This window comes from Bombina bombina, chromosome 2 (genome assembly GCF_027579735.1).
Source record: "Bombina bombina isolate aBomBom1 chromosome 2, aBomBom1.pri, whole genome shotgun sequence".
Classification (NCBI taxonomy): Eukaryota; Metazoa; Chordata; class Amphibia; order Anura; family Bombinatoridae; genus Bombina; species Bombina bombina.
In genome coordinates this window covers 837,610,692-837,754,870 of record NC_069500.1, presented here as the reverse complement: position 1 = coordinate 837,754,870, position 144,179 = coordinate 837,610,692, and the positions used below count along the sequence as shown (strand labels likewise).

At 39.8% G+C, this 144,179-nt stretch overlaps 1 protein-coding gene and 12 non-coding genes across 13 annotated transcripts in view; 5 read left to right on the top strand and 8 right to left on the bottom strand.

The window, feature by feature from the left end:
* TINCR (TINCR ubiquitin domain containing) overlaps positions 1–29,082 on the bottom strand; it is a 34,113-nt gene extending 5,031 nt beyond the window's left edge. Inside the window, exons 1-2 of the mRNA XM_053700737.1 lie at positions 28,706–29,082; positions 11,314–11,381 (exon numbers count right to left, since the gene is read on the bottom strand). Coding sequence (XP_053556712.1) covers positions 11,336–11,381; positions 28,706–28,974 — 315 coding nt within the window. The 5' untranslated portion in view covers positions 28,975–29,082 and the 3' untranslated portion in view covers positions 11,314–11,335. The remainder of the gene's footprint in view (positions 1–11,313; positions 11,382–28,705) is intronic.
* Positions 29,083–72,243: 43,161 nt separating this feature from the next.
* Positions 72,244–72,315, top strand: TRNAM-CAU (transfer RNA methionine (anticodon CAU)). Its single transcript has one exon. It is a non-coding gene; the product is annotated as a tRNA-Met (tRNA).
* Positions 72,316–72,705: 390 nt separating this feature from the next.
* On the bottom strand, positions 72,706–72,779 carry TRNAI-AAU (transfer RNA isoleucine (anticodon AAU)). Its single transcript has one exon. It is a non-coding gene; the product is annotated as a tRNA-Ile (tRNA).
* Positions 72,780–78,616: 5,837 nt separating this feature from the next.
* Positions 78,617–78,688, top strand: TRNAM-CAU (transfer RNA methionine (anticodon CAU)). Its single transcript has one exon. It is a non-coding gene; the product is annotated as a tRNA-Met (tRNA).
* Positions 78,689–79,079: 391 nt separating this feature from the next.
* On the bottom strand, positions 79,080–79,153 carry TRNAI-AAU (transfer RNA isoleucine (anticodon AAU)). The gene has a single exon. It is a non-coding gene; the product is annotated as a tRNA-Ile (tRNA).
* Positions 79,154–80,210: 1,057 nt separating this feature from the next.
* Positions 80,211–80,284, bottom strand: TRNAI-AAU (transfer RNA isoleucine (anticodon AAU)). Its single transcript has one exon. It is a non-coding gene; the product is annotated as a tRNA-Ile (tRNA).
* A 4,708-nt stretch (positions 80,285–84,992) lies between these two features.
* TRNAM-CAU (transfer RNA methionine (anticodon CAU)) lies at positions 84,993–85,064 on the top strand. Its single transcript has one exon. It is a non-coding gene; the product is annotated as a tRNA-Met (tRNA).
* A 390-nt stretch (positions 85,065–85,454) lies between these two features.
* On the bottom strand, positions 85,455–85,528 carry TRNAI-AAU (transfer RNA isoleucine (anticodon AAU)). Its single transcript has one exon. It is a non-coding gene; the product is annotated as a tRNA-Ile (tRNA).
* A 5,835-nt stretch (positions 85,529–91,363) lies between these two features.
* On the top strand, positions 91,364–91,435 carry TRNAM-CAU (transfer RNA methionine (anticodon CAU)). The gene has a single exon. It is a non-coding gene; the product is annotated as a tRNA-Met (tRNA).
* Positions 91,436–91,825: 390 nt separating this feature from the next.
* TRNAI-AAU (transfer RNA isoleucine (anticodon AAU)) lies at positions 91,826–91,899 on the bottom strand. The gene has a single exon. It is a non-coding gene; the product is annotated as a tRNA-Ile (tRNA).
* A 2,581-nt stretch (positions 91,900–94,480) lies between these two features.
* Positions 94,481–94,552, top strand: TRNAM-CAU (transfer RNA methionine (anticodon CAU)). The gene has a single exon. It is a non-coding gene; the product is annotated as a tRNA-Met (tRNA).
* Positions 94,553–94,934: 382 nt separating this feature from the next.
* Positions 94,935–95,008, bottom strand: TRNAI-AAU (transfer RNA isoleucine (anticodon AAU)). The gene has a single exon. It is a non-coding gene; the product is annotated as a tRNA-Ile (tRNA).
* Positions 95,009–108,317: 13,309 nt separating this feature from the next.
* Positions 108,318–108,391, bottom strand: TRNAI-AAU (transfer RNA isoleucine (anticodon AAU)). Its single transcript has one exon. It is a non-coding gene; the product is annotated as a tRNA-Ile (tRNA).
* Between the last annotated feature and the right edge of the window lie 35,788 nt (positions 108,392–144,179).

Sequence of the window (144,179 nt, the reverse complement as noted above, 5' to 3'; positions counted from 1 at the left end):
CAAAAGACCGGAGCTCTAGGACGAGGGGCTGCTGGAGCAACCTGAGGTAAAGAGGACTGGGAATCCGAGCTGCTGTGGCCGTCTGGCAGTTCCATGGGGCCTGCCAGCCGAAGCACGATCTGCTGAGTAGAGCTCGGAAAAACCTGGTTCCCTATGGAGCTCACCTCCGAAAATTGGCCCACATCTTACCCTTCCAACGGGGTGCCAGTCCCCAAAAGAGCGGAGCTCTGGGGCAGGGGGCCTCTGAAGCGGCCAGAGGTAAAGATCTCCAGAGGATCCTGGGTACCGTGGCCGGCCAGTAGATCCAGGGGCCCGTCCGGCTGGAGAAGGATAGGTCGGTCAGATGCCAGCTCTTTCAAGATCAGGTTCACACACAAATTTTCATAAAAGGAAAGGTCTGGGGGATCGTGGTTGCTCTGAGGAGCCCAAAACCGCCAAGAAACAAGAGGGGGATGAGGTAGTAGGGGGTAGGGGTTTAACCCTTGCAGCCCAGTATCCATGACAGGAGTACATTTTAAAGTTACTTAAAAATGCATGCTCTATTTCAACCATGAAAGATAAAGTTTGAGTTTCATGTCCCTTTAATAGAAATCATTGCAATATGGCTTATTCATCATGTTAAAATGATTTTACATTTTATTTAATTTTTTATTTTTAATTCATTTGTGCAGGGTCCATTACTTCCTTTCACAGCCTCAAATAGGTGGGCTGTGGTCTCTACAGGAAACCAATGACCCATTTATCTAAACTATGCAAAATGTCTGCTATAGGAAATAATGGAGCTCGCTGGAAAGGGAAACTTTGCTGGGTAGAGCATAGTTAGCAGTGAGCAGGGGCGCACTTTAAAAATTAAATCCTGCATAAAAAAAAAATCAAATTGCGTTGCGTTCTGCGCATAACATCTTACAATCGTCTCTATTTTTGTATGCATGTTTTTTTTCTATTAAATTATTTTGCGTATTTTGTCACAACCTCCTTTTAGTTTCAGAGAAACAACAAGTGAGATCTGTAGGGCAGAAATGTTTATATAATTACGCTGGGATTTGAGAGACAGTTTCATACTCGGCTATGGAATGTCCATGTTTAGTCCATTTTACGATAAAAAAGATATGCTTTGTATTTTGGCTATGCTTTTTTGCATATGTACTTAAATTATGATTTACACTGTGCATATATAATACTATTTATTCCTGTGCAATTTACAAACAAATTTACATTTTTGATAAAATACGAATTTTGGTGACCAAATTTGTTACAATTTTTATGCACCTTAACAATACAATTTTCCCTGCATATTTTTGAGTGAATGGTTCAATTATTAATTTTGTATGATTTTTAAAATTACAATTTTCATTGTGCACTTTTGTAATGCTTCTCCTTCGAATATGCAGTATACACTCTTTACTGAGACACCCTGTTTTCAGGGTAAAAAGTGGCTTTATAAAATTCCACCAGGGAAATAGAAGTACTGGCGAACATTCTTAAATAATCTCACCAGCCCAGAGACCTTTAAATAATTGGGCCTAAAATGAGCAGCTTTTCCTTTGAAGTGTTGCTAGGAGACACCTATACTAGCTCCAGTCAGTTTATTGCCCATGCTCAGTAGATGACTTTTGTTACAAAAATCTTGTGACAGTAAAACTTATGTTCTGTAATGCTAGCTCTATTAACTAGCTGCAGGCAGTGGCTACACTGAGAATTTATAAGTGTTAACTTAGCAAGAAAACAAGTACGTAAACACAATCTGATTCTTTTTATGCTTACTTTAAAAATATTTTTTTACTTAAGGAGCACTATATTATATATATATCTATATATCTATTGGGTACTTGTAAAGCGCAAACTACTCATCCTTGAGGGTCTCAAGACGCTGAGGGAAGGGGAATGGGGGGGAGGGGGGGATGTTCAGTCGAACAGCCAGGTTTTGAGGTCCTTTCTGAACTTGTGAGGGAGGTGGATTGTCTGAGGAACAGTGGGAGGGTGTTCCATGTTTTTGCTGCCATGTGGAAGAAGGATCTTCCGCCCGCTGTGGCTTTGCTGATGCGGGAGATGACTGCGAGAGCTTGGTCGGGCCAATCGACGTTGTCTTACAGGAGTGTAGAAATGTATGCGGTGGTTGATGTATTCGGGTCCGATGTTGTGTAGGGCCTTGAATGCATGGGTAAGGAGCTTTAAGGTGATTCTCTTGTTGACGGGGAGCCAGTGAAGGTTCCTTAGGTGTTCAGTGATGTGGCATTGGTGAGGGATGTCGAGGATGAGTCTGGCTGAGGCGTTCTGGATACGTTAGAGTCTCTTTTGGAGTTTGATGGTGGAGCCTGTGTAGAGTGCATTGCCATAGTCCAGTCGGCTGCTGATGAGGGAGTCGGTGACTGTCTTCTTGGTTTCGGTAGGGATCCACTTGAAATATTTTCGTAGCAGGTGGAGAATGTGGAAGCTTGTTGAGGTGACGGCATTGATTTGTCGGTCCATGGAGAGTGATGAGTCCAGGATGAAGCCTAGATTTTGTGCATGGTCGGTTGGGGTTGGAGGGTGACCGAGTGCTGTGGGCCACCAGGAGTCATCCCATGCGGATTTATTGGGTCCGAGGAGGAGGATTTCGGTTTTATCTGTTTGAGCCAGTTGTCATTCATCCAGGCAGCCAGTGTTAATTTTGACAGCACATTTCAATTTAGTCTTAGTTTTAGTCTTTTGACTAAAATGCCATTTTAGTTTTAGTCGTATTTTAGTCATCTGAATTGTTTTAGTTTTAGTCGTATTTTAGTCAACTAAATCTCCAGTAGATTTTAGTCGACTAAAATCTAACGGCTAGATTTAGAGTTGGGCGGTAGCCGTCAAAACCAGCGTTAGAGGCTCCTAACGCTGGTTTTGGGCTACCGCCGGTATTTAGAGTCAGTCATTAAAGGGTCTAACGCTCACTTTCCAGCCGCGACTTTTCCATAGCGCAGATCCCCTTACGTCAATTGCGTATCCTATCTTTTCAATGGGATCTTTCTAACGCCGGTATTTAGAGTCGTGGCTGAAGTGAGCGTTAGAAATCTAACGACAAAACTCCAGCCGCAGAAAAAAACAGTAGTTAAGAGCTTTCTGGGCTAACGCCGGTTTATAAAGCTCTTAACTACTGTGCTCTAAAGTACACTAACACCCATAAACTACCTATGTACCCCTAAACCGAGGTCCCCCCACATCGCCGCCACTCTATTAAAATTTTTTAACCCCTAATCTGCCGACCGCACACCGCTGCCACCTACATTATCCCTATGAACCCCTAATCTGATGCCCCTAACACCGCCGACCCCTATATTATATTTATTAACCCCTAATATGCCGCCCCCAACGTCGCCGCTACCTACCTACACTTATTAACCCCTAATCTGCCGACCGGACCGCGCCGCAATTGTAATAAAGTTATTAACCCCTAATCCGCCTCACTCCCGCCTCAATAACCCTATAATAAATAGTATTAACCCCTAATCTGCCCTCCCTAACATCGCCGACACCTAACTTCAAGTATTAACCCCTAATCTGCCGATCGGAGCTCACCGCTACTCTAATAAATTTTTTAACCCCTAAAGCTAAATCTAACCCTAACCCTAACACCCCCCTAAGTTAAATATAATTTTATTCTAACGAAATAAATTAACTCTTATTAAATAACTTATTCCTATTTAAAGCTAAATACTTACCTGTAAAATAAACCCTAATATAGCTACAATATAACAAATAATTATATTGTAGCTATTTTAGGATTAATATTTATTTTACAGGCAACTTTGTATTTATTTTAACCAGGTACAATAGCTATTAAATAGTTAATAACTATTTAATAGTTACCTAGTTAAAATAATTACAAAATTACCTGTAAAATAAATCCTAACCTAAGTTACAATTAAACCTAACACTACACTATCAATAAATTAATTAAATAAAATACCTACAATTATCTACAATTAAACCTAACACTACACTATCAATAAATTAATTAAATACAATACCTACAAATAAATACAATTAAATAAACTAACTAAAGTACAAAAAATAAAAAAGAACTAAGTTACAAAAAATAAAAAAATATTTTCAAACATTAGAAAAAGATTACAACAATTTTAAACTAATTACACCTACTCTAAGCCCCCTAATAAAATAACAAAGACCCCCAAAATAAAAAAATGCCCTACCCTATTCTAAATTACAAAAGTTCAAAGCTCTTTTACCTTACCAGCCCTTAAAAGGGCCCTTTGCGGGGCATGCCCCAAAGAATTCAGCTCTTTTGCCTGTAAAAAAAAAACATACAATACCCCCCCCACATTACAACCCACCACCCACATACCCCTAATCTAACCCAAACCCCCCTTAAATAAACCTAACACTAAGCCCCTGAAGATCTCCCTACCTTGTCTTCACCATGCCAGGTTCACCGATCGGTCCAGAAGAGGGTCCGAAGTCTTGATCCAAGCCCAAGCGGGGGGCTGAAGAGTGACGTCCATCCTCGGGCTGAAGTCTGGATCCAAGCGGCGGCTGATGAAATCCATCATCGGGCTGAAGTCTTGATCCAAGTGGGCGCTGAAGAAGTCCATCATCGGAACAGCCAATAGAATGCGAGCTCAATCTGATTGGCTGATCAGATCAGCCAATCGGATTGAACTTGAATCTGATTGGCTGATTCCATCAGCCAATCAGAATTTTCCTACCTTAATTCCGATTGGCTGAAAGAATCCTATCAGCCAATCGGAATTCGACGGACGCCATCTTGGATGACGTCATTTAAAGGAACCGTCATTCGGCGAGTAGGCGTCGGTAGAAGAGGATGTTCCGCGTCGGCTGGAAGATGATGGCTCCGGAAGAAAGAAGATTGAAGATGCTGCTTCATAGAAGACTTCATCCCGACGATGGACTTCTTCAGCGCCCGCTTGGATCAAGACTTCATCCCGATGATGGATTTCTTCAGCCGCCGCTTGGATCCAGACTTCAGCCCGAGGATGGACGTCACTCTTCAGCCCCCCGCTTGGGCTTGGATCAAGACTTCGGACCCTCTTCTGGACCGATCGGTGAACCTGGCATGGTGAAGACAAGGTAGGGAGATCTTCAGGGGCTTAGTGTTAGGTTTATTTAAGGGGGGTTTGGGTTAGATTAGGGGTATGTGGGTGGTGGGTTGTAATGTGGGGGGGGTATTGTATGTTTTTTTTTTACAGGCAAAAAAGCTGAATTCTTTGGGGCATGCCCCGCAAAGGGCCCTTTTAAGGGCTGGTAAGGTAAAAGAGCTTTGAACTTTTGTAATTTAGAATAGGGTAGGGCATTTTTTTATTGTGGGGGTCTTTGTTATTTTATTAGGGGGCTTAGAGTAGGTGTAATTAGTTTAAAATTGTTGTAATTTTTTCTAATGTTTGTAAATATTTTTTTATTTTTTGTAACTTAGTTCTTTTTTATTTTTTGTACTTTAGTTAGTTTATTTAATTGTATTTATTTGTAGGAATTGTATTTAATTTATTTATTGATAGTGTAGTGTTAGGTTTAATTGTAGATAATTGTAGGTATTTTATTTAATTAATTTATTGATAGTGTAGTGTTAGGTTTAATTGTAACTTAGGTTAGGATTTATTTTACAGGTCATTTTGTTATTATTTTAACTAGGTAACTATTGAATAGTTATTAACTGGTTAAAATAATTACAAAGTTGCCTGTAAAATAAATATTAATCCTAAAATAGCTACAATATAATTATAATTTATATTGTAGCTATATTAGGGTTTATTTTACAGGTAAGTATTTAGCTTTAAATAGGAATAAGTTATTTAATAAGAGTTAATTTATTTTGTTAGAATAAAATTATATTTAACTTAGGGGGGTGTTAGGGTTAGGGTTAGAATTAGCTTTAGGGGTTAATAAATTTATTAGAGTAGCGGTGAGCTCCTGTCGGCAGATTAGGGGTTAATACTTGAAGTTAGGTGTCGGCAATGTTAGGGAGGGCAGATTAGGGGTTAATACTATTTATTATAGGGTTATTGAGGCGGGAGTGAGGCGGATTAGGGGTTAATACATTTATTATAGTAGCGCTCAGGTCCGGTCGGCAGATTAGGGGTTAATAAGTGTAGTTAGGTGGAGGCGACGTTGGGGGCGGCAGATTAGGGGTTAATAAATATAATATAGGGGTCGGCGATGTTAGGGCAGCAGATTAGGGGTACATAGGGATAACGTAGGTGGCGGGGGTGTACGGAGCGGCAGATTAGGGGTTAAAAATAATATGCAGGGGTCAGCGATAGCGGAGGCGGCAGATTAGGGGTTAATAAGTGTAAGGTTAGGGGTGTTTAGACTCGGGGTACATGTTAGAGTGTTAGGTGCAGACATAGGAAGTGTTTCCCCATAGGAAACAATGGGGCTGCGTTAGGAGCTGAACGCGGCTTTTTTGCAGGTGTTAGGTTTTTTTTCAGCTCAAACAGCCCCATTTTTTTCTATGGGGGAATCGAGCACGAGCACGTTTTTGAAGCTGGCCGCGTCCGTAAGCACCGCTGGTATCGAGAGTTGCAGTGGCGTTAAATTATGCTCTACGCTCCCTTTTTGGAGCCTAACGCTCTGAAAACCCAGCCATTCTGTGAACTCTAAATACCAGCGGTATTTAAAAGGTGTGGGGGGAAAAAAGCACGCGTAGCTAACGCACCCCTTTGGCCGCAAAACTCTAAATCTAGGCGTTAGGCTTTTAGTTTAAGTGTAATGCATTATTTAAGCATTTCTCTATAATTTGCAAACTGATTATATACTCCAGGAGTAAACATAACACCTGTTAATATTTATGGTATTAAGGTTTAAACATGCAATACAGACACAGATTTAGCCGTTGTGATATGTAACATCTTTATTAAACTTAAAATTAAATAAAACCAAGTTTCATAAACAAACAGAAGTGCAACTTTAAAATATAAAAAACCAAAACTGTAAACTGTATTGGCTGTATTGAACATATTACCCAATATAAAAACTTTAACAGTTCTCTGTTAATAATTTAAACAAATATCAAGTAACTCAACACGACAATAAGTTTCTGCAGCTAGCACAGGCACAGCATAACTTAAAGGATTACTTTCTGTTATAATTTTTAAGCTAAACAACTAACATATTAAAGTTAATAAACATTAATTAAAACCTACTGACCTATATTTTCTCCAAAACGAAGTTTCATAACGTTCTAAAAGTTATATCTTTTATTCGCCGATGATGTCACATTATCCTGCCCACTATTTCAGCACTGCGTGTTCAAAATACTTAAACCAATAACTTTGTGTTTAAAGCGCCATTTTGAAACCTAGGTATTGTAAACGGATTGGTACAGAGCAAAGGATACCCACGGAGTGGGTTTGGAAAACAATTAAATTTACAGACAAGATTTCTGAAATACGGTAGCGATATGTTAATGAAATGCTATTGATAAAAAGTGTATTTGGGGTAGTTAATTAGTAACAGGCATAGAAAATATTTACTTACAGTGGCCCTTTAAACCCAGTGGAGGCTCCTCCATTTCAGCACACTCGCACGTGCCCCCCCCCCAGCAGCCCAGAAGGAAAAAAAAACAGAAAAAATATATAATTTTTCCAATAGCCCCCTATTGAAAAAAATATTTTTTTTTTGACCCCCAGAAAAAAATACAATCCAAACTTATTTTCTTTTTATTATTACATGTATTTATTTACATGTAGTAAGTTACAGTATAATATACAGAATACAGCCTGTAGCCTGGCCCCTGTACTAATTTACTAATCTATCTAACCCCTAACCGCACGTGCGATAGCTAAGCTATTGGCACTGTGCTATGCACATTCTAAATTTGCCTGCTGCGCAGCTCCCAGCCTCCCCATCCCCATAGTCTGCTGTTCGCACACTACAGCCTATGCGAGGGGTGGGAGGTGTTACGAGAGAGACAGGCAGCAGGTCAGCAGCAGCCAGTGACAGAGAAGAGCGTCATCACTCACAGTCACGTGATGACGCTTGACAAGATCCTCCCAGCTCAACGGCGTGAAATCTCATTGCGGAGATAGTCGTTGAGCTGAGAGGAGGTCTCTGGGCTGGAGCAGTGGAGTGGAGCCTCAAGCCTGTAAGCAAGCACCAGTTTTCATAAGAGCAGTCTAAGGAGGTAAGAGCAGGGGCGGAACTACCTGTGGTGCAGAAGTCGCTATGTGATGTCACCCAATAGTTCTGCAGTGTCTGCACATATTTGGCGGCAACCGGGCTCCTCACTTAGTAGTGGTGAAGTGTATGCGGTGAGCTGTAGAACTTTAACTGTCGTCTCTATTAGGTGGGTGCTAAAGACTGTTAGTCTTAGACAGTTCTCCAGTGTGGCTCACTCAGAGGTAAATTATGTTTAACCACCCCGGGTCCATCCACGGCTAATTATTTGCAGTGTCGGGGTAAATAATAAAAAACACACTGACTCAGCCAGCAGGTGTACCAAAGAGGGAACGTCTGTGGCCAGATTGAGTGCTGTCTAATTACTGGGAGTGCAGGCCGGGTCAGGCCGGGGACCCATATTCAGTGAAATGAACTAGCGGACAACCCTCGGTAAAGGCTTTACCCAAGATTGACCCTTGACTGCTAGTAGTAACGTTCATTTCACTGCATGTGGGTCCCCGCGCTCCCAGCAATTAGACAGCACTTAATCTGGCCACAGACGGTCCCTCTTCCCTTCGGTACAACTGCTGACTGAGTCAGTGTGCTTTTGATTATTTACCCCGACGCTGCAAGTAATTAGATAGTTAGCACAGGGACTTCCTTCCAAGTTGTGTGTATGTATAGTACAGGTTAAGGGATTGCTGCATGGTGGGAGCCGTTAGCGAGGCAATTGTATTTGAATTGTCACCTCGGCAAATAAATCTAAGCAGCCTGTTGATGAAAGTGTGCACAGAGATTGCTGCAGCGCTTCTCTAACAGAAATGTGCGTTTTATGGCTGTCTTGACCTGCCGGGTTATAAAGGTAAGGACCTTCCATGTGTTGAACTGAATCTCTGATTTATTGTTTGTATTGAGCTGACAGTCACCTCCGCAAATAAATCTGGCCAGCCTCTCTCTAAAAGTAAGCAGGGAACCACTTTTTCTAATTAACCCTTCTAGTTCCAGTAGGGACTGTTAAACCAGCAGCCGTCTTAAGTTACTGAGAAGAGTTTTAAGACCATTTTTAAAAAAAAACATTTCATTCTTACTTGCTGTCCTAAAGTTTATATCACACAGTCACACTGACATAAGCTGCAGTTACAGTGTGTGTATGTATATGTGTGTGTGAGTGTATATATAGATATATTTGTGTGTGTATGTATGTATATGTGTGTGTATGTATATGTGTGTGTGAGTGTGTATATATATATATATATATATTTGTGTGTGTGTGTGTATGTATATGTGTGTGTATGTATATGTGAGTGTGTGTGTGTGTGTGTATGTGTGTATATATATATATATATATATATATATATATTTGTGTGTGTATGTATGTATGTATGTATATGTGTATGTGAGTGTGTGTATATATATATATATTTGTGTGTGTGTGTATGTATGTATGTATATGTGTGTGTGAGTGTATATGTGTATATGTATATATATATATATATATATATATATATATATATATATATATATATATATATATTTGTGAGTGTGTGTGTATATATATATATATATATATTAATTTGTGTGTGTGTGTGTGTGTATGTATGTATACTATGAGTTAGGTCTGTCTACCTTTATTGGGGAAATGATGAACTTCTGAAAAGACTTAAAAAAGCTGAGCCCAGACTGCTCTCTCTTTTCTTTTTTCTTTTTGTAAGAACCACAAACAGAATTATTAGTGTTTAAAGGGGCAGCTCTCTACAACTGTCACATAACACAGTTTTGTGTAATGACTGATTAAAGCTACATTTATTCAGGCAAAATCTTTTAAATTATTGTGGCATAAAACAACTTTAGATTGTAATATAAAATATTTAACTGGACATGGAACCCAAATGTTTCCTTTCATGATTCAGATAGAACAATTTTAAACAACTTTCCAATTTACTTCTGTTATCTAATATGCTTTGTTCTCTTGATATCTGTTGTAAAAAAGGATACCTAGGTAGGCTCAAAAGCAGCAATGCACTACTGGGAATTAACTGATGTTTAGTGCCTGCACATATATGCCTCATGTCATTGGCTCACCCAATATGTTCAACTAGCTCTCAGTGGGATATTGATGCTCTTTCAATAAAGGATACAACGAGAATGAAGCAAATTTGATAATATAAGTTATATATAGATATATATATACATACACACACACATTAAAATGGGTGGAGCCATCTGAGGGGTGGGGCTAGTGCTCCCCTATCCTCAAAAGTCACCAGCCGCCACTGCTTAAACCCATATTCATGGGTTATGCTTATTTCTATAGGAAGAATCAATTGATTGTTCACAGATTCGAAAATTTTTCGGCAATGATATTAGCACTGCTCTAGAACTTCCAAACTCATTATATACTCCTGGATTAAAGGTTTATTAACCTGTTTTTATTTATGGTATTAAGGTTTGAACATTCAATACAGATTTAACAGATTTAACTGTTGTGGTATATAACATGTCTTTATCTTAAAATTTAATAAAATTAAGTTTCTTAATTTTTACAAAAGAGCAGTAATTGAATATGGATTGATTATAACACCTTGCATAAAATGTTTTTTGTCAGCAAATTTTGATTTAGTTTTAGTCATAGTCTTTTGACTAAAATGTAATTTTGATTTAGTTTTACTCATAGTCTTTTGACTAAAATGTCATTTTAGTTTTAGTCGTATTTTAGTCATCAGAATTTCTTTAGTTTTATAGTCATTTTAGTCTAGTTTTAGTCGACGAAATTAACACTGCAGGCAGCGACTGCTGTCAGGCCTTACTGGATGTTCCTTTTGGCGGTGGTGGGATCTCGGGTGAGTGAGATGATTAGCTGGGTGTCGTCGGCATAGGAGATGATGTTGAGGTTGTGGCTTTGGACGATAGCAGCGAGCGGGGCCATGTAGATGTTGAAGAGGGAAGAGCCTTGCTGTACCCCGCAGTTGACTGGTGTGGGTTTGGAGGAGAAAGGTGGGAGTCTGACTCTTTGGGTTCTGCCTGTGAGGAAGGATGTGATCCATTCCAGAGCACTGTTTAATATCCCTTTAATCTGCATCATAATCCATTTGTAGAGCCTAGTTACTTGACAAACTACATTCTAGCGTAAAAATAAAATGCTCTTGTTGTTAAAACATTTAAAAATTTTACATATTCATTAATTTTACTATCCCTTTTTAAACAAAGCACTTGCTTTACCTTTTTTCAAAAAATCGCTTTCTTATACAGGTGTACCTCGGAGATATTGCAGGTTCGGTTCCGGACCACTGCAATAAAGCAAATATAGAAATAAAGTGAGCCACACAAATGTTTTTGTTTCCCAGTGCATATAAAAGTTATATTTACACTATACAGTAGTCTATTAAGTGTGCAATAGCATTATGTCTAAAAAAACAATGTACATACCTTCATTAAAAAATACTTTATTGCTAAAAAATTCTATCCATCATCTGAGCCTTAATATGTAAAAAGAGCAATATCTGTGGAGCGTAATAAAGTTATGCGCAATAAAACGAGGTATGCCTGTACTATGTGTTTTAACCCAAAGGGGCCTATTAATGATTATGCGAGCGGACATGATGCGATATAGTGTATCATTTCCGCTGCACATCAATAAATGCCGGCAGCATACGCTCTCTGCATTTATCATTGCACCAGCAGTTCTTGTGAACTGCTGGTGCAATGCCGCCCCTGCAGATTTGCGGCCACTCGCTAGCAGGGGGGGGGGTTAATCAACCCAATCTTATTTGATCAGGTTGATTACTGCCCGCGGCCTCAGAGCAGGTGGACAGGTTATGGAGCAGTGGTCTTTAGACCGCTGCTTCATAACTTGGCTCGCCGGAAACACGGGGCATCAAGCTCCATACGGAGCTTGATAAATATGCCCCCAGATGTCCAGTATTACAATGGGCAGTCCAGTGTTTCAACTAACTTCCATTAAAATCTACAAATAAAAAAGACACTTAAATGGCTACATTTTTAAGACTGTTTGGTCCTCATTCCTTAATTAATAATCAACATGGCAGTAGAGAGGGCCATGGACCTGCTAGGGAGTTCAAAGAGGGCACATATGCCCTTCCCTCTCGAGTTTTGCTTTTTATATTTAATTATATATGCATGTCTATATTAGTATTATTATTGTATGGCATTTCTTTTAGCTCGTCCCCCCACCAAAAGAATTTCTGTGTATGGCCTTAGGTGTGGCACTACTCATGCACTGCATTATTGACACTTATGGCAGTTGTCATATTTGGAAAGGATAGAGGCTTCAGCAGTAAGTGTGCATTGTTGCCAACATTCCAAACAAAATTCCAGGGACACTTTGCAGCAAAGCAAGCAAGCAAGCAGGTTATCAGAGTATTGACGACCTATTGTTCAACGGCTCTGCCCACTCAGTTAAAAACACATTCATTTAATAATAGTAATAGTAGAATTTAGACTTATCCATAGCTTAGTATACAGATTACAGAACCAAGCTCTTACACCTACCCCATAATATTGACAATGCCAGTCTCTGGAACACATGCTGGGCATATGGTTATTGTTACAACACAGCTTCAAAATTAAGCAGACAAATAATATTTTAATAGTACACAAAATTATTTTTCAACTGCTCCATCCACTCAGTTCTGCAATCAAAACACACCCATTTGATAGTAAATATGAGGCCATATTATAACCCATTTAATAATAATAATAATAATAACAATATTCCTCTAGGGGTTAATTATATTTAAATAATACACTATGGGCTAGCTTACAAGTGGATTGGTATTTTGTGTTTTCGCAATTGCGAAAACTCCACTAGGGTTAAGCTTTCTGTGCTAGTCGGTTTGCGCTCGTATTACAAGTAAAAAAAATAAAAAAAATTTGCACAAGTGGTACCCAGACTAGAACAAAAATCTGAACATCAAATCTCGCTTGCGCTTTCACGTATTCCTCTCAACACCTGACTATCGCGCAAACACTATCGCCAAACCCAACATGAAAATATAATTATTTCATATTCCAATGTTCTTAACATAACAGAATATATTCTATTTATTCATAATTAAATATTACTACATATAGCTGTTGTTTTTTTTAAAACAAATGTATATTTATACCTATGTACAGTATATAGATGATTATATATAGGTATAGATACTGTACATATATATCAAGAAATGTCTATTTTAAAATACATAGAACATATTCTGCTATGTGCAGAACATTGGAATGTGAAACATTTACAGTAAATACACAGTTAAACATATAAATATACATACAAATACATCTTTAGCAATATATCTATGTATCTCTATGTTAAAGTCCTTTGGCAGCTTTTTTTTCTAACACCTGAGATCTCATATCTTTGAGCACTTTTTTTGTACAATATTTTTTTAACATAATTTTTATTAGATGGTGTTATTATGCGTGTTACTGTACTTTGTAATGTACTTTTAAAGTGTTTTGGGCAACTTGTTAATTTAGTAAAACAGTTAACCACAGCTCTGAGATCGCAGTAAGAATTGTAGCTTAATTTTTGCTCAACTTGTAATATAAGTGCAATTAAAACGGACAGCGAAAACATGATATCCGCTTGTAATCAAGCTATATATATATATATATATATATATATATATATATATATATATATATATATATATATATATATATATATATATATATAAATCTCCTGGGGGGACAATTTCCAGGGACAAAAAAATCCAGGGTTAAATTACTGATCATACTGGTGTAAAAAGCATAAATGACAGCTATATAAGTTTTTGAAAAGAGTGTTCTGTTATTGGGATGAAGAAAAATCACTATTTTGTGTGTCTTGCTGGTAGCCATGAATACAAACAAATCACAGCTTTTTTTGTTACTGTCAGCCATAGGGTAAACACATTACTTTATTTGTGTTACTGTCAGCCATAGGGTAAACACATTACTGTATTTGTGTTACTGTCAGCCATAGGCTTAAACTCATTACTTTATGTGTGTTACTGTCAGCCATAGGGTTAAACTCATTACTTTATGTGTGTTACTGTCAGCCATAGGGTTAAACTCATTACTTTATATGTGTTACTGTCAGCCATAGGGTTAAACACATTACTTTATGTGTGTTACTGTCAGCCATAGGGTTAAACTCATTACTTTATGTGTGTTACTGTCAGCCATAGGGTTAAACTCATTACTTTATATGTGTTACTGTCAGCCATAGGGTTAAACGCATTACTTTATGAAGAATATTGCTGCTCCTTCAATAAAGGATACCAAGAGAATGGAACAAAATTAATAATAGGAGTACATTTGAAAGTTGCTTAAAAATGCATGCTCCATTTCAACCATGAAAGATAAAGTTTGAGTTTTATGTCCCTTTAATAGAAATCATTGCAATATGGCTTATTCGTCACATTAAAATGATTTTACATTTTATTTCTTTTTTTATTTTGAATTCATTTGTGTAGGGTCCATTACTTCCTTTCACAGTCTTAAATACGTGGGCTGTGGTCGCTACAGGAAACCAAGGACCCATTTATCTAAACTTTGCAAAATGTCTGCTATAGGAAATAATAGAGCTCGCTGGAAAGGGAAACTTTCGGCTAGATTACGAGTTGTGTGTTAAGGTAAAAAAGCAGCGTTAACCGGTCCTACATTATATTTATTAACCCCTAATCTGCTGCCCCCAACATCGCCGCCACCTACCTACATTTATTGACCTCTAATCTGCCATCCCCAACGTCGCCGCCACTATTCTAAATTTATTAACCCCTAAACCTAAGTCTAACCCTAACCCTAACACCCCCTAACTTCAATATAATTTAAATAAATCTAAATACAAATTACTATCATTACCTAAATTATTCCTATTTAAAACTAAATACTTACCTATAAAATAAGCCCTAAGCTAGCTGCAATATAACTAATAGTTACATTGTATCTAGCTTAGGGTTTATTTTTATTTTACAGGCAAGTTTGTATTTATTTTAACTAGGTAGAATAGTTACTAAATAGTTATTAACTATTTAATAACTACCTAGCTAAAATAAATACAAATTGACATGTAAAATAAAACCTAATCTAAGTTACAATAACACCTAACACTACACTACAATTAAATAAATTCCCTACATTAAATACAATTAAATAAATTAAATACAATTAGCTAAATTACCAAAAAAAAAACCCCACTAAATTACAGAAAATAAAAAACAAATTACAAGATCTTTAAACTAATTACACCTAATCTAATAGCCCTATCAAAATAAAAAAAGCCCACCCAAAATAAAAAAAAAACCTAGCCTAAACTAAACTACCAATAGCCCTTAAAAGGGCCTTTTGCAGGGCATTGCCCCAAAGAAATCAGCTCTTTTACCTGTAAAAAAAATACACACATCCCCCCAACAGTAAAACTGTCAGGGTTTTTTCCCTGTTTTGTTTGCCATGTACTGCTGGCAGCCATTTTACTCACCTTTCTTGCTGACTCTGGTGCATACTGTGTGATGCTGCTCACTTCCTGCACTTCCTTTTATGGCCAGACTGGTGTACATCATCAGTGTGAGACAGGATGCAGTCTCAGAATTGTGATGTCATCACTTATTATTTAAAGGGCCTCTGTTCAGTATGCTTTGCCCTTGCGTTGTCTCAGACCTGTTTGTGAGAGCTCCTGTGTATTACCTGGCTGTCTGACATCCCTCCTGGTTCCTGATCCCTGGCTTGTTCCTGACTCTGCTGTTCTCCTTGTTCCTGATTCCAGCTCGTCTGACTACTCACTTTGGCTCCTGACTCGGCTCGTCTGACTCCAGCTCTGGTTTTGATTCCTGGCTTGTTATTTGACTTGTGGACTTTTTATTATTTTTTGCTATTAATAAAGGTGTGATTATTTTTGCCCTTCTCGTCTTAGTCTGATTCCTGGCACACTGACATTACGCAAGGGCCATGAATCCTGATGGTGCTAATAATCCACTTTTACCTGCCATAATTTCCAGGATGGATGAACAGGATCACCGCTTGGATCAATTTGCACTAGCCCTGCAAACCCTGCTGACTCACACTGCACATTTGGACCAAAGTGTCCCGCAAGTTATAGCTGCTCCTGTTTCCGCTGCTGCACCTAGTCCTAACAGGAGCATGTCCGGTTCTGCACCTCTACCTCAGTGTTATGGAGGCGATCCTAATCAGTGCAGAGGGTTTTTGAACCAGGTGGGCATTTACTTTGAGATGTTACCTCAGGCGTTTCCCTCTGACAGAGCTAAGGTGGGATTTCTCATCTCGTTACTCTCTGACACAGTTTTGTCTGGGCTAATCCCTTGTGGGAGACTAATAAACCTGTGATTTCAAATTAAATTGAATTTGTGGCCTCCTTTCGAAGGGTATTTGATGTTCCAGCTTGCTCGTCCTCTGCTGCTAAACGACTCATGTCCATTCAGCAAGGTACAAGATCTGTTGCTCAGTATGCCATTGAGTTCCATATGCTTGCCGCAGAGGTAGGTTGGAACAATGAAGCCCTTGTTGCCGCCTTCTTTCTCTGATGCGATTAAAGACGAAGTTGCTGCCAGAGATATACCAGAAGATCTCGAGGCATTGGTGTCTTTTTTGATCCTAATTGACATCAGACTAAGTGAGAGGCCCTCTTTCAAGGAGCGCTTGCAAAAGCCTCCTGTTCCGTTGTCTCCTATGTGTTTGTTCCCAACCATGCCTCCCACTCCTCCCAGGCTTCCTGGTCCCGAGTCACCAGGTACTGCTGAGCCGATACAATTGGGATTCACGCGTCTCTCCGTGGCGGAGAGGGCCTTTAGGAGGAGGGAGGGGCTCTGCCTCTATTGTGGGTTACAGGGCTACCTTTTGATGTCTTTTCCTACATGGTCGGGAAACGCTCACACCTAAGGTCCTGTCGGGGGCAGACCTTGGGTGGTTTATCCTTGTCCCCGGAACCGCTAAAGGAGAAACCTTTGGTCACGGTTGTGCTTTCCTGGGTGGATTCCTCCATAGTCACCCAGGCTTTTGTTGACTCCGGTGCTGCGGGCTATTTCATTGACAGTGCTTTTGTATCAAAGCACCCCATTCCTGTTTTGCCTCGGTCCGTTCCGCTTGCTATTGAGGCCATTGATGGCAGGCCCCTTCAGCCCGCACTCATTACTCATGAAACTGCTCCGTTATCCATGGCTGTTGGGGCTCTCCATTTTGAAACCCTCCGATTCCAGGTGATAAACTCTCTGCATTTTCTGGTTGTTCTGGGTTATCCCTGGCTCCAAAAGCACAATCCCAGTCTCGACTGGCGTGGTCTCCGCAATGTATTTTCACTTGTCTTCGGAAACCAGTTAAAATCTTAAAGTCAGTTAAAGTTAAAGTCTTCTGCACTTCTTCGGTATCTCAATTGCCAGAGGAGTACCAAGAGTTCCTAGATGTTTTTGAAGAGGTGCGTGCCGGTACGTTGCCTCCTCACCGGTCTTACGATTGTGCCATAGACCTGCAACCCGGAGCCATTCCTCCCTGGGGCCGGGTTTACCCTCTGTCTATTGCAGAGAATTGTGCTATGGAGGAGTACGTTGCCGATGCTCTGTTGCGGGGGATCATCTGCAAATCCTGCTCTCCTGCAGGGGCTGGCTCCTTCTTTGTGAAGAAAAAGGGTGGCGAGTTAAAACTATGCATCGATTATAGGGGTCTTAATCATCTTACCATTAAGAATGCTTACCCTATTCTGCTCATTACGGAACTCTTTGACCGCCTCAAGGGAGCTACGGTCTTTACTAAACTTGATTTGAGACGAGCGTACAATCTCGTTAGGATCAAGGAGGGCAACGAATGGAGCATTATGAGTATCTTGTAATGCCCTTTGTAATGCCCTTTGGCCTATTTAATGCTCCTGCTGTTTTCCAGGAACTTATTAATGATGTCTTACGAGATATGTTGCAACAGTGTGTTGTGGTGTACTTGGACGACATCCTTATACACTCACCCACACTTGAGGCTCATCGTTCTGATGTTACACGGGTTCTTCAGAGACTATGTGAGAACAGCCTGTTTTGTAAGCTCGAAAAATGTGAGTTCCATCAGACTCAAGTAACCTTCCTAGGTTATGTTATCTCCATTGCAGGGTTCTCCATGGATCCTGACAAGTTATCTGCAGTTCTGCAGTGGCCTCGCCCAATTGGTCTTCGGTCTATACAACGTTTTTTGGGGTTCGCCAATTACTATAGAAAGTTTATTAAAAACTTTTCTTCCTTGGTCAAACCTATCACAGACATGACTCATAAAGAGAATGATCCACTCCATTGGTCACCTACTGCCATTAAGGCCTTTGATAGTCTTAAGACTGCCTTTGCTGCCGCTCCAGTTCTGGCTCATCCTAACCCTGTCCTGCCTTTCGTTCTTGAGGTCGATGCGTCTGAGACTGGAGTAGGTGCCCTCTTGTCTCAACGTCCTACGTCTGACGGTTCCTTGAATCCGTGTGGTTTCTTCTCTAAGAAATTGTCTCCAGCAGAGTGCAATTATGAAATAGACGACAAGGAATTACTGGCCATATGTTGGCACTCAAGGAATGGAGGCATCTTCTCGAGGGTGCTAACTAGCGTGCCAGTGCTCATTCTTACTGACCACAAGAATTTAACTTATCTATCTGAAGCAAACTGTTTGTCGCCCCGACAGGCCAGATGGGCACTATTAGAATGCCAGCTCAATCAATAGAATGCCAGCTCAATTCTATTGGCTGATTGCATTAGCCAATAGAAATTTCTCTACCTTAATTCCGATTGGCTGATAGAATTCTATCAGTCAATCGGAATCTAAGGGACGCCATATAGGATGATGTCACTTAAAGAAACATTCATTACAAAGAAGTCATCGATTGAAGAGGATGCTCCGAGCCAGATGTCTTGAAGATGGAGCCGCTCCGCGTTGGAAGGATGAAGATAGAAGATGCTGTCTGGATGAAGACTTCTGCCCGTCTGGAGGACCACTTCTGCCCATCTGGAGGACCACTTCTGCTGGCTTCGTTGAGGACATCTTGCCGCTTGGATGAAGACTTCTCCCGGTAAGTGAATCTTCGGGGGTTAGTGTTAGGATTTTTTAAGGGTGTATTGGGTGGGTTTATTTTTTAGGTTAGGGCTTTGGGCAGCAAAAGAGATAAATGCCCTTTTAAGGGCAATGCCCATCCAAATGCCCTTTTCAGGGCAATGGGGAGCTTAGGTTTTTTTAGTTAGGCTTTTATTTGGGGGGTTGGTTGTGTGGGTGGTGGGTTTTACTGTTGGGGGGATGTTTGTATTTTTTTTACAGGTAAAAGAGCTGATTTCTTTGGGGCAATGCCCCGCAAAAGGCCCTTTTAAGGGCTATTGGTAGTTTAGTTTAGTTTAGGCTAGTGTTTTTTTTTATTTTGGGTGGGATTTTTTATTTTGATAGGGCTATTAGATTAGGTGTAATCAGTTTAAAGATCTTGTAATTTGTTTTTTATTTTCTGTAATTTAGTGTTTGTTTTGTTTGTAATTTAGCTAATTTTATTTAATGTATTTAATTGCATTTAATGTAGGGAATTTATTTAATTGTAGTGTAGTGTTAGGTGTTATTGTAACTTAGGTTAGGTTTTATTTTACAGGTAAATTTGTATTTATTTTAGCTAGGTAGTTATTAAATAGTTAATAACTATTTAGTAACTATTGTACCTAGTTAAAATAAATTTTAACTTGCCTGTAAAACAAAAATAAACCCTAAGCTAGCTACGATGTAAATATTAGTTATATTGTAGCTAGCTTAGGGTTTATTTTATAGGTAAGTATTTAGTTTTAAATAGGAATTATTTAGTTAATGATAGTAATATTTATTTAGATTTATTTAAATTATATTTAAGTTAGGGGGTGTTAGGGTTAGGGTTAGACTTAGGTTTAGGGGTTAATAAATTTAGAATTGTGGCGGCGACTTTGGGGATGGCAGATTAGGGGTTAATAAATGTATGTAGGTGGCGGCGATGTTGGGGGCAGCAGATTAGGGGTTCATAAGTATAATGTAGGTGGCGGCGATGTCCAGAGCGGCAGATCAGGGGTTAATAAATATAATGTAGGTGTCGGCGATGTCTGGGGCGGCAGATTAGGGGTTAATAAGTGTAAGATTAGGGGTGTTTAGACTCGGGTTCATGTTAGGGTGTTAGGTGTAAACATAAATTTAGTTTCCCCATAGGAATCAATGGGGCTGCGTTACTGAGCTTTAAGCTGCTTTTTTGCAGGTGTTAGGCTTTTTCTCAGCCGACTCTCCCCATTGATGTGTATGGGGAAATCGTGCACGAGCACGTACAACCAGCTCACCGCTGACTTAAGCAGCGATGGTATTGGAGTGCGATATGGAGCACAATTTTGCTCTACGCTCTTTTCTTGCCTGTTAACGCCGGGTTTGTAAAAACCTGTAATACCAGCGCTGCAGGTAAGTGAGCGGTGAGAATAAACTGCACGTTAGCACCACACCCCTCATAACGCAAGACTCGTAATCTGGCCGTTTGCTTGGTAGAGCATAGTTAGCAGTGAGCAGGGGCGCACTTTAAAAATTAAATCCAGCATTAAAATAAAATCAAATTGCGTTGCTTTCTGCGCATAACATCTTACAATCGTCTCTATTTTTGTATGCATGCTTTTTTTTTCTATTAGAGTATTAAGTATTTTGCGTATTTTGTCACAACCTCATTTTAGTTGGAGAGAAACAAGTGAGATCTGTAGGGCAGAAATGTTTATATAATTACGCTGGGATTTGAGAGACAATTTCATACTCGGCTATGGAATGTCCATGTTTAGTCCATTTTACGATAAAAAAAATATGCTTTGTATTTTGGCTATGCTTTTTTGCACATGTACTTAAATTACGATTTACACTGTGCATATATAATACTATTTATTCCTGTGCAATTTACAAACAAATTGCCCAGGATGAAGAATATTGCTTTAGAGTACCTTGCATAAAAGCACTATACAGTATATTTTAGCTGGTAATGCACAGGATGTATCTGCTTCCTATTTGCATCCTGTTATTGTGCTCTGCAAATTCTTACATAATAATTGTACTTATTGTCAATGCTGCAGAACATCTTAAGAGCTGATCATAATCTATTGTTTGATATGCATGTTAACCCCTTAAGGACTGGGCATTTCAGACTAAAACTTCCCAAAAAGACCAGAGCATTTTTGCCATCACTCCATTTAAACAGAAATAGAGCATTGTTATTTTTTTTATTTACCTATAAAAACTATATATATTTTTTTTCAGTAGACAACCCAAAGTATTGATCTAGGCCCATTTTGGTATATTTCATGCCACCATTTCACCACCAGATGCGATCAAATAAAAAAAATCATTAACTTTTTCACAAACTTTAGGTTTCTCACTGGAATTATTTACGAACAGCTTGTGCAATCATGGCACAAATGGTTGTAAAAGCTTCTCTGGGATCCCCGTTGTTCAGAAATAGAAGACATATATGGCTTTGTCATTGCTTTTTGGTAATTAGAAGGCCATTAATTGCAGCTGCGCACCACACTTTTATTATTCCCAGCAGTAAAAGGGTTAATTACGTAGCTTGTAAGGTTAATTTTAGATTTAGTGTAGAGATCAGCCTCCCACCTGACACTTTCCACCCCCTGATCCCTCTCAAACAGCTCTCTTCCCTCCCCCACCCCCCAATGGTCACCCCCCTCTTAAATACTGGCAGACAGTCTGCCAGTATGCAGTTTTACACATTTTTAAAAAACAAACTCCCTTATCCCTCCCAAAAAGCTTTCTAACCCTCCCCCCTTTAACTAATTACCACCATCTTAGATACTGGCAGTTGTCTACCAGCACCCAGTTTTTTCCAAAATGTGGCAATTTTATTTAGTGAAAAAAACAAAACATATTTTTTCTGTAGTGTAGCTGACCCCATCTCATTTACCCCCCTCCCTCTCCTAGATTGCTTTCCAACCCTGTAATTCCACCTCCACAGTATGGGGCATGCAGAAATAGCGCAATCTTGTTACTTTTAGCGAGATCGCAGCAGAGAGAGGCCCAGGACAGCAGCGTCGTACAGGGTATGACGCTGGTCATTAAAGTCTTAACGACCAGCTTCGTACAGGATACGTTACTGGTGGTTAAGGGGTTAAAGGGACAGTCTAGTCAAAATTTAAAAAAAGCAGTCTAGTGAGGGACGGACGGAGCTCCGGTTAGAAAAGGATATCTTTAGTATGGCAAATAAAATGTAAGAATTTACAAATGAACTATGCACTAAAATCTAACATTGTTTCTGATTAATACTTGTACATTGGCAACATTTACCATCACTTTGTTTGATCACTATCCAAATTCTTGTTACTTCATGACAACTTTGTGGGCCCATTTTTCATTTACGAAATTCCACAGCTAAAAGGAATGAAATAAACCCAGGCAGCACTTTTGAAACTATTAGCATGAACCCGAATGTTTTTTTCAAGTGGAACATTGGTTTTGCACAAAACACTGAAATTACCCCCTGTCATATCGGATGACATTAGGAAGCAATGTCACCAAACTTATACAAATGCTACAAGCTCAATCAATTAGAGTTAAAGGGACATGAAACCTCAGGTGTTTTATTTCATTATTCAGATAGAACATACAATTTCAAATAACTTCCCAATTTACTTCTATTATCAAATTTACTTCATTCTCTTAGCATATTTTGTTGAAGGAGCAGCAATGCACTACTGGGAGCTAGCTGATCACATCTTGTGGGTCAATGACAAGAGGCATATATGTGCAGCCACCAATCAGCAACTAGCTCCCAGAAGTGCATTGCTGCTCCTAAGCCTACATATGTATGCTTTTAAACAAAGAATATTAAGAGAACAAAGCAAATTAGATAATAAAAGTAAATTGGAAAGTTGTTTAAATGACTATTGTTATTGGCTCACCCAATGTATTCATCTAGCTTCTAGCAGTACATTGTTGCCTCTTCAACAAAGGATACCAAGAGAATTAAACAAATTTGATAATAGAAGTAAATTGGAAAGTTGTTTAAATTTGCATTTACTATCTGAATCATGAATGAAAAATGATGGGTTTCATGCCCTATTAAGTAATGTAAATTGTTTCCCCCTCCTCTAACTCTGCATTAACTTCTTTCTCACTCTTGCAGTCCTCACCTCCTATTTCTCAACCTCCTACCCTTCTAGATTGTAAGTTCCCACGGGAATAGGTCCCTCAATTCCTCCTGTATGTGTTTGTAAATTTTGTCCTGTCTCTTACAAGTTTTATATCACTGTTTTATTTAAATGAATTGTACCCATGGACAGCGCTGCGGAATATGGTGGCGCTTCATAAATAAAGTATAATAATAATAATAATTTTAGAACCTGCAACATTGAACACCGTGATTGTTTAGGTCAGAAAGCCTGTGTCTGACTAGTGTCACAATCATTCAAGATTTGTAAATGAAGAAGATTTTAGTGGTCTGTTCTTGAATTTGTGGCATTATATGATACTTAGCAATCATGCAAATGTAAATCTTCATCTTTGTTTAATAGTGATGAAACCTAATATGCTTTACTTTATCTATATTAGTGCTAAACAAACAATAGTATTCAATTATTTTAAAACATGGCTTTTCTATACAGATATTTTGTAATACAAAGCTTAAAGGGACATGAAATCAAAATGTTTTCTTTCATGATTCAGACAGCTCATACTATTTAAACAACTTTCCAATTATCTAATTTGTTTTGTTCTCTTTGTATAATTTTCTTCCTTTTAAAAAAAAAAAGTATACCTAGGTAATCTCAGAAGTTGCTGATTGGTGGCTGCATTTATATTCCTCTTGGCTTTCAGCTATCTCCCATAAGTGCATTACTTATCCTTCAACAAAGGATACTAAGAGAATGAAGCAAATTAGATAATAGAAGTAACTTGGAGCGTTATTTAAAATTGCATGCTCTATTTCAATCATGAAAGAAAAATATTGGGTTTTATATTCCTTTAATAACTGATATGTAATGCATACATAAAAAAAATAAAAAAAATAACCTAAAACATAACTACTGTCATGTTGGCAGTAGGGTTGCCACCTGTCCGGCACTGACCCAGACAGTCAGGGTTTCAAACTTTGTGTCAGGGTTTCCTGCTTACTCAGACCTGCAAATGTCACGAGGCGCATCCGGTGACCTCACTGACACACGGACCAATCAGATCATGCATTAAAGGGACAGTATACACTAATTTTTTCTTTGCATACATGTTATGTAGATGATCTATTTATATAGCTCATAAAGTTTTAAAAAAAAAATGTATAGTTTTGCTTATTTTTAAATAACATTGCTCTGATTTTCAGACTCCTAACCAAGCCCCAAAGTTTTACGAAAATACCATCAGCTACCTTCTCCAGCTTGCTCCTGTTTGTGTAAAGGGTCTTTTCATATGCAAAAGAAGGGGGAGGGGGGAGTGTCTTATTTCCCACTTGCAGTGGGCTTTCCAGCTACCTTTTCAACAGAGCTAAACTGAGAGCTTCTAAGTAAGTTTTTAAACAGTTTTATACTGGATTTTTAGATCAGTATCTGTGCATTTTGTTCTTTATAGTAGTGTCTATTACATGCAGTTTATATGAAAATGAGTATACTGTCCCTTTAACGGCCGAGGGCTGATACGCTCCAGAGATGTTCTGTTTTAATCAGAGCCCCAGGTGCCGCAACTGTCTTTGGAAACCTAACCATGGGTCCCACCCCCCAAAACGTGCTTTTAAAAGTTCTCGGACAGAATGCGTGTGAGACGAATAATAATCCGACAGATAATGTCCGTCGGATAACAGTCCGGCCTGTCTGAAAACCTTTAAAAGTATGTTGTGGGACCCATGGTTAGGTTCCCAGAGGCGGTTGTGGTGCCCGAGTCTCTTATTAGAACAGAACTCTCTGGAGCGTATCTGCCCTTGGCCATTAATGCATGATCTGATTGGTCCGTGTCTTTGTGAGGTCACCGGATGCACAACCAACGGATAATGGAAAGGGTTTGGCACTAGTGCCAAGTCAAATGTCTGGTTTTAGCTGGTGCCCACATTTCACTGCTGACTCCAATATGTAAAAATATCAGTTAGTTCCCAACCAGTGAAAAGACCCCCTGTTACAGGTAATGTATCTGGATGGGAACTAGCTTATGCTATGTACGCCATGCATTTGGCCCCTCCCACAGTGCAGGAAGCCTTGTAGAGTGGCAGAATGACCCACTGGTGTGATTACTCCTCTGCGGTGCAGGTCTGACTGACAGGACAACTTGTTGCAGGAAGGCTGTGAGCTTTCAGGAGACAGATATTTAATTTATTGGCAGTTTACTCTGCGCTGCTGAATATTATTAGAACAACATCATATAATTTATCTGGCTGCTGAAAATTAAACATCAACATTGGAACATGTTGTAGCTCAATAATTATTATTAAATTATTTCAGCCATATTAATGATATTAATATATTACCCAGGACATACTTGAAAATGAGAGAAATCTCAATGTATCCTTCCTGGTAAAATATTTTATAAATAAATAAATATGATATGCTAATAATGTTCAGTATATTTAGATACTATTGTTTGAACTTTTATTATTGAAATTTATTTATTAGGGTTTCTTTATCAAAAACTATTATTTGTGTATTATGAAATAGATATAGCTGCTGATATAAAATTTCAGCATTGGAATACCGCTGTAGATAAATACAGTCAGCCCTTCCCCCCTTATTTTTACTTTTCTACAACAATTTTCCTATTTTAACATTTATTCTCAAAAGGTACAGTATTTTTAATTGCTTTTGCTATAAAATAGCTCAAAATCTTGGAAATTGCCTAAGTTTTATGTATTCTACACAGTGGTTGCTTCGAGCCTACAAAGTATTATTTTATACTTAGCTAAAGAGACGTTAAAATGTTAATGACAAAATGTGCAAATGATGTTCAGTGTGATCACTGATTAGACACTTGTTTAACTTTTGATTTGGTTGCATGAGTGAAGCTTCTACTGAAATTATTTACTTTTCTTGACTGGAAAACATTATTTATACATTATGAAGTTAATAGGGCTTCTGAAATGAACATTTCAGTACTGGAATATCTCTGAAGATAAATGCAGTGAGTTTTTCCCTTTATCTTTACAGAAATGTTTTTGCTTGCTCCTACTGTAAAATATCTAAAAACAAATTGTCTGCATTTGCTGCATTCTACACAGTGCTTGTTTAGATCCTAACAACTCCTCTATTATCATCGTATCTAGTTTTCATGGATTGCAAATATTATCTTTGCAACTTTAAAGAGGTGAACACATGAGTACTGTATGACTGCAAATTTGAGTATTATTTGTGATGCCTTATAATATGTAAATATTTCTGCAAGTGATATTTTAAACTGGTGAATGTGATTACATAGAGGGGAGTAATTATATCACAACTGAGATTAAGTTCTTCTAGCAGATTTGTCTATCCAGCCTTACAGAATCTCTGTATCTTCCACACTTTACTGCAGTTTACATGTAACAAGAAATAAATGAAGATTGAACAAGATGTGATATATATAGATATATATGTTTATGCTTAAAGGGACACTGAACCCAATTTTTTTTTCTTTTATGATTCAGATAGAGGATTTTAAGCAACTTTCTAATTTACTCCTATTATCAATTTTTCTTTGTTCTCTTGCTATCTTTATTTGAAAAAGAAGGCATCTAATCGATTTGGTTCAGGACCCTGGAAAGCACTTGTTCATTGGTGGATTAATTTATCCACCAATTAGCAAGAACAACCCAGGTTGTTCACCAAAAATAGGCCGGCATCTAAACTTACATTCTTGCATTTCAAATAAAGATACCAAGAGAATGAAGAACATTTGATAATAGGAGTAAATTAGAAAGTTGCTTAAAATTGCATGCTCTATCTGAATCCCGAAAGAAACTATTTGGGTTCAGTGTCCCTTTAACTAAATGTGTCTCCTGTTTGCTGCGCTGTGTACGGCACAACAGTGTTTGGGTTTGCCCTGAAATAAAGGTGCCAACCCTAGTTGCCACCCAGCCTGTATTTTACTGACATTTGTAAGGCTCAACTCAGGTTAAACATGAAAATAAAGATTAAATATAGAAATAAAGGTGCCATCATGGTCAAACTTTTTCTAAGAGTATTAGAATCTAATTATAAACAAATGCTCATTTAAAATCAGTCCTAGCAGCTTTAGATACTGATTTATCTTGTATAATTAAGTATGCTAATTTATACTAATGTGCATGATCAGTATTATTTTCCAAGTAAATCCACAGACTCAGCAGCACTACCAAAGTAATTTGCACTTCACTTTATTAGCACCAGGAAGCAAAAAACATGACGTTTCGGGCTCAAATGCCCTTAATCATATGGTATGGTATGATTAAGGGCATTTGAGCCCGAAACGTCATGTTTTTTGCTTCCTGGTGCTAATAAAGTGAAGTGCATATTACTTTGGTAGTGCTGCTGCCGTCTGTGGATTTACTTATCGTTTGGAGTTTTAAGAAGGCTCCTTCAGCTTGCACACCGTTAGCCACAGGTGCTGGTGAATCTATTGCTTTGCAGTATTATTTTCCAGAGAAGGTGGCACTGGCAACACTAAAAGGTAGTTGCAGTGCACAGTATGTCACTCCAGAAGAAGTATTTTTGTAAATAGAAATATTGTATTTCAAATGTATCTATATATCTCTTTAAAGGAAACAAAGGTGATATTTGAAATGATCAACAGTGTATTCCATATAGAATTAGCATTTTGCAAAATACGTGTGTTTGTAAAGGTGACCCAGAGGCATTATTTTTTTCAAATGTGTAAAATATTGAGAAAATGATTCTACATGTAACTAAAATAAACGCCAATGCTTTCCGTATACTGTTTCATGTCACTTAAAACAAATATTACTGTGTTGTTCATTAAAAATGATTCCATTTAAAATAAAATATTTTTGCATTTGAAATAGTATTATTTCATTTAATAAAAGGACATTATAAACCACTAAAAATGCTTTGTCAAACATTCCCTAGAAAGGCCAAAAAAGCAAATTGTTTAGCCTGCAAATGCTGAAAACCAAATAACTGGTTTATGAAATTTGCAGCATTTTAAAGGAGCATGGAACCTAGCACAATTTTTACACAAAATCAAAATGTGTTCCTTTAAAGGGATATTAAACCCAAACATTTTCTTTTGTGATTCAGACAGAGCATGCTGTTTTAAAAAGTTCACAATTTACTTCTATTATGAAATGTGCTTCATTCCCGTGATATTCTATGTTGAAGAGATACCTAGGTAGGCATCTGGAGCACTATATAGCAGAAAGTCCAGTGCTCTTGCAAATGGTTAACATTCTTGCAAAACGGCTGCCATATAGTGCTCCCAAATGCTTTATAACAAAAGTTACCAAGAGAATAAAGAAAATCTGATAATATAAGTAAATTAGAAAGTTGTTTAAAATCACATGTTTTATCTGAATGATGAAATAAACATTTTGGGTTTCATATCGCTTTAATAATGGAACGCTCACTCTTCTCTAACAAATCCCAGGATCTTATTTTATTTTTAAACTATGAGCAGCTTTATTGTGTAATATACAGTACATTTCTAACATTTTGTTTCAGTAGCTTACCTTTGGCTTTGGTTGTTTTTACGCAGTAAAATGACAGATCCTTTTGTGATATTAACATCTTTAATAGCTTCATATTCTCCTAATTGTCTTTCATTGTAATAAAAATATTTCTTCCAGGAAGTTATACCTTGTTTAACTAGATAAACTCTCAGGTCTTTTATTGTATCTGTAGGCCTCACAGTAACAAACAAACTCTGGCACTCTTCTGGCAAGTGAATCTCAATCTCAAATCTTATCCAGCGGAAAGACAACCTTCTTAGTCTGTCCATAATAATGTGTCCTAAACACTGATGTATTTGAGATAAACATAGGAAGCAGATAGTCTTTTTTTTCTTACAGACGGTGAAACAATGTTCCAGAATTTCTTGATAAACTGGTACTAGTTACATTCTTTACACATGCGCGCTGAAGCATTAATGCATGCACATACATGTTTAACAAAACACACATATTAATCTACACATACAAATCATAGGAACTAACAGATATGTACAGTATGCAACTGGAAAATAGAATTATTCAGTGATTTCAGTATCACTCCATTTTCTAACACATTTAAAGGGATAAATAAAATACATGCCATTATGTGTATTAAAGGGAAAGTAATATCAAATTAAATTTTCATTACTGGGATAGAGCATGCAATTTTATACAACTTTCTAATTTACTTCTATTATCTAATTAGCTTCATTCTTTTGGCATCCTTTGTTGAAAAGTATACCTAGTTAGGCTAAGGAGCAGTGATACACTACTGGGAGCTCAATGCTGGTTGGAGGTGGCGCAATGCCTCTTGTCATTTGCTCACCAGATGTGTTCAGCTAGCTCCCAGTAATGCATTGCTGCTCCTTTAACAAAGGATACCAGCTAATATAATAGAAGTCAATTGGAAAGTTGTTTAAAATGATATGCTGAATTGTAAAAGAAAAAAAATAGGTTTCATGTTCCTTTAACCTCCTCACTGCTGTGCCATTTTACACCCCTGTGATGAAGCTTTTTTAGTCTTTGTTACTCATTACATTTTAACATCAAAATCTGTGAGGGGTTTAGGGTGTATGGAACTCAGAATGCAGGAACAGATACACAGACCAATGAAAGAATTTTGAAAGCTTTACTGATTGATAAGTAAACTGTGGTTCAGACTGAAGAACACAGAAACAGCAAGTTTGAACATAGGCCTTATGCAAATCACTAAAGTTTAGGATACTTTAAGTAGTTTGCAGTAACCAAGTCCAGCAGACTCTGGTGCTCAAATTGAACAGCAAATGGGCAAGGTTGTCACAGAACAAGGTGAGCATACTCAGGTACAAGGTAAGTATGCTTGGTCTCTGGAACAAGGTGAGCATACGCAGGTATCAAGTAAGTATGCTTGGTCTCTGGAGCAAGGTGAGCTTACACGGTAAGTATGCTTAGTCTCTGGAACAAGGTGAGCATACACAGATACAAGGTAAGTATGCTTGGCCTGTGGAATAAGGTGAGCATACACACGTATCAGGTAAGTATGCTTGGTCTCTGGAGCAAGGTGAGCTTACACAGATACAAGATAATTATGTTTGGTCTCTGGAACAAGGTGAGCATACGCAGGTACAAGGTAAGTATGCTTGGTCTCTGGAGCAAGGTGAGCACACACACACGTATCAGGTAAGTATGCTTGGTCTCTGGAACAAGGTGAGTATACGCAGGTACAAGGTAAGTATGCTTGGCCTGTGGAACAAGGTGAGCATACACACGTATCAGGTAAGTATGCTTGGTCTCTGGAGCAAGGTGAGCTTACGCAGATACAAGATAATTATGCTTGGTCTCTGGAACAAGGTGAGCATACGCAGGTACAAGGTAAGTATGCTTGGTCTCTGGAGCAAGGTGAGCATACACAGGTACAAGGTAAGTATGCTTGGTCTCTGGAGCAAGGTGAGCATACACAGATACAAGGTAATTATGCTTGGTCTCTGGAACAAGGTGAGCATACACAGGTACAAGGTAAGTATGCTTGGTCTCTGGCACAAGGTGAGCACACACACGTATCAGGTAAGTATGCTTAGTCTCTGGAACAAGGTGAACCTACTCAGGTACAAGGTAAGTATGCTTGGTCTCTGGAACAAGGTGAGCATACTCATGTATCAGGTAAGTATGCTTGGAATCTGGAAAAAGGTGAGCTTATGCAGATACAAAGTAAGTATGCCTGGTCTCTGGAACAAGGTGAGCATATGTAGGTACAAGGTAAGTATGCTTGGTCTCTCTTACAAGGTGAGCATACACACTTATCAGGTAAGTACTGTTTGGGACATATATATACTGTATATATATATATATATATATATATATATATATATCCGTGTGTCCTGTAAACCTGCACAAAAACAGCTCATCATCTCAGAGAGCCAGTGGTGGTTTGCTATGTATTATGCAATACACAAAATACTGACTCTCTGAACAGACGCTGACGGCAAAATAAATAATGAATTTGCATTGCAGTATTATTTAACTATGCCTAAACTTTTCATAGGAGGCTAACTTTCAAGGGTCATTATAGTGTTAAAATGACATACTATAATCTGTGCATGTCATTTTAACATGTGATGCTGTAATGCTATGTGTTTAACATGTTGTTTTTTTAACACTATAATGGTCCTACAAGATTAATGTTCCTTTATTTATATACAGATCTGCACTGAGTGCACATTTAATTTAAGCTGCCATACTGTCTGCTGCTATGCCTGTCATATATTTTACCCAGCCTTTAAGAATGACTCTGTTTTGAGGAAGGTTTCAGAATCTTTTAATAATTAAAATCTGTTTATCTACTCTTTATTCAAAACAAAAAAACAGGGAGATACCATAGCAACCAAAAATATATGTTACTAAAAGATGTATTTAAATAATTCCTGGGTTAAAGTGAACAGTTTTAAGAAATTCAGAAATAAAATTCTGTGTTTCAGATAGGGTTGCCACCCGCCCCGGTTTCACCGGGACAGTCCCGGTCTGGGGCTCTGTGTCCCGTGTCCCGGAACCAGGGCCGCCACTAGAAATTTTGGGGCCCCTGACTTAACCATTGATCAGGCCCCCCTCCTTTCACATGTGCAATTTTTGACCAAGTGACTAAAACGTATATACACTTTATTCTTAAAACACAAAAGAAGAGAGAGCGCAGCCACGACTCACGGTAAAAGTTTTAATAATTCCTCTTTGCGCATTCATACATATTGCACTTACAAACATTAAAATAAAAACAGGCGCCTCTTTATTCCCACTTTGTCCTGAGTTCTTGCTTTTGCAATAATAATATCCAGTTCTTCTCAGGCGTGTGAGTTCCGTTCTCAGACTTCACAAAGGTAGGCGTCTTACGAATCACTGTCTCCTTGTAGCGGTGCTTTTGGTGACTGTTCTCCTGTGCCGTCTACGCGTTTCATCCGTCTTATGCAGACTTTTTCAAGACTTCTAGGCAAGGTGTAATGTTTTCGCGGGGGTCCATGATTTAAAAGTAAGTTACTCCTCCCTTCTGGTCTGACGTAACCCAATTAGATCTCCGATATTCTCACGCCCACTTGCACAGTTCATCGGGCGATTAGGAGGGAGAAAAGCAACAAAGTTACTAACATCCTGTATTGATACATATGTGTATCTTGAACTGTTTAATCATACATTTACCTCACGCCTTTACAGCGCTACATATTACCTCTAATATAAATTAAAATAATCATACATAAGACACGAGATAATATTGTCTTTAAATAAATAAAATCCATTACCACATTTCATTTTATTTAGTCTTCATCACTTTGGCACTTAATCAAATTTAGCCCTATATAATGGACAAATACCTAATTCTTCTTATAAAAGAAATGCACTTAGGAATTTTAAAATCTATTTATGTTAAAAAACCATCTCTTTAGACTTATTTCCAACCTACTAAAATAAACAGTTTACCTATTTATTCTTATAACAAAGATGTACTTAATCAAATAAATATTTATGTTTATATCCACAGACCATTTTACTTGTTTCCCTCCCTTCCACATATATATATGTTTATCCTACCTATATTTCATCTTAATATTGTTTATCATATTTTATATATCAAATTAAAATAGAATCCTATAACATAAAAGCCTGGAGGTCCAGATCGATATTTAACCCTTTGGGAGACAGACTTTCTAATAGTTGAATCCATTTCGTTTCTTTCTTTCTTAAAATGATTCATCTTTGATGGGGATTTGAACCTAAGGGCACTACTTCTAAGATACCTATCCGTAGGCTGGCGGGATCTTGTTTATGATGGGATCTAAAGTGTTCTGACACGCTGTGGGTTTTTAACCCTATCTCAATGTTGCTAATGTGTTCATAACATCTTCTTTTGATTTTTCTTTTGGTTCTTCCCACATAAACCCTCCCACAATTGCATGTAAGACCATATACTACATATGTAGATTGACAAGTGCCTCTTGAGGTGATGGGTATTGTTCTAGTGTGGTTCCAGTTATCAATAGAATCTCTATTCCAAATGATGGGGCACATGCAACAATTTTTCCTACCACATCTAAATGTCCCCGGTTTTTGTGAGACCCATAGGTTTAGGGTTCCTGAATTTCTTATGACCCCCCCCCCCCCCTCAGGACCTCTTAGTTTTGAGGGTGCAAGAATGTTTTTCAAATTTCTATTCTTTTTGAAGACTACATTAGGTTTGTCATCTATTGCATCTTTTAAAAAAGGATCTGCCTTTAGTATTCCCCAATGTTTATGTAATGCCTTTCTAATAAATCCCGCCCCTTCATTATATGTTGTAATGAACCTGACTTTCTTATCTAATTCTTTTTGATTTTGTTGTTTATTAATTTTCGGGAGTAATAGTTCTTCCCTCGTACATTTCTCATTTTGCTCCCTAGCTGCCCTGATAATTTCCTTTCCATACTCTTTTTCAATAAATTTCTTTTCTAGAACATCTGCTTCGTGTTTATAATCCTCTAAGTCGGTACAGTTCCTGCGAATTCTGCGGAACTGTCCGTGTGGTATATTCTGCTTCCAGGTATTCATATGCTCACTATTCGCATTAAGGAAGCCATTACTATCCATTGGCTTCCTGTAATTCCTGACTTTCACTAATTTTGACACTTGATCAAAAAAAATTCCACGTCTAGGAACTCAATTTTTTCTCTAGACATTTTGCTGGTGAAAGCTAAAAACACAGAAATACACACCCACCCTCACAGAGGCATCCAGAGAAAATACACAAAGACAAACATACACACACCCTCAGGGAGACACCCATAGAAAAAGCTCAAAGACATATGCACACACCCTCACAGACATCCACAGAAAATGCACAAAGACATACACACCCACCCTCACAGAGAGACCCACAGAAAAAAAATACATACACACTCAGAGGGCCGCCACTAGAAATTTTGGGGCCCCTGACTTAACCATTGATCAGCCCCCCCCCCCCCCCCTCCTTTCACATGTGAAATTTTTGACCAAGTGACTAAAACGTATATGCACTTTATTCTTAAGTGTCTATTTAAACTTGAAAATGTTGTAAAGGTAGTAACATACAAACACACAGACACACTCATACACTGAAACACACACACACACTCACACATAAGGATTCACATAAAGACACTCTAGCACAGTGATTTTCAACCTTTTTTTTGCCGTGGCACACTTTTTTACATTAAAAAATCCTGCGGCACACCACCATCCCATATACATACATATACTGTATATATATACACATACATACATACATACACATACTGTACTGTGCTGTCATGCCATGCCTTCTACAAACTATACATGACATATTGACATTCATTCACAAACAATCATCATGATTGTTTGTGAATAAATGTCAATATGTCATGGTTGTAAATAATGCCTGATGAGCCTGTCACATACCTCCCAATATTTCAAAATTTGAAAGAGGGCCACCCCTGCACTGGGAAAATCCCCCCCCCCCTGTGCAGCAGGAAAAGTGTTATCTGTGGAGCACAAGATTATATGTGGAGCACCTCCCTCTTCCTCTCCAGTGAGTCTCCAGTCCTCCAGTCATGTTCCTTGTGCTGAAAAGGAACGTAAGTGATGTGACCTGGCTGGAACTGTTCTGGAGGAGGAGCAAAGCTGCGCCAGCATGCATGGGGGATTGAAATGTCGCATGGTGCTGAGTGTAGAGCCGGCACTAGGCACGTGTTGTGGTGGGTGGGGGGATCCTTCTAAGTGTGAACACGGGTCGGGGAGGCGAGATGTCGCTGCGCAGTTACCCTCAGTCATCATCTCACTCAAAATAAAAAAACGGCCCAGAATTAAAAAACAAGCAAAATATAAAAAATATGTCACACTGTTGTCAGTCTGCCGTGGCACACCTGAGGATCTCTCACGGCACACTAGTGTGCCACGGCACACTGGTTGAAAAACACTGCTCTAGCAGACACGCAAAGAAACACACTCAGAGACAGACACCCAAACAGACACTCAGCACTTGTTTACATTGACCTGACAAGTAATGAGGTAAACTACAGTTTTGTAAAAAAAAAAAGGAGATTTAGAAAACAAAATATGGAGTTCTGATGATCTTTTTGTAAAAGGAAGATGCCAACTAAATGGTGACAACAGCATGCAGTGGCTGAAAGGAAGGGCCCTGAACTGCCTAAACAATAATTTAAAGGTTAAATGGTAGATTGGTGACTTCCGGAAAGGTCTCATTAGTCTCAAAGTCTGTAGAAAGATGTGAATAATCAGTAGTAAGCTCAAAATGTCCTAAAAAGGAAAAGCCAATGGACACACACACACAAACTCAAACTTGCACAAACACCCAAGGAAACACTGATAGAGACAGCCTCAGAAAACACACAAAGACATACACACACACAGAGACACCCACAGGAAACACACAAAGACATACACACACAGACAACCACATAAAACACAGAAAGACATACATACACACACACACCCTCACTGAGACATCCACAGAAAACACACAAAGACATACACCCACCCACCCAGAGACATCCACAGAAAACACAGACATACATACACACACACACCCTCACAGAGACATCCACAGAAAACACAGAAATACACACCCACTCTTACAGAGGCATCCAGAGAAAATACACAAAGACAAACATACACACACCCTCAGGGAGACACCCATAGAAAAAGCTCAAAGACATATGCACACACCCTCACAGACATCCACAGAAAATGCACAAAGACATACACGCCCACCCTCACAGAGAGACCCACAGAAAAAAAATACATACACACTCACAGGGCTGCCACTAGAAATTTTGGGCCCCCTGACTTAACCATTGATCAGGCCCCCCACCCCTCCTTTCACATGTGAAATTTTTGACCAAGTGACTAAAACGTATATGCACTTTATTCTTAACTGTCTATTTAAACTTGAAAATGTTGTAAAGGTAGTAACATACAAACACACAGACACACTGAAACACACAAACACACTCACACATATAGACACTCTAGCAGACACGCAAAGAAACACACTCAGAGACAGACACCCAAACAGACACTCAGCACTTGTTTACATTGACCTGACAAGTAATGAGGTAAACTACAGTTTTGTAAAAAAAGGAGATTTAGAAAACAAAATATGGGGTTCTAATGATCTTTTTGTAAAGGAAGATGCCAACTAAATGATGACAACCGCATGCAGTGGCTGAAAGGAAGGGCCCTGAACTGCCTAAACAATAATTTAAAGGTTAAATGGTAGATTGGTGACTTCCGGAAAGGTCTCATTAGTCTCAAAGTCTGTAGAAAGATGTGAATAATCAGTAGTAAGCTCAAAATGTCCTAAAAAGGAAAAGACAATGGACACACACGCACAAACTCAAACTTGCACATGCACCCAAGGAAACACAGACAGAGACAGCCTCAGAAAACACACAAAGACATACACACACACAGAGACACCCACAGAAAACACACAAAGACATACACACACAGAGAGACAACCACATAAAACACAGAAAGACATACATACACACACCCTCACTGAGACATCCACAGAAAACACACAAAGACATACACACACCCACACAGATTCATCCACAACAAACACAGACATACATACACACACACCCTCACAGAGACATCCACAGAAAACACAAACATACACACACCCTCAGAGAGACACCCATAGAAAAAGCTCAAAGACATATGCACACGCTCACAGACATCCACAGAAAATGCACAAAGACATACACACCCACCCTCACAGAGAGACCCACAGAAAAAAAATACATACACACTCATAGAGACACAAACCAAAGCACAAAGACATAAACACAGACACCCACAGAAACACTAACAGGAGGAAACATTTATACACCTTGCATCGCCTAAATTAACAGTGTGTGACATGCATGATAAAAAAAATTGCAGAAATTAAGAGATCACTTTTTAAAGAATCATATTTGTAAATGTGCAAACAAAAATAATTCTGTGAATTCAAAAGTGTACATTAATGATCTGGGTAGATGGCTAGATGAAGAAAAGTACTTTTAAAAGGTTGACATATGTTTGTTTGATTTTTCCCCATTTTCCCCAACCAAGAGCACCACTTCAAATATAGTGTACAAATGTTCCCATCTGTCAGTTGTACTTATGGATTTTGAAAATGCTGTACTCTATATGGTCTTGGTGGAACCATAAGCTGTGGTACTCATACCATTAGATCTGGTTAAATGCAGGATTTAGGCTTGTTGGTATGTATTTCAAAATTAAGTCAGCTGTAGTGTAAACTGAACAGTTTTAAGTTAACCTGTCTAATTTCAAACACTGAGCAATCTTAGTCTGAGAGTATAACATTTTATGCAGATGTAAAAATCTTAGATAAAATGCCTTCTTGCATCTGGAAAGTCCTTGCATAAAGGGGCAGTAAACTGGAATGTATATATCTGCCAAAAGGGCACCTACCATTTGTGTATTGAGGAGGAAACATTTCTGCATGGTTTTAAATATAGAATTTCAACAGCATTGTCAAATAATCATAAATACACTGCTGCTAAAAAAATGTGTTTTTATGGACCCCTGGCCCCACCATACAACTACTACCACACTGAAGTTACAATCCGAAATTGCACAAAGAAATAAAAAAAATTTGCTAAGTAAGTCATACCTCCTCTGCAAATGAAAGTAATCTGCCGTCTGACTCAGGCACACATCGTACAAACAATGTGCCAAGTCTGTCTCACACAGTGCATAGTGGTTTAGTGCACACTCAGAAATCCTCTCAAATGCTAATACTTTACTCCTTGTAATAACATTTCCCATGCTCAATTAGCACTCTGCTGTAGTACCCACTGGTGGCTGACAAAAAAATGTCCTTGCCTCATGGGGCCCCCCTGGCCCATTGGGCCCCTGACAGGAGTCATCCCTGTCACCCCCTGATGGCGGCCCTGCCCAGAACTACCTTGAAATGCCCCGGGCTAAGCGCTCCCCTGGCGCAGCAGTGAGCAGTGCACAGACTTTTCAAAAAATTAGCTGGCCAGAGGAGCGCTTAGCCCGGGTAGGTGGAGTTTGGAGGATGGTGATGACAGTGGGAGGGGAGTCGTGACGTTGCATCCTGCTGAGAGGAAGTGAGCTGATGTAAGGATGAGGTGCATGTATGTATGTGAGGATAGGTACCTACAATGTTTGACAGGTTTCTTTAACATGATGGGTTTTGCTTGGTTCCGCTAGCATTTATATTTTCAGCACGTTAAACTAATTTCTTACTAAAGTGCTGATACATTAAGGAAAGGCCAAAACATGTTTGTTATTTTCTTTTCCATCTTTAGCGAGTTTATGATGTCACTCCTGACGTGAAGGTAAGATTAACGTTATCAGCCAGGAGTAAAGTGCTGCTTCCTGGTCATTTCTCTCTTTCTGGATGGCGCTGCGTTGGGAAGTTGTCTGCCAGTAATTTCATGATATCACTGCGGGTGACGGTTTTAGGATAGTCCTCTTGGTTATCTTATTTATGTATAGTAATAACAAGTATATTAACCCCATGTATCTGCTGTATCGTTATTATATATAAATACAGTGGAGTGGCTGTGCCGGTGAATGATACCGCTGCCTGCTGTATAACAATAATCACAGTGCCACTGCCAGAATCTGTGTTCAGATAACTATAACCTGTTTATTTTATTGTATTTATTTGTCTACAGATCTAACGCTTGCTCTCTAATTACCAGTTTGTTACCCAGCATGCTCGCTGGACTGCGCTCCTGAGACCCTTTTATATATATATATATATATATAATATATATAATATAATATATATATATAATATATATATAATATAATATATATATATATATATATCTACATAATATATATATATATATATATATTAATATATATATATATATATACATATATATACACATATATACACATATATATATATTATATCTATATATATATATATATTTTTTTTTTTTTATATATATATATTTTATATATATATATATATATATATTATATATATAAATTGATTTCATAATGAATTTGAGGCCGCGAGAAGCCACGCCCCAAGCCACGCCCCCATAGACACACCCTCTCCACGCCCACTTAAAAAGTGTCCAGGAATTTTCTGGGCAAAAGGTGGCAACCTTAGTTTCAGATGAACAGTAAACAGATATTGTATGCAAGGACAAGCTTTGTGTAAACAGTGGCGATTCTAAGTTCTATAAGCTTTACTGTAGCACTCCCATTGTGTAAGAAACATTGTGTTCCACTTGCTAAATAAACCTCCTGCTTGTACAAGAACACGTGGCTCAATGCCTCTATCCATACTTGAAACAGTGATGAATACCTGAGCCACAGTGCCTGTCTTCCCACAGTTCCCAGTCTGCAGGTAACATCATCCCACCCACATGCTTCACAATCAGAGCTATGCAGACAAAGCAGGAAGTGAAAACCTTTGCCCTCTGCTATCCTGTCTCCCTAGCGGTTACAGTGAGGAGGCATCAGATCAGTATGAATCAAGCACTAGTGAACAGGTTAGAGTTTGTGTATGGCTAAATGTTGTTTTTTATTCTAATTAAAAGTTAATTTCTCCCTGACTAGTAACAGTTCCAACACTGTAAAGTCTTCTATACTGGCAGTTATATTTGTAAATGCAGATTGACCACATGCTTCACTTATTTGGATAATATAAATGAGACTCTATAAACTACTAATAAGATCTTTTGCAAATACATACAAATTTAAAGGGACAGTCTAGTTAAAATGAAACTTTCATGATTCAGATAGGGCATGCAATTTTCCCATTTACTTTTATCAAATTAGCTTTGTTCTCTTGGTATTCTTTGTTGAAAGCTTAAGGCTCATATGCTAATTTCTAAGCCCTTGAAAGCCGCCTCTTATCTTTGTGCATTTTGACAGCTTTTTTTTTTACAGCTAGACAGTGCTAATTCATGTTTGCCAAATAAATAACATTGTGCTTACGCCTGTGGTGTTATTTTGGAGTCATAGCTGATTGGCTAAAATGCAAGTCTGTCAAAAGAACTGAAATAAGGGGGCAGTCTGCAGAAGCTTAGACACAATGTAATCACAGAGGTAAGAAGCATATTAATATAACCGTGTTGGTTATGCAAAACTGGGGAATGGGTAATAAAGAGCTTATCTATCTTTTTAAACAATAAAAATTCTGGAGTAGACTGTCCCTTTAAGTCTTAACTGAGGATCAAATAGATTTGGGGAAAAAAAAGAAAAAACAACAGAATTTATGCTTACCTGATAAATTTCTTTCTCTTGTGATGTATCGAGTCCACGGATTCATCCATACTTGTGGGATATTCTCCTTCCCTACAGGAAGTGGCAGAGAGAGCACCCACAGCAGAGCTGTCTATATAGCTCCTCCCTTAGCTCCACCCCCAAGTCATTCGACCGAAGGCTAGGAAGAAAAAGGAGAAACTATAGGGTGCAGTGGTGACTGACGTTTTGTAAATAAAAATATACTACCTGTCTTAAATAGAAAGGGCGGGCCGTGGACTCGATACATCACAAGAGAAAGAAATTTATCAGGTAAGCATAAATTCTGTTTTCTCTTGTAAGATGTATCGAGCCCACGGATTCATCCATACTTGTGGGATACCAATACCAAAGCTTTAGGACACGGATGAAGGGAGGGACAAGACAGGTGCCTTAAACGGAAGGCACCACTGCTTGTAGAACCTTTCTCCCAAAAATAGCCTCCGAAGAAGCAAAAGAATCAAATTTGTAAAATTTGGAAAAAGTATGAAGCGAAGACCAAGTCACCGCCTTACAAATCTGTTCAACAGAAGCCTCATTTTTAAAAGCCCATGTGGAAGCCACTGCTCTAGTAGAATGAGCAGTAATTCTTTCAGGAGGCTGCTGGCCAGCAGTCTCATAAGCCATACGGATGATGCTTTGCAGCCAAAAAGAAAGAGAGGTAGCCGTAGCCTTTTGACCTCTCCGCTTACCAGAATAGACAACAAACAATGAAGATGTTTGACAGAAATCTTTGGTTGCTTGTAAGTAGAACTTTAAAGCACGAACCACATCAAGATTGTGCAACAGACGTTCCTTCTTTGAAGAAGGATTAGGACACAGCGAAGGAACAACAATTTCCTGATTGATATTCCTATTAGAAACAACCTTAGGAAGGAATCCAGGTTTGGTACGTAAAACCACCTTATCTGCATGGAAAATAAGATAAGGTGAGTCACACTGTAAAGCAGATAACTCAGAAACTCTTCGAGCCGAAGAGATAGCTACTAAAAACAAAACTTTCCAAGATAGAAGCTTAATATCTATCGAATGCATAGGTTCAAACGGAACCCCTTGAAGAACTTTAAGAACCAAGTTTAGGCTCCATGGCGGAGCAACAGGTTTAAATACAGGCTTGATCCTGACCAAGGCCTGACTAAACGCTTGAACGTCTGGGACATCTGCCAGACGTTTGTGTAAAAGAATAGACAAAGCAGATATTTGTCCCTTTAAGGAACTAGCTGATAATCCCTTCTCCAATCCTTCTTGGAGAAAAGACAAAATTCTAGGAATCCTAATCTTACTCCATGAGTAACCCTTGGATTCACACCAACAAAGATATTTGCGCCAAATCTTATGATAGATTTTCCTGGTGACAGGCTTTCTAGCCTGAATCAGGGTATCAATGACCGACTCAGAGAAACCACGCTTTGATAGAATCAGGCGTTCAATCTCCAAGCAGTCAGACGCAGAGAAATTAGATTTGGATGCTTGAACGGACCTTGGATTAGAAGGTCCTGCCTCATTGGCAGAGTCTACGCTGGAACAGATGACATGTCCACCAGGTCTGCATACCAAGTCCTGCGTGGCCACGCAGGCGCTATCAGAATCACCGAAGCTCTCTCCTGCTTGAGTCTGGCAACCAGACGTGGGAGGAGAGGAAACGGTGGAAATACATAAGCTAGATTGAAGGACCAGGGCACTGCTAGAGCATCTATCAGTACCACCTGGGGATCCCGGGACCTGGACCCGTAACGCAGAAGTTTGGCGTTCTGTCGGGACTCCATCAGATCCAATTCTGGTGTGCCCCATAACTGAGTCAGCTGGGCAAATACCTCCGGATGGAGCTCCCATTCCCCCGGATGAAAAGTCTAACGACTTAGGAAATCAGCCTCCCAGTTCTCTACCCCTGGGATATGGATTCCTGAGAGATGGCAAGAGTGATCCTCCGCCCATCGGATAATTTTGGCTACCTCCATCATCGCTAGAGAACTCCGTGTTCCTCCTTGATGATTGATATAGGCTACAGTCGTGATGTTGTCCGACTGAAATCTGATGAATTTGGCCGCAGCTAGCTGAGGCCACGCCTGAAGCGCATTGAATATCGCTCTCAGTACTAGAATGTTTATCGGGAGGAGAGATTCCTCCCGAGACCATAAGCCCTGTGCTTTCAGAGATTTCCAGACTGCACCCCAGCCTAGCAGGCTGGCATCTGTCATTACTATGAGCCACTCTGGCCTGCGGAAACATATTCCCTGAGACAGGTGGTCCTGAGACAACCACCAGAGAAGAGAATCTCTGGTCTGTTGGTCCAGATGCAGTTGAGGAGATAAATCTGCATAATCCCCATTCCACTGTTTGAGCATGCATAGTTGCAGTGGTCTGAGGTATAGGCAGGCATAAGGAACTATGTCCATTGCCGCTACCATAAGTCCGATTACCTCCATACACTGAGCCACTGATGGCCGAGGAATGGAATGAAGAGCTCGGCAAGTGATTAAAAGTTTTGATTTTCTGACCTCCGTCAGAAATATTTTCATTTCTACCGAGTCTATTAGAGTCCCTAGGAAGGAAACTCTTGTGAGAGGGACGAGAGAACTCTTTTTTATGTTCTCCTTCCACCCGTGAGATCTCAGAAAAGCCAACACGATGTCCGTGTGAGACTTGGCTAGCTGGAAAGTCGACGCCTGAATTAAGATGTTGTTTAGATAAGGCGCCACTGCTATCCCCCGCGGTCTTAGAACCGCCAAAAGGGACCCTAGCACCTTTGTGAAAATTCTGGGAGCTGTGGCCAATCCGAAGGGAAGGGCCACAAACTGGTAATGCCTGTCCAGAAAGGCGAATCAGAGGAATTGATGATGATCTCTGTGAATAGGGATGTGTAGATACGCATCCTTTAAGTCCACGGTAGTCATATATTGACCCTCCTGGATCAGAGGAAGAATAGTCCGAATAGTCTCCATCTTGAAAGATGGTACTCTGAGGAATTTGTTTAGAATTTTGAGATCCAAGATTGGTCTGAAAGTTCCCTCTTTTTTGGGAACCACAAACAGGTTGGAGTAAAAACCTAGCCCTTGTTCCGCTCTTGGAACTGGGCGAATCACTCCCATGGTATGTAGGTCTTCTACACAGCATAAGAACGCCTCTCTCTTTGTCTGGTTTGCAGACAATTGAGAAATGTGAAATCTCTCCCTTGGGGGGGAGTCTTTGAAGTCCAGAAGATATCCTTGGGACACAATTTCTAAAGCCCAGGAATCGTGAACATCTCTTGCCCAAGCCTGAGCAAAGAGAGAGAGTCTGCCCCCTACTAGAGCCGGTCCCGGATCGGGGGCTACCCCTTCATGCTGTCTTAGAGGCAGCAGCAGGCTTCTTGGCCTGTTTACCTTTGTTCCAAGCCTGGTTAGGTCTCCAGACTGACTTGGATTGGACAGAATTCCCCTCCTGTGCTGCAGGGGAAGCTGAAGCGGGACCACCCTTGAAGTTCCGAAAGGAACGAAAATTATTTTTTTTATCCTGAGCGAGGGCATGGCCTTTCCCTCCAGTGATGTATTATGAATTTAGATTTTGATGACACATCAGCAGACCAGGACTTAAGCCATAACGCCCTGCGTGCTAAAATGGCAAAACATGAATTCTTTGCCGCTAATTTAGCCATTTGGAAAGTGGCATCTGTAATGAAAGAATTAGCCAACTTAAGGGCCTTAATTCTATCCATAATATCCTCTAATGGAGTCTCCACCTGGAGAGCCTCTTCTAGAGCCTCAAACCAGAAAGCAGCTGCAGTAGTTACAGGAACAATGCATGCAATAGGTTGGAGAAGAAAACCTTGATGAACAAACATTTTCTTTAGGAGACCCTCTAATATTTTAACAGTTAAGCAGGCAGAGAGAATGACTGGGGGGTGGAGCTAAGGGAGGAGCTATATAGACAGCTCTGCTGTGGATGCTCTCTCTGCCACTTCCTGGAGGAAGGAGAATATCCCACAAGTATGGATGAATCCGTGGACTCGATACATCCTACAAGAGAAATCTATTTTCCAGTGTTTATAACCATGATTTAACCTCTTCCCGACGTTAGGACATCCCATGCCGTCTTAACTGCGCTGGGCTTTAGCACTGTTAGGATGGCATGGAATGTCATATCTGTTTGGCTGTCCTGAAGCCAACTCTGCTTCCTGAATGGGATTATGGCCTTGAGGGCGTGCCTAGCATCACAGGGACTCCCCCCTAACCCAATCCCATCATTTAAATCTTGATTTCAATCATTATTATTATTATTGGTTATTTGTAGAAGTTTCAGTTTCTTAAATTAAAAAAAATTAAAAAATACATTTACTCATAATTTTGAATTATTAAACACCAGTTTGCTGAATAAAGCTGGAAAATACTGGGACTGCAGACCTTAGGCTGTGTAATAAAAACTGCTTGATAATTAGGGATGAATGGCAAATACATTTATTAACACCAGAGTCTTGGTGTTATCAAGAGGGATGTAAAACAGTTGTGTTTGATACCTGGCCTAGGTTATGTTTTATTGCTATTTTAGTGAATATGTTTGCCAATGCCCACTCTTGGTTCATTACACTGCTGGGAGTTTTCCCTGGCACACACGTGCTTGTGTGTGCCACATGTTGCACTGGGCCAAATAAATTGTACTATGTCCACATCTTAGAGTTCAACAGACAAATTATTAAAGGGACACTGAGCCCAATTTTTTTCTTTTGTGTTTTAGATAGAGCATGCAGTTTTAAGCAACTTTCTAATTGACTCCTATTATCAAATTGTCTTTATTCTCTTGGTATCTTTATTTGAAATGCAAGAATGTAAGTTTAGATGCCGGCCCATTTTTGGTGAACAAGCTGGGTTGTTCTTGCTGATTGGTGGATAAATTCACCCACCAATAAACAAGTGCTGTCCATGGTTCTCAACCAAAAAATTAGCTTAGATGCCTTCTTTTTCAAATAAACAAAGCAAGAGAACGAAGAAAATTGATAATAGGTGTAAATTAGAAAGTTGCTTAAAGTTGCATGCTCTATCTGAATCACGAAAGAAAAAAAATTGGGTTCAGTGTCCCTTTAAAGGGAACTATACTATAAAAAATGTACCCTTAATGTGTTCCAAATGACTTGTTATACATATTGCAGAGTATTAAATGTACAGTAAATTGTGCCTTCATGTTTATGTCTGAATTTGGAATAGCTGTTTTTTTTTTCTCATTAAAATCATCATCTAGGACATGCCCATAACAATGAGCTGAGTCTGCCAGTACAGCAGACTTTGCTAATGTTATTTTTGTTAGTTATTGAAATGCTAATTATGGCTGGGGGAGGGGGTTGAATAAACACAAGCAGCTATTTCACATACATAATATCTCTCTCCCTCACACACACACAGATTAATCAAAAACACTGTCTCCTATTTCCATAGCTTTTCTACAGAGAAAACATAATTTATGCTTACCTGATAAATTTATTTCTCTTGTGGTGTATCCAGTCCACGGATCATCCATTACTTGTGGGATATTCTCCTTCCCAACAGGAAGTTGCAAGAGGATCACCCACAGCAGATCTGCTATATAGCTCCTCCCCTAACTACCATATCCAGTCATTCGACCGAAAACAAGCAGAGAAAGGAGAAACCATAGGGTGCAGTGGTGACTGTAGTTTAAAATTTAAAAAATACCTGCCTTAAAATGACAGGGCGGGCCGTGGACTGGATACACCACAAGAGAAATAAATTTATCAGGTAAGCATAAATTATGTTTTCTCTTGTAAGGTGTATCCAGTCCACGGATCATCCATTACTTGTGGGATACCAATACCAAAGCTAAAGTACACGGATGAAGGGAGGGACAAGGCAGGTACTTAAACGGAAGGTACCACTGCCTGTAAAACCTTTCTCCCAAAAATAGCCTCCGAAGAAGCAAAAGTATCAAATTTGTAGAATTTTGAAAAAGTATGAAGCGAAGACCAAGTCGCGGCCTTGCAAATCTGTTCAACAGAAGCCTCATTTTTAAAGGCCCATGTGGAAGCCACAGCTCTAGTAGAATGAGCTGTAATCCTTTCTGGAGGCTGCTGGCCAGCAGTCTCATAGGCTAAGCGGATTATGCTTCTTAGCCAAAAAGAAAGAGAGGTTGCCGAAGCCTTTTGACCTCTCCTCTGTCCAGAGTAGACAACAAACAAAGCAGATGTTTGACGAAAATCTTTAGTAGCTTGTAAGTAAAGCTTTAAAGCACGAACCACGTCCAGATTGTGTAATAGACGTTCCTTCTTTGAAGAAGGATTAGGACACAAAGACGGAACAACAATCTCTTGATTGATATTCTTATTAGATACCACCTTAGGTAAAAACCCAGGTTTGGTACGCAGAACTACCTTATCTGCATGGAAGATCAGATAAGGAGAATCACATTGTAAGGCAGATAACTCGGAAACTCTACGAGCCGAGGAAATAGCTACCAAAAAAAGAACTTTCCAAGATAAAAGTTTGATATCTATGGAATGAAGAGGTTCAAACAGAACCCCCTGAAGAACTTTAAGAACCAAATTTAAGCTCCAAGGTGGAGCAACAGGTTTAAACACAGGCTTGATTCTAACTAAAGCCTGACAAAATGCCTGAACGTCTGGGACATCCGCCAGACGCTTGTGCAAAAGAATAGATAGTGCAGAAATCTGTCCCTTTAAGGAACTAGCTGACAATCCTTTCTCCAATCCTTCTTGGAGAAAAGATAATATCCTGGGAATCCTGACCTTACTCCATGAGTAGCCCTTGGATTCACACCAATAAAGATATTTACGCCATATCTTATGATAGATTTTCCTGGTGACAGGCTTTCGTGCCTGAATTAAGGTATCAATGACTGACTCGGAGAAACCACGCTTTGATAAAATCAAGCGTTCAATCTCCAGGCAGTCAGCCTCAGAGAAATTAGATTTGGATGGTTGAAAGGACATTGAAGTAGAAGGTCCTGTCTCAACGGCAGAGTCCATGGTGGAAAGGATGATATGTCCACCAGATCTGCATACCAAGTCCTGCGTGGCCACGCAGGCGCTATCAAGATCACCGATGCTCTTTCCTGCTTGATTTTGGCAATCAGACGAGGGAGCAGAGGAAACGGTGGAAACACATAAGCCAGGTTGAAGGACCAAGGCGCTGCTAGAGCATCTATCAGCGTTGCCTTGGGGTCCCTGGACCTGGATCCGTAACAAGGAAGCTTGGCGTTCTGGCGAGACGCCATGAGATCCAGTTCTGGTTTGCCCCAACGATGAACCAATTGTGCAAACACCTCCGGATGGAGTTCCCACTCCCCCGGATGAAAAGTCTGTCGACTTAGAAAATCCGCCTCCCAGTTCTCTACACCTGGGATATGGATAGCTGATAGGTGGCAAGAGTGAATCTCTGCCCAGCGAATAATCTTTGAGACTTCTAACATCGCTAGGGAAATCCTTGTTCCCCCTTGATGGTTGATGTAAGCCACAGTCGTGATGTTGTCCGACTGAAATCTGATGAACCTCATTGTCGCTAGCTGAGGCCAAGCCTGAAGAGCATTGAATATCGCTCTCAGTTCCAGAATGTTTATTGGAAGGAGTGACTCCTCCTGAGTCCACGATCCCTGAGCCTTCAGAGAGTTCCAGACTGCACCCCAACCTAGAAGGCTGGCATCTGTCGTTACAATTGTCCAATCTGGCCTGCGAAAGGTCATACCTTTGGACAGATGGACCCGAGATAGCCACCAGAGAAGAGAATCCCTGGTCTCTTGATCCAGATTTAGTAGAGGGGACAAATCTGTGTAATCCCCATTCCACTGACTGAGCATGCAGAGTTGCAGCGGTCTGAGATGTAGGCATGCAAACGGCACTATGTCCATTGCCGCTACCATTAAGCCGATTACTTCCATGCACTGAGCCACCGAAGGGCGAGGAATGGAATAAAGAACACGGCAGGAATTTAGAAGTTTTGATAACCTGGACTCCGTCAGGTAAATTTTCATTTCTACAGAATCTATCAGAGTCCCTAGGAAGGAAACTCTTGTGAGGGGGGATAGAGAACTCTTTTCCTCGTTCACCTTCCACCCATGCGACCTCAAAAATGCCAACACTATGTCCGTATGAGACTTGGCAACTTGGAAGTTTGACGCCTGAATCAGGATGTCGTCTAAATAATGGGCCACTGCTATGCCCCGCGGCCTTAGGACCGCCAGAAGCGACCCCAGAACCTTCGTAAAAATTCTTGGGGCTGTAGCTAACCCAAAGGGAAGAGCTACAAACTGGTAATGCCTGACTAGGAAGGCAAACCTGAGAAACCGATGATGATCTTTGTGTATCGGAATGTGAAGATAAGCATCCTTTAAATCCACTGTAGTCATGTATTGACCCTCCTGGATCATAGGTAGGATGGTACGAATAGTCTCCATCTTGAATGATGGAACTCTGAGGAATTTGTTTAAGATCTTTAGATCCAAAATTGGTCTGAAGGTTCCCTCTTTTTTGGGAACCACAAACAGATTTGAGTAAAATCCCTGTCTCTGTTCCTCCTTTGGAACTGGATGGATCACTCCCATAACTAGGAGGTCTTGTACACAGTGTAATAATGCCTCTCTCTTTATCTGGTTTGCAGATAATTGAGAAAGGTGAAATCTCCCTTTTGGGGGGGAAGCCTTGAAGTCCAGAAGATATCCCTGGGATATAATTTCCAACGCCCAGGGATCCTGGACATCTCTTGCCCACGCCTGGGCGAAGAGCGAAAGTCTGCCCCCTACTAGATCCGTCACCGGATAGGGGGCCGTTCCTTCATGCTGTCTTAGAGGCAGCAGCAGGCTTTTTGGCCTGCTTACCCTTGTTCCAGGTCTGGTTAGGTCTCCAGACCGTCTTGGACTGAGCAAAAGTTCCCTCTTGTTTTGTATTAGAGGAAGTTGATGCCGCACTTGCCTTGAAGTTTCGAAAGGCACGAAAATTAGACTGTTTGGCCCTTGATTTGGACCTATCCTGAGGAAGGGCATGACCTTTTCCTCCAGTGATATCAGCAATAATCTCCTTCAAACCAGGCCCGAATAGGGTCTGCCCCTTGAAGGGAATGTTAAGCAGCTTAGACTTTGAAGTAACGTCAGCTGACCATGATTTAAGCCATAGCGCTCTGCGCGCCTGGATAGCAAAACCAGAATTCTTAGCCGTTAGTTTAGTCAAATGAACAATGGCATCAGAAACAAAAGAATTGGCTAGCTTAAGTGCTCTAAGCTTGTCAAGTATGTCATCCAATGGAGTCGCTACCTGTAAAGCCTCTTCCAGAGACTCAAACCAGAACGCCGCAGCAGCAGTGACAGGAGCAATGTATGCAAGGGGCTGTAGGATAAAACCTTGTTGAATAAACATTTTCTTAAGGTAACCCTCTAACTTTTTATCCATTGGATCTAAGAAAGCACAACTGTCCTCGACAGGGATAGTAGTACGCTTTGCTAGAGTAGAAACTGCTCCCTCCACCTTAGGAACTGTCTGCCATAAGTCCCGTGTGGTGGCGTCTATTGGAAACATTTTTCTAAAAATAGGAGGGGGAGAGAACGGCACACCTGGTCTATCCCATTCCTTAGTAATAATTTCTGTAAACCTTTTAGGTATTGGAAAAACATCAGTGCACACCGGCACTGCATAGTATTTATCCAGTCTACACAATTTCTCTGGCACTGCAATTGTATCACAGTCATTCAGAGCCGCTAAAACCTCCCTGAGTAACACGCGGAGGTGTTCAAGCTTAAATTTAAATGTAGAGATATCAGAATCAGGTTGCATCATCTTCCCTGAGTCAGAAACATCACCCACAGAAAGAAGCTCTCCTTCTTCAGCTTCTGCATATTGTGAGGCAGTATCAGACATAGCTCTTAAAGCGTCAGTATGCTCTGTATTTCGTCTAACTCCAGAGCTATCTCGCTTTCCTCTAAATTCAGGTAGTCTGGCTAATACCGCTGACAGTGTATTATCCATGACTGCCGCCATGTCTTGTAAAGTAAACGCTATGGGCGCCCTAGATGTACTTGGCACCATTTAAGCGTGAGTCCCTTGAGCGGGAGTCAAAGGATCTGACACGTGGGGAGAGTTAGTCGGCATAACTTCCCCCTCGTCAGATTCCTCTGGTGATCAATTTTTTAAAGACAGAATATGATCTTTATTGCTTAAAGTGAAATCAGTACATTTGGTACACATTCTAAGAGGGGGTTCCACAATGGCTTTTAAACATAATGAACAAGGAGTTTCCTCTATGTCAGACATGTTTGTACAGACTAGCAATGAGACTAGCAAGCTTGGAAAACACTTTAAATCAAGTTAACAAGCAAATATAAGAAACGGTACTGTGCCTTTAAGAGAAACAAATTTTGTCAGAATTTGAAAAACAGTGAAAAAAGGCAGTAAATCAAACAACATTTTTACAGTGTGTATAATAAGTTAACAGAGCATTGCACCCACTTGCAAATGGATGATTAACCCCTTAGTTCAAAAAACGGATCAAAAAAACGATATAGACGTTTTTTAACAGTCACACCAAACTGCCACAGCCTTGCTGTGGGCCTACCTTCCCCAACGAACGATTTTGGAAAGCCTAAGAGCCCTTTAGAGATGTCCTATAGCATTCAGGGGACTCCTGGAGGAAGCTGGATGCCTCAGTCTGTAAAAGTTACTGCGCAAAAAAGCGCTAAATTAGGCCCCTCCCACTCATAGTAACACAGTGGAAAGCCTCAGGAAACTGTTTCTAGGCAAATTTAAGACAGCCATGTGGAAAAAACTAGGCCCCAATAAAGTTTTATCACCAAAGTATATATAAAAACGTTTAAACATGCCAGCAAACGTTTTATATTGTAAATATAAAAGAGTATTACCTCAGAAAGTAAGCATGATACCAGTCGCTATTAAATCCCTGTATTCAGGCTCACCTTACATAAATTTGGTATCAGCAGCATTTTCTAGCATTCACATCTTCTAGAAAAAATCTTAACTGCACATACCTCATAGCAGGATAACCTGCACGCCATTCCCCCGCTGAAGTTACCTCTCTCTTCAGTCATGTGTGAGAACAGCAATGGATCTTAGTTACAACCTGCTAAGATCATAGAAATCACAGGCAGATTCTTCTATTTTTCTGCCTGGGACAAAATAGTACAACTCCGGTACCATTTAAAAATAATAAACTTTTGATTGAAGAAAAATAACAGCTACATTTCACCACTTTCTCTCTTACTACCTCCATGCTTGTTGAGAGTTGCAAGAGAATGACTGGATATGGCAGTTAGGGGAGGAGCTATATAGCAGCTCTGCTGTGGGTGATCCTCTTGCAACTTCCTGTTGGGAAGGAGAATATCCCACAAGTAATGGATGATCCGTGGACTGGATACACCTTACAAGAGAAAACATTTGTTACTCATATTTTCAGTATGGGTGGGGAAACAACAGGCAGTAGCAGCTAATTCAAATAACAAATACAGGTAAAGTAGCTGTTTGTAAACAATTAAATATACTCCAACAAGTAAACGGGGCCATTGGAAACACACCAAAAGAGAGAAATGTCCCTTTAAAGGACTATTATATACAGTAGAGCTGCATAACCAGCATGTGCATAATAAAAAGACAATACAGTAGATCTTATTCTTACAAATTTAAAAACTTACTTCAATTTTCCTGTGCACCTGTATCATGTGACAGCCATCAGCCAATCTCAGATTCATATACGAATACATTGCGATCTCTTGCACATGTTCAGTAGTAGATGGTATCTTAAAAAGTGTTTATATAAAAAGACACAATTTAATAATGGAAGTAATTTGGAAGTAAAACTGCATGCGCTATCTCAATCATGAAAACTTCATTTTTACTCCTGTGTCTATTTGAAAAGCCATTTTTGTAAAAAAAAAAAAGGGCATGCTGTAATCTTTTAGAGCATTTAAATTTAAGACTATGAACCTAGTGTACTGTGTATTTAATCCTCGCAGAGCACTGCTGGTCCCAAGCAGAAAACAGCACTATTTCTTATGACTCAAATGTGTAACTAGCAATGCTGATTGCATCATCAGTATTTTCTGCTCTAAGAGTCCTGAACGGTATTTCCCCCTTTGAGGGGAAACACACTCTAGTCTAGGGTCTATAGCCTTAAAATTATATGCTATAACCAGTGTTCTCCCCCGGCCCTTTTTAATGGGTGCACTACCCAGCTGATTTTACTGACCACCCAGCTAAAACTTTAGCCAAAAATAAGCTAAAATTTGTTAATATTTACCATTTTCAATGTTTATTGCCCAAATTATCATTAAATTAATTTGTTAAATTATGCAATTAATTTGTGCGTTGGATAGCAGAACATGTTATAATATTACAAAGTATTAGACAAAGACTTTGTATGTAGTTACATGTAGAATGGTATGAAGCTGGTATACAATTACAGGAGCAGTGGAGCTTCCTGGTATGAAGCACCATATAACATCAGAATATTTACATTTTGAATTTAGGTGTACTTAGAAAAAGTGCTATAACTTAAAGGTAGAGTAAAGTTACTCCATGTGCTCATTATATATTCATAGACTTTTTTTTTTGTAAAGTAAGAAGTGCTTCTAAATATTTTTATTTTGTTATTTGTTCTGAAGTACTGTAATTCTGCTTCCTGCCACCCATCAATGTATCCTTTTTCTTCCCCCAGATGACATTTTTCACTGTCACCCAATCAGCATCTTTGCCGCACAGCTCGCTTTATCTTATGTGTGGGCTTGCCTGTCACATGCATGCGCTAGCAGCCAGGTACAATATGCCTCTTCTAAGAATGAAATGCCTTACTTGTACACAGGATCTGCCGGATGGGAGTCCCCATGACGTAATTGTAAACAGTGAATCGTAACTCGTGTTCCGATTCACTGTTTACTTGGATTACTGCCACCAATTTGCTTGTTTGTTAGGGGATAGATACACTCTCGCCACCTCCGACTGACTTCCAGCTCTCCTAGTAAAAAATGAATCTCATAAACCACTGTGTCCATTGAAGAGGCTGTGTAGACGATCTGCACATGTGCAAATCATCTTACTCTCCGGAGTGCGCATTACCAACTATGTATATAGAGTAGTCTAAGAGCTGGATATTAAACAAAACCCCTTTTTTATTTAATTATTTTAGTAGTAGTATCTTCAATAAGCTTTAGTGATTCTAAACAAGTCAAGTTATGCTGGAGATTGGGTTAAATTGGGAAAGGGGAATAGAGGCAGAGAAGAGACAATATTTGTTTTCTGGGGCTAAAAATAAAACAATTTCCTTTCCATTGGGACAGTTTAGAGAAGCTTGTAAGAAAAATGCATACTCTTGTGTTACCACCTTGCCAAATAATTCTAACAAATATATATTTAAAAAAAAAAAAAAAAGCATTTTATTATAGATATATTTCCTTCGAAATACAGGGAAAGTCCACAGCTGCATTCATTACTGAGGCAAAGACACCCCAGCCAAAGGCTTAAATACCTCCCCCACTTCCCTCATCCCCCAGTCATTCTTTGCCTTTAGTTACAGGAAGTTGGCAGAGAAGTGTCGGAAGATACAGAGTAGTTCCTTATGGAGGGTAGTACTCTTCAAGATGGGACTGGAGTTTTAAGTAGTCTTGTTTGCCTTTCAGTGAGTGTATTGATGAAAGTTAGAGTCCGGAGATGCAGGGAGAGCTCCATAAGTAATCACCGTTGACGAGTTTCGCTGCCTGCTTTTCTGCAGCGTTGCTATCATCTGTCAAACTTGAAGAACCGTGTTGCTGTTCCACTGCATGGATTCAGGTAAGATCATTTACATTTTTTACATGCTTGTAACGTAATGAGAAGACAGGGTCTCAGTGGGACTCCTTTATCTTTATGGAATCAAGGGTTAATATCTCCGGAGGGGGATTATTGAACAGTGGGGGATTTTAATCATGTTTGTTATGTGATTTTGACTGCTTATGTGTATGGTTGTTTGGGACTCATAGGCTTTTACGGAGCGTACAGGTTATTTCTAGCTGCGCAGTTTTTTGGACTGGCGCGCTTTTCTTAGTGGGAGTAAATCCTGCACGTTGCACCATGTGACCAGGTGCGGTCACGATTTTTGTTTCCCATTTCCGTATTCCTGACCGTGCGACTGCAGAGAGGATCAATTTTCTCTATCTGTCTGGGTCATAGGAGGTGGTGAGTGCCCCAGCCATTGGGGGTGTATGGTGCCAGTTGTTTTCTTTTATTGACCATAATCTGCTTAGTTGAGTTATGGAGGATGCTGATATGTTAGAGGGGGTTTCCTCTGATTCAGATTTTGGTACCTGTGTTTATTGTGAGCAGGCCCGGGTAACCCAGCACTCTCAATTATGTTCCGTATGCCGCAATAGAGTGTTCTCATCTTCCCATGTGGGAACGTTAGAAACCAATGAGCCATCGGCCTTTGAGGATTCGGCATCCCGTGAGGTGCGTTCCCTAACATCTTCTATTCTACACAGGCGGTTGCCCCACATACCATTACCCCTTCTCCTGAAGGAGATCTTTTTCCATCAGAGGTTACTGCACAGTTTCGCATGGCCATATCTCTGGCCTTAGCGTATTTCCATCTTCCTGCCACGTGCAAGCGAAGGCTTAATCTAGTTACTCCTGCCCAAGGTCTGGCATGCAAGAGGACTGTGTTATCCGATCAGTCTTCTGGGGAAGCGGTGTCCTCTAAGGCTTCAGAGGGGATACCTATAGGGTCGGAGACCCCGGATACTCCGACGGAGGTGAATTTTGCTTTTAGATTTAGAATGGCTCGCCTGCGTGTACGTCTGAAAGAAGTTCTAGCGACGCTGGAGTATCCTAGTTCTGATGTGTCAGCTGAATCTCAGTCTGCTGATTCAGATAGCGAGCCTGTTTAGACGACTGGAGGGATGGTGATCCTATTCCTTATCGTCTGTATATTGTTTTTCTTTGGTTTTATATCAGATTCTCAGATCGGAACTCTTGAGGAATTGTGTTGCATGACGGGCGGGACATGTCGGTTTCCCTTTCCCTTGGGCTATCTCTTGTGTGTGCGCTTGCCTGATTTCTTTTCTAATCCGGTTAGGATAAGTTTTTATTTTCCTTTATTTTTTGAGCATGAGATATGTTGACTCTCTTCTTAGGAAGACTTTTCGTTCTGGGATTCTGGTATTAACGATTTCATGTCGCGTTTAAAGGAATCTTCCGGTGGAAGTTCTATATATAAAATATATATATATGAATAACAAAAACAAGAAGGTTGTCTCTAGTCGGGGTGATGTTCCCTCAATATGTCCGAGACTATGTTTAAGCTTGGAGCATATATGTTTTGCTGTTTATTATTCTCAGTTTTCTGGCCCTGCTAGAAATTTTGAATTTCCTGTTTGACCCTTGAACAGATATGTCGTATCCTTTATATTGGGCTGTTCCTGGTTGGGTAGAGTTATCTCTGTTCTTTTGAGGTTTGTACAGATATGTTGTATCCTGACTAACAGGCTAGTCCTGTTTGGGTACTGGTTACCTCTCTTCTTTCTTCTTCTCAAGAGGTTGTTTTTCGGTCCAGAGGAAGCCCTTCTATCCTGGATGTCAGGCTGGTCCTGGTTAAATCGTCTTGGTTGGGCATCTGATATTGGATTGTATGCAGTCCAAGAGGCCTACGAGTTAATACCCTGTTTTGCAAAGCTATTGACTTGGCGTTTGAATTCTGCTGTGGCAGTTTTCTTTCGGAACTAAGTTTTGCCTCTCTTGATGAGGGGAGGACGGGTGACGTTTTTGGAGTCTTGTTCCCGGTTCCTTTTCACAGGGGTGTATTTCCCCCCTCTATTGGTGCTACATAGGGGTTCTCTCATTCTATTGGTTTTATGTGCTTTCTATGTAGAGTGTCATGGATACTGGGCTGCAGGGGCTGAACCCTTGCCCCCCCCCCCCCTATAGACTTCACCCCAGCTGTTTCTCAGTGGTTTTGGGCTCCTCAGAGCAACCACAATCTCTGGAAGCTTTTGTTTGGTGTATGACCAGGAAAACCCTCCTAGGCTGGCCGGGCTTCTGGAACTCCCGGTCGGCCGCCTCACAACGGACACCCACCTCACTCCTCTCAGGCTGGCCAGGCTCCTGGAACTCCCGGTCAGCCACAGGACACCCGCTAACTTTACCCCTGGTCACTCCTGCAGCCCTTTGCCCAGAGCTCCGCTCTTTTGGGGATTGGTAGCCCCTAGGGAGGACAAGAGCTGTGGCAATTATCAGAGGGGAGCTCCTTTGGGAACTGGGGGTTTTGGACACCCCTAACCCCATAACTTCAATGGACTGTAACTCCGGTCCCCAGTAACGAATCATGCTGATTTTTGGACCGTCCACCGGGATCATCCGAAACCGCCACCCCTAAGTATTGGGATTATGTGAGACTGTGGTTTCTATGGAGGTGCCGGGCTGTCTGGAGGGGCGGGAATGGCGGGAAAATTGTCAGATTGTCCTTTGTGTTATCAAGATGAGATGTGTGTATAAAAGGAGTGTGTGTTCTCAATATTATAAGTTCTTGTTCACCTGAAGGCTATTCTGTCTAGTTATTTGGGTGAGCTCCAGCTAAAATCACTTTCCTGGGCTACATAGAAATCACTTTCCTGGGCTACATAGCCACTTGTTCCAGGCAGAGGAAGGACCCGGTCGACGGCACTACCCAGTCGGGGTAGCGGGGAAGTCTGTCACATTGGTGGCAGCAGTGGGATGCTTCCGTCTACCTGGAACGTCCAAACCACCAACTGAAGATCTTGCCGGATGGAGCAGTACCAGGGGCTCCGGAAGGAAGAATTGAGAACGTTGCTACAGACTAGAGGGAAAGTCGCCGGCAACAAGACAAAGGCAGTGCTCGTAGCCGAACTGATGGAGGACGATCGGGCTAGCAAACAGGCTGGTGGGTCGGACAGCGACCAAAGCGGAGGACAGCCCAGTACAGCCTCCACTCCAGGGACTACAACATCTGACAAACAGCGGCAGGTACAGTGGCAACTGGATCTTTATGGACCTAACCCCCCGAGGAGATCATTACTCAGATAGTGACTGACGCCAACAAGATACACATGTTGGAGCTTCAGAAGTCTATAGGGGGGGTCATGCCGGATCCCCTGAACCCCCTTCCTGGCCCAAGAAACTACCTCACAGGGCTGTTCAAGACCCAGTGCCGGATGCATGGGGTCACTAATGCAGATAGGGTTACTATCTTAATTGGGAAACTATCCAGTAGGGCCTTGGAGGCTTTCCACACTGTCCCCTCCGAAGATCAAGGCAACTATGACCGGGTGAAGGAGCGCATCCTTGCTCGGTATGGACTTACCCCGGAGGCTCACCAGCTAAACTTCAGGGAACTACAAAGACAATAGGAGCAGCCGTATACCGAGTTTGCCCACCGCTTAGCTAGATCCTTGAACTCCTGGGTTACTGGGTGCCACATCACCACCCTAGATGAAGCTGTTCAACTCATCCTCCTGGAGCAGTTCTACAACCGCACCCCAGCAGAGATAAGGGACTGGGTAAAAGACAAGGGACCCAGAACAGCTGACCAAGCCGCCGCCCTGGCTGATCAGTATGTGGATGCCCGGCGCCAGGTGGCCACAGACCCCGGCCAGCAACCCGCTCCGCTCCAGCCCAGCTCAAAACCCCAACGTTCTTTCTGCAGCCACAGACCCGGCCACCCCGTTTACCCGGCCGGGAGCAGCCATCCCCGGGGGTGTTATGGGTGTGGACACCCTGGACATGTTATACGGGACTGCCCCGCCAGACAACGAAACCGCCCAGCCACCAAGGAACCCTGCTTCAACCTCGTGGGGGTCTCCTCAAGCCCGCACCTATCAGGCTGCTGCCAATTGTGCCCATACAGTGAGCTCCGACCCCTATGCTGAGTAGACAGGAGAAGAAGTGGGTGTCTTGCACCATGTCGGCTCAATGGACCAAGACAACTGACAACAACACCGGTAAGTTGTCTGGGTCAACGGGCAGGCGACTCAAGGAATAAGAGATACGGGGGCCACCGTTTCTTTGATCCAACCTCACCTCGTTCCCCCCTCTGGCTGCACTGGGCGCACCCTTGCTGTGGGGGTAGCCGGAGGTGAGGTCCTCAGGATTCCTACAGCCTGGGTCCATTTGAACTGGAAAACCGACTCCCGCAATGTAGAAGTGGGGGTTATGCACCACATCCCTGCCGAGGTCCTGTTGGGAAACGACCTCGGCCACCTTTTATCCGCCTATGTGGGGGATGCCTCTCTGGATACCTGCCCAGTGACTACCCACCAGCAGGCCAAATGCCCCGCCACCTCACCAACTCTGGGGAGCCAGGTAAGATCTACCACCCCGACACCTACCTTTCCCTGACTACCCGTCCCCACTAACCCTGAACTTACTGACACCCCCTTCTGGGCGACCCCCTCTGACTTTGCCAAAGAAACCTTGAGCGACCCGACCCTAGCCCCTTACCGAGACCGAGTAGGTGCTGACCCCCAGGGCCCCGGAGACGAACGATTCCAGTGGGAGGGAGAGCTCCTGTACCAGATCTCCAAGAGGAGAAAAGGACCGGTGCCCAAACGCCAGCTGGTTGTACCGAAGAAGTTTCGGTCCAACCTACTGAACATAGGGCATGACATCCACTTAGCCGGCCACTTAGGAAAGCAAAGGACCCACCACCGCTTGACTCAAACCTTCTTCTGGCCAGGCATTACAGCCGATATTAAGGAATACTGTAAATTCTGTGAGGTTTGCCAGAAGGTAGGAAAGACAGGTGATCATACGAAAGCCCCCCTCCATCCCCTGCCCATTATTGAGGAACCCTTTAGCCGAGTGGCAGTAGACATTGTGGGGCTATTAGCTCGGCCCAGCCCATCAGGGAAGAAATACATCCTTACAGTGGTGGACTATGCCCCCCGATACCCCGAGGCAATCCCCTTGGCCAATATCACGGCGGAGACCATAGCAGATGCGATGCTCCGGATATTCACCAGGGTAGGCTTCCCTCTGGAAGTGGTTTCCGATCAGGGAACACAGTTCACTGCGGAAATCACTCAACAACTCTGGGAGTTGTGCGGGATTAAACCCCTGCACAGCGCCCCTTACCATCCCCAGCTGAATGGGCTGTGTGAGAGGTTTAACGGGACCCTAAAGCAACTGCTTCGGATGTTCTCGGCCACTCACAAGGACTGGGAGAGATTCCTGCCGCACCTCCTCTTTGCATATCGAGAGGTGCCTCAGGAATCCACCGGTTTTTCCCCCTTTGAACTTCTATATGGTCGAAAGGTTAGGGGCCCACTAGATTTGGTACGAACCCACTGGGAGGGAGCCACCGGGGGGGAACAGCACTCTGTTGTGGAGTACGTACTCCAGCTCAGAGACCGGCTGAAGGACCTGGCTGCCCAGGTACGTGAGAACCTTCAAGCCACTCAGCACAGGCAGAAGCGATTGTACGATCGCAATGCCCGTACCCGAACCCTGATTGTGGGACAGAAGGTCCTCGCTCTGAAGCCTGTCAAAACCGACAAGCTACAGGCCTCTTGGCAAGGACCTTACCGGGTTGTGGAACAACTGAACAACACCACATACCTGGTAGCGAAGTGTTCACATGAAAGGATCCGTCGGACCTTTCATGTGAACATGTTAAAGGCATACATAGAGAGACCTAGAGATGTGGCCGCTATCTGTGTGCCGGCAGTGGAAAACGCTGAAAGTCTTCCAATGCCAGAGCTTCCCAGACCTACTGACACCCCCCAGGGGGTGGATGACATATCCCTAGACGATAGGTTAGAGCCCGGACAGAGAAGGCAGGTCCGGCGACTCTTGGAACAAAGAAGTGACATGTTCTCTACTGTCGACAGGCTGCCTACAGGGTCCCAGAGGCCGTCAGGGACAGTATGCACCTCGGTGTCATTGAACCGTCCAACAGTCCCTGGGCCTCCCCGGTAGTGTTAGTACCAAAGAAGGACGGAACTACCCATTTCTGCGTTGACTACCGTAGACTCAACGACAGAACCAGCACTGATGCCTATCCCATGTCCCGAGTAGATGACCTGTTAGATCTAATTGCCCAGGGCCACTTCCTGACTAGTGATGTCGCAAACCTAAAATTTTGCGTTCGCGAACGGCGGACGCGAACTTCCGCAACTGTTCGCGAATGGGCGAACTGGGCGAACCGCCATAGACTTCAGTAGGCAGGCGAATTTTAAAACCCACAGGGACTCTTTCTGGCCACAATAGTGATGGAAAAGTTGTTTCAAGGGTACTAACTCCTGGACTGTGGCATGCCGGAGGGGGATCCATGGCAAAACTCCCATGGAAAATTACATAGTTGATGCAGAGTCTGGTTTTAATCCATAAAGGGCATAAATCACCTAACATTCCTAAATTGTTTGGAATAACGTGCTTTAAAACATCAGGTATGTACACTACTGTTACACCAGATATGAGTTGCACTGGGGTGACACTGTGCCCTGGCAGGCAGGCACTGAAACGCACACGTGTGAAGGAAACTGACTGCTATTATTTAACACAGTCAAAAAAGTGTTGTTTTTTTTTAAAATCTACACTACTGTTACACAAGATATGAGTTGCACTGGGGTGACACTGTGCCCTGGCAGGCAGGCACTTAAACGCACACTTGTGAAGGAAACTCACTGCTATTATTTAACACAGTCAAAAAAGTGTTGTTTTTTTTAAATCTACACTACTGTTACACCAGATATGAGTTGCACTGGGGTGACACTGTGCCCTGGCAGGCAGGCACTTAAACGCACACGTGTGAAGGAAACTGACTGCTATTATTTAACACAGTCAAAAAAGTTTTTTTTTTTTTTTTAAATCTACACTACTATTACACCAGATATGAGTTGCACTGGGGTGATACTGTGCCCTGGTAGGCAGGCACTTAAACGCACACGTGTGAAAGAAACTGACTGCTATTATTTAACACAGTCAAAAAAGTGTTTGTTTTTTTTAAATCTACACTACTGTTACACCAGATATGAGTGGTGGCACTGGGCAAGTGGGCACAGTATACGCTGTGAGCCTGACACACGCTGGCAGGCAGGCAACTGCAATTAGATTACACAGGAAAAAAAAAAAGCAGCCCTAAAAAGGGCTTTTTGGGGTGCTGTCCTTACAGCAGAGATCAGATGAGTCCTTCAGGACTGTAGTGGACACTGAATACACTAGCCTAGCTATAGATTTCCCTACTAAATCAGCAGCAGCTACACTGTCCCTCCTTTCACTAACAATGCAGCTTCCGAATGAATCTAAAATGGATGCTGTCCAGGAGGTAGGAGGGTCTGGGAGGGAGGGTCTGCTGCTGATTGGCATGGAATGTGCCTGCTGACTGTGAGGTACAGGGTCAAAGTATTACTCAATGATGATGAATAGGGGGCGGATCGAACATCGCATATGTTCGTCCGCTGCGGCGAACGCGAGCATGCTATGTTCGCTGGGAACTATTCGCCGGCGAACAATTCGCAACATCACTATTCCTGACCACCCTCGACCTATGCAAGGGTTATTGGCAAATCCCCCTCGGCCCTGAGTCCGTCCCCAAGTCTGCCTTCATCACTCCCTTTGGCTTATACCAGTTTAAGGTCATGCCGTTTGGAATGAAGAACGCCCCAGCCACTTTCCAAAGAATGGTAGACCGCCTGTTGGATGGCCTCCAGGACTATGCCTGTGCAAACCTGGATGACATCGCCATCTATAGCGAGACCTGGGAGGACCATCTGGTCCACCTAGGCGTCGTCTTAGATCGTCTTCGAGCCGCCGGCCTAACCTTGAAGCCAGATAAGTGTACCATTGGGCACTCAGAAGTTCAGTACTTAGGCCACCGAGTCGGCTGCGGTAAGCAGTGACCCGAGCCGGCCAAAGTCGAGGCAGTGGCTAACTGGCCCACCCCCAGGACCAAAACCCAAGTCCTTGCCTTTCTGTGTACTGCAGGCTACTACCGGAGGTTCGTCCCTAATTACAGCACACTCGCCAAACCCCTGACTGACCTGACCCGTAAACGACATCCCCGACTGGTCCTGTGGTCCCCCAAGTGTGAAAAAGCCTTCCAGAGTCTTAAGTCTACCTTAATCTCTGCCCCAGTACTGGCCGTTCCTAACCCAGCCAAACGGTTTTCTGTCCACACAGATGCCTCCATGTTCGGTTGGGGGCCATACTAAGTCAGGCGGACAATAAAGGACAGGACAACCCCATTGCCTACATCAGTCGCAAACTGCTAACCCGAGAAGTAGGCTACGCGGCGGTTGAGAAGGAGTGTCTGGCGCTGGTATGGGCTTTGAAGAAGTTGCAGCCCTACATATATGGGAGACCCTTCACCGTCCTTACTGACCACAACCCCCTAGTATGGCTCAACCGTGTTTCGGGGGACAACGGGAGACTGTTGAGGTGGAGCCTAGCCCTGCAGCCATTTAACTTTGACATCCAGTACCGACCGGGAAAGAGCAATGGGAATGCTGACGGACTTTCCCGGCGGACTGAAGTGGCATAAACTCCTCGGACATCCCCAGGCCGACCTGTGTGTGGATCTAGCCGGGTCTGCCGAACTGGAGGGGGGGAGTTGTCACGGATACTGGGCTGCAGGGGCTGAACCCTTGCCCCCCCTATAGACTTCACCCCAGCTGTTTCTCAGTGGTTTTGGGCTCCTCAGAGCAACCACAATCTCTGGAAGCTTTTGTTTGGTGTATGACCAGGAAAACCCTCCTAGGCTGGCCGGGCTTCTGGAACTCCCGGTCGGCCGCCTCACAACAGACACCCGCCTCACTCCTCTCAGGCTGGCCGGGCTCCTGGAACTCCCGGTCGTCCACAGGACACCCGCGAACTTTACCCCTGGTCGCTCCAGCAGCCCTTTGCCCCAGAGCTCCGCTCTTTTGGGGATTGGTAGCCCCTAAGGAGGACAAGAGCTGTGGCAATTATCAGAGGGGAGCTCCTTTGGGAACTGGGGGTTTTGGACACCCCTAACCCCATAACTTCAACGGACTGTAACTCCGGTCCCCAGTAACGAATCATGCTGATTTTTGGACTGTGGCATCTGGGGACCGAGCGCTTTAAAATGACACCCAGGACACCTGCTAAATTTACCCCTGGTCGCTCCAGCAGCCCTTTGCCCCAGAGCTCCGCTCTTTTGGGGATTGGTAGCCCCTAAGGAGGACAAGAGCTGTGGCAATTATCAGAGGGGAGCTCCTTTGGGAACTGGGGGTTTTGGACACCCATAACCCCATAACTTCAACGGACTGTAACTCCGGTCCCCAGTAACGAATCATGCTGATTTTTGGACTGTGGCCACTCCACCGGGATCACCCGAAACCACCACCCCTAAGTATTGGGATTATGTGAGACTGTGGCTCCTATGGAGGTGCCGGGCTGTCTGGAGGGGCGGGAATGGCGGGAAAATTGTGGGATTGTCCTTTGTGTTATCAAGATGAGATGTGTGTATAAAAGGAGTGTGTGTTCTCAATAAAATCAGTTCTTGTTCACCTGAAGGCTAGTCTGTCTAGTTATTTGGGTGAGCTCCAGCTAAAATCACTTTCCTGGGCTACATAGAAATCACTTTCCTGGGCTACATAGCCACTTGTTCTAGGCAGAGGAAGGACCCGGTCGATGGCGCTACCCATTCGGGGTAGCGGGGAAGTCTGTCACATAGAGCATATTTCTTCTTCCTCTTGAGGGTTTATATACGGTTCTCTCTTCCCTTATCAGGGGGATGGATATTTTCCTATCATCATGTTGACGAAATCAGTTTTTTAGGGTATTGTTTACAGTAACCTCGTTCTGATTCTAGATTTTTGGGATCTAAGGGGTTTTCATACAGTATCCTGGTTTTCTGGGTTCTGGTTGTTCCTATATTTTGGCAGTTCTGGTTTCTCCAGAGCCTGCTAGGAGTTTTAATGAATCTCTTTTGTCCTTTCCATTTGGTTTTGAGATGGAGTTCCTGGAGTAGGCTCCAGGGTGGTTCTTGAATCTTTTTGAATTTCAGACAGGAAGTCTCCTAGGCCTTTTGAGTACCAATACTCTATAGGCTTGCCCTGTTTTACTTCAGTCCTTCGTTGGTACTGTGGGTGGGGATGTTTATCAGTCCGAATTTTGGCTTGGCATGTTGCTATCTATCTCCAGATTTCCATAGATTTCTGGTTAATCCGCTCCGGTTGCCAGTATGCGTTATATCTTTTCTTTTTATGGGAAACTTACCTTTGGTCTACTGGGGCAGTTTGTCTTATCACTTCCATGGAAGTGGGAGAGTGTCTTCTGAGATTCCTTCTGTTTTCTTAAGAGCTTAGGTCACTCTTTCTACTCTGAGGACCTGGTCTTCTGAGTTTTACCAGTTGGGTTCTTTCTGAAGTATCCTTTTTCTGACTCAGAGAGTTCACCAGGAGGTTGAGGGACTCTCCTTTGGTGTGTCCTTTTGACGGATCTGTACCTTTGGTAAAATCCGATCTAGGTTCTCTGGGTGTTCGTGCTTATGCTAGTCTTGCCCTTAGGGGATCGTGGTCAGGGATTCTTCAGTAGATCTCTGGATCTTTTCGGTGCTGAGGAGTTTATTCTTCCTTGTTCCCTTCAACTATGTCACCTCTTCGGATTTGACTCAGTCTGTCAGGGGCAGGCATTAGGGTACCTGATTGCTCCTTTTTTGTGCTGCAACTCATTTTTGTGGTTGGTCTCCATTATGGGCGCTCCTTATTATGGAGTTTGACAGGGTCTTCACCTTTAGTTCTTAGCCTGAGGGTTAGTCTGGCTGTCTAACAGACATGTGGTTACGGGTGGTCTCATCCGTCGCTTCTGCCCGGATATGTGAGCTCCTCAGCAGATCTAGATATCTGTTTCTGTTCTAGGGCCCATGACCCAGAGGTCGATGGATCGAAACCATCCTCTGCTATGTTTTGTTTTTTTGTGTGAAGTCATTGTTCTTTATTGAAAGTTACATTTTAAAATTCATTTTTAGTTTGGATCAAACAAAATGCTGGTTATTAAGAGCAAAAAAAAAAAATTAATTATAAAATAAAATATATTTCTCATTTTTTACGTTTTATTTTTTTGTAGGATGATAATATGATCCGTAAGCCTCATACTATGTTTTATAAATGTTCAGTTTAATGTGTTTTTTGGTCTAAGAGACAATATGTGTTTTCTGTAGCAAAAATACATTTTTTTCCCCCTGCTTTGTGGTAGGGGTCTGAAAAAGCATATATGGAAAGAGGACGCATTAGGTTGTCCCGTTGCAGTTGTATGCTTGAGAGAATCCTAACATTTAAAAGTATGGCCCGTATGGGGATCGAACCCGTGACCTTGGCGTTATTAACACCATGCTCTAACCAACCGACTCGACTGTACCTTTCATAAGGGGAAATGCAATGAATTATAAAATATAAAAATAACTAAATAAATAAATACATTTTTGTTTCATTTTCTAGAGCCTACATGGTAAATAGCAGTACAGATTTCTTTCATGTAATTAGCAAGAGTCCATGAGCTAGTGACGTATGGGATATACATTCCTACCAGGAGGGGCAAAGTTTCCCAAACCTTAAAATGCCTATAAATACACCCCTCACCACACCCACAATTCAGTTTTACAAACTTTGCCTCCTATGGAGGTGGTGAAGTAAGTTTGTGCTAGATTCTACGTTGATATGCGCTCCGCAGCAAGTTGGGGCCCGGTTTTCCTCTCAGCGTGCAGTGAATGTCAGAGGGATGTGAGGAGAGTATTGCCTATTTGAATTCAATGATCTCCTTCTACGGGGTCTATTTCATAGGTTCTCTGTTATCGGTCGTGGAGATTCATCTCTTACCTCCCTTTTCAGATCGACGATATACTCTTATATATATACCATTACCTCTGCTGATTTTCGTTTCAGTACTGGTTTGGCTTTCTACAAACATGTAGATGAGTGTCCTGGGGTAAGTAAGTCTTATTTTCTTTGACACTCTAAAGCTATGGTTGGGCACTTTTTTATAAAGTTCTAAATATATGTATTCAAACATTTATTTGCCTTGACTCAGGATGTTCAACATTCCTTTTTTTCAGACAGTCAGTTTCATATTTGGGATAATGCATTTGAATCAATCATTTTTTCTTACCTTAAAAAATTTGACTTTTTCCCTGTGGGCTGTTAGGCTCGCGGGGGCTGAAAATGCTTCATTTTATTGCGTCATTCTTGGCGCAGACTTTTTTGGCGCAAAAAATCTTTTCTGTTTCCGGCGTCATACGTGTCGCCGGAAGTTGCGTCATTTTTTTGACGTTCTTTTGCGCCAAAGATGTCGGCGTTCCGGATGTGGCGTCATTTTTGGCGCCAAAAGCATTTAGGCGCCAAATAATGTGGGCGTCTTATTTGGCGCTAAAAAAATATGGGCGTCGCTTTTGTCTCCACATTATTTAAGTCTCATTATTTATTGCTTCTGGTTGCTAGAAGCTTGTTCACTGGCATTTTTTTCCCATTCTTGAAACTGTCATTTAAGGAATTTGATCAATTTTGCTTTATATGTTGTTTTTTCTATTACATATTGCAAGATGTTCCACGTTGCAACTGAGTCAGAAGATACTTCAGGAAAATCACTGCCCAGTGCTGGAGCTACCAAGCTAAGTGTATCTGCTATAAATTTTTGGTATCTGTTTCTTCAGCTGTTGTTTGTATTGCATGTCATGACAAACTTATTAATGCAGATAAAATTTCCTTTAGTACTGTTACATTACCTGTTGCTGTTCCGTCAACATCTAATTTTCAGAGTGTTCCTGATAAACATAAGAGATTTTATTTTTTAAATCCATTAAGAAGGCTATGTCTGTTATTTCTCCTTCTAGTTTACATAAAAGTCTTTTAAAACTTCTCTTTTTTCAGATGAATTTTTAAATGAACATCATCATTCTGATACTGATAATGGTTCTTTATTTAAAGAAGTATTAATTGCATTAGAAATAGAGGATTCTGGTCCTCTTGATACTAAATCTAAACGTTTAAATAAGGTTTTTAAATCTCCTGTAGTTATTCCAGAAGTGTTTTCTCTCCCTGATGCTATTTCTGAAGTAATTTCCAGGGAATGGAATAATTTGGGTAATTCTTTTACTCCTTCTAAACGTTTAAGCAATTATATCCTGTGCCATCTGACAGATTAGAGTTTTTTTGGGACAAAATCCCTAAGGTTATGGGGCTGTCTCTACTCCTGCTAAATGTACTACTATTCCTACGGCAGATAGTACTTCATTTAAGGATCCTTTAGATAGGAAAATTGAATCTTTTCTAAGAAAAGCTTACTTATGTTCAGGTAATCTTCTTAGACCTGCTATTTTTTTAGCGGATGTTGCTGCAGCTTCAACTTTTTGGTTAGAAGCTTTAGCGCAACAAGTAACAGATCATAATTTTATAGCATTATTATTATTCTATAACATGCTAATAATTTTATTGGTGCCACCATCTTTTGATATCATTAGAGTTGATGTCAGGTATATGTCTCTAGCTATTTTAGCTAGAAAAGCTTTATGGATTAAACTTGGAATGCTGATATGTCTTCTAAGTCAACTTTGCTTTCCCTTTCTTTCCAGGGTAATAAATTATTATCTCAACTGTTTCTGGAAGGAAGGGAACTTTTTTACCAAAGGATAAAAAATCTAAGGTAAATTTAGGTCTAATAATCATTTTCGTTCCTTTCCTCACAAGAAGGAACAAAAGCCTGATCCTTCGTCCTCAGGAGCGGTATCAGTTTGGAAACTATTTCCAGTTTGGAATATATCCAAGCCTTATAGAAACCTATAGCCAGCTCCTAAGTACCCATGAAGGTGCGGCCCTTATTCCAGCTCAGCTGGTATGGGGCAGATTACGTTTTCTTCAAAGAAATTTGGATCAATTCCGTTCTCAATCTCTGGTTTCAGAACATTGTTTCAGAAAGGTACAGAATTGGCTTCAAGTTAAGGCCTCCTGCTAAGAGATTTTTTTCTTTCCCGTGTCCCAGTTAACACAGCAAAGGCTCAGCATTTCTGAAATGTGTTTCAGATCTAGAGTTGGCTGGAGTAATTATGCCAGTTCCAGTTCTGGAACAGGGGCTGGGGTTTTATTTTATCTCTTCATTGTACCAAAGAAGGTCAATTCCTTCAGACCAGTTCCGGATCTATCAATATTGAGATACCAACATTCAAGATGGTTACTGTAGGACTATCCTGCCTTTTGTTTAGCAAGGGCATTATATGTCTACAATAGATTTACAGGATGTGTATCATCCAGATCACTTTTAGTGTCTGAGATTCTCTTTTTAGACAAGCATTACCAGTTTTGTGGCTCTACCGTTTGGCCTAGCCTCAGTTCCAAAAAATTTTTTCAAAGGTTCTCGGTGCCCTTCTTTCTGTAATCAGAGAACAGGGTTTTGGTATTTCCTTATTTGGACGATATCTTGGTACTTGCTCAGTCTTCTCATTTTCGAAGAATCTCATACGAATCGACTTGTGTTGTTTCTTCAAGTTCATGGTTGGAGGATCAATTTACCAATCAGTTCATTGATTCCTCAGACAAGGGTAACCTTTTTAGGTTTCTAGATAGATTCAGTGTCTATGACTCTGTCCTTGTCAGACAAGAGAAGTTTAACATTGATATCAGCTTGTCAAAACCTTCAGTCACAATCATTCCCTTTGGTAGCCTTATGCATGGAAATTTTAGGTCTTAGGACTGCCGCATCAGATGCGATCTCCTTTGCTCGTTTTCACATGCGACCTCTTCAGCTCTGTATGCTGAACCAATGGTGCAGGGATTACTCAAAGATATCTCAATTAATATCTTTAAACCGATTATACGACACTCTCTGACATGGTGGACAGATCACCATCGTTTAGTTCAGGGGGCTTCTTTGTTCTTCCGACCTGGACTATAATCTCAACAGATGCAAGTCTTACAGGTTGGGGAGCTGTGTGGGGGTATCTGACGGCACAAGGGGTTTGGGAATCTCAGGAGGTGAGATTTCCGATCAATATTTTGGAACTCCGTGCAATTTTCAGAGCTCTTCAGTCTTGGCCTCTTCTGAAGAGAGAGTTGTTCATTTGTTTTCAGATAGACAATATCACAACTGTGGCATACATCAATCATCAAGGAGGGACTCACAGTCCTCTGGCTATGAAAGAAGTATCTCGAATTTTGGTTTGGGCGGAATCCAGCTTCTGTCTAATCTCTGCGGTTCATATCCCAGGTATGGACAATTGGAAAGCGGATTATCTCAGTCGCCAAACGTTGCACCTGGGCGAATGGTTTCTTCACCCAGAGGTATTTTCTCAGATTGTTCAAATGTGGGAACTCCCAGAAATAGATCTGATGGCTTCTCATCTAAACAAGAAACTTCCCTGGTATCTGTCCGGATCCCGGGATCCTCGGGCGGAGGCAGTGGATGCATTATCTCTTCCTTACAAGTGTCATCCTGCCTATATCTTTCCGCCTCTAGTTCTTCTTCCAAGGGTATTCTCCAATATTCTAAAGGAATGCTCGTTTGTCCTGCTGGTAGCTCCAGCATGGCCTCACAGGTTTTGGTATGCGGATCTTGTCCGGATGGCCTCTTGCCAGCTGTGGACTCTTCCGTTAAGACCAGACCTTCTGTCGCAAGGTCCTTTTTTCCATCAGGATCTGAAATCCTTAAATTTAAAGGTATGGAGATTGAACGCTTGATTCTTGGTCAAAGAGGTTTCTCTGACTCTGTGATTAATACTATGTTACAGGCGCGTAAATCTGTATCTAGAGAGATATATTATAGAGTCTGGAAGACTTATATTTCTTGGTGTCTTTCTCATCATTTTTCTTGGCATTCTTTTAGAATACCGAGAATTTTACAGTTTCTTCAGGATGGTTTAGATAAGGGTTTGTCCGCAAGTTCCTTGAAAGGTCAAATCTCTGCTCTTTCTGTTCTTTTTCACAGAAAGATTGCTATTCTTCCTGATATTCATTGTTTTGTACAAGCTTTGGTTCGTATAAAACCTGTCATTAAGTCAATTTCTCCTCCTTGGAGTTTGAATTTGGTTCTGGGGGCTCTTCAAGCTCCTCCGTTTGAACCTATGCATTCATTGGACATTAAATTACTTTCTTGGAAAGTTTTGTTCCTTTTGGCAATCTCTTCTGCCAGAAGAGTTTCTGAATTATCTGCTCTTTCTTGTGAGTCTCCTTTTCTGATTTTTCATCAGGATAAGGCGGTGTTGCGAACTTCTTTTGAATTTTTACCTAAAGTTGTGAATTCCAACAACATTAGTAGAGAAATTGTGGTTCCTTCATTATGTCCTAATCCTAAGAATTCTAAGGAGAAATCGTTGCATTCTTTGGATGTTGTTAGAGCTTTGAAATATTATGTTGAAGCTACTAAGTCTTTCCGAAAGACTTCTAGTTTATTTGTTATCTTTTCCGGTTCTAGAAAAGGCCAGAAAGCTTCTGCCATTTCTTTGGCATCTTGGTTGAAATCTTTAATTCATCTTGCCTATGTTGAGTCAGGTAAAACTCTGCCTCAGAGGATTACAGCTCATTCTACTAGGTCAGTTTCTACTTCCTGGGCGTTTAGGAATGAAGCTTCGATTGATCAGATTTGCAAAGCAGCAACTTGGTCCTCTTTGCATACTTTTACTAAATTCTACCATTTTGATGTATTTTCTTCTTCTGAAGCAGTTTTTTGGTAGAAAAGTACTTCAGGCAGCGGTTTCAGTTTGAATCTTCTGCTTATGTTTTTCATTAAACTTTATTTTGGGTGTGGATTATTTTCAGCAGGAATTGGCTGTCTTTATTTTATCCCTCCCTCTCTAGTGACTCTTGTGTGGAAAGATCCACATCTTGGGTAATCATTATCCCATACGTCACTAGCTCATGGACTCTTGCTAATTACATGAAAGAAAACATAATTTATGTAAGAACTTACCTGATAAATTCATTTCTTTCATATTAGCAAGAGTCCATGAGGCCCGCCCTTTTTTTGTGGTGGTTATGATTTTTGTATAAAGCACAATTATTCCAATTCCTTATTTTATATGCTTTCGCACTTTTTTATCACCCCACTTCTTGGCTATTCGTTAAACTGAATTGTGGGTGTGGTGAGGGGTGTATTTATAGGCATTTTAAGGTTTGGGAAACTTTGCCCCTCCTGGTAGGAATGTATATCCCATACGTCACTAGCTCATGGACTCTTGCTAATATGAAAGAAATGAATTTATCAGGTAAGTTCTTACATAAATTATGTTATTTCAATCACACTTTATATGGTCCCACATTTAATATCAGTTCCCCTTTCTAAATACCACAATTTAGGATTTTATACCTATATTGCTCAATAGAAATTAATATTAAAATATCAGAAGATAAATTGTATTATTTTTAACACCCTCTTGTAGTTTATACAGAAGTAAAATAAGTAGGTATAAAATATTGAAACATAAAAATATTAGATACATTTTAAAATTACACAAAATTCAGTGGGGAATTTATTCATGCAACTTCAAATTATGGAACTCATTGCCTAAGGAGGCGGTGAATGCCAACCTTAGATATATTTAAAGATTGTTTAAATACATTACTGTCTAGAAACAGAATTCAGGAATATGATTGCCTATGTTAAATGGCTCAATTGGAAATTTTATTGTAAATCATTTAGGATTTGTATAGGTTAAATTTGATGGACTTTTGTCTTCTTTCAACCTCATCTACCATGTTACTATGTTACATTTTATAGATATATGCGCTTTATTTATTTTTTCAGTAGATATATTTTGGCATTCTATTTGCGTTGATTACACTCCAAAACAAGCATTTTTATTAGTATTTTTTCTTTTCATATAATCCATGTTCACCAAAAGTATGAAGCAAAGTTGTATGCGAAAAGCAGAGTGGCGCAGCGGAAGCGTGCTGGGCCCATAACCCAGAGGTCGATGGATCGAAACCATCCTCTGCTATGTTTAGTTTTTTTGTGTGAAGTCATTGTTCTTTATTGAAAGTTACATTTTAAAATTCATTTTTAGTTTGGATCAAACAAAATGCTGGTTATTAAGAGCAAAAAAAAAAATAATAATTATAAAATAAAATATATTTCTCATTTTTTACGTTTTATTTTTTTTATTTTTTTGTAGGATGATAATATGCTCCGTAAGCCTCATACTATGTTTTATAAATGTTCAGTTTAATGTGTTTTTTGGTCTAAGAGACAATATGTGTTTTCTGTAGCAAAAATACATTTTTTCCCCCTGCTTTGTGGGAGGGGCCTGAAAAAGCATATATGGAAAGAGGACGCATTAGGTTGTCCCGTTGCAGTTGTATGCTTGAGAGAATCCTAACATTTAAAAAGATGGCCCGTACGGGGATCGAACCCGCGACCTTGGCGTTATTAGCACCACGCTCTAACCAACTGAGCTAACCGGCCCTTGTTTAATGGAAAAAAATATGCAGAAATCTATCGTGTGTACAAGTTTTCTTTCAAGCCACTCATGCTTTCAGAGCTTTTTTTTTTTTTTTTTACAAAGTCCATATATCAAAGTAACAAACAAGACATGTGCAAATCACCAGTGACGCAGTGGAAGCAAAAAAGGAGTAATGATAATACTTTATATAATGACACATTAGCCTTAACAAAACTAAGTACACAGCACTAATATAAAACACAACTGGCCTTGAATTTGAAAGATTTAACTCTGGAAACACACCTCCAGGCAGACATGATGATCCTACAGACATACCTATACCTGCCTTCTATTTGCATCAGCTAAAATAGACTGCGGCACTCTGATGCCCTGCTAGCTATAGATGAGAGGAGGATGATGACCACACAGTCCTTATAACTGCACTGATTCTGGCTTTATAAAGTGCCACTCACAATCTATAACTGTAACAGCCGGGCAGAAGGAGCAAACCAGGCAAGAGAAGAGAAAGTCACAAAACAAATACATGAAAGAAAGCTTATATCAGCCACAGAGAATAAAACAGACAAAGCACTTTTACAAGATAACTTTAGTTTGCAGAAATAGCTTAAAGGGACGGTAAAGTTAAAGTAATTGTATGGGATTTACCAGTGCTATAAATAAATGTGACTTCCTGTCATGAAGTATAAAAAATGCAGACAGAAAGCACCTTTATTTGACTGTGAGCTTCTGCCTAAACTGAGTGCATCTGGCCGCCCTCGGCAAGTCTTTTTTTTTTTTTATGAGGTACCGTTACCACCTTTTAGCCAACAGACAAATTCTAAGGTAGGCAAACAAGTGTGTGAAAAGTAAAAAACATCCATGGTATGTAGCATAAGCCAGTAGGCTCATCAAAATCATAGAGCCTATGCATTTCGTGACTCAGGGCACTTTCCAATTTACTTCTATTATACATTTTGGTTCATATTTTGTGCTATGGTTTGTTTTTTGTGAAGTCATTGTTCTTTATTGAAAGGTACATTTTACAATTCACTTTTAGTTTGGATCCTAACATTTAAAAGTATGGCCCATATGGGGATCGAACCCGCAACCTTGGCATTATTAGCACCACACTCTAACCAACTGAGCTAACCAGTCTTTGTTTGCTAGGAAGGAAGGAAGAAAGAAAGAAAAAATAAAAAGGTGCCGAAATGTTTTGTGTGTAAACAGAAATAGCTTAAAAATGCAGACAGAAAGCACCTTTATTTGGCCGCCCTCTGCAAAAGTCTTTTTTTTTTTTTTTTTTAATGAGGTACCGTTAACACGTATTAGCCAATAGACAAATTCTAAGGTAGGCAAACAGATGTGTTAAAATGTAGCTTTTAATAGTCAAAGTAAAAAAAACATCCATGGTATGTAGCATAATAAGCCAGTATATTTATCAAAATCCTAGAACCTACGCGTTTCGTGCCTCCGGTCATTTTTCAATCTACTTCTATTATCAATTTTGGTTTGTATTTTGTTCAAAGTAAGGTGATCTCATGAGCATACCACATCTCTTTAGCCATCTGCTATCATATACTGCTAAATGCAGATGCAAGCTCCTATCAGCCTAACTAGGTATTCTCTTCCGCAAAGGTAAATTTAGGTCTAATAATCATTTTCGTTCCTTTCCTCACAAGAAGGAACAAAAGCCTGATCCTTCGTCCTCAGGAGCGGTATCAGTTTGGAAACTATTTCCAGTTTGGAATATATCCAAGCCTTATAGAAACCTATAGCCAGCTCCTAAGTACCCATGAAGGTGCGGCCCTTATTCCAGCTCAGCTGGTATGGGGCAGATTACGTTTTCTTCAAAGAAATTTGGATCAATTCCGTTCTCAATCTCTGGTTTCAGAACATTGTTTCAGAAAGGTACAGAATTGGCTTCAAGTTAAGGCCTCCTGCTAAGAGATTTTTTTCTTTCCCGTGTCCCAGTTAACACAGCAAAGGCTCAGCATTTCTGAAATGTGTTTCAGATCTAGAGTTGGCTGGAGTAATTATGCCAGTTCCAGTTCTGGAACAGGGGCTGGGGTTTTATTTTATCTCTTCATTGTACCAAAGAAGGTCAAGTCCTTCAGACCAGTTCCGGATCTATCAATATTGAGATACCACCATTCAAGATGGTTACTGTAGGACTATCCTGCCTTTTGTTTAGCAAGGGCATTATATGTCTACAATAGATTTACAGGATGTGTATCTGCATATTCCGATTCATCCAGATCACTTTTAGTGTCTGAGATTCTCTTTTTAGACAAGCATTACCAGTTTTGTGGCTCTACCGTTTGGCCTAGCCTCAGTTCCAAAAAATTTTTTCAAAGGTTCTCGGTGCCCTTCTTTCTGTAATCAGAGAACAGGGTTTTGGTATTTCCTTATTTGGACGATATCTTGGTACTTGCTCAGTCTTCTCATTTTCGAAGAATCTCATACGAATCGACTTGTGTTGTTTCTTCAAGTTCATGGTTGGAGGATCAATTTACCAATCAGTTCATTGATTCCTCAGACAAGGGTAACCTTTTTAGGTTTCTAGATAGATTCAGTGTCTATGACTCTGTCCTTGTCAGACAAGAGAAGTTTAACATTGATATCAGCTTGTCAAAACCTTCAGTCACAATCATTCCCTTTGGTAGCCTTATGCATGGAAATTTTAGGTCTTAGGACTGCCGCATCAGATGCGATCTCCTTTGCTCGTTTTCACATGCGACCTCTTCAGCTCTGTATGCTGAACCAATGGTGCAGGGATTACTCAAAGATATCTCAATTAATATCTTTAAACCGATTATACGACACTCTCTGACATGGTGGACAGATCACCATCGTTTAGTTCAGGGGGCTTCTTTGTTCTTCCGACCTGGACTATAATCTCAACAGATGCAAGTCTTACAGGTTGGGGAGCTGTGTGGGGGTATCTGACGGCACAAGGGGTTTGGGAATCTCAGGAGGTGAGATTTCCGATCAATATTTTGGAACTCCGTGCAATTTTCAGAGCTCTTCAGTCTTGGCCTCTTCTGAAGAGAGAGTTGTTCATTTGTTTTCAGATAGACAATATCACAACTGTGGCATACATCAATCATCAAGGAGGGACTCACAGTCCTCTGGCTATGAAAGAAGTATCTCGAATTTTGGTTTGGGCGGAATCCAGCTTCTGTCTAATCTCTGCGGTTCATATCCCAGGTATGGACAATTGGAAAGCGGATTATCTCAGTCGCCAAACGTTGCACCTGGGCGAATGGTTTCTTCACCCAGAGGTATTTTCTCAGATTGTTCAAATGTGGGAACTCCCAGAAATAGATCTGATGGCTTCTCATCTAAACAAGAAACTTCCCTGGTATCTGTCCGGATCCCGGGATCCTCGGGCGGAGGCAGTGGATGCATTATCTCTTCCTTACAAGTGTCATCCTGCCTATATCTTTCCGCCTCTAGTTCTTCTTCCAAGGGTATTCTCCAATATTCTAAAGGAATGCTCGTTTGTCCTGCTGGTAGCTCCAGCATGGCCTCACAGGTTTTGGTATGCGGATCTTGTCCGGATGGCCTCTTGCCAGCTGTGGACTCTTCCGTTAAGACCAGACCTTCTGTCGCAAGGTCCTTTTTTCCATCAGGATCTGAAATCCTTAAATTTAAAGGTATGGAGATTGAACGCTTGATTCTTGGTCAAAGAGGTTTCTCTGACTCTGTGATTAATACTATGTTACAGGCGCGTAAATCTGTATCTAGAGAGATATATTATAGAGTCTGGAAGACTTATATTTCTTGGTGTCTTTCTCATCATTTTTCTTGGCATTCTTTTAGAATACCGAGAATTTTACAGTTTCTTCAGGATGGTTTAGATAAGGGTTTGTCCGCAAGTTCCTTGAAAGGTCAAATCTCTGCTCTTTCTGTTCTTTTTCACAGAAAGATTGCTATTCTTCCTGATATTCATTGTTTTGTACAAGCTTTGGTTCGTATAAAACCTGTCATTAAGTCAATTTCTCCTCCTTGGAGTTTGAATTTGGTTCTGGGGGCTCTTCAAGCTCCTCCGTTTGAACCTATGCATTCATTGGACATTAAATTACTTTCTTGGAAAGTTTTGTTCCTTTTGGCAATCTCTTCTGCCAGAAGAGTTTCTGAATTATCTGCTCTTTCTTGTGAGTCTCCTTTTCTGATTTTTCATCAGGATAAGGCGGTGTTGCGAACTTCTTTTGAATTTTTACCTAAAGTTGTGAATTCCAACAACATTAGTAGAGAAATTGTGGTTCCTTCATTATGTCCTAATCCTAAGAATTCTAAGGAGAAATCGTTGCATTCTTTGGATGTTGTTAGAGCTTTGAAATATTATGTTGAAGCTACTAAGTCTTTCCGAAAGACTTCTAGTTTATTTGTTATCTTTTCCGGTTCTAGAAAAGGCCAGAAAGCTTCTGCCATTTCTTTGGCATCTTGGTTGAAATCTTTAATTCATCTTGCCTATGTTGAGTCGGGTAAAACTCCGCCTCAGAGGATTACAGCTCATTCTACTAGGTCAGTTTCTACTTCCTGGGCGTTTAGGAATGAAGCTTCGATTGATCAGATTTGCAAAGCAGCAACTTGGTCCTCTTTGCATACTTTTACTAAATTCTACCATTTTGATGTATTTTCTTCTTCTGAAGCAGTTTTTTGGTAGAAAAGTACTTCAGGCAGCGGTTTCAGTTTGAATCTTCTGCTTATGTTTTTCATTAAACTTTATTTTGGGTGTGGATTATTTTCAGCAGGAATTGGCTGTCTTTATTTTATCCCTCCCTCTCTAGTGACTCTTGTGTGGAAAGATCCACATCTTGGGTAATCATTATCCCATACGTCACTAGCTCATGGACTCTTGCTAATTACATGAAAGAAAACATAATTTATGTAAGAACTTACCTGATAAATTAATTTCTTTCATATTAGCAAGAGTCCATGAGGCCCGCCCTTTTTTTGTGGTGGTTATGATTTTTGTATAAAGCACAATTATTCCAATTCCTTATTTTATATGCTTTCGCACTTTTTTATCACCCCACTTCTTGGCTATTCGTTAAACTGAATTGTGGGTGTGGTGAGGGGTGTATTTATAGGCATTTTAAGGTTTGGGAAACTTTGCCCCTCCTGGTAGGAATGTATATCCCATACGTCACTAGCTCATGGACTCTTGCTAATATGAAAGAAATGAATTTATCAGGTAAGTTCTTACATAAATTATGTTATTTCAATCACACTTTATATGGTCCCACATTTAATATCAGTTCCCCTTTCTAAATACCACAATTTAGGATTTTATACCTATATTGCTCAATAGAAATTAATATTAAAATATCAGAAGATAAATTGTATTATTTTTAACACCCTCTTGTAGTTTATACAGAAGTAAAATAAGTAGGTATAAAATATTGAAACATAAAAATATTAGATACATTTTAAAATTACACAAAATTCAGTGGGGAATTTATTCATGCAACTTCAAATTATGGAACTCATTGCCTAAGGAGGCGGTGAATGCCAACCTTAGATATATTTAAAGATTGTTTAAATACATTACTGTCTAGAAACAGAATTCAGGAATATGATTGCCTATGTTAAATGGCTCAATTGGAAATTTTATTGTAAATCATTTAGGATTTGTATAGGTTAAATTTGATGGACTTTTGTCTTCTTTCAACCTCATCTACCATGTTACTATGTTACATTTTATAGATATATGCGCTTTATTTATTTTTTCAGTAGATATATTTTGGCATTCTATTTGCGTTGATTACACTCCAAAACAAGCATTTTTATTAGTATTTTTTCTTTTCATATAATCCATGTTCACCAAAAGTATGAAGCAAAGTTGTATGCGAAAAGCAGAGTGGCGCAGCGGAAGCGTGCTGGGCCCATAACCCAGAGGTCGATGGATCGAAACCATCCTCTGCTATGTTTAGTTTTTTTGTGTGAAGTCATTGTTCTTTATTGAAAGTTACATTTTAAAATTCATTTTTAGTTTGGATCAAACAAAATGCTGGTTATTAAGAGCAAAAAAAAAAAATAATAATTATAAAATAAAATATATTTCTCATTTTTTACGTTTTATTTTTTTTATTTTTTTGTAGGATGATAATATGCTCCGTAAGCCTCATACTATGTTTTATAAATGTTCAGTTTAATGTGTTTTTTGGTCTAAGAGACAATATGTGTTTTCTGTAGCAAAAATACATTTTTTCCCCCTGCTTTGTGGGAGGGGCCTGAAAAAGCATATATGGAAAGAGGACGCATTAGGTTGTCCCGTTGCAGTTGTATGCTTGAGAGAATCCTAACATTTAAAAAGATGGCCCGTACGGGGATCGAACCCGCGACCTTGGCGTTATTAGCACCACGCTCTAACCAACTGAGCTAACCGGCCCTTGTTTAATGGAAAAAAATATGCAGAAATCTATCGTGTGTACAAGTTTTCTTTCAAGCCACTCATGCTTTCAGAGCTTTTTTTTTTTTTTTTTACAAAGTCCATATATCAAAGTAACAAACAAGACATGTGCAAATCACCAGTGACGCAGTGGAAGCAAAAAAGGAGTAATGATAATACTTTATATAATGACACATTAGCCTTAACAAAACTAAGTACACAGCACTAATATAAAACACAACTGGCCTTGAATTTGAAAGATTTAACTCTGGAAACACACCTCCAGGCAGACATGATGATCCTACAGACATACCTATACCTGCCTTCTATTTGCATCAGCTAAAATAGACTGCGGCACTCTGATGCCCTGCTAGCTATAGATGAGAGGAGGATGATGACCACACAGTCCTTATAACTGCACTGATTCTGGCTTTATAAAGTGCCACTCACAATCTATAACTGTAACAGCCGGGCAGAAGGAGCAAACCAGGCAAGAGAAGAGAAAGTCACAAAACAAATACATGAAAGAAAGCTTATATCAGCCACAGAGAATAAAACAGACAAAGCACTTTTACAAGATAACTTTAGTTTGCAGAAATAGCTTAAAGGGACGGTAAAGTTAAAGTAATTGTATGGGATTTACCAGTGCTATAAATAAATGTGACTTCCTGTCATGAAGTATAAAAAATGCAGACAGAAAGCACCTTTATTTGACTGTGAGCTTCTGCCTAAACTGAGTGCATCTGGCCGCCCTCGGCAAGTCTTTTTTTTTTTTATGAGGTACCGTTACCACCTTTTAGCCAACAGACAAATTCTAAGGTAGGCAAACAAGTGTGTGAAAAGTAAAAAACATCCATGGTATGTAGCATAAGCCAGTAGGCTCATCAAAATCATAGAGCCTATGCATTTCGTGACTCAGGGCACTTTCCAATTTACTTCTATTATACATTTTGGTTCATATTTTGTGCTATGGTTTGTTTTTTGTGAAGTCATTGTTCTTTATTGAAAGGTACATTTTACAATTCACTTTTAGTTTGGATCCTAACATTTAAAAGTATGGCCCATATGGGGATCGAACCCACAACCTTGGCATTATTAGCACCACACTCTAACCAACTGAGCTAACCAGTCTTTGTTTGCTAGGAAGGAAGGAAGAAAGAAAGAAAAAATAAAAAGGTGCCGAAATGTTTTGTGTGTAAACAGAAATAGCTTAAAAATGCAGACAGAAAGCACCTTTATTTGGCCGCCCTCTGCAAAAGTCTTTTTTTTTTTTTTTTTTTTTAATGAGGTACCGTTAACACGTATTAGCCAATAGACAAATTCTAAGGTAGGCAAACAGATGTGTTAAAATGTAGCTTTTAATAGTCAAAGTAAAAAAAACATCCATGGTATGTAGCATAATAAGCCAGTATATTTATCAAAATCCTAGAACCTACGCGTTTCGTGCCTCCGGTCATTTTTCAATCTACTTCTATTATCAATTTTGGTTTGTATTTTGTTCAAAGTAAGGTGATCTCATGAGCATACCACATCTCTTTAGCCATCTGCTATCATATACTGCTAAATGCAGATGCAAGCTCCTATCAGCCTAACTAGGTATTCTCTTCCGCAAAGGTAAATTTAGGTCTAATAATCATTTTCGTTCCTTTCCTCACAAGAAGGAACAAAAGCCTGATCCTTCGTCCTCAGGAGCGGTATCAGTTTGGAAACTATTTCCAGTTTGGAATATATCCAAGCCTTATAGAAACCTATAGCCAGCTCCTAAGTACCCATGAAGGTGCGGCCCTTATTCCAGCTCAGCTGGTATGGGGCAGATTACGTTTTCTTCAAAGAAATTTGGATCAATTCCGTTCTCAATCTCTGGTTTCAGAACATTGTTTCAGAAAGGTACAGAATTGGCTTCAAGTTAAGGCCTCCTGCTAAGAGATTTTTTTCTTTCCCGTGTCCCAGTTAACACAGCAAAGGCTCAGCATTTCTGAAATGTGTTTCAGATCTAGAGTTGGCTGGAGTAATTATGCCAGTTCCAGTTCTGGAACAGGGGCTGGGGTTTTATTTTATCTCTTCATTGTACCAAAGAAGGTCAATTCCTTCAGACCAGTTCCGGATCTATCAATATTGAGATACCAACATTCAAGATGGTTACTGTAGGACTATCCTGCCTTTTGTTTAGCAAGGGCATTATATGTCTACAATAGATTTACAGGATGTGTATCTGCATATTCCGATTCATCCAGATCACTTTTAGTGTCTGAGATTCTCTTTTTAGACAAGCATTACCAGTTTTGTGGCTCTACCGTTTGGCCTAGCCTCAGTTCCAAAAAATTTTTTCAAAGGTTCTCGGTGCCCTTCTTTCTGTAATCAGAGAACAGGGTTTTGGTATTTCCTTATTTGGACGATATCTTGGTACTTGCTCAGTCTTCTCATTTTCGAAGAATCTCATACGAATCGACTTGTGTTGTTTCTTCAAGTTCATGGTTGGAGGATCAATTTACCAATCAGTTCATTGATTCCTCAGACAAGGGTAACCTTTTTAGGTTTCTAGATAGATTCAGTGTCTATGACTCTGTCCTTGTCAGACAAGAGAAGTTTAACATTGATATCAGCTTGTCAAAACCTTCAGTCACAATCATTCCCTTTGGTAGCCTTATGCATGGAAATTTTAGGTCTTAGGACTGCCGCATCAGATGCGATCTCCTTTGCTCGTTTTCACATGCGACCTCTTCAGCTCTGTATGCTGAACCAATGGTGCAGGGATTACTCAAAGATATCTCAATTAATATCTTTAAACCGATTATACGACACTCTCTGACATGGTGGACAGATCACCATCGTTTAGTTCAGGGGGCTTCTTTGTTCTTCCGACCTGGACTATAATCTCAACAGATGCAAGTCTTACAGGTTGGGGAGCTGTGTGGGGGTATCTGACGGCACAAGGGGTTTGGGAATCTCAGGAGGTGAGATTTCCGATCAATATTTTGGAACTCCGTGCAATTTTCAGAGCTCTTCAGTCTTGGCCTCTTCTGAAGAGAGAGTTGTTCATTTGTTTTCAGATAGACAATATCACAACTGTGGCATACATCAATCATCAAGGAGGGACTCACAGTCCTCTGGCTATGAAAGAAGTATCTCGAATTTTGGTTTGGGCGGAATCCAGCTTCTGTCTAATCTCTGCGGTTCATATCCCAGGTATGGACAATTGGAAAGCGGATTATCTCAGTCGCCAAACGTTGCACCTGGGCGAATGGTTTCTTCACCCAGAGGTATTTTCTCAGATTGTTCAAATGTGGGAACTCCCAGAAATAGATCTGATGGCTTCTCATCTAAACAAGAAACTTCCCTGGTATCTGTCCGGATCCCGGGATCCTCGGGCGGAGGCAGTGGATGCATTATCTCTTCCTTACAAGTGTCATCCTGCCTATATCTTTCCGCCTCTAGTTCTTCTTCCAAGGGTATTCTCCAATATTCTAAAGGAATGCTCGTTTGTCCTGCTGGTAGCTCCAGCATGGCCTCACAGGTTTTGGTATGCGGATCTTGTCCGGATGGCCTCTTGCCAGCTGTGGACTCTTCCGTTAAGACCAGACCTTCTGTCGCAAGGTCCTTTTTTCCATCAGGATCTGAAATCCTTAAATTTAAAGGTATGGAGATTGAACGCTTGATTCTTGGTCAAAGAGGTTTCTCTGACTCTGTGATTAATACTATGTTACAGGCGCGTAAATCTGTATCTAGAGAGATATATTATAGAGTCTGGAAGACTTATATTTCTTGGTGTCTTTCTCATCATTTTTCTTGGCATTCTTTTAGAATACCGAGAATTTTACAGTTTCTTCAGGATGGTTTAGATAAGGGTTTGTCCGCAAGTTCCTTGAAAGGTCAAATCTCTGCTCTTTCTGTTCTTTTTCACAGAAAGATTGCTATTCTTCCTGATATTCATTGTTTTGTACAAGCTTTGGTTCGTATAAAACCTGTCATTAAGTCAATTTCTCCTCCTTGGAGTTTGAATTTGGTTCTGGGGGCTCTTCAAGCTCCTCCGTTTGAACCTATGCATTCATTGGACATTAAATTACTTTCTTGGAAAGTTTTGTTCCTTTTGGCAATCTCTTCTGCCAGAAGAGTTTCTGAATTATCTGCTCTTTCTTGTGAGTCTCCTTTTCTGATTTTTCATCAGGATAAGGCGGTGTTGCGAACTTCTTTTGAATTTTTACCTAAAGTTGTGAATTCCAACAACATTAGTAGAGAAATTGTGGTTCCTTCATTATGTCCTAATCCTAAGAATTCTAAGGAGAAATCGTTGCATTCTTTGGATGTTGTTAGAGCTTTGAAATATTATGTTGAAGCTACTAAGTCTTTCCGAAAGACTTCTAGTTTATTTGTTATCTTTTCCGGTTCTAGAAAAGGCCAGAAAGCTTCTGCCATTTCTTTGGCATCTTGGTTGAAATCTTTAATTCATCTTGCCTATGTTGAGTCGGGTAAAACTCCGCCTCAGAGGATTACAGCTCATTCTACTAGGTCAGTTTCTACTTCCTGGGCGTTTAAGAATGAAGCTTCGATTGATCAGATTTGCAAAGCAGCAACTTGGTCCTCTTTGCATACTTTTACTAAATTCTACCATTTTGATGTATTTTCTTCTTCTGAAGCAGTTTTTTGGTAGAAAAGTACTTCAGGCAGCGGTTTCAGTTTGAATCTTCTGCTTATGTTTTTCATTAAACTTTATTTTGGGTGTGGATTATTTTCAGCAGGAATTGGCTGTCTTTATTTTATCCCTCCCTCTCTAGTGACTCTTGTGTGGAAAGATCCACATCTTGGGTAATCATTATCCCATACGTCACTAGCTCATGGACTCTTGCTAATTACATGAAAGAAAACATAATTTATGTAAGAACTTACCTGATAAATTAATTTCTTTCATATTAGCAAGAGTCCATGAGGCCCGCCCTTTTTTTGTGGTGGTTATGATTTTTGTATAAAGCACAATTATTCCAATTCCTTATTTTATATGCTTTCGCACTTTTTTATCACCCCACTTCTTGGCTATTCGTTAAACTGAATTGTGGGTGTGGTGAGGGGTGTATTTATAGGCATTTTAAGGTTTGGGAAACTTTGCCCCTCCTGGTAGGAATGTATATCCCATACGTCACTAGCTCATGGACTCTTGCTAATATGAAAGAAATGAATTTATCAGGTAAGTTCTTACATAAATTATGTTATTTCAATCACACTTTATATGGTCCCACATTTAATATCAGTTCCCCTTTCTAAATACCACAATTTAGGATTTTATACCTATATTGCTCAATAGAAATTAATATTAAAATATCAGAAGATAAATTGTATTATTTTTAACACCCTCTTGTAGTTTATACAGAAGTAAAATAAGTAGGTATAAAATATTGAAACATAAAAATATTAGATACATTTTAAAATTACACAAAATTCAGTGGGGAATTTATTCATGCAACTTCAAATTATGGAACTCATTGCCTAAGGAGGCGGTGAATGCCAACCTTAGATATATTTAAAGATTGTTTAAATACATTACTGTCTAGAAACAGAATTCAGGAATATGATTGCCTATGTTAAATGGCTCAATTGGAAATTTTATTGTAAATCATTTAGGATTTGTATAGGTTAAATTTGATGGACTTTTGTCTTCTTTCAACCTCATCTACCATGTTACTATGTTACATTTTATAGATATATGCGCTTTATTTATTTTTTCAGTAGATATATTTTGGCATTCTATTTGCGTTGATTACACTCCAAAACAAGCATTTTTATTAGTATTTTTTCTTTTCATATAATCCATGTTCACCAAAAGTATGAAGCAAAGTTGTATGCGAAAAGCAGAGTGGCACAGCGGAAGCGTGCTGGGCCCATAACCCAGAGGTCGATGGATCGAAACCATCCTCTGCTATGTTTAGTTTTTTTGTGTGAAGTCATTGTTCTTTATTGAAAGTTACATTTTAAAATTCATTTTTAGTTTGGATCAAACAAAATGCTGGTTATTAAGAGCAAAAAAAAAAATAATAATTATAAAATAAAATATATTTCTCATTTTTTACGTTTTATTTTTTTTATTTTTTTGTAGGATGATAATATGCTCCGTAAGCCTCATACTATGTTTTATAAATGTTCAGTTTAATGTGTTTTTTGGTCTAAGAGACAATATGTGTTTTCTGTAGCAAAAATACATTTTTTCCCCCTGCTTTGTGGGAGGGGCCTGAAAAAGCATATATGGAAAGAGGACGCATTAGGTTGTCCCGTTGCAGTTGTATGCTTGAGAGAATCCTAACATTTAAAAATATGGCCCGTACGGGGATCGAACCCGCGACCTTGGCGTTATTAGCACCACGCTCTAACCAACTGAGCTAACCGGCCCTTGTTTAATGTAAAAAAATATGCAGAAATCTATCGTGTGTACAAGTTTTCTTTCAAGCCACTCATGCTTTCAGAGCTTTTTTTTTTTTTTTTTACAAAGTCCATATATCAAAGTAACAAACAAGACATGTGCAAATCACCAGTGACGCAGTGGAAGCAAAAAAGGAGTAATGATAATACTTTATATAATGACACATTAGCCTTAACAAAACTAAGTACACAGCACTAATATAAAACACAACTGGCCTTGAATTTGAAAGATTTAACTCTGGAAACACACCTCCAGGCAGACATGATGATCCTACAGACATACCTATACCTGCCTTCTATTTGCATCAGCTAAAATAGACTGCGGCACTCTGATGCCCTGCTAGCTATAGATGAGAGGAGGATGATGACCACACAGTCCTTATAACTGCACTGATTCTGGCTTTATAAAGTGCCACTCACAATCTATAACTGTAACAGCCGGGCAGAAGGAGCAAACCAGGCAAGAGAAGAGAAAGTCACAAAACAAATACATGAAAGAAAGCTTATATCAGCCACAGAGAATAAAACAGACAAAGCACTTTTACAAGATAACTTTAGTTTGCAGAAATAGCTTAAAGGGACGGTAAAGTTAAAGTAATTGTATGGGATTTACCAGTGCTATAAATAAATGTGACTTCCTGTCATGAAGTATAAAAAATGCAGACAGAAAGCACCTTTATTTGACTGTGAGCTTCTGCCTAAACTGAGTGCATCTGGCCGCCCTCGGCAAGTCTTTTTTTTTTTTATGAGGTACCGTTACCACCTTTTAGCCAACAGACAAATTCTAAGGTAGGCAAACAAGTGTGTGAAAAGTAAAAAACATCCATGGTATGTAGCATAAGCCAGTAGGCTCATCAAAATCATAGAGCCTATGCATTTCGTGACTCAGGGCACTTTCAAATTTACTTCTATTATACATTTTGGTTCATATTTTGTGCTATGGTTTGTTTTTTGTGAAGTCATTGTTCTTTATTGAAAGGTACATTTTACAATTCACTTTTAGTTTGGATCCTAACATTTAAAAGTATGGCCCATATGGGGATCGAACCCGCAACCTTGGCATTATTAGCACCACACTCTAACCAACTGAGCTAACCAGTCTTTGTTTGCTAGGAAGGAAGGAAGAAAGAAAGAAAAAATAAAAAGGTGCCGAAATGTTTTGTGTGTAAACAGAAATAGCTTAAAAATGCAGACAGAAAGCACCTTTATTTGGCCGCCCTCTGCAAAAGTCTTTTTTTTTTTTTTTTTAATGAGGTACCGTTAACACGTATTAGCCAATAGACAAATTCTAAGGTAGGCAAACAGATGTGTTAAAATGTAGCTTTTAATAGTCAAAGTAAAAAAAACATCCATGGTATGTAGCATAATAAGCCAGTATATTTATCAAAATCCTAGAACCTACGCGTTTCGTGCCTCCGGTCATTTTTCAATCTACTTCTATTATCAATTTTGGTTTGTATTTTGTTCAAAGTAAGGTGATCTCATGAGCATACCACATCTCTTTAGCCATCTGCTATCATATACTGCTAAATGCAGATGCAAGCTCCTATCAGCCTAACTAGGTATTCTCTTCCGCAAAGGTAAATTTAGGTCTAATAATCATTTTCGTTCCTTTCCTCACAAGAAGGAACAAAAGCCTGATCCTTCGTCCTCAGGAGCGGTATCAGTTTGGAAACTATTTCCAGTTTGGAATATATCCAAGCCTTATAGAAACCTATAGCCAGCTCCTAAGTACCCATGAAGGTGCGGCCCTTATTCCAGCTCAGCTGGTATGGGGCAGATTACGTTTTCTTCAAAGAAATTTGGATCAATTCCGTTCTCAATCTCTGGTTTCAGAACATTGTTTCAGAAAGGTACAGAATTGGCTTCAAGTTAAGGCCTCCTGCTAAGAGATTTTTTTCTTTCCCGTGTCCCAGTTAACACAGCAAAGGCTCAGCATTTCTGAAATGTGTTTCAGATCTAGAGTTGGCTGGAGTAATTATGCCAGTTCCAGTTCTGGAACAGGGGCTGGGGTTTTATTTTATCTCTTCATTGTACCAAAGAAGGTCAATTCCTTCAGACCAGTTCCGGATCTATCAATATTGAGATACCAACATTCAAGATGGTTACTGTAGGACTATCCTGCCTTTTGTTTAGCAAGGGCATTATATGTCTACAATAGATTTACAGGATGTGTATCTGCATATTCCGATTCATCCAGATCACTTTTAGTGTCTGAGATTCTCTTTTTAGACAAGCATTACCAGTTTTGTGGCTCTACCGTTTGGCCTAGCCTCAGTTCCAAAAAATTTTTTCAAAGGTTCTCGGTGCCCTTCTTTCTGTAATCAGAGAACAGGGTTTTGGTATTTCCTTATTTGGACGATATCTTGGTACTTGCTCAGTCTTCTCATTTTCGAAGAATCTCATACGAATCGACTTGTGTTGTTTCTTCAAGTTCATGGTTGGAGGATCAATTTACCAATCAGTTCATTGATTCCTCAGACAAGGGTAACCTTTTTAGGTTTCTAGATAGATTCAGTGTCTATGACTCTGTCCTTGTCAGACAAGAGAAGTTTAACATTGATATCAGCTTGTCAAAACCTTCGGTCACAATCATTCCCTTTGGTAGCCTTATGCATGGAAATTTTAGGTCTTAGGACTGCCGCATCAGATGCGATCTCCTTTGCTCGTTTTCACATGCGACCTCTTCAGCTCTGTATGCTGAACCAATGGTGCAGGGATTACTCAAAGATATCTCAATTAATATCTTTAAACCGATTATACGACACTCTCTGACATGGTGGACAGATCACCATCGTTTAGTTCAGGGGGCTTCTTTGTTCTTCCGACCTGGACTATAATCTCAACAGATGCAAGTCTTACAGGTTGGGGAGCTGTGTGGGGGTATCTGACGGCACAAGGGGTTTGGGAATCTCAGGAGGTGAGATTTCCGATCAATATTTTGGAACTCCGTGCAATTTTCAGAGCTCTTCAGTCTTGGCCTCTTCTGAAGAGAGAGTTGTTCATTTGTTTTCAGATAGACAATATCACAACTGTGGCATACATCAATCATCAAGGAGGGACTCACAGTCCTCTGGCTATGAAAGAAGTATCTCGAATTTTGGTTTGGGCGGAATCCAGCTTCTGTCTAATCTCTGCGGTTCATATCCCAGGTATGGACAATTGGAAAGCGGATTATCTCAGTCGCCAAACGTTGCACCTGGGCGAATGGTTTCTTCACCCAGAGGTATTTTCTCAGATTGTTCAAATGTGGGAACTCCCAGAAATAGATCTGATGGCTTCTCATCTAAACAAGAAACTTCCCTGGTATCTGTCCGGATCCCGGGATCCTCGGGCGGAGGCAGTGGATGCATTATCTCTTCCTTACAAGTGTCATCCTGCCTATATCTTTCCGCCTCTAGTTCTTCTTCCAAGGGTATTCTCCAATATTCTAAAGGAATGCTCGTTTGTCCTGCTGGTAGCTCCAGCATGGCCTCACAGGTTTTGGTATGCGGATCTTGTCCGGATGGCCTCTTGCCAGCTGTGGACTCTTCCGTTAAGACCAGACCTTCTGTCGCAAGGTCCTTTTTTCCATCAGGATCTGAAATCCTTAAATTTAAAGGTATGGAGATTGAACGCTTGATTCTTGGTCAAAGAGGTTTCTCTGACTCTGTGATTAATACTATGTTACAGGCGCGTAAATCTGTATCTAGAGAGATATATTATAGAGTCTGGAAGACTTATATTTCTTGGTGTCTTTCTCATCATTTTTCTTGGCATTCTTTTAGAATACCGAGAATTTTACAGTTTCTTCAGGATGGTTTAGATAAGGGTTTGTCCGCAAGTTCCTTGAAAGGTCAAATCTCTGCTCTTTCTGTTCTTTTTCACAGAAAGATTGCTATTCTTCCTGATATTCATTGTTTTGTACAAGCTTTGGTTCATATAAAACCTGTCATTAAGTCAATTTCTCCTCCTTGGAGTTTGAATTTGGTTCTGGGGGCTCTTCAAGCTCCTCCGTTTGAACCTATGCATTCATTGGACATTAAATTACTTTCTTGGAAAGTTTTGTTCCTTTTGGCAATCTCTTCTGCCAGAAGAGTTTCTGAATTATCTGCTCTTTCTTGTGAGTCTCCTTTTCTGATTTTTCATCAGGATAAGGCGGTGTTGTGAACTTCTTTTGAATTTTTACCTAAAGTTGTGAATTCCAACAACATTAGTAGAGAAATTGTGGTTCCTTCATTATGTCCTAATCCTAAGAATTCTAAGGAGAAATCGTTGCATTCTTTGGATGTTGTTAGAGCTTTGAAATATTATGTTGAAGCTACTAAGTCTTTCCGAAAGACTTCTAGTTTATTTGTTATCTTTTCCGGTTCTAGAAAAGGCCAGAAAGCTTCTGCCATTTCTTTGGCATCTTGGTTGAAATCTTTAATTCATCTTGCCTATGTTGAGTCGGGTAAAACTCCGCCTCAGAGGATTACAGCTCATTCTACTAGGTCAGTTTCTACTTCCTGGGCGTTTAGGAATGAAGCTTCGATTGATCAGATTTGCAAAGCAGCAACTTGGTCCTCTTTGCATACTTTTACTAAATTCTACCATTTTGATGTATTTTCTTCTTCTGAAGCAGTTTTTTGGTAGAAAAGTACTTCAGGCAGCGGTTTCAGTTTGAATCTTCTGCTTATGTTTTTCATTAAACTTTATTTTGGGTGTGGATTATTTTCAGCAGGAATTGGCTGTCTTTATTTTATCCCTCCCTCTCTAGTGACTCTTGTGTGGAAAGATCCACATCTTGGGTAATCATTATCCCATACGTCACTAGCTCATGGACTCTTGCTAATTACATGAAAGAAAACATAATTTATGTAAGAACTTACCTGATAAATTCATTTCTTTCATATTAGCAAGAGTCCATGAGGCCCGCCCTTTTTTTGTGGTGGTTATGATTTTTGTATAAAGCACAATTATTCCAATTCCTTATTTTATATGCTTTCGCACTTTTTTATCACCCCACTTCTTGGCTATTCGTTAAACTGAATTGTGGGTGTGGTGAGGGGTGTATTTATAGGCATTTTAAGGTTTGGGAAACTTTGCCCCTCCTGGTAGGAATGTATATCCCATACGTCACTAGCTCATGGACTCTTGCTAATATGAAAGAAATGAATTTATCAGGTAAGTTCTTACATAAATTATGTTATTTCAATCACACTTTATATGGTCCCACATTTAATATCAGTTCCCCTTTCTAAATACCACAATTTAGGATTTTATACCTATATTGCTCAATAGAAATTAATATTAAAATATCAGAAGATAAATTGTATTATTTTTAACACCCTCTTGTAGTTTATACAGAAGTAAAATAAGTAGGTATAAAATATTGAAACATAAAAATATTAGATACATTTTAAAATTACACAAAATTCAGTGGGGAATTTATTCATGCAACTTCAAATTATGGAACTCATTGCCTAAGGAGGCGGTGAATGCCAACCTTAGATATATTTAAAGATTGTTTAAATACATTACTGTCTAGAAACAGAATTCAGGAATATGATTGCCTATGTTAAATGGCTCAATTGGAAATTTTATTGTAAATCATTTAGGATTTGTATAGGTTAAATTTGATGGACTTTTGTCTTCTTTCAACCTCATCTACCATGTTACTATGTTACATTTTATAGATATATGCGCTTTATTTATTTTTTCAGTAGATATATTTTGGCATTCTATTTGCGTTGATTACACTCCAAAACAAGCATTTTTATTAGTATTTTTTCTTTTCATATAATCCATGTTCACCAAAAGTATGAAGCAAAGTTGTATGCGAAAAGCAGAGTGGCGCAGCGGAAGCGTGCTGGGCCCATAACCCAGAGGTCGATGGATCGAAACCATCCTCTGCTATGTTTAGTTTTTTTGTGTGAAGTCATTGTTCTTTATTGAAAGTTACATTTTAAAATTCATTTTTAGTTTGGATCAAACAAAATGCTGGTTATTAAGAGCAAAAAAAAAAATAATAATTATAAAATAAAATATATTTCTCATTTTTTACGTTTTATTTTTTTTATTTTTTTGTAGGATGATAATATGCTCCGTAAGCCTCATACTATGTTTTATAAATGTTCAGTTTAATGTGTTTTTTGGTCTAAGAGACAATATGTGTTTTCTGTAGCAAAAATACATTTTTTCCCCCTGCTTTGTGGGAGGGGCCTGAAAAAGCATATATGGAAAGAGGACGCATTAGGTTGTCCCGTTGCAGTTGTATGCTTGAGAGAATCCTAACATTTAAAAATATGGCCCGTACGGGGATCGAACCCACAACCTTGGCGTTATTAGCACCACGCTCTAACCAACTGAGCTAACCGGCCCTTGTTTAATGGAAAAAAATATGCAGAAATCTATCGTGTGTACAAGTTTTCTTTCAAGCCACTCATGCTTTCAGAGCTTTTTTTTTTTTTTTTTACAAAGTCCATATATCAAAGTAACAAACAAGACATGTGCAAATCACCAGTGACGCAGTGGAAGCAAAAAAGGAGTAATGATAATACTTTATATAATGACACATTAGCCTTAACAAAACTAAGTACACAGCACTAATATAAAACACAACTGGCCTTGAATTTGAAAGATTTAACTCTGGAAACACACCTCCAGGCAGACATGATGATCCTACAGACATACCTATACCTGCCTTCTATTTGCATCAGCTAAAATAGACTGCGGCACTCTGATGCCCTGCTAGCTATAGATGAGAGGAGGATGATGACCACACAGTCCTTATAACTGCACTGATTCTGGCTTTATAAAGTGCCACTCACAATCTATAACTGTAACAGCCGGGCAGAAGGAGCAAACCAGGCAAGAGAAGAGAAAGTCACAAAACAAATACATGAAAGAAAGCTTATATCAGCCACAGAGAATAAAACAGACAAAGCACTTTTACAAGATAACTTTAGTTTGCAGAAATAGCTTAAAGGGACGGTAAAGTTAAAGTAATTGTATGGGATTTACCAGTGCTATAAATAAATGTGACTTCCTGTCATGAAGTATAAAAAATGCAGACAGAAAGCACCTTTATTTGACTGTGAGCCTCTGCCTAAACTGAGTGCATCTGGCCGCCCTCGGCAAGTCTTTTTTTTTTTTATGAGGTACCGTTACCACCTTTTAGCCAACAGACAAATTCTAAGGTAGGCAAACAAGTGTGTGAAAAGTAAAAAACATCCATGGTATGTAGCATAAGCCAGTAGGCTCATCAAAATCATAGAGCCTATGCATTTCGTGACTCAGGGCACTTTCCAATTTACTTCTATTATACATTTTGGTTCATATTTTGTGCTATGGTTTGTTTTTTGTGAAGTCATTGTTCTTTATTGAAAGGTACATTTTACAATTCACTTTTAGTTTGGATCCTAACATTTAAAAGTATGGCCCATATGGGGATCGAACCCGCAACCTTGGCATTATTAGCACCACACTCTAACCAACTGAGCTAACCAGTCTTTGTTTGCTAGGAAGGAAGGAAGAAAGAAAGAAAAAATAAAAAGGTGCCGAAATGTTTTGTGTGTAAACAGAAATAGCTTAAAAATGCAGACAGAAAGCACCTTTATTTGGCCGCCCTCTGCAAAAGTCTTTTTTTTTTTTTTTAATGAGGTACCGTTAACACGTATTAGCCAATAGACAAATTCTAAGGTAGGCAAACAGATGTGTTAAAATGTAGCTTTTAATAGTCAAAGTAAAAAAAACATCCATGGTATGTAGCATAATAAGCCAGTATATTTATCAAAATCCTAGAACCTACGCGTTTCATGCCTCCGGTCATTTTTCAATCTACTTCTATTATCAATTTTGGTTTGTATTTTGTTCAAAGTAAGGTGATCTCATGAGCATACCACATCTCTTTAGCCATCTGCTATCATATACTGCTAAATGCAGATGCAAGCTCCTATCAGCCTAACTAGGTATTCTCTTCCGCAAAGGATACCAAGAGAACAAAGCAAATTTACTAATAGAAGTAACATGGTAAGTTGTTTAAAATGAATTGTATTTTCTATCTGAATCACAAATGTTAAATTTTGACTCGACTGTACCTTTCATATGGGGGAATGCAATTAATTATAAAATATAAAACTAACTAAATAAATAAATACATTTTCTAGCGCATACATGGTAAATAGCAGTACAGATATTTCCATCACACTTTATATGGTCCCACATTTAATATCAGTTCCCCTTTCTAAATATCACAATTTAGGATTTTATACCTATATTGCTCAATAGAAATTAATACTAAAAAATCAGAAGATAAATTTTATTATTTTTAACACCCTCTTGTAGTTTATACAGAAGTAAAATAAGTAGGTATAAAATATTGAAACATAAAAATATTAGATACATTTTAAAATTACACAAAATTCAGTGGGGAATTTATTCATGCAACTTCAAATTTTGGAACTCATTGCCTAAGGAGGCGGTGAATGCCAACCTTAGATATATTTTAAAATTGTTTAAATACATTAGTGTCTAGAAACAGAATTCAGGAATATGATTGCCTATGTTAAATGGCTCAATTGGAAATTTTATTGTAAATCAGGTAGGATTTGTATAGGTTAAATTTGATGGACTTTTGTCTTCTTTCAACCTCATCTACCATGTTAAATACATTTCTATCTAGAAACATAATTCAGGGATATGATTGTTTGTGTTAAATGGGACACCTTTTTAGTGGTATTAAGCTCAATTGGAGCTTTTATTGTAAATCAGGTAGGATTTGTATAGGTTACATTTGATGGACTTTTGACTTCTTTCCACCTCATCTACCATGTTACTATGTTACATTATAGATATATGCGCTTTATTTATTTTTTCAGTATTATAGATATATTTTATAATTCTATTTGCGTTGATTACACTCCAAAACAAGCATTTTTATTAGGGATTTTGTATGCAAGGAGCAGAGTGGCGCAGCGGAAGCGTGCTGGGCCCATAACCCAGAGGTCGATGGATCGAAACCATCCTCTGCTATGTGTTTTTTTTTTGTGAACTCATTGTTCTTTATTGAAAGTTACATTTTACAATTCACTTTTAGTTTGGATCAAACAAAATGCTGTTTATTAAGAGCAAAAAAAACCCAAATATATAAATATTACATTACATTACGGTTTTTAAAAAAATAATAATTTTGTAGGATGATAATATGATCCGTAAGCCTCATACTATGTTCTTATAAATGTTCAGTTTAATGTGTTTTTTGGTCTAAGAGACAATATGTGTTTTTTGTAGAAAAAAAAATACAATTTTCCCCCTGCTTTGTGGGAGGGGCCTGAAGAAGCATGTAAGAAAACTGGACGCATTAGGTTGTCCCATTGCAGTTGTATGCTTGAGAGAATCCTAACACTTAAAAGTATGGCCCGTACGGGGATCGAACCCGCGACCTTGGCGTTATTAGCACCACGCTCTAACCAACTGAGCTAACCGGCCACTGTTTAATGAAAAATAATATGCAGAAATCTATTGTGTGTACAAAGTTTCTTTCAAGCCACTCATGCTTTCAGATCTTTTCTTTTTTTTTTTTTTTTATATCAAAGTAACAAACAAGGCATATGTGCAAATCACCAGTGACGCAGTGGAAGCAAAAAAGGAGTAATTATAATACTTTATATAATGACACATTAGCCTTAACAAAACTAAGTACACAGCACTAATATAAAACACAACTGGCCTTGAATTTGAAAGATTTAACTCTGGAAACACACCTCCAGGCAGACATGATGATCCTACAGACATACCTATACCTGCCTTCTATTTGCATCAGCTAAAATAGACTGCGGCACTCTGATGCCCTGCTAGCTCTAGATGAGAGGAGGATGATGACCACACAGTCCTTATAACTGCACTGATTCTGGCTTTATAAAGTGCCACTCACAATCTATAACTGTAACAGCCGGGCAGAAGGAGCAAACCAGGCAAGAGAAGAGAAAGTCACAAAACAAATACATGAAAGAAAGCTTATATCAGCCACAGAGAATAAAACAGACAAAGCACTTTTACAAGATAACTTTAGTTTGCAGAAATAGCTTAAAGGGACGGTAAAGTTAAAGTAATTGTATGGGATTTACCAGTGCTATAAATAAATGTGACTTCCTGTCATGAAGTATAAAAAATGTAGACAGAAAGCACCTTTATTTGACTGTGAGCTTCTGCCTAAATTGAACGCATCTGGCCGCCCTCGCAATAGTTTTTTTTTTTTTATGAGGTACCGTTACCACCTTTTAGCCAATAGACAAATTCTAAGGTAGGCAAACAAGTGTGTGAAAAGTAAAAAAACATCCATGGTATGTAGCATAAGCCAGTAGGCTCATCAAAATCATAGAACGCATTTCGTGACTCAGGGCACTCCAATTTACTTCTATTATACATTTTGGTTCATATTTTGTTCAAATCAGGTAGAATTTTACATTTGATGGACTTTTTACTTCTTTCAACCTCATCTACCATGTTACAATGTTACATTTTATAGATATGCGCTTTATTTATTTATTTTTTCAGTATTATAGATATATTTTATCATTATATTTGCGTTGATTGCACTCCAAAACAAACATTTTTATTACTGGTTTTTTTTTTCTTTTATATAATGCGTGTTCATCAAATGTATGAGGCATAGTAGTTTATTGAAGCAAAGTGGCGCAGTGGAAGCGTGCTGGGCCCATAACCCAGGGGTCGATGAATCAAAATCCTCTGCTATGTTTTATTTTTGTTTTGATTGTTCTTTATTGAAAGGCACATTTTACAATTCACTTTTAGTTTGGATCAAACAAAATGCTGGTTATTAAGAGCAAAAAATATATATAATATAAATATTAAATATATTTCAAATTTTTTACGTTTTTTTTTTTAAATTTTTGAAGGATTATAATATGTTATGTAAGCCTCATACTATGTTTTATAAATGTTTAGTTAAATGTGTTTTGGGGTCTAAGAGACAATATGTGTTTTCTGTAGCAAAAAAACATTTCTTTCATGTAATTGGCAAGAGTCCATGAGCTAGTGACGTATGGGATGTACAATCCTACCAGGAGGGGCTAAGTTTCCCAAACCTCAAAATGCCTATAAATACACCCCTCACCACAGCAACAATTCAGTTTTACAAACTTTGCCTCCAATGGAGGTGAAGTAAGTTTGTGCTTGATTTTTATGATTTCTTGATAAGCGCTTCTAAGCATTCTGAAGCCCAATTCCTCTCAAAGTACAGTGTTTGTCAGAGGGATGTGAAGAGAATATTGCCTATTGATTTTATAGTTTCCCTCGCAGGAAATCTTTTCAAGGGTTCTCTGTTATCGGTCGTAGGGATTCATCTCCTTTCTCCCTTTTCAGATTGACGATATACTCTTATATACCATTACCTCTGCTGATAGTTTTCAGTACAGGTTTGGCTATCTGCTATATGTGGATGGGTGTCTTTCGGTAAGTATGTATCATTATTTAAGACACTCTCAGCTATGGTTTGGTGCTTTATGTATTCATATAAAGTTTTAAATATATGTATTTTACTTATATTTGCCATGAGTCAGGTCTATGTGTATTTCCCTTTGCAGTCAGGCAGTTTCGTTATGGGAATCATGTTTTAGGAAGTTTGTCTTACCTGGGGTATAGTCTTTTTTCCAATTTGACTTGTTCTTTCTTAGAAAACTTGCGGGCAAATAAGGCGCAAGTTTGTCATTTCCTGCGTCTTAGTTGACGCCAGGTTGTTTGGCGCGAAATTGTGTTTGTTATGACGCGAGTTGCGTAATTTCCGGATGTTTGTTGGCGCTTAAAAAGTTTTCAACTTCCTTTTGTGTCGTGCCTCATACTTGGTGCCAACAAATTTTAGTTTTATTTTTCCCCACTTCCTATATGCTCCTTGCCTTCTTTATGCTCAGAGGGCTATGCTATTTGCGTTTTTGTCAATTTTAGCATTTTTTTTCCCATGAAAACCTGAAACTGCTATATGTGGAAATAAGATATTTCTGTTTAAATGTTATTTTTTCTTTTATATTTTACAAGATGTCTCAATCTGATCCTGTCTCAGAAGCTGCTGTAGGAACCATGCTGCCTGAACACAGTTCTACCAAAGCTAAGTGTATCTGTTGTAAGTTAGTGGAGATTATATCTCCAGCTGTAGTATGTAACAGTTGTCATGATAAGCTTTTGCATGCAAAAAAGGTTTCTATTAGTGCTAGTACAGTATATGTTGTTCCTTCAAGATCTAAAGTACATGATATCCCTGTTGATATGAAAAATTATATTGCTGATGCGATACAGAAGGCTATGGCTGCTATATCGCCTTCAAATAAGTGTAAAAGGTCTTTTAAAACTTCTCATAATATTGATGACATTTGTAATGACCGACAACATACTGATATATCCACCTCTGATGAGGATCTCTCTGATTCGGAAGATCCTACTTCAGACATTGACACTTATAAATCAACTTATCTTTTTAAGATTTAGCATATTCATTCTTTGTTAAAAGAAGTGTTGATAACTTTGGATATTGAGGAGCCTGGACCTCTTGATAATAAATCCAGTAAACGTTTAAATTCTGTCTATAAACCTCCTGTGATTACTCCTGAGGTTTTTCCTGTTCCTGATTCTATTTCTGATGTGATTGATAAGGAATGGTCTAAGTTTTGTACTTCTTTTGTTCCTTCTTCAAGGTTTAAAAGTTGAATCCTTTGCCAGTAGCTAAGTTAGAGTTTTGGGGAAAAGTCCCTAAGGTTGATGGGGCTATTTCTACTCTTGCTAAGTGTACTACTATTCATTTGGAAGAAAGTACCTCTTTTAAGGATCCTTTAGATAGGGAAATTGAATCTTATCTAAGGAAAGCTTATTTACATTCTGGCTATATTCTCAGACCTGCCATTTCCATGGCTGATGTTGCGTCTGCATCAAATTTTGGTTGGATAGCTTAGCACATGGGGAAAAAGATTCTGATTTGCATAGCATTGTTCGTTTGCTTCAACATGCTAATCATTTTATCTGTGATGCTATTTTTGATATCATCAAGATTGTTGTTAAATCTATGTCTTTGGCTATTTTAGCTAAAAGAACTTTATGGCTCAAATCATGGAATGCTGACATGGTATCTGAATCTAGGTTACTATCTCTATCATTTCAGGGTAATCATTTCTTTGGTTCCCAGTTGGATTCTATTATTTCCACTATTACTGGAGGGGAGTTTATTTGCCCCAAGATAAAAAGTCTAAGGGTATATCTAAAGCTTCTAATCGGTTTCGTTCCTTTCTTCAGAATAGAGAACAGAAAACCACTCCTTCCCCTAAGGACTCTGGCTCCAATTGGAAGGCTTCTTAGAGTTGGAATAAATCCAAGCTTTATAAGAAACCAAAGCCAGCCCCCAAGACTGCATGAAGGTGCGGCCCTCAATCCAGTTCTGCTGGTGGGGGGAAGATTGAAATTATTTCAAGACCTTTGGGCAGGTTTCGTTCAGAATCATTGGATTCAGAATATTGTATCTCAGGGGTATCGAATAGGTTTCAGAATAAGACCTCCTGTGAGAAGATTTTTTCTCTCTCACGTTCTAACAAATCCTGTGAAAGCTCAGGCCTTTCTGAAGTGTGTTTCAGATCTAGAGCTTTCTGGGGTAATTGTACCAGTTCCACCTGTGGAACAGGGTCTGGGTTTTTATTCAAATCTATTCATTGTCCCGAAGAAGGAAAATTATTTCAGACCAGTTCTAGATCTGAAGTTTTTGAATCAATTTGTAAGGGTCCCAACTTTCAAGATGGTGACTATAAGGACTATTCTGCCTTTTGTTCCGCAAGGTCATTACATGTCCTCAATAGACTTACAGGACCACTATTGGTTTCTGAGATTCTCTTTTCTAGACAAGCATTACCAATTTGTTGCTCTTCTATTTGGCCTAGCAACAGTTCCAAGAATCTTTTCAAAGGTTTTTGGTGCCCTTCTCTCTGTAATCAGAGAGCAGGGTATTGCAGTGTATCCTTATTTGGACGATATCTTGGTACTGGCTCAATCTTTTCATTTAGCAGAATCTCACACAAATCAACTTGTGTTGTTTCTTAAAAAATAGGGTTGGAGGATCAATTTACCAAAGAGTTTCTTGATTCCTCAGACAAGGGTCACCTTTTTAGGTTTCCAGATAGATTCAGTGTCCATGACTCTGTTTGTAACAGACCTTCAGTCTGGATCATTCCCTTCAGTGGCTATGTGCATGGAAGCTTTAGGTCTCATTACTGCAGCATAGGACGCAACCCCCTTTGCTCGTTTTCATATGAGACCTCTGCAGCTTTGCATGCTGAATCAATGGTGCAGTGATTATACCCGGATATCACAATTTATATACTTAAATCCCAATATTCAACTCTTTCTGTCCTGGTGCTTGGACCATCATTGGATTATTCAAGGGGCTTCTTTTGTTCGTATTTCCTGGACTGTGATTTCAACAGATGCAAGTCTCTCGGTCTTTGGAATCCTCAAGAGGCGAGGTTACCAATCAATATTTTAGAACTCTGTGCTATTTTCAGGGCTCTTCAGGCTTGGCCTCTATTAAAGAGAGAATCATTCATTCATTTTCAGACAGACAATATCACAACTGTGGCATTCTAGATTGTAAGTTCCCACGGGAATAGGGCCCTCAATTCCTCCTGTATGTGTTTGTAAATTTTGTCCTGTCTCTTACAAGTCTTGTATTGTTTTATGTAAATGAATTGTATCCATGGACAGCACTGCGGAATATGTTGGCACTTCATAAATAAAGTATAATAATAATAATATGTCAATCATCAGGGTGGGACTCGCAGTCCTTTAGCGATGAAAGAAGTATTTCGAATACTTTCTTGGGCGGAATTCAACTCCTGTCTAATTTCTGTGATATGTATCCCAGGTGTAGTCAATTGGGAAGTCGTCAGTCTTTACATCCAGGGGAGTGGTCTCTCCATCCAGATGTATTTTGTCAGATTGTACAGATGTGGGGTTTTCTCAAAATAGATCTGATGGCTTCCCATCTAAACAAGAAGCTTCCCAGGTACCTTTCCAGGTCCAGGGATCCTCAGGCGGAGATGATGGATGCGTTAGCAATTCCTTGGTCTTACCTACTTGCTTACATTTTTCCACCTCTAGTTCTTCTCCCAAGGGTGATCTCCAAGATCATAATGGAACAATCGCATGTGTCTCTGATAACACCAGCATGGCCTTACAGGTTTTGGTATGCGGATCTTGTCCGGATGTCCAGTTGCCAACCTTGGCCACTTCCTTCTGTCTCAAGGGGCATTTTCCTTCAGGATCTCAAATCACTAACTTTGAAGGTATTAAAATTGAACGCTTAGTGCTTAGTCATAGAGGTTTCTCTGACTCAGTGAATAATACTATGCTACAGGCTCGTAAGTCTGTTTCAAGGAAGATTTATTATCGGGTTTGGAAAACCTATATTTCATGGTGTTTTTCTCAAAAATTCTCTTGGCATTCTATTAGAATTCCCTTGATTTTGCAGTTTCTTCAGAATGGTTTGGATAAAGGTTTGTCTGCAAGTACTTTGAAGGGACAAATCTCTGCTCTTTCTGTTTTATTTCATAGAGAGATTGCTAAACTTCCTGATATTCACTGTTTTGTTCAGGCTTTGATTTGTATCAAGCCTGTTGTTAAATCAATCTCTCCTCCTTGAAATCTTAATTTGGTTTTGAAGGCTTTGCAGGCTCCTCCTTTTGAGCCTATACATTCTTTGGATATTAAACTACTTTCTTGGAAAGTGTTGTTCCTTTTGGCTATCTCTTCAGCTAGAAGAGTTTCTGAATTGTCTGCTCTCTCTTGTGAGTCTTCTTTTCTGATTTTCTATCAGGATAAGGCTGTTTTGCGGACTTCGTTTAAATTTCTTCTTAAGGTTGTGAATTCTAACAACATTAGTAGGGAAATTATTGTTTCTTCCTTGTGTCCTAATACTAGGAATACTCTTGAAACATCTTTACACTCTTTGGATGTTGTAAGAGCTTTGAAATCTTATGTCGAAGCTACTAAAGATTTCAGGAAGACTTCTAGTCTATTTGTTGTTTTTTCTGGTCCTAGGAAAGGTCAGAAAGCCTCTGCCATTTCTTTGGCATCTTGGTTAAAGCTTTTGATTCAAAGGGCTTATTTGGAGGCAGGTCAGTCTCCGCCTCAGAGAATTACAGCTCATTCTACTAGATCAGTCGCCACTTCTTGGGCTTTTAAGAATGAAGCTTCGGTTGATCAGATTTGCAAAGCAGCAACTTGGTCTTCTTTGCATACATTTACAAAATTTTACAATTTTTATGTATTTGCTTCTTCTGAAGCAGTCTTTGGTAGAAAAGTTCTTCAGGCAGCTGTTTCAGTTTAATTCTTCTGCTTATGATTCTTGAAATTTATGTGAAAAATATGAGAAACACTTATTTTTTGTGGATTTAATTTTATCCCTCCCTCTCTAGTGACTCTTCTGTGGACTTCCACATCTTGGGTATTTCTATCCCATACGTCACTAGCTCATGGACTCTTGCCAATTACATGAAAGAAAACATAATTTATGTAAGAACTTACCTGATAAATTAATTTCTTTCATATTGGCAAGAGTCCATGAGGTCCACCCTTTTTTTGGTGGTTATGATTTTTGTATAAAAGTACAACTTTATTTCCAGTTCCTCTTTTTGTATGCTTTTCCCACCTTATTTTATCACCCCACTACTTGGCTATTCGTTAAACTAAATTGTGGGTGTGGTGAGGGGTGTATTTATAGGCATTTTGAGGTCTGGGAAACTTTGCCCCTCCTGGTAGGATTGTATATCCCATACGTCACTAGCTCATGGACTCTTGCCATTATTTTATGTATATATCATGCCACGTGAGAACTCAGCAACAAAATGTATATTTTTATTACAATTTTAATAAACAAGGCATGCTCTATCCGAATCATGAAAGAAAAATGTTGTGGTGTAAAGAGACTAAATATTTTCAGTGTCTAATAAGAGAAAACATTTTCCTGCTTATTTATTTCTACACTACCTCAAAGGGGCACCTCTAGTTTATATTACAACCCCCCAAAAGCCCTATTGTGCCCCTCTTTCAAATTTGGATAATCTTGATAATAATTAGGTCAAGGATTACGATCAACCCCTTAGTAAGGTGATCACAGCAGCAACAGTGATTACTTTGCTATTTTTAATGCTTTTTACTAAAAACTTTTTAAAAAATTATACATTTTAAACATACTTTTGTTTCTGTTTTCTAGCATATCGTAAGGTAAAAATAATGCATAGTTTGAATCCAGCTCTATGGAATTTTGCCGTGATCTACAAATAAATTATAATATCTGCTAGGCCTATTGATTAAAAATAAAATATATATCATTTGTGTGGGTCACTCAATGAAATATAAATTACAATAGTGCTTACATTTAAAGTGATGGTAAACTCTGCCTTTTTTAAAATCAGATCCGGAATGTTAGTGATATTTTAGATGTAACAAACAGGGCCACCCTTAGCATTTGTGGGGCCCTGGGCAAAAAAAATCTGAGCGGCCCCCCCTGCCCCCTTATTGTTAACTCCACCCATGTATGTCCCGCCCACTGTGTATTTCCTCTGTGACAGTTAGGAGCTAAAATAAAACACAGTTTAAAACATAAGTCAGTTACACACATTTAATCAATGCAAGTTACCAAACCTGCTCAGAGATACATGTCTGTACACCTGATAATGTAACCATTTGTTTGCAATAAGGCACTAGTTATGCAAGACCAGTCAAGAAGGAAACTCATCCTTATAGTGATGCACCTGATTCCTCCCCAAAGCAAGGCAGTAATCACCTATGTATAATTGCATAGGAAAGGGGAAAAAGGGGGTTTTAAATAAAAAGTCTCAGGGAGGTTAGCTCTAAAATTAACCAAGGGGACAAACTGAATACACACACACGTTCATACATACACACACACACAGGCTCACCACACACACACTCGCACACACAGAGACTCACACAAACTCACATACACACACACACACACAAGCACGCTCTCTCAGGCACAGACACACGGGTATACACTCCCACACAGACTCACATACCCACACACAAGCACGCACTCTCAGGCACAGACACATGGGTATACACACACGACACCCACACAGACTCACATACACACACACAAGCACGCACTCTCAGGCACAGGCATATGGGTAGACACACACGGCACCCACACAGACTCACATACACACACACACAAGCACGCACTCTCAGGCACAGACATATGGGTATACACACACGGCACCCACACAGACTCACATACACACAAGCACGCACTCTCAGGCACAGGCACATGGGTATAAACACACGGCACCCACACAGACTCACATACACACACACAAGCACGCACTCTCAGGCACATGGGTATACACACATGGCACCCACACAGACTCACATACACACACACAAGCACGCACTCTCAGGCACAGACATATGGGTATACACACACGGCACCCACACAGACTCACATACACACACAAGCACGCATTCTCAGGCACAGACATATGGATATACACACACGGCACCCACACAGACTCACATACACACACTAACGAAGTCACGCTATAGTGACGAAACGCGTCGGTGGGCGTGTCCTAGAGGCGCGCATGTTATGAACTAAACTAACGGCTCGTTATACTTTAGCTCCTCAGATTACCATATAGCCTAAATTATGCTTAATGATTTATCGGTTTGAACTTAATCGTAGCAAATACAGCATGTATATTGTAGATTCATTGCACATTTAAGAACACTTGACTAATGTCTATACCAGGCTATTTAAACATTGGTGTCTGTTGGTAACTATTGAACAAGAAACACTATAGATACAAACTAAATGCTTACGAATGTTTGTGTCAGACAGTGAGAACTGTTGACACATTGTATCTATATGTTAATCATACAAGCCTTTCAGAGCTTATTTGAGCATATTTTGTAACAATATAATGCTGCTGATATGCAGTATAACAGAGTGAACTCCTGTTATGTGTGTGACTTTTAGTTATAGGGAATTTATTTAGCAATCGGCTGACTGGGTTGAATCCCAGCAGTACGCAGGCAGGAGGACGCCTTTGAGCGCATAGTCTGTGAGATTTGTGTGATCGAATTTATCCCTGTATTCACTTTAGCTCATTTTGCTCTTATCTATGTTCATTAACATCGCTACTTTAGGATACATAGTCCTTTTTAAATGTTTTTATAAATCTGTTGGATCAGTTACGCAAGATTATAGATAAGTGGATGGTGATTTCCCACCTATACCTATCTGATCCAATTATAGATATAATTGTTTGTCTTTGCATAACTGTTAAATAAAGTGTATATTTTAACTATTTTTTCTCACATCACATACACACACACAAGCATGCACTCTCAGGCACATGGGTATACACACACGGCACCCACACAGACTCACATACACACACACAAGCACGCACTCTCAGGCACATGGGTATACACACATGGCACCCACACAGACTCACAAGCACGCACTCTCAGACACACGGGTATACACACCCACACATACATACCCACACACAAGCACGCACTCTCAGGCACAGGCACATGGGTATACACACACGGTACCCACACAGACTCACATACACACACACACAAGCACGCACTCTCAGGCACATGGGTATACACACATGGCACCCACACAGACTCACATACACACACAAGCACGCACTCTCAGGCACAGACACACGAGTAAACACACACACATACGGCACACACACAGACTCACATACACACACAGACTCACCACACACACACAGACTCACAAACACACACTCGCACACACAGAGAGTCACACAAACTCACATACACACACACAAGCACGCTCTCTCAGGCACAGACACACGGGTATACACACCCACACATACATACCCACACACAAGCACGCACTCTCAGACACAGATACATGGGTATACACACACGACACCCACACAGACTCACATACACACAGACTCACATACACACACACAAGCACGCACTCTCAGGCACAGGCATATGGGTATACACTCACGGCACCTCAAACAGACTCACATACACACACAGACTCACCACACACACACACAGACTCACAAACACACACTCGCACACACAGAGAGTCACACAAACTCACATACACACACACAAGCACGCACTCTCAGACACAGACATATGGGTATACACACACGGCACCCACACAGACTCACATACACACACACAAGCACGCACTCTCAGGCACAGGCACATGGGTATACACACACAGCACCCACACAGATTCATATACACACACACAAGCACGCACTCTCAGGCACAGACATATGGGTATACACACACGGCACCCACACAGACTCACATACACACACAAGCACGCACTCTCAGACACAGACATATGGGTATACACACACGGCCACCCACACAGACTCACATACACACACACAAGCATGCACTCTCAGGCACAGACATATGGGTATACACACACGGCACCCACACAGACTCACATAAACACACACAAGCACGCACTCTCAGGCACAGGCACATGGGTATACACACACGGCACCCACACAGACTCACATACACACACACAAGCACGCACTCTCAGGCACATGGGTATACACACATGGCACCCACACAGACTCACATACACACACAAGCACGCACTCTCAGGCACAGACACACAAGTATATACACACACATACGGCACACACACAGACTCACATACACACACAGACTCACCACACACACACACAGACTCACAAACACACACTCGCACACACAGAGAGTCACACAAACTCACATACACACACACAAGCACGCTCTCTCAGGCACAGACACACGGGTATACACACCCACACATACATACTCACACACAAGCACGCACTCTCAGGCACAGATACATGGGTATACACACACGACACCCACACAGACTCACATACACACAGACTCACATACACACACACAAGCATGCACTCTCAGGCATAGACACATGGGTATACACACACGGCACACAGACTCACGTACACACACAAGCACGCACTCTCAGGCACAGACACATGGGTATACACACACGGCACCCACACAGACTCACATACACACACACAAGCACACACTCTCAGGCACAGACACATGGGTATACACACACGGCTAATATATACAGAGAAAAGCGGTGCTTACCACCTCCGTGTTCCAAAAGGCCTCTTCTGCGTATCTTCAGCGTCGCTTCAGCGTGTGCATACAGCAATCCACAGGAGCCAGGAAGTGCGTCTCCGTCCAGGACGTCACATAGCAGAATACAATCATACAAAGATTCCGGCTGAGAAGAAATGCTCCAACAACGTAAAATAAACAGTGCACCAAAAACAAAAAGAAGGACAAAAGCGTATAACCATTCAGCAGAACAGAAGAATGGTCACAGAAACGGCAGCAAAGAGCAGACGCGTTTCATGCAGGACCACCGCACTTGATCACTGCTTAACAAATAAGTCTGCCTGCAGTCTATTTAAAGGTACATAATCAACTAAAAATCACCTGAGTGTTATCAAATTAACTACAGGTTATAATGATATCAACTTAATTACAGGTTATAATATGTTGACCTTAACTTAGACTGTGAAATACAGGACACAAGACTGCTGAAAGATACCAAAAATTAAATCTTTTGAATGGAAAATAAAATTCCCAAGCATGTGAAATAACCCTACACTAAACATAATAGTAAGCAAAAAAAGAGCTCAGACAAAACGGTATATTCAATATAAAGAGACAACAGATACCAACATGTATATAAACTAAGCTTATAATGCGTTTAAGATTAATAGCAACCCTTGCTTTATGGTTATAGCAATGCTGTAAATACAAAATTACCTAGAAACTGAATACAAGATACACAATACATTCCAAAATACAAATAAGCTGAAACAATTCTGGGCAAAGGGATGGCATCTAAGACTAAACGTCAATTATACAGATATGTACTGAAATTGTGCCCATCAATATGCCCAAGACTAGCAGCATAGTATTTGATTCATTTTTGAAAAATAATAAATAATTTTATTTATATTTTAGTGCACTGTTTATTAATAAACTTTTTTGGATCGTACATTTTACGTTGGAGCATTTCTTCTCAGTTAGCCGGAACCTTTGCATGATTGTATACACACACGGCACCCACACAGACTCACACACACACAGACTCACATACACACACAAGCACGCACTCTCAGGCACAGACTCACATACACACACACACACAGACTCACATACACACACAAGCATGCACTCTCAGTCACACACACATATTCACATACACACACAAGTATATACCAATTATGTTAAATTTGCAAGCAGCAGAGTGGCACAGCGGATGCGTGCTGGGCCCATAACCGATGGATCGAAACCATCCTCTGCTATGGTCTCTTTTTGTTGTTAAAGCATTCTTCTTTATTTGAAGTCAGATTTTATGCACCAGAATGATTTTTTTTATTTCACTTTCAGCTTGGCTCAAACAAAATCCTGGATATAAAACCAATAAAATAAAAAAAATCCAAAGTCCCATAAGTCTCATAAAATGCTATATTTTTAGTGATTAATAAGACAAGTTATTTTGGAGAGTGCAAGAGTTATGTTGCATTAAAAAGATAAGTGTTTTGTGGAGCAAACATTTGACATTTTTTTCCTGGTCTGTGGGAGGACCCTGAAGTAGTTTGTAAGCCAGTAGACATTGTTGAAGTTATTCACCATATAAACACCACCTTTAAAAACATGGCCCGTACGGGGATCGAACCCGCGACCTTGGCGTTATTAGCACCACGCTCTAACCAACTGAGCTAACCGGCCCTGACACTTTTCAAAGTGTGAACTATAGAAAGAAAAAGGGAAAAAAATAAAAATAAATATATATATATATATATATAAGTTAGTGACTTTTGCCAAACATCCTTATTTTAACCATTTTTTAACTGCTGAGCCATCCACCCATGTGCTGAGCTGTTTTGGAGTTTTTAAAAATGCTGCTCACATATAGGCCCTACTGTAAGTAATTTTCAGTTAGAAACCTACACACATTATATATTGTGGGTTGGGGAGGGGGGGTTTCAACAGACCCAGCAGATTCAAACGATACCATTATTTTATGTATATATCATGCCACGTGAGAACTCAGGAAAATACAGGTGTTTTAGTGTAGCGCTAGCTGAAACCCTTGCTATATATACTTATAATATGACCAGTCATTTCTTTTGTTTGATTGTACTATATTCAATCAAATACAAAAATACAAAAAATATAAAAAAAATATAAAATTACAAAATATTGCAAATATACGCCTGAAATTCCTCCTGACTTGGTGTTAGGATCAGGTGAAACGGGCCAAACAGACCACATTGGAGAAGCAGTGAGTGGGCTAAGCCAATCAGAATTAAGGTAGAAAAAATCCTATTGGCTGATCCAATCAGCCAATAGGATTGAGCTCGCATTCTATTGGCTGTTCCAATAAGCCAATAGGATTGTACTTCAATCCTATTGGCTGATTGCATCAGCCAATAAGATTTTTTCTACCTTAATTCCGATTGGCTGATAGAATTCTATCAGCCAATCGGAATTGAAGGGACGCCATCTTGGATGACGTCACTTAAATGTACCGTCATTTAGTGTTAGTCGTCGGATGGAAGAGGATGCTCCGCGTCGGATGGCTTGAAGATGGACCCGCTCCGCTCCGGATGGACGAAGATAGATGATGCCGCCTGGATGAAGACTTCTGCCGGCGTCTGGAGGTCCTCTTCTGCCCAGATCAGATGAAGACTTCTGACCGTCTGGAGGACCACTTCTACCCGGTAGGAAAAGAAAAGATAGGATACGCAATTGACGTAAGGGGATTTGCGGTATGCTCGAGTCGCGGAAAAAAAGTGAGCGGTACACCTGTACCTGCCAGACTCGTAATACCAGTGGGCGTTAAAAAGCAGCGTTGGGACCTCTCAACGCTGCTTTTTAAGGCTAACGCAAGACTCGTAATCTAGGCGTTTGTTTTTAGATCGATCAAAAAGTCCCGGGCATTAATTTTATAGACATCAAGTTAGCTTAAATTATATTATATGATTATTTTAGTGTATTTTAAGTGCATTTCTAACTATATGTGTTTTATGTGCTAGTAAAGTGAATTTTTTTATTTGAATCTCTACCTGAATCAATTCATATTTTTTTTTTTTCTTCTTTTTGGGCCACCAGCTTTCTATACTTTGTTATTTTGGAGCATGCTTTTAAAGTAACGTAGAAGCATTTATCTTTTAGACTGAGAGACCCCATATTTTAGGGTTCTCTCTTGGCGCACCCAATAGTTTTTTATTAATACACACACAGCACCCACACAGACTCACATACACACAAGCACGCACTCTCAGGCACAGATACACGGGTATACACACACACACTCGGCACACACACAGACTCACATACACACAGACGCACATACACACACACAAGCACGCACTCTCAGGCACAGATACACGGGTATACACACACACACTCGGCACACACACAGACTCACATACACACAGACGCACATACACACACACAAGCACGCACTCTCAGGCACAGATACACAGGTATACACACACTCGGCACACACACAGACTCACATACACACAGACGCACATACACACACACAAGCACGCACTCTCAGGCACAGATACACGGGTATACACACACACACTCGGCACACACACAGACTCACATACACACAGACGCACATACACACACACAAGCACGCACTCTCAGGCACAGATACACGGGTATACACACACACACTCGGCACACACACAGACTCACATACACACAGACGCACATACACACACACAAGCACGCACTCTCAGACACAGACACACGGTATACACACACACGGCACACACATTCTCAGGCACAGACACACGGATATACACACAGACTCACATACACACAATCACGCACTCTCAGGCACAGACACACGGGTAAACACACACGGCACACACACAGACTCACAAGCACGCACTCTCAGGCACAGAAACACGGGTATACACACACACGGCACACACACAGACTCACATATACACACACAAGCACATACTCTCAGGCACAGACACACAGTTGTATACACACACACACACACACAAACTCACACACAGACTCACATACACACACAAGCACACACTCTTAGGCACCGACATGGGTATACACACACACGGAACAAACACAGACTCACATACACACATACAAGCATGCACTCTGAGGCACAGACACACGGGTTTACACACACAGTACACACACAGACTCACATACACACACGCACACTCTCAGGCACAGACACAAAGGTATACACACACACAGACTCACATACACACAGACTCACAAACACACAAGCATGCACTCTCAGGCACAGACACACAGGTATACACACACGGCACACACAGACTCACATACACACACATAAGCACACACTCTCAGGCACAGACACGGCTATACACACAAACGGCACCCACAGACTCACATACACACACAAGCATGCACTCTAAGGAACAGACACAAGGGTATACACACGGCACACACACACTCACATACACACAGACTCACATACACACACAAGCACGCACGCACTCTCAGGCACAGACACACGGGTATACACACAAGGCACACACACAGACTCACATATACACAGACTCACACACACAAGCACGCACTCTCAGGCACAGACACACAGGTATACACACACAAGGCACACACAAACTCACATACACACACACAAGCACGGACTCTTAGGCACAGACACACAGGTATACACATACACACGGCACATACGCAGACTCACACAAACACACAAGCACGCACTCTCAGACACAGACACACGGGTATACACACACACGGCACACACAGACTCACATACACACACAAGCACACACTCTCAGGCACAGAGACACGGGTATACACAGACTCAAATACACACAAGCACGCACTCTCAGACACACGGGTATACACACACACAGCACGCACACAGACTCACATACACACAAACACACAAGCACGCACTATCAGACACACGGATATACACAAACGGCACACACACAGTATGCACTCTCAGGCACAGACACATGGGTATACAAACACACGGCACACACACAGATTCAGTCACACTCAAAACACTCAAACAGAAGCAGAAGAAAACATCTGTTGTAAATATGCTAAAGACAGAGGCCTAGTTTCCACTGAGGTGGTAAAGTTTGGAAACTGGTTGTAGCATAAAAAATCTCTATAGACTTTAATAGAGATAAATGTTTTTACCACCAGTTTCCAAACTTTACCACCTTAAAGGGATACTTAAACCCAATTTTTTTTTTCGTGATTCAGATAGAGCAGCAATTTTAAAGGGACACTCAATCAAAATTAAACTTTCATTATTCAGATAGAGCATGCCATTTTAAACAATTTTCCAATTTACTTCCATTAGCTAAAAGTGCACAGTGTTTTTATATTTAAACTTTTTGAGTCACCAGTTCCTACTGAGCATGTGCAAGGTACGTGTATGCATTTGTGATTAGCTGATGGCTGTCACTTGGTACAGGGGGAGTGGAAAAAGACATAACTTTTAAAATTGTCAGAAAAAAAAATCTACTACTCATTTGAAGTTGCATTGTCTTGTTATCTTGCATTTGTTGATTATGCAAATCTACTGTGTTGACTGGTCCTTTAAGCAACTTTCTAATTTACTCCTATTATCAATTTTTCTTTGTTCTCTTGCTATCTTTATTTAAAAAGCAGGAATTTAAAATGTTGTAGCCGGCCCATTTTAGGTTCAGTACCATGGATAGTGTTTGCTTATCGGTGGCTGATATTTAGCCACCAATAAGCAGGCATAAACCAAGTTCTGAACCATAAATGGGCTGGCTCATATGCTTTACATTCCTGCTTTTTTAATAAAGATAGCAAGAGAACAAAGAAAAATTGATAATAGGAGTAAATTAGAAAGTTGCTTAAAATTGCATGCTCTGGCCCCAAGTTATCAAGGTCTGTCGGACCTGATCCGAGAGTGCGGATCAGGTCCGACAGACCTCGCTGAATACGGCGAGCAATACGCTTGCCGTATTCAGCATTGCACCAGCAGCTCACAAGAGCTGCTGGTGCAACGCCGCCCCCTGCAGACTCGCGGCCAATAGGCCGCCAGCAGGGGGTGTCAATCAACCCGATCATACTCGATCGGGTTGATTTCCGGCGATGTCTGTCTGCCTGCTCAGAGCAGGTGGACAGGTTATGGAGCAGCGGTCTTTGTGACCGCTGCTTCATAACTGCTGTTTCTGGCGAGCCTGCATTCGGAGCTCTAAATATGCCCCTCTATCTCAATTATTAAAGAAAACATTTGGGTTTAGTATCTTTCTTTTTTTTAAAACACATTTTTATTGAGGTTTTTATGCAGTTTTTACAATGAATTTTACAATATTATATCAGTTACTATTTCTATAAAAATACATCAAGTATATCACGGATCTACAAGAGTGTCTGCCGTTCACAAATATGGTACAATTAAAATGTAAACCTCTATTTTAAGGTATTACATCCTTCTGTTGATCCAGGGCCACTCTTTGACCCATACAAACATAAACAAAGAGATGAAGGATTTCTAGTATGACTCAGGGCCAATTATGGGCCTAGATAAGATCTGAACACAGTAAGAGAGTAATTATAGTAATATAGCCTAAAAAGTTAACATGTTAACCTCTAGTTGATGTGAAAAAAAAACCTTAGGTAAATTGTGAGAGTGTGGCAAAGAACAGTTTTTAGGGCCAGCCTCGTCGTCGGAACCTAGTCCCTATAAACTAGAATAACAGGCATTATGAAGTGAAGCATAGTAAGTTTGAATCTAAAATCAAGGATATGTACAGATTACAGGGGTAGACAATGTTAATTAGGTTTTTCTATGGACCTATTCTGCATAGCCCAATGAATACATATGAAACAAACAGTGTTGGTTTAGTGTGTCAAGACCATCTATTATATAGAGATAAGTTAAGAGAAATAACAACTCAGCTGAATTGGGTACAAGGTCAATAGCTATATCCATAACAAGGTTTCTTACTTTATCAGCGATTTGAACTGATTACATAAGAGAATGGGATAGGAAGCTACTGCGTGATTTAAATACATATACATGGTTCATTTATAGGTAATAGTTGGCTAGCAACCTAACTAATCTCTGTGTATATTCCCCACCAGAAACCCCTAGTAATCATAATAAGCTTCCCTATTGCATACTTAAAGATGTAATGATGGTTCGGCCGTTGACATCACGGGGAGGGGGACAATGAGGGGAGGCTTAGCAATGTAATAGGTTTACTGGTTCTGTCTCTGCTCTTGTGGGTTAAGTTAAAAATGGTTGCAAGAGTATAAGGAAACGAATCATGTCATCTTATAAGAATGAAATGAATGTTGCTATAATATGTTATATAGGCAATCACCGATAGTATGTAAATTATAGGGACACGCAGGCCAAACCCTGGTATAAATAAGCATGTAGCTGAAAGATCTCTTATAAGTCCTATCCAAATCCTGAACCTCTATCGGGGTAAAATGTGTTAACACAGAGAAATAGTCCAGGCAAATATAAATAACTTAAGAGCATTTAATTTCACCTCTATCATCAATTAAATGTAGAAATTAGAATATTAGCAAAATAACAAGGTCCTCCAAACATCAGGCTCAGTTCCGCCATTAGGATTTACTTAAAGGGACATAATACTCATATGCTAAATCACTTGAAATTGATGCAGTATAGCTGTAAAAAGCTGACAGGAAAATATCACCTGAGCATCTCTATGTAAAAAAGGAAGATATTTTACCTCACAATCTCCTCAGCTCAGCAGAGTAAGTTCTGTGTAAAAAGTTATACTTCACCTGCTCCCAGCTGCAGGTAAAAATAAAAAAAATGAAGAAATGAACAGCAGCCAATCAGCATCAGCAGTGCTGAGGTCATGAACTCTTACTGTGATCTCATGAGATTTGACATAACTCTCATGAGATTTCATAGTAAGCTTCCTTTACCTGATTGGTGAAATAATATGAGAGTGCACGATGCTAGTCCCTTCAGGTGTCCCAGGACAGACACACTAAAATGCTGCTTAGAAATCCTTTACAATGGGAGGTGGCTACTGAGGAACTTTTGAGGTAAAATATCTTTCTTTTTTACATAGAGATGTTCAGGTGATATTTTCTAGTCAGCTTTTTACAGCTATGCTGCATCACTTTCAAGTGTTTAAACATTTGGGTATTATGGCCCTTTAAGTCTATATAGTAGGCAATATTAAATAAGTAACGTATCCTTGAAGAATGGGATGTAGAGAGCAGCACCAAGGATACAGCATAGAAGGCGACAGTGCGTTATAGTGGTTTGTGCCACATTTTAAAATAATAATGTACCCTTTATACTGCTAGTGCATGTGGATTGTAGTAAGTGTTCAGCCGATTCTCTCTTTAAACCGAAGAGGTCTAGCATATTTCAACAAGAGCCATTTTCCCTCCACATTACCTCTAACTGCAGTGGCTTATTTCCAGGGCCAGACACTGGATTTGTAAGGACTCCTCCATAATGCAAGTCTGTTAGAAGTGCGGTCTACTAATGGCAATTGGGCCGATGCTCATGTACAGCTCGCATAACCGGCAAGCAGGAAGGTAGAAGCAACAGCTTTCTCATTCGACGTCGAGGCTTCCCTATTCACTCTCCCAAGTATGAGTTTATCAGAGGCCCTAATGTTGATTCTTTGCAAACCGGTTATATCTGAGGTAGAAAGCTTGCGGAGCCCAAATTTAATTACTTGTGCTGGGGAGGATTGAAGCTGTAGTGGTGTATCCTTTACAGTCTCCGGCTGAATGGAATCACTGGGAAGCCGCGCATTATACAGGGGCTTGTCAGCAAAGCGATCCTGGTGGGTTACTTTCTGATTAAGAGCCTTCGTGTCCGCAGTCAGTGTTGAGATGTGTGAGATAAGTAGATAGAGCTCCCGTTGAAGCTCATGGAAGTGCTGTTGTAGTAGGTTCTGCGTAGCTTCTTCCCATCTGTTGATTGCTCCCATGCTCTATGTGGAGGTCAGGCCAGGTAAGTTTCCCAGATTAAAGAAACAGTGGTATGGAATCTCTCTTATTTGACTAGTATATTTGTAGCAATATTAGCGCTCTTAGGCGGCTCTACCTGGTCAGATCGAGGGGTTAGGCCAAGGCCTCAAGTGCACACGGACCGCCGTTGAAGGTCCTGCCGTTACGGTGCTCTGAGGAAAAAGTTGGGACATCAACTGACATATAACAGATCAGCAGAGTCTATATAATGGAGATATAGTGATGTTGTGAGCCGATGGAACCGTGATCAGCCAATAATCAACGGATTTATCTGCAGGTCCTTTGAGCCTCAAAGTAAAGCAGCCATCTTGGCTGGAGCCCGGTAGCGTCCCTCCATAGTATCACCTTTTAATGGAAACTAGGCCAGCCTGGTAAATATTTTTCTAATATCCGTGTTAATATCATTTTGCCATGTTCTCTTTTCTCTGCACCTGAGTTGTGTGTGTTAGGTTCTAATCTGACACCTAAACAAACAATTGAGGGGCAGAGAAAAAACACACAAGAAAAACAGATATCAAAATTAGGATATATGCAGAAAGTTGAACATATTAATTAGCAAACTACACTGTGCACCAAGCTGCTAAAGTGTCTGGTAGATATAGATTTAATGGCACATATTAAAGGGACATTAAACACTTTGAGATGGTAATATAAAATGATGAATGGTATATATAAAAAAAGATCTGCAATCTTGTCCCCTTTTCGTGTAATTCCATTATGAAATTGTGAGCATTTCATTTCCTCTTAGAAATGGAAGTGTAGAACACTGTTATATTCCACACAGCCATTGGCTGTACACTCTTGTGACCTATTTATAACTGTCCCTAATTGGCCACAGCAGAGAAGGTAACCTAAGTTACAACATGGCAGCTCCCATTATTTTATTGACAGTAAAAATTTACACTTAAAGGGACACTGAACCCAAATTTTTTCTTTTGTGATTCAGACAGAGCATGCAATTTTAAGCATCTTTCTAATTTACTCCTATTATCAATTTTTCTTCATTCTCTTGGTATATTTATTTGAAATGCAAGAAATTAAGTTTAGATGCCGGCCCATTTTTGGTGAACAACCTGGGTTGTTCTTGCTGATTGGTGGATAAATTCATCCACCAATAAAAAAAGTACTGTCCAGAGTCTGAACAAAAAAAAAGCTTAGATGCCTTCTTTTTCAAATAAAGATAGCAAGAGAACAAAGAAAAAATGATATTAGGAGTAAATTAGAAAGTTGCTTAAAATTGCATGCTCTATCTGAATCACAAAAGAAAAAAAAATTGGGTTCAGTGTCCCTTTAATTTGTCAATATTCAAAATAGCTAATGAAACTTTAAAAAATACATCTACATGTTATTCCCAGACTAATCTTTTCTTTTAATGCATCATTCTATCTAGCATTTATTTAGTGTTTAATGTCCCTTTAATATCCTTTCAGCCCTGATTTTTCTTTCTCCTCTACATCTCAGTTTTACGTTTATGTCTCAGTTTGAAAACTAAAGAAACAATTTAGGAAAAAAAGAAAAAAAAAAATCAAGGCAAAAAGTATATATGTAAGTACTTAGATATGCACAAAAAATTATAACCAGTCATAATTAACATACTGGGTATGAAGCAGCAGCCAAGTCTAAAAAAGATTGCACCTTTCAGGTCAAAATCCCCCCTTGCCCTGATAGTTTATGTCTACATTATTGATGTAATACTGAACAGATTCTGAGAATAAAAAAAACACATTCTTACCTCCTGTGACATAACTTTCATTTGTAATGTGCATACAGAAGATATTTAAAAAAAAAACAAAGCTTTACCTGGTATTTACCTTCCAATTTGGGATGATTTATCAAATGCTAGGATAAACAGGATACAGCAATAACAGGGTTAAAAGCTTGACATTACAGCAGTGGCAACATATTTAGACACTCAAACTTCTGCTGCCGCCCCCCCCACCCAGGTCTTAGGCCGCATTTTTAAACCATAATATTTTTTTAGTTAGGGTGTAACGTGACATATTTTTATTTTCCGTGCCATTTCCAAAGTAAATGTTCACACACACACACATATATATATATATATATATATATATATATATATATATATATATATATATATATATATATATATAGATAGATAGAGAGAGAGAGAGAGAGAGAGAGAGAGAGAGAGGTAGAGGTAAAGATGGAACACCTGGACCAGGGGGTCTGTAGTGATCACATCCCTTGCAACCTAAGCAGATGTGTCTAGGGGAGCATACACATTTAAATACAATATTTAATTTAAATCCTTAATAATTTTGGTAAAGAAGTATAATGGGAATGTAACTTAAAATTATAAGTGTAGAGCAAACATTTAAATACAATATTTAATTGAATCAAAAGCTCTTTTAATGGTATAGACATCCTAAATCCCTTTGGTAAAGAAGTATAATGGGCTGATTGATTCCAAATAAAACAAAACATTAATGCAAAATATTTGTGAAAATGCACTGTTTTAAAACGAAAATAGTTACCCTTGCCCGAGGCATCGGTCTGTCTAGCATGGCCCAGACTGCTCAGGGTAAGCTGTGTGGCTGTGATGTGACAGGAGGCGCTTAGTGCTACACTTGAGGTCTCCTTAGCTGGCCCTGTTCCCGGCTACCCCCTATTTTTTGCTATGGGAGTGCACAAGAGGCAGTCATGGGGAGCGCTATGCACGGCCTGTGTCATTGTGCTGCACAAAGTAACTTACCAGACACCAAACACTCCTGACTCCCTTTCAATTCCGGACACCTACATGGAAACTGTAGCCCTGCCTTCCTATTGGCTAGCATTTTACTGGTTTGAGTCTGTGACATTGACAGCGCACAGCATCTCTGGCAGGTGTGGATCCAAAGCCCAATATTGGGAGGGGCAATGTGGCAGATTATCTTTTTGCAAAGTGACCTATAGTGTTTGCTATATAATAATTATTACTTTACACTCAACATCCTCTAGCAATACTTATAACATGTATTGCATTAAGTAGTGAAATTATGGTGGGTGCTAAACATAGTGCCCTGGCAAACCAACTCATAGGGTGAGTTCTAATAATGGGCACACATGCCCAATGTTATATATGGGCTGGGTACAGGGCATTTGCAACCAGAGTGCTATTAGTAGGCAGCATTCTGGACTGACAACCCTTGTTTCTACAATTTAGCTTTAAAATAGTACTATACATGGGCAGTGCCATGTGCACACATAGGGCAATATATATGTGGCAGTAATATAGTCAAGTGCAAGGTGATATACATGGATGATAATGAGTGCTATATGTGGACATAATTTGGACAAACATAGGCCTAGATTTGGAGTTCGGCGGTAGCCGTCAAAACCAGCGTTAGAGGCTCCTAACGCTGGTTTTGGCCGCCCGCTGGTATTTGGAGTCAGTGATTAAAGGGTCTAACGCTCACTTTTCAGCCGCGACTTTTCCATACCGCAGATCCCCCTACGCCATTTGCGTATCCTATCTTTTCAATGGGATCTTCCTAACGCCGGTATTTAGAGTCGTTTCTGAAGTGAGCGTTAGAGCTCTAACGACAAAACTCCAGCCGCCTGAAAATAGCAGGAGTTAAGAGCTTTCTGGCTAACGCCGGTTCATAAAGCTCTTAACTACTGTACCCTAAAGTACACTAACACCCATAAACTACCTATGTACCCCTAAACCGAGGTCCCCCCACATCGCCGCCACTCTATTAAAATTTTTAACCCCTAATCTGCCGACCGCCACCTACGTTATACTTATGTACCCCTAATCTGCTGCCCCTAACACCGCCGACCCCTATATTATATTTATTAACCCCTAACCTGCCCCCCACAACATCGCCGCCAGCTACTTAAAATAATTAACCCCTAATCTTCCGACCGCAAATCGCCGCCACCTACGTTATCCCTATGTACCCCTAATCTGCTGCCCTAACATCGCCGACCCCTATATTATATTTATTAACCCCTAATCTGCCCCCCTCAACGTCGCCGACACCTGCCTACACTTATTAACCCCTAATCTGCCGAGCGGACCTGAGCGCTACTATAATAAAGTTATGAACCCCTAATCCGCCTCACTAACCCTATCATAAATAGTATTAACCCCTAATCTGCCCTCCCTAACATCGCCGACACCTAACTTCAATTATTAACCCCTAATCTGCCGACAGGAGCTCACCGCTATTCTAATAAATTGATTAACCCCTAAAGCTAAGTCTAACCCTAACACTAACACCCCCCTAAGTTAAATATAATTTTTATCTAACGAAATAAATTAACTCTTATTAAATAAATGATTCCTATTTAAAGCTAAATACTTACCTGTAAAATAAATCCTAATATAGCTACAATATAAATTATAATTATATTGTAGCTATTTTAGGATTAATATTTATTTTACAGGTAACTTTGTATTTATTTTAACCAGGTACAATAGCTATTAAATAGTTAAGAACTATTTAATAGTTACCTAGTTAAAATAATAACAAATTTACCTGTAAAATAAATCCTAACCTAAGATATAATTAAACCTAACACTACCCTATCAATAAAAAAATTAAATAAACTACCTACAATTACCTACAATTAACCTAACACTACACTATCAATAAATTAATTAAACACAATTCCTACAAATAAATACAATTAAATAAACTAGCTAAAGTACCAAAAATAAAAAAGAACTAAGTTACAAAAAATAAAAAAAAATTTACAAACATAAGAAAAATATTACAACAATTTTAAACTAATTACACCTACTCTAAGCCCCCTAATAAAATAACAAAGCCCCCCAAAATAAAAAATTCCCTACCCTATTCTAAATTAAAAAAGTTACAAGCTCTTTTACCTTACCAGCCCTGAACAGGGCCCTTTGCGGGGCATGCCCCAAGAATTTCAGCTCTTTTGCCTGTAAAAGAATAAATACCCCCCCCCCAACATTACAACCCACCACCCACATACCCCTAATCTAACCCAAACCCCCCTTAAATAAACCTAACACTAAGCCCCTGAAGATCTTCCTACCTTGTCTTCACCATCCAGGTTCACCGATCCGTCCTGAAGAGCTCCTCCGATGTCCTGATCCAAGCCCAAGCGGGGGCTGAAGAGGTCCATGATCCGGTCAAAGTCTTCATCCAAGCGGGGCAGAAGAGGATCTTCCATCCGATTGAAGTCATCATCCAGGCGGCATCTTCTATGGTCTTCCATCCGGAGCGAAGCGGCAGGATCCTGAAGACCTCCAGCGCGGAACATCCATCCGGACCGACGACTGAACGACGAATGACTGTTCCTTTAAGGGACGTCATCCAAGATGGCGTCCCTCGAATTCCGATTGGCTGATAGGATTCTATCAGCCAATCGGAATTAAGGTAGGAATTTTCTGATTGGCTGATGGAATCAGCCAATCAGAATCTAGTTCAATCCGATTGGCTGATCCAATCAGCCAATCAGATTGAGCTCGCATTCTATTGGCTGTTCCGATGGCTGCTTCGTGGTTCTGATAGCGGCATTAAATGAGGAGCTCTACTCCTAGAGCTTGAAGTCTACCAAGACGGTTTGGCCAACAGCTACATGGTACAAGATACCTGAGAAGCCTAAAATAGAAGTGGATAACGCTGACGAATAGAGGCAGGTCGGGAGTTACTCACCCGTGATTCAGACCAGGCTCAAGAGAAGTATTAAAAGATACCCAACAGCGAATCAAAGCATTGCTAAGAAAAGCAAACCAGAGGCCATTGGCTATTTTTAGCTGTCTGAAGGTGTCACGCACCGCCTAAACAGCGTATTCTGATATAGAAGATTCAGAGGTATTCAAGTCTACTGCTCACCCTGTCTCAGTGAAAACCGGAGCCCCTAGTCTATATTGGCTCGGTGTTCTGGTTCGTCTAAAGGACAAATCTATACAGCCTGTCACGCAAGTATTGCTGCACCTACAGTGCTATAAACTATTATCGCTGGCTACCATTGCTGATTTATGACTCTTATAAACCAGGTTAAAATCCCACAGAGTCAAATGGACTAACTTTACTATAAGTCTAATGTGGGATGATTTTATATATCAGGACCCTATTCTACTGCTGAATCCTGGTATAATTGAACATTTCACGAACTGGACACCTATTCTCTGTCTTCAAAAAATATCGTTGTATGGACAGTCCTGTATATTTGTTACTGAGAGGAAGCCCCTAATAGCGAGGTAACATTTGTGCACTCTGTATGAGAATATTACATCAAATACCATGCTATACTTAGTTGCAACTTAAAGTAACATTGTTGTACCCTGTATGAGAATATTACATCAAACACCAAACTATACTTAGTTACACTTTAAAATAGCTATTTCTTTCTCCTTATATATAAAGGTCTAATGGTATATTGTATGGTTATATAAAAACAAATAAACTTTAAGCTCAGATATCTATTCAAAGATATAGGCAGAGATCAACATTTTTGCTATTAATATTGTCTTTTTTGCAAAGGATACCTAGGCAGACAGCTAAATCCTACACACTGTTGTTAGTAGAAGGGGAATCAGCGTTGTAGGGGCTTGGGTGTTTCTTTACTACTATTGAACATATTAGGTTTCTTTTTGTCCCTCTTTTTCTCTTCTTTTTTTCTTCTTAAATTGCCTATACTTACACTCAAATAATGTTAAAATGTTAACATATAATTTAATATGCGATAACAGGCACTTACACCAATAATTTGGGGATAATTGTCTTGTTTTGTTTTACAGGCAGTCCCCGGGTTACGTACAAGATAGGGACTTTAGGTTTGTTCTTAAGTTGAATTTGTATGTAAGTTGGAACAGGCACTTTTTTTAGGTGAAACTCTAGCCAAACATTTTTGTTTTGTTTTGGATAGCATAGGATAAAGTTTGTTTTGCTATCTGTGCCCCTGTTCAGAAAATTTCACATCACTTTCTGTCCTTGTGACAATTGGATTTTCAGTATTTTGGATTATCCTGGAAAGAAGGATTGTCGATAAAGCTCTATTTTCTTTGTATGTAAGTACGAGTTGTACTTAAGTCGGATGTCTGTAACCCGAGGACTGCCTGTATTTTCTCTTGGCACACGTTTGAATTTTATTACATACACTATATAAACACATATATCTATATATGTACCCTGCTTGTGTGTTTAGTGTGTCTATCGGACATCGTCACTAGGGGGGGGGGGACTTTGTACATTATATATTCACTTTTTTGCACATGCACTGTGGTTAATTGAAAGATTTGTCACGCAGGTGAAAAAAAATTCACCCATAATGCCTGTTAAACCAAAAGACAGAAAAAATAAAGCAATTGATGTGAGTTCAGACTCCATTTTGGAAACTATGGTTAACCCTTTTGATGTCCAAGCTCTGGTAACACAGATAAGTCAAATATTCATTCCCCAATTTGATTCTATTAAAAAAAGATCTTTCAAGTATTTCAACAAGTCTACATTCCTTATCAGGGGAAGTCAAACAATTTGCCTCTAGAATGCTAGAAGCAGAAACTAGGATTTCTGATTTAGAAGACCTTGTTAATACACAGGAGAGTGCACTCTCAAATCAGGAATCTAAAATACACAACCTACAATCCCGCCTGGAGGATTTGGAAGACCGCTCCACGCGTAAAAACATCAGGCTAGTAGGTCTCCCTTAAACACCTGAGAATGATAATTTATTACATTTCACTTCTATACTATTACCGCAAGCCTTAGGGTTCGCCCCCCCAACAACTCCCATTAGCAATTGAGAGAGCTCATAGAGCAGGCCCAAGAAAAATGAATGAGGATGGAACAACTAGAAATAGGATCTGCATTTTTAAAACTCCTCAAATTCCAAGATAAGATAGAAATGTTTAAACACTATAAAATATTTGACCCATTTACCATAGCCAATAAAAAAGTTCATCTTTTTCAAGATTTCTCAAATGAAACGACCCTCAAAAGAAAAAATATGGCCCCCTACTGTATTCAAATGTTAAATAAGGGAATAAATGCGCGTATGCTCTATCCAGCTAAAATCATAGTGGAAAAAGACAATAGTAATAGGATAGCACTGAATACAATAGAATAGATGAAGTTAAAAATTACATCACTGAGAAATGTTAACCTATATTTGAGACTTTCCTTTTTACTATATATGCTGAAAACTTAAGTTGAAATGATTTCTACAGGGTTTGAAAGAAAAAATAAGTCTAAAATGTCTTGGAAATGCCTCTATTATGTTTTAAGTTATGACAACTCAGGTTCTTGGTTGCCATGTATGCATTTTGATTGTACATATGGTGCTTTTTAGTATTTTTTTTTTTTTATGTTTCTCCTCCTTCCTCTCCCTTCTCGCTCCTTCTTCCCTCCCTTCTCCCTCCCCGTACTGATGGTACGGACCCGTAGCGTTGATTGGGTTTTTAAAATTAGTCTTACTGCTAAGATATAGTTATTACTTTTTCTTATGACTGATAGAAAGGGAAATTTAAATATTCTCTCCTGGAATATTGGTGGAGTAACTACACCAATGAAACGTAAACTTATAATTAAAAAATTAGGTGAACAGAACCAAAGTATGGTTTTTCTACAGAAAACACATTTAAAATCACCAGAAATCCCCAAGTTGAGATCTAGATGGGTGGGGGAAGTGATAGCGACCCCGTGTTGTGGTAGAAAATCAGGTGTTGCAATACAATTGAATAAAAAACTTATGCTATAAGATAATACAGGTTGAACTAGATCCAGATGCTAGATATATTATTCTACAAATAAAAATTAATTAAACAAATTTTTTATTTGCAATATATACGCACCGAATGCATTTTGTAAAGTATTCTGGGAGAGACTAAAAGTCAAACGCTTTCCTTTTTTAACAGACAATCTCGTTATAGGTGGTGATTTTAATCTATCATTATGTCAAGAACTAGAAAGATTTTCAAAGAAAAACTTAAAAGTCCACAATAAACATGCTAAATATATTAAAAACTTCTGTCATGGCGTGGCTAGGTTGTGGCCATGATCGGTCGCACTTTATGAAGCTCCCAGACCTTCTCTTTCAACAAGCCAACTTACATAGTAGATTCTTGCTATCCTACTCGCTATATATGAGATTCATCTTCCCCAGCTACTCCTGATCCGAGTGATACCAAGATTACCTATATGCATAGCCTGGGACCTGATCTAGCTTCCTGAGAACTGTGGCGGGGGCCTACATTTTAGCTTTGCGCACTCCAATTACCAGTCCTTTGGGCTTAACAGCTACAGATTTGTCAGTGGACAGTGCACCTGATCATAAATATGGAGTTCTATACCGTATTACAGACCTTACTAGAGAACCTTGCAGTACAGATGGACAACGAGTTCGCTGATCTCATCGCAGTCTGTCGTAATATACCCAGGGAGCAATTCTCCTCAACTACAGAGCTTAAACCCACTGAAGGTGGGAAAAGAACCCAAACATCCATGAGTCAGTTATTAACCTGTCGGAGGATGCCACAGGAAGACATTCAAGACGTGACCCTCAGCACCACACAGCAGCGCCCCAAGGAAAGCTGCGAGAAACCGCGAGAGCCCAGATACCATGCTTCTAGAGAGCCGCGATTAGCGGCGACTAACTGGTGTGATCCGACCGGTCGGTAGTTGTCTGGGACATGGCGACTCCTACTTTCAGGACTAAGAACTCAATGGCGCACTCGCTAAAACCCTACAGTCAGGTCACTTGAGGCGATTCAAGATATGACACCTTTTGCGCTGACATCTCCCTTGCTAATGTGAGATCCGTAGTTACCCTCCTATCAACTAGGCCACAGTCTCCATGTAGTGGAGAGGCCTTTGCTACACAGCCGCCTGCAGACCAGCGTGCCCTACTGAGCAATAGTCAGCATACTGAAATCCAGCTACTGCAATTCAACTACACCATAGTGCCTTGTGTAAAAGCTGGAGTGGGGTAATCTATCTAAGATCTCATTTGGGGAGTAGAGTTACTATCAGCTTGTTTATCTGTGTGTACGCTACACCTTAATTCTATATTGGGAACTGTAAACGAAGTGTACTGGACTTGAGCCTGGACCCTTTTTGAAAGTTGATAGCATCCTCGATGATGACTATAAAGTCTGATGACTGGGACATATTGATATAGTTTACACTTAATATTTTATTAGCCAAGCGTCTCTCTCTACCATTTGACACTAGGGTATATGTAATATAAGTTTCCATATGCTTTATACAGGATCTTATTGTTGTAAGGGGTTCCGAGAAATACCTAACACAGTTTTGTACAATTTATTTTGTGGATGGTATGGGTGAGTGTATATCTGTCAACTGACAATTTATAGTGAAGATGGTTTCTGTCTAAAAGAGGTTAATATGAATCTGATGTCTAATGACACTCCTACTTGACTTAATTTTTAGTTAGCTATTTAGGTCTCAGATTAGTCGAAGGGAACCTTGTTTCATACTGTGTTTATATGCTCCCTATCACGTTGTCAGCGGCCGGGGCAGTGTGGTACCTTACTTACTGTGTGGTTCACATTGGGAGGTACTATAAAAGATGAACTTATGAGAAATTGTTTATACCCTAGATAACTGATCCTCTGACCATCTTCATGTAACGATGTTGACCTACTTTATATACTAGTGCACTTATACTCAACTATCCAATTTACAGTGGTATCATATATATTTTTGAAGCACGTATGTAACTTGGATACTCGAAACCTTCATAGACTTCCAATCCACATCTAGTCCCCTCTAAGCACCTGAGTTTTTAGCATTCATACTGTCAGGATTTTAGCATATGGTTGTATACCTTTAAGTTTCCTATCCAATAGTTTCATCACGCCCCCTATAAAACACCTGGTCACACCTAAAGCCTTGCTTAGTATTTTGTGAACTTCCTGTAGTCACACCTTCACCTAAGCTGGAGCTAAACTTCGTTTTTCTCTCAAACCACAGTCTGCCTTACTTTGGAATTTCATAGTCTATTTGTGTGTGCAAAAGGATTTATTATTCTGCCATTCTTTTTTATAGACTGTCATCTCTCCTGCAAAGGAAACAGCAAGCGTATCTGTTACGCATAACATCAGAGGAGACAAATAACACCCAGTCCTATATCTTCTGAACAGAATTCTGTGGAATCTACTTATCAAGGTAATCTTCTGCTGTTCCGCTACATTAAACAACTTAATTCTATTTAGATTCACTCTGCAGCTCTCACCTTCGGCATCTGCTGTGTGCAGACTGACATCACACGCTGAACTCTCTAACTCCTACGGTCTCACTGCTTAATCACCTTCCCCTCAGCAACAGAGTCTCAAGGAGCTGCTGTGTGCACCGGACTGTTAACTCCTTCAGTGTTAAGTAAGTTGCTTCTTTCAAACTATTCTGGAATCTATTTAAAGCTACAACTGAAATATAGACTGCATGTTTCATTTAAACAGAAGCAATTGATTTAAATCCACTTCAGTATGCTACTACCATTACTGACTGTTTGCTAAAAGCTTCCTAATAGAAAGTATTGCATTCCATTTGTTTCTCATCCTGCTTGCTAATTACTAACCTGCTAAAGAGTCTTCAATTATACCTATTTAACACTGCTGTATCTGAAGCTTGCTTTAACTTAAGAATTCCAGTTGAATTTGCTACTGTCTGTTAAAATAACAGTTCAGAGTAAACCTAAGTAACATCTTATCTAATAAATACACTAATTCAAAGGTGGCACTTTTAATAGAGTTCACTTAAAAGATTGGTGTGACAATTCAAATATATTAGACTAAGATTTTCTCCACTCTAACTACACCATAAACCTAAGAAATATTAGGTTTATTACATAATACTAAGCCTTAAAAAGTAATAGGAAGTTATTAGTATGGATCCTGCTGAACTACCACAAATTGTGTATAATTTAAATCAGAAAGTTGATCAGATGGGGCAAGCAATTTTGGATTTGCAGGTGGAGAACCAGGTGTTAAGAGAATTGATTAAGGACACTAAGAATCAAAAATTTCAAGCACCAGAACCCCAGGTATGTCTTCCCGAAGTGTTTTCAGGTGAAAGAAGGAATTACAGGCAATTTAAAAATGCCTGTTATTTACTGTATAACTTAAAGCCACTTACTTACCCTACTGACAGGGTGAAGGTACTCACTACTGTCTCATTTTTAAAAGCTGAACCAAGAAAATGGGCAGATCAATTGTTTGAATCTAATTCTCCACTACTAAATTCTTTGACAGATTTTTTTGAAGCTTTAGATGAGTTATATCAGGAGACTGATGTGCAACTGACCGCTGAACAAAGAATGAGAAGTCTAAAGCAAGGTAAGAAACCGGTTGAAGATTATACAGCAGAATTTAAGTTATATGCATCTGACTCCTCATGGAGTATGATATCTCTCAGGAACCAATATAGATTGGGACTGTCAGAAAGCATTAAGGATGAGCTCGCTCGAATTGAATTGCCATCTAATTTAGAAGCTCTGATAAAATTAGCCACACAAATAGACAGAAGATTGCGAGAAAGGAAGGCAGAACGCGTACAAATTGATTCAACAACACGGGCCCAAGCCTCTGGCTATTCTGCAGCGTCTACATCCTCTACGAACCACACAACACCTATGGAGATAGGAGTCCTTAGAGGACCACTCACCCCTGAGGAGCGTTTGAGAAGAAGATCTAAACAGTTGTGTATGTACTGCGCCAATCCGAATCACACAGTTTCTGATTGCCCCACCTTACGCAGGAATAAACAAAAAAGTAAGTGTATTTTCTTACATAATGCACGTTACTCAAATAAATCATCTACTTACTGCAATCTTTCTCTCCTACTACAGTGGGACCTTAGAAGACTGGAAACAGAAGCCATCATAGATTCTGGAGCCTTTGGCAACTTTATTGATTCAACACTTGTAACCAACAATAAAATACCTTCTGTTAAGAAAGAAATACCAGTGTCTCTTAAAGTTATTGATGGTTCTTCACTTACTGTGGGTCCCATCACACATCATACCGTACCACTACTTGTCACCACTGACATGGGTCATACTGAATATATCACATTCGATATTATTCCATCTCCACATTTCCCTATAATTTTAGGTATACATTGGTTACAATTACATAACCCTAAGATAGATTGGACCTCCTTCGCTATCTCACTTCAATCTTCTTATTGTACTAATACTTGTTACCCACAACATGAAACAGTACTATCACTCATAGAAGAAGTCCCTATTCCTGAACAATATGAAGATTTTAAGGAGGTCTTTAGTAAAACTGAAGCAGAAGCCTTACCACCCCACAGGGTATATGACTGCCCTATAGAACTTATCCCTGGATCAACTCTTCCAGTGGGACACCTTTACCCTTTGAGCCAGGCAGAACTTGATCATTTGAAGCAATATCTACAGGAAAACCTGAAAAAAGGGTTTATTCGCCCTTCATCGTCACCCACTGCTGCTGGAATGTTCTTTGTGACAAATAAAGACGCCAGTTTGAGACCGATAATCGACTACAGAGAGTTGAACAAACGCACAGTTAAAAACCGCTATCCACTTCCCCTCATCCCAGAATTAATCGAACGTCTCACTAAGGCTACAATATTCACCAAACTTGATCTGCGTGGCGCATACAACCTAATCCGTATTAGGGAAGGTGATGAATGGCTTACTGCCTTCCGAACCAGATACGGATTATTCGAATATCTTGTAATGCCATTCGGCCTTTGTAATGCGCCCGCAGCATTCCAACACTTCATAAACGACATATTTCGTGACCTACTGGACATCTGCGTCGTGGTATATCTTGACGACATACTGATATATTCCAGTTCTCTCTCTCAACACATAAAGCATGTACGCTGGGTATTGGCTAGATTGAAGGTTCACAAATTGTATGCAAAATTGGAGAAATGTTCGTTTCATCAAACCTCAATATCTTTTCTGGGGTACACAATTTCCCCTTCAGGGATACAAATGCAAATGGAGAAGGTTGATGCAGTAAGAGATTGGCCAGTACCAACAAACAAAAAGGAACTACAGAGGTTTCTTGGCTTCACTAACTATTATCGAAAATTTATCAAAAACTTTTCTGCTATTGTAAAACCACTTACACAACTCACAGGTGCATCTGTACCTTTCCACTGGACACAAAGTCATCTTGAAGTTTTTCAACAACTGAAAGAATGTTTCATATCCGCCCCTATACTACGATTTCCAAACATCAACCTACAATTTGTGTTAGAAGTAGACTCTTCTGATTATGCAATTGGAGCAGTGTTATCTCAACGTACATCTCAAGATGAACCATTGCATCCAGTTTCTTTTTTTTCCAAAATCATGTCCCCTGCAGAGATGAACTACACAATCGGAGACAAGGAATTGTTGGCTATTAGAAGATCCCTTGAATTTTGGAGGCATTTACTAGAAGGTGCTCATCATCCTATCATAATTTTTACAGATCACAAAAATCTACAATACCTCCAAAATAACAAGACCTTGTCCGCACGACAAGTAAGATGGAGCCTTTACTTTTCCAGGTTTGATTTTCAGATCATCTATCGACCTGCTCATAAAAACGGTAAAGCAGATGCCCTCTCCAGACATATGTCAAACAAATCAGAACCATCGATACCTAATACTATCATCCCAGCAGAAAAATTCATTGGGATTACCTCAGACTTCCTTACAGAAGTAAAGAATTCTTCTTCAAATCAAGCTCCACTTACAAACAAAGATACAACTTTAATAGATGGCGTCTACTATTTCAACAAACGTATTTTTCTTCCAACAGAACTACGACAAAAGGTACTTGTTGAGCATCATGATTCACCCTTGGCAGGACATCCAGGAGTTAAAAGAACATTAGAACTACTTTCCAGGAATTTCTGGTGGCCACAGATGAAAAACACAGTCACAGAATACATTAAAAGTTGTGTTACATGTCAGATATCAAAGACTGACAGAGCTTCACCTTACGGATTACTAATCTCTTTACCAGTATCGAACCAACCTTGGCAACAAATTGGTGTTGATTTTATAGTAGATTTACCTCCCTCAAAAAACCAAACCACTATAATGGTTGTTATAGATACATTCACTAAAATGGCTCATTTTTTGCCATACCATAAACTACCCACATCTTCCGAAACTGCCACACTCTTCCTGGACAACATATTGAAATTACATGGGTTACCTACAGTGATCATCTCCGATAGAGGTACTCAGTTTACCTCCCGTTTTTGGAAGGATCTCTGTAAAACTCTGAATATCCAACACCATTACACTACCTCCTTTCACCCACAAGCAAACGGACAGACTGAGAGGGTAAATCAGTGGTTAGATGAGTATCTCCGATGCTTCTGCTCCTATCAACAAAGTGATTGGGTGAAATTCTTACCTTACGCAGAATACGCTTATAATAATCTAACTAGTTCATCAACTAAACTAACCCCATTTTACGCTAATTATGGGTTCCATCCTAGATTCACTTCCATCTCTTCTAACCCATCCAACTCCCCACTAGTAGACGACTTAAAAAATACCATCTTGGATAATTTCAACTTTATTAAGGATAACATTCAGAAAGCTCAAGCCTCTCAAAAAAGCTACTACGATTTGAGACATAGAAAACCACCTGACTATAAAGTTGGGGACCAAGTGTGGTTATCAACAAAGAATTTGAAATTCCATTTTCCCAGTAAGAAGCTTGTTCAAAAATTTTGTGGTCCTTTTCCAATAACGAAAGTGGTAAACAACAATGCAGTTACCCTACAGTTGCCCTCCTCCATGTCAATCCACCCTACCTTCCATGTCTCCTTGTTAAAACCTTATTTGCCAACCAGATCTTCTGTTCCTCTGATACCCACAGCTATGACACCCTCGGATACTGACGTTTTTGAGGTTCAACGGATCATGGATTCTCGATACTCTAGAGGGGTTCTCCAATACCTTGTGCGATGGAAGAACTTCACTGAAGAAGAAGATAGTTGGGAACCTTCTACCAATTTATCGGCACCACGTCTGGTGTCTTTATTTCACCGACGATACCCAGACCGTCCTAGACCCCAAGCTGAGGATCAGCTTGCTTGAGGAGGGGGTCATGTCAGGATTTTAGCATATGGTTGTATACCTTTAAGTTTCCTATCCAATAGTTTCATCACGCCCCCTATAAAACACCTGGTCACACCTAAAGCCTTGCTTAGTATTTTGTGAACTTCCTGTAGTCACACCTTCACCTAAGCTGGAGCTAAACTTCGTTTTTCTCTCAAACCACAGTCTGCCTTACTTTGGAATTTCATAGTCTATTTGTGTGTGCAAAAGGATTTATTATTCTGCCATTCTTTTTTATAGACTGTCATCTCTCCTGCAAAGGAAACAGCAAGCGTATCTGTTACGCATAACATCAGAGGAGACAAATAACACCCAGTCCTATATCTTCTGAACAGAATTCTGTGGAATCTACTTATCAAGGTAATCTTCTGCTGTTCCGCTACATTAAACAACTTAATTCTATTTAGATTCACTCTGCAGCTCTCACCTTCGGCATCTGCTGTGTGCAGACTGACATCACACGCTGAACTCTCTAACTCCTACGGTCTCACTGCTTAATCACCTTCCCCTCAGCAACAGAGTCTCAAGGAGCTGCTGTGTGCACCGGACTGTCAACTCCTTCAGTGTTAAGTAAGTTGCTTCTTTCAAACTATTCTGGAATCTATTTAAAGCTACAACTGAAATATAGACTGCATGTTTCATTTAAACAGAAGCAATTGATTTAAATCCACTTCAGTACGCTACTACCATTACTGACTGTTTGCTAAAAGCTTCCTAATAGAAAGTATTGCATTCCATTTGTTTCTCATCCTGCTTGCTAATTACTAACCTGCTAAAGAGTCTTCAATTATACCTATTTAACACTGCTGTATCTGAAGCTTGCTTTAACTTAAGAATTCCAGTTGAATTTGCTACTGTCTGTTAAAATAACAGTTCAGAGTAAACCTAAGTAACATCTTATCTAATAAATACACTAATTCAAAGGTGGCACTTTTAATAGAGTTCACTTAAAAGATTGGTGTGACAATTCAAATATATTAGACTAAGATTTCCTCCACTCTAACTACACCATAAACCTAAGAAATATTAGGTTTATTACACATACATCCCTAGCACGATATCTCAACCCACCCCAAATGATGTAATCTTGGTATACCATACTCCCAGGTGATATATGCTGTAAAAATCTATCTATCTATACAGTATTTCTCCAACATTGGTGTGTCCGGTCCACGGCGTCATCCTTACTTGTGGGATATTCTCTTCCCCAACAGGAAATGGCAAAGAGTCCCAGCAAAGCTGGTCACATGATCCCTCCTAGGCTCCGCCCACCCCAGTCATTCTCTTTGCCGTTGTACAGGCAACATCTCAAAGGAGATGGTTAAGAGTTTTTTTGGTGTTTAAATGTAGTTTTATTCTTCTATCAAGTGTTTGTTATTTTAAAATAGTACTGGTATGTACTATTTACTCTGAAACAGAAAAGGATGAAGATTTCTGTTTGTAAGAGGAAGATGATTTTAGCAGACAGTTACTAAAATCGATTGCTGTTTCCACACAGGACTGTTGAGATGAAGTAACTTCAGTTGGGGAAACAGTTAGCAGACTTTTCTGCTTAAGGTATGACTGGCCATATTTCTAACAAGACCATGTAATGCTGGAAGGCTGTCATTTCCCCTCATGGGGACCGGTAAGCCATTTTCTTAGTTTAACATAAAAGAATAAAGGGCTTCAAAAAGGGCTTAAAAACTGGTAGACATTTTTCTGGGCTAAAACGATTGCTTTATTAGGCATATTATACAGATTCTAACTAATTATTGGTGTTATAATCTTGGGGAAACGTTTAGGAAAACGGCAGGCACTGTGTTGGACACCTTTTTCAGTTGGGGGCCTTTCTAGTTATAGACAGAGCCTCATTTTCGCGCCAATAATGCGCAGTTGTTTTTGGAGAGCAAGGCATGCAGATGCATGTGTCAGGAGCTAAGAATCACTGAAAAAGCTTATAGAAGGCGTCTTGTGGTATCGTATTCCCCTCTGGGCTTGGTTGGGTCTCAGCAAAGCATATAGCTGGGACTGTATAGGGGTTATATGTAAAACGGCTCCGGTTCCGTTAATTTAAGGGTTAAAGCTCTGAAATTTGGTGTGCAATACTTTTAATGCTTTAAGACACTGTGGTGAAATGTTGGTGAATTTTGAACAATTCCTTCATACTTTTTCACATATTCAGTAATAAAGTGTTTTCAGTTTGAAATTTAAAGTGACAGTAACGGTTTTATTTTAAAACATTTTTTGTGCTTTGTTGACAAGTTTAAGCCTGTTTAACATGTCTGTACCATCAGATAAGCTATGTTCTATATGTATGAAAGCCAATGTGTCTCCCCATTTAAATTTATGTGATAATTGTGCCATAGTGTCCAAACAAAGTAAGGACAGTAATGCCACAGATAATGATATTGCCCAAGATGATTCCTCAAGTGAAGGGAGTAAACATGATACTACATCCCCTTCTGTGTCTACACCAGTTATGCCCACACAGGAGGCCCCTAGTACATCTAGTGCGCCAATACTTATTACCATGCAACAATTAACGGCTGTAATGGATAACTCCATAGCAAATCTTATATCCAAAATGCCTACTTATCAGAGAAAGCGCGATTGCTCTGTTTTAAACACTGAAGAGCAAGAGGACGCTGATGATAACTGTTCTGACATACCCTCACACCAATCTCAAGGGGCCATGAGGGAGGTTTTGTCTGATGGAGAAATTTCAGATTCAGGAAAAATTTCTCATCAAGCTGAACCTGATGTTGTGACATTTAAATTTAAATTAGAACATCTCCGCGCACTGCTTAAGGAGGTGTTATCTACTCTGGATGATTGTGACAATTTGGTCATTCCAGAGAAATTATGTAAGATGGACAAGTTCCTAGAGGTTCCGGTGCCCCCCGACGCTTTTCCTATACCCAAGCGGGTGGCGGACATAGTAAATAAAGAGTGGGAAAGGCCCGGCATACCTTTTGTCCCCCCCCCTATATTTAAGAAATTATTTCCTATAATCGACCCCAGAAAGGACTTATGGCAGACAGTCCCCAAGGTCGAGGGGGCGGTTTCTACTCTAAACAAACGCACTACTATTCCTATCGAAGATAGTTGTGCTTTCAAAGATCCTATGGATAAGAAATTAGAGGGTTTGCTTAAAAAGATTTTTGTACAGCAAGGTTACCTTCTACAACCAATTTCATGCATTGTTCCTGTCACTACGGCAGCGTGTTTCTGGTTCGAGGAACTAGAAAAATCGCTCAATAAAGAATCTTCGTATGAGGAGGTTATGGACAGAGTTCAAGCACTTAAATTGGCTAACTCTTTTGTTTTAGATGCCGCTTTGCAATTAGCTAGATTAGCGGCGAAAAATTCAGGGTTTGCTATCGTGGCGCGCAGAGCGCTTTGGCTAAAGTCTTGGTCAGCGGATGTGTCTTCCAAGACAAAATTGCTTAACATTCCTTTCAAAGGTAAAACATTATTTGGACCTGATTTGAAAGAGATTATTTCAGACATCACTGGGGGAAAGGGCCACGCCCTCCCACAGGATAGGTCTTTTAAGGCTAAAAATAAACCTAATTTTCGTCCCTTTCGCAGAAATTGACCAGCCTCTAATTCTACATCCTCTAAGCAAGAGGGTAATACTTCACAACCCAAACCAGCCTGGAAACCAATGCAAGGCTGGAACAAGGGTAAGCAGGCCAAGAAGCCTACCACTGCTACCAAATCAGCATGAAGGGATAGCCCCCGATCCGGGACCGGATCTGGTGGGGGGCAGACTTTCTCTCTTTGCTCAGGCTTGGGCAAGAGATGTTCAGGATCCTTGGGCGCTAGAAATAGTTTCTCAAGGTTATCTCCTGGAATTCAAGGAACTACCCCCAAGGGGAAGGTTCCACAGGTCTCAATTATCTTCAAACCAAATAAAAAGACAGGCATTCTTACATTGTGTAGAAGACCTGTTAAGGATGGGAGTGATTCATCCAGTTCCAATAAGAGAACAAGGGATGGGTTTTTATTCCAACCTGTTCATAGTTCCCAAAAAAGAGGGAACATTCAGACCAATTTTGGATCTCAAGATCCTAAACAAATTTCTCAGGGTACCATCGTTCAAAATGGAAACTATTCGAACGATCCTACCTACTATCCAGGAAAATCAATTTATGACTACCGTGGATTTAAAGGATGCGTACCTACATATTCCTATCCACAAGGAACATCATCAGTTCCTAAGGTTCGCTTTTCTGGACAAGCATTACCAGTTTGTGGCACTTCCATTCGGATTAGCCACTGCTCCAAGGATTTTCACAAAGGTACTAGGGTCCCTTCTAGCGGTTCTAAGACCAAGGGGCATTGCAGTAGTACCTTACTTGGACGACATCCTGATTAAAGCGTCGTCTCTGTCAAAAGCAAAGGCTCATACGGACATCGTCCTAGCCTTTCTCAGATCTCACGGATGGAAGGTGAACAAAGAAAAAAGTTCTCTGTCCCCGTCAACAAGAGTTCCCTTCTTGGGAACAATAATAGATTCCTTAGAAATGAGGATTTTTCTGACAGAGGTCAGAAAATCAAAAATTCTAAGCTCTTGTCAAGTACTTCATTCTGTTCTTCGTCCTTCCATAGCGCAGTGCATGGAAGTAATAGGATTGATGGTTGCAACAATGGACATAGTTCCTTTTGCACGAATTCATCTAAGACCATTACAACTGTGCATGCTCAGACAGTGGAATGGGGATTATACAGACTTGTCTCCGACGATTCAAGTAGATCAAAAGACCAGAGATTCACTCCGTTGGTGGCTGACCCTGGACAATCTGTCACAGGGAATGAGCTTCCGCAGACCAGAGTGGGTCATTGTCACGACCGACGCCAGCCTGGTGGGCTGGGGCGCGGTCTGGGAACCCCTGAAAGCTCAGGGTCTATGGTCTCGGGAAGAATCTCTTCTCCCGATAAACATTCTGGAACTGAGAGCGATATTCAATGCTCTCAAAGCTTGGCCTCATCTAGCAAAGGCCAAATTCATAAGGTTTCAATCAGACAACATGACGACTGTTGCATATATCAATCATCAGGGGGGAACAAGGAGTTCCCTGGCGATGGAAGAAGTGACCAAAATAATTCAATGGGCGGAGGATCACTCCTGCCACTTGTCTGCGATCCACATCCCAGGAGTGGAAAATTGGGAAGCGGATTTTCTGAGTCGTCAGACATTCCATCCGGGGGAGTGGGAACTCCATCCGGAAATCTTTGCCCAAATAACTCAATTATGGGGCATTCCAGACATGGATCTGATGGCGTCTCGTCAGAACTTCAAGGTTCCTTGCTACGGGTCCAGATCCAGGGATCCCAAGGCGACTCTAGTAGATGCACTAGTAGCACCTTGGACCTTCAACCTAGCTTATGTATTCCCACCGTTTCCTCTCATTCCCAGGCTGGTAGCCAGGATCAATCAGGAGAGGGCTTCGGTGATCTTGATAGCTCCTGCGTGGCCACGCAGGACTTGGTACGCAGACCTGGTGAATATGTCATCGGCTCCACCATGGAAGCTACCTTTGAGACAGGACCTTCTTGTTCAAGGTCCATTCGAACATCCGAATCTGGTTTCCCTCCAGCTGACGGCTTGGAGATTGAACGCTTGATTTTATCAAAGCGTGGGTTTTCAGATTCTGTAATAGATACTCTGATTCAGGCTAGAAAGCCTGTAACTAGAAAAATTTACCATAAAATATGGAAAAAAATATATCTGTTGGTGTGAATCCAAAGGATTGCCATGGAACAAGATAAAGATTCCTAAGATTCTATCCTTTCTACAAGAAGGTTTGGAGAAAGGATTATCTGCAAGTTCTCTAAAGGGGCAGATTTCTGCTTTATCTGTCTTACTACACAAACGACTGGCAGCTATGCCAGATGTTCAAGCATTTGTTCAGGCTCTGGTTAGGATCAAGCCTGTTTACAGACCTTTGACTCCTCCCTGGAGTTTAAATCTAGTTCTTTCAGTTCTTCAAGGGGTTCCGTTTGAACCCTTACATTCCGTAGATATTAAGTTACTATCTTGGAAAGTTTTGTTTTTGGTTGCAATCTCTTCTGCCAGAAGAGTTTCAGAGTTATCTGCTCTGCAGTGTTCTCCTCCTTATCTGGTGTTCCATGCAGATAAGGTGGTTTTGCGTACTAAGCCTGGTTTTCTTCCTAAAGTTGTTTCTAACAAAAATATTAACCAGGAGATAGTTGTACCTTCTTTGTGTCCGAATCCAGTTTCAAAGAAGGAACGTTTGTTACACAATTTGGATGTAGTCCGTGCTCTAAAATTCTATTTAGAGGCTACTAAAGATTTCAGACAAACATCTTCCTTGTTTGTTGTTTATTCTGGTAAAAGGAGAGGTCAAAAAGCGACTTCTACCTCTCTTTCCTTTTGGCTTAAAAGCATTATCCGATTGGCTTATGAGACTGCCGGACGGCAGCCTCCTGAAAGAATCACAGCTCACTCCACTAGGGCTGTGGCTTCCACATGGGCATTCAAGAACGAGGCTTCTGTTGACCAGATATGTAAGGCAGCGACTTGGTCTTCACTGCACACTTTTGCCAAATTTTACAAATTTGATACTTTTGCTTCTTCGGAGGCTATTTTTGGGAGAAAGGTTTTGCAAGCCGTGGTGCCTTCCATTTAGGTGACCTGATTTGCTCCCTCCCTTCATCCGTGTCCTAAAGCTTTGGTATTGGTTCCCACAAGTAAGGATGACGCCGTGGACCGGACACACCAATGTTGGAGAAAACAGAATTTATGCTTACCTGATAAATTACTTTCTCCAACGGTGTGTCCGGTCCACGGCCCGCCCTGGTTTTTTAATCAGGTCTGATGAATTATTTTCTCTAACTACAGTCACCACGGTATCATATGGTTTCTCCTATATATATTTCCTCCTGTCCGTCGGTCGAATGACTGGGGTGGGCAGAGCCTAGGAGGGATCATGTGACCAGCTTTGCTGGGACTCTTTGCCATTTCCTGTTGGGGAAGAGAATATCCCACAAGTAAGGATGACGCCGTGGACCGGACACACCGTTGGAGAAAGTAATTTATCAGGTAAGCATAAATTCTGTTTTTGCTCTCAATGGACTAACCGTAGTGGTTAAGGTGACTTTTTAATGGAGGCGCCAATATTTCTTCTTAAAAGACCCATGTATTATGTTACTTAACTTCACATTACAGCCTGTTGCAGTATCAGGAACCTCCGCCCCTCCCCACGCCCTCCCCCTCCCTCTATATTTTAAGCGGTGCTTACCCGCTAACTCCCACCAACTACTTTAAAGCCCAAAAGTGTCTGTCCTTCTGACTAACATATATATTTTAGTTCACTCATTCCAAATGGTCCATAAGTGGCCTGCCAATTAGTCAGCTAATTAAGCTAAAAATATAATAAAATAGAGGTTTGAGAAGCCTTGCTACTACTATCCATTGTTATATTTATTCATTTTCTTACAAATGTTACTGTTTCCTGTATAATGGTATGTTTGGCCTTGATTTTATAAGGCGTTCAATGTATGATTTTTGTATTGCAAAACCTCAATAAAAAATTATTTAAAAAAAAAAAAAAAACTTCCGTCATAAGCTTAAAATAATTGATATATGGAGGGTACAAAACCCAGATACTCACTCTTTTACATGTGAATCCAAAACTTATAGAACATTCTCTAGAATTGATTTTTTATTAGTTGCCGAATCATTATCCCTTCAAAAAATCGAATCCAAAATAAGTGACATAGCTATATCGGACCATGTGGTTATTTCCCTGTCATTTCATATGCTAGCTAGACCCAAAGAAAAGAATCAAGCTATTCATTTCACCAGATTCATGTATAATAATATCAGGTTTCTACTATGCCTTAAGCAAAAATGGAAAGACTAATGTGCAAATAATATATCATACCTCAACAAAATAGAGACATTTTGGGAGGCGTCTAAAACGGTCTTAAGGGGAGATATAAAAGCATATATGTGCAATAAGAAAAAGAAAGATAATATGAGAGAAGTTCAATTAGCAAATCAAGTTAGAAATACTTATAGAAAATTCTATCATGACTCAAGTCAGGCTAACTGGGAGAACTATTACAGAGCAAGGCAGGAAAGGGATATCCTTCTAAAATAGAAATCCTATTAAGAAGAGATGAAAACAAGTTTACAGTTTAGAGGATACCATTGGTGTTCCGCTAAATATCTTGCTAAGTTAGTTAAGAATAGAAAAAAGAAAAACGATATACTAGCCATTAAAGAAGCAGATCAAAGATTTACAGACCCGATAGATATTAGCAAGATTTTTTACACATATTACCAGAAGCTCTATTCAGAGACTAGTAGTAATAACGTAAATCAGGAAAAATTCTGGGAACAAAATAGAACACCGTTGGTCTCAGAAGACCTTCTTGCTATGCTTAATGCTTCAATCACAGGGGAAGAAATTGGAAAAGCGATAGAAAAAGTGAAATTAAATAAGGCAGCAGGCCCGGACTGTTTACCCGCAGAATACTTTAAAATTCTTGCGGAAGAACATAAACCTATTCTTAAAAAACTTTTTAATAACTATTTTTCAGCAAATAATCCACCTTCAGGATACTTTTCTGCTGCCAACATTTCTTTAAATCCCAAGAAAGATAAAAATCCGGAAGATACCACTGCATATAGACCAATATTGGTGCTTAACACTGACTATAAGCTATTAACTTCTATTATAGCATCCAGATTTATGATTTGTCTTGAAAGATTATTCATCCTGATCAGACAGGGTTTATGGCCTCTAGGAACTTATCTAAAAATATGCGGAAAATCACAACACTCTTAGACTATATGTGGAACATAGGTAGAAGCAAGAGTAAACAATTTAAACACGATACAGCGCTTTTGACCCTTGATGCCGAAAAGGCTTTTGACTCTATTGAATGGGAATATTTATTAATAGCATTGGAGAAGTTCGGATTTAAAAATCAATTTGTCCATTTTGTGCATGATCTATATAGTAGCCCGACTTCTTTCCTGTTGGTTAATGGGTCTTTAACACCCAGTATAATTCTAAAAAAAGGTACTAGACAAGGTTGTCCCTCGTCCCCTCTACTTTTTAACTTAGCGTTAGAACCTTTAGCCATTTGGCTAAGAGATAAGCTAGAAGGAATTCCTATGGGCAAACACACTCTTAAAATCTTATTGTATGCTGATGATCTTTTAATGTGTCTGTATAATACAGCTCAAGCTATACCATTAATTCTAGAGTGTTTACATTTTTTCAGTTCCTTTTCGGGCTATAAGGTAAACTATAGCAAATGTGAATTAATGTGGATACATAAAACTAGTTACAGTATACTAAAAAATCCATTTAAGGAAGTGGATTCTCTCATATATCTTAGGATATATTTACATATTTATTACAGAAAATTAAAGCAGACCTAGAATTATGGGCTTCTTTCCCCTGTCAGTTTTGGCTAGAATTAGTCTTATCAAAACAATTATCTTTCCACGGCTTTTATATCCGCTACAAAATCTCCCCTTAATGTTAAGTAAAATGAATATCCGGAAATTAAATTCTAGTTTTTCTAAATTTATTTGGAATGGGAGAAAAAACGCGTATTGCATTGGATAAATTGATGCAAACACGTAGCTCTGCTGGTATGGCTTTACCCAATATAGCTTTTTATAATCTAGCTGCCTTAGCCAAAATTGCTGTAGATTGGCTAGCTGAAACGAATTGGTTCTCTTCAGATGACTTAGGGAGCTTCTATGTTTCTCCATTTTCTTTGAAAGCTATAATACATAGCTCTCCCAGAGAACTACCAAGTAACATAAAGGGCTTAATATCCTTTAAGAACATTATTGTCGCATGGCATAAAGTCTGCACGTTAATAGGTGTAGACTATTCTTTCTCTGACTACCTACCTATAATAAGTAACCCGGAATTTTGTCCTGGAAACAATCAGGAAGTATTTAGAGGATGGGCCAGAAATTGCCTAAAATTTATCTACCAACTATTAGCAGATAATAGACAAATGCTTCCATTTGAAAATCTAACTCAACAGTTCAATATACCTAATAATAACTTCTATGCTTACTTGCAAGTAAGACATTATATTAATATTAGGATTTGGTATGATGGTGGAGCTGCTCCATGGTCCGATATTGAAATGTGTATGTTGAAGCTTAAAACCGGTGCTCCCTCGATCTCCCTATTGTATAGTATAATGTTAACTAAATAAAGTCAAATCTTTTTGGAAAAGCTCTGTAATATATGGATACCATTTTTCCCAAACATAGACCTGGAAAAAATTAAAGCAAGTTTTAATGCACTAGATAAGTGTCGGATATCAACAAGCTGGAAAGAAACACACATGAAACTTATTGATAACTACTATTGCACAATTTTAAAATGGCAAGAATGTATCCTAGTCAAGCCTTTTCTTGCCCACGGTGTACATATATAAACGCAGATATTCTGCATGTATTTTGGTCATGTCCTAAGAATGGGCAGTTTTGGAGGAAAGTGGCTTTCTGGCTTAACAAATTGTACAAAGTAAACATATCCTTTGACTTAGAAAATATCTTCCTTCTTAATATGAATGTTAATAATTGCCCTTTACAGAGAAATATCTTAAATACTATAATACTGTTGATTAGGCAACTTATAGTTAAAATTGGAAGGCAGAAAATGTACCGGGTCTTTCCACTTTTATTAAAGAAGTACAAATCCAAATAATATTTTAATCTTTCCATCTAAAAACTACAAAAGAAAAGGAAATCAAGACATTTCTGATAGGGTGGCTCCCCATAATTAAAACATACTCACTATCCATTTAGAAACATATATTATATCCATTTTTGAGCTCTGATAGTTTTGCAGACCTAGTTATACTAGGCGACTTTCCAGCAGCTTGGATATCAGGATATCGGGAACAGTGACTGCCTGGGTCGGCGGAGGGAGAGGGGGGAGGAGGGGTGGGTGCAGGGGGACAGAGGAGAAATTATTATCCATATAATTTAAAAAAAAAAAAAAAAAAAAATCTCCTTTTCTTGTATTTTTTTTATTTTATATTTGCTGATGTATATTTAGAGTTGAGATTATTAAGAGAAGATGTATCTACAAAATATATGTAAATGTAATTTAAAAAAAAAAAAAAAAAACAAGCAGCGTTCCGCCCGAAGTTTCCGGCTCGCCGGACACTTAAGTTAAGAAGCAGTGGTCTTAAAGGGACACTGAACCCAAATAATTTATTTCTTGATTCAGATAGAGCATGCAATTTTAAGCAACTTTCTAATTAACTGCTATTATAAATTTTTCTTCCTTCTCTTGCTATCTTTATGTGAAAAAGAAGGCATCTAAGCTTTGGACAGCACTTTTTTACTGGTGGATGAATGTATCCACCAATCAGCAAGGACAACCCAGGTTGTTCACCAAAAATGGGCTGGCATCTAAACTTACATTCTTGCATTTCAAATAAAGATTCCAAGAAAATGAAGAAAATTTGATAATAGGAGTAAATTAGAAAGATGCTTAAAATGCCATGCTCTATCTAAATCATGAAAGAAAAATTTTGGGTTCAGTGTCCCTTTAAGACCGCTGCTCCTTAACTTGTCCTTCATCTTTTAGATGGCAGACTACAATCATCCCGATCCGATCGATTGACACCACCTGCTAGCGGCCGATTGTTCGCTATGTTGTCGGCCTTTAGCGATGTCTGGCAGACATGATTCGCTACCGCCTGGCATATAACAAATCTCACCCATAGAATATATAGATAGAAAACAGACAGAACAGATAGATGATAGATAATAAATAGAGAGAGAGAACAGACAGAACAGAGATTATAGAGATAGAGGCAGACAGACATATAGATGAAAAATATATAGACGGATAGAACAGAAAGAACATATAGAATAGAATTATAGACAGACATATAGATATAGAATATATAGACAGAGCAGAAATATTAGAGATATAGACATATACTGTATATATATATATATATATATATATATATATATATATAGAGAGAGAGAGAGAGAGAGAGAGAGAGAGAGAGAGAGAGAGAGAGAGAGAGAGAGAGAGAGAATAGACAGCACAGATAGAATAGAGATATAGACAGACAGACATATAATATATAGAGAGAACAGATAGATAAGAAATATAGACAGGCAGATAGAGATCATCAAAAGAGAATTACTTTTCTTCTTTTAATCTCACAGTTTATGAAAGGCATGAGGAGTTTAGAATACAGAATAACTCTGGCATTACTAAACAACCACAATGTACATTACACAGCAAGTTTACTTATCTTTGGAGCTGGGTTTCTAATTTTGCTTCCTGCAGCTGCACTATCATAACGCTGTGTGTATAACTCTCACAGTGCAGGGTGAATGAGAGCATGCTGCTTGATGGTTATTGGAGGATGCAACTGTCAGTCATTTCAGATCCTCAGCTAAACCAAT